General features: G+C 41.6%; 3 protein-coding genes across 4 annotated transcripts; 1 reads left to right on the forward strand and 2 right to left on the reverse strand.

Moving 5' to 3' along the window:
- Window positions 1-45,294: 45,294 nt before the first annotated feature.
- coa7 (cytochrome c oxidase assembly factor 7) lies at window positions 45,295-51,204 on the reverse strand. Its single transcript, XM_078218581.1, has 3 exons — window positions 50,927-51,204; window positions 47,630-47,770; window positions 45,295-46,066 (listed from the first exon to the last, which is right to left on the reverse strand). Exons 1-3 carry the CDS (start codon window positions 51,030-51,032, stop codon window positions 45,618-45,620), a joined length of 696 nt encoding a protein of 231 aa, XP_078074707.1. The 5' UTR covers window positions 51,033-51,204; the 3' UTR covers window positions 45,295-45,617.
- Window positions 51,205-51,395: 191 nt separating this feature from the next.
- zyg11 (zyg-11 family member, cell cycle regulator) lies at window positions 51,396-95,356 on the forward strand. 2 transcript variants are annotated; one of them, XM_078218583.1, is made up of 16 exons: window positions 51,396-51,690; window positions 64,964-65,129; window positions 68,486-69,243; window positions 71,128-71,268; window positions 72,389-72,565; window positions 73,210-73,274; window positions 78,540-78,639; window positions 80,311-80,361; window positions 82,339-82,500; window positions 84,274-84,321; window positions 84,825-84,892; window positions 86,593-86,722; window positions 90,994-91,046; window positions 91,867-91,964; window positions 92,538-92,737; window positions 94,818-95,356. In XM_078218583.1, the coding sequence occupies exons 1-15, from the start codon at window positions 51,688-51,690 to the stop codon at window positions 92,732-92,734; spliced, it is 2,217 nt and encodes a 738-aa protein (XP_078074709.1). In that variant the 5' UTR covers window positions 51,396-51,687; the 3' UTR covers window positions 92,735-92,737; window positions 94,818-95,356. The 2 variants fall into 2 exon arrangements, with proteins under 2 accessions (XP_078074709.1, XP_078074708.1); XM_078218582.1 differs by having other exon boundaries at window positions 51,397-51,690; window positions 92,538-92,767.
- Window positions 95,357-95,836: 480 nt separating this feature from the next.
- echdc2 (enoyl CoA hydratase domain containing 2) lies at window positions 95,837-121,603 on the reverse strand. Its single transcript, XM_078218584.1, has 10 exons — window positions 121,324-121,603; window positions 116,772-116,839; window positions 115,860-115,947; window positions 114,427-114,513; window positions 107,812-107,904; window positions 106,873-106,929; window positions 100,751-100,938; window positions 99,217-99,267; window positions 96,615-96,662; window positions 95,837-96,491 (listed from the first exon to the last, which is right to left on the reverse strand). Exons 1-10 carry the CDS (start codon window positions 121,556-121,558, stop codon window positions 96,414-96,416), a joined length of 993 nt encoding a protein of 330 aa, XP_078074710.1. The 5' UTR covers window positions 121,559-121,603; the 3' UTR covers window positions 95,837-96,413.
- Between the last annotated feature and the right edge of the window lie 1,665 nt (window positions 121,604-123,268).

Here is a 123,268-nt window from a genome sequence, read left to right on the forward strand (position 1 = left end):
ATGTGGCTTCTTTCTGTGATATCAACCTTTCACGATTCTTTGAATTCTAGTGCACAGCCCATGTACAAGTGTGCAACATGCATAAAATGAAATAAATGCTCCCCTACAAAATGTCATAGGGTAGACCATTGGTACACTGAAACAACACTTCTGCTGCCTGGACCACTCTGGAGTTCTCCTGCAGACCCTGGCAGAGCAGGGGTCAAGACCTTTGCTAGTCTGCTGCGTGCTGTACAATCTGGCCATCATGAGGACATGGTCACTTCCACTAGTTATACAGTGAGCAGCTGAGGAGCAGGAGCAAGAACAAAAGGAAGAAGAGGAAAAGGAGGAAGCGAAGAGGCGACCTAGACCTCCATTTCTCCATTGGACTCTTTGTGAAGAACTCATCCAACTGTGATACCAGTAAACACATTCCCAGCTTCCCATTCACCAATAGTCCCACACTTTACCTTTTCACTGTTACTGACCATTACAGCATTTGCTTCATGAGAAAATAAAAGCCACCACTAACTAAGTATTCCAGAAACAAATTGATAAATTAACTAGTTCCATATTCAATATAAAAGGCAACCAATTACCCTTGTGCATTTTTTCAATGTCTGTCTTCTATGAATTCTCTTAATTCTCATCCTGTCATGTGTGTTAATAATGATATAAAAACACCAATCATTTATAAGGGATAGTGCAAACATGTTGTGGGTTCACTTATTAAGAATAAGCACATGTGAGCATATAATATACATGGATAAAACCTTGATGCGTTAGAGCTGCAGGACTGTTCTGCTCCAGGCTGAAGGGAGTAGGAGATGTATGCCGACACTATCTGCAGCTTGTAAATCAGAAGAAATTGTGGAATGAAGGATAAGTGGAATGTGAGATTGTGGATTAGGTTTGAGAATACCATCATTGTCGGTGGTATTAGCCTTGCAAAAATCCCTGGCTTCTGCAATCAATGGTTCCAATAATGGCCAACAGTGTCTCCTCATGGGTGTTAGGACATGCAGGCTTGCCTGTCCCCCCCAGTTAGCTATTGTTGCCTCCGGTTGTGCACCACTTTGTCCTGAAAAATTCAGAAGTACCTCATTGGAGTGTTGTGCTGTCTGTTTGGTTGGTTGAAGAGCTGGCAGTGTGTGCAACCTGTGGGATTTGGGTATGAGACCTGCAGCAGCGTGAAGTGTGTAAGGGTGAGGTGCAGTTTATGAAAGTTTGACATGAGGTCAGATTGACAGAGATTGTTATTAGTGGAGAGATGAGATGGAGTTGTAGTGATTGGATCAATAACTGAGGTTACTGGTGCTGTAGGTAGGATATGGCATCTCTACTTTCATTCACTGATGTGAGATCATTGAAGTTCTTGTGGTATTGCATCCTGGTGCTCAAAGCTGGATATCTGGCATTGACCTCCATGGCAATCTGCCCCATTGCCTATTAATCATTTCCTGGAGGGCCTCCTGGTTCCCTGTGGATATAGGGCACCAATTCCCTTTTCCATCTCCTCCACCAAAACCACTGGTGGTTGTGTCTGAAAACCTTGGCGCACACTCTCCATTCTGTTGTGCCATTTCTCACTGTTTCCCAGGCCAGATTCTTTATCAAACACAGCTCCTAGCACCTGCTCCAGTAACAATGCAGCTCTCTCTCAGCATTGCAGGCTAGCTTTAAGCAGTGCTTGTCACTCACTATATTTATCACCTGCTGATCTGTCTAGCCAATAAATAGTAGAGTTAGTGTTAGTGGGATGCAGAAATTACTCAAATGAGCAGGTAGCACAAAGTTGGCAAGCTGCATATATTCCAATCAAGCGGTTAATCAAGCATTGCGATCATCGCATCAGTTGTGGAGCTATCCAATTTAGTCCCCAGATTTTCATATGTTGGGCTGGATTTAACCAGCCCGCTAGGGACATGCTGGGAGATGGGTCAGGGTTCATAAAATGATGAGGGAAGGTAACAGTGCCCAATTCCTTCCCACTGCCATGGCATTTAGGTGAACAGATCTCCCACCAAGAAGTTAACTGTATCATTTAAATGGCCAAGTAAACACCTTTTCCTGTCACAGCTGGCATTTTACCAGTGGCAGGTGGGCCCTTTGCCACCTGGGAAAACCCCTTGTGAATGCTGTTGGCCTCCCTGCAGGCTTGGAGGGTGGGCAAGTGAGTCTCTGATATCCGGGCACTCTATGCACCTAATCACAATGGCTGCTCTGCAACACCACCCTCCTGCCATCACCGACTCCCTCCCCCCTGCCAGGGACTGCCTGATGGCCCCTGGCGATCCCTGACCCCACCCAGCTTGTTCCAAAGGTGACGGCCATCGCTGCATCCTCTCAGTTGGGTGCTGTCCCAACTGTGGCCACTGCTTCTGGTGGTGCTGCTGAGACTGAAGATCTGCCAGCCTTCCAATTGGCTGACAGCTTTTGGGGGCAGGCTCCTAAAGGGGCTCCATCATTAAAGAGAGGGGAGCCCCGCCACCAGCTAATCAGATGCTGATTGGGCCCAAAATGTGACACTTCCCCAAACAGCTGAGGTGAGGTTGCCTTGGCTTTCCAGCCCATTATCTTTGCCACCGTGGCAAAATTTAGCCCATCCAGTGCAGAGTCTCACACAATGGATGGAAAACAATAGCAAACTTGTCTGATCTTCCGATTGTAGTCACTCAGAGAGTTGGCAGGATTCGGAATATGGTAGCTAAAAAGGCAAATTTCATAAATACCTTTAAAGGAGAGTTGGACAGGTACTTGAGGCACAGTGGCATAATGGTTAGCACTGCTGCCTCACAGCGCCAGGGACCGGGTTCGATTCCTGACTTGGGTCATTGCCTATGTGGAGTTTGTACATTCTCCCCGTGTCTGCGCGGGATTCCTCCAGGTGCTCTGGTTTCCTCCCACTGTCCAAAGATGTGCGGGTTAGGTGATTGGCCATGCTAAATTGCCCCTTAGTGTCAGGGGGACTAGCTAGGATAAATGCATGGGGTTATGGGGATAGGGCCTGGGTGGGATTGTGGCCGGTGTAGACTCGATGGGCCGAATGGGCTCATTCTGCACTGCAGGATTCTAGGATTCTATGACGAACTTACAGAGTTATGTATAAAAAACAAGGATGTGAGACCAAGCACAACTGTTCTTTCAAAGAACCAGCACAGGAACAACATGCTGAGCAGCTTCCTGCCGTTCTGCAACTGTCCTGATGGATGAGGCAGAGTGCTGGGAATTCAGCTACCTGGAAAGTCAACGTTTAGAAGCATATTCAATTAAAATGTCAATGTTTAAACAAGACTAGGAAGCAGCAAGGACACAGTAGTCAATACAGCAGATAAAGAAAGTAAAATGGAGCAAACGGTGCGATCCTGTAGAAACACAATTGTAGATGGGACCCATGTCTGTTCCCATAGTAACATCTTTTATCTGGAGAAAGTGAGTGACCTTTTTCCCTTATTCTCCTTTTGCTGAATAAATTCTGACACCGTACAAATCAGTTTGTGAGAGTTCGTAAGAATTGGTCATTGGAACTAAACACGAACATTCTTCCCCCCTAATGGCTAGCCTTTCCAGCTGACCAGACTTCATTCAGGGAAGCTTTGCAATTCAGTTTTGAGCAAGTTCATTTTGAGAATGAGAAATTTGAAAATTATTGACTTAATGAAGAAATGTTACGTGCTCTAAAACACAATTTGATGCAACTTACTGGTGTCATACTACATTTTAGAGACAATTTATTTTTACTTTTTAAACATTGGGTTATTCTGGTTCAATGTAATTTTCACCTATTACTTTAACACAGTTAAGATAAACAGGTAAACAATAGAGCGCACATAGATCCACCAGAAACATATTCTTATATGGTGTGCTAGCTAATCTCCCAATGCCTTTCTGTTGAGTAATTTGTTTGCAAAATGACATTTTCCATCATTTATTTTCAAACAGTCTCTAAGTTTCAGAGTTCTCGCAATTAATCTATGAGTTTGATAACAACACTTGAATCTGTCATAGAGCCTTTAATGTACAAAAACTAAGAACAGAACTTCAGAAGAATAAAACTACTTAGCATTTGCAGAAATTGTTTAGGTGACAAAAATGGCTGACAAAACCCCTAATTGCAGTTGTGTCAATAAATGTCAAAGCAGGAAATCAAGTAATGGTTTAGCAATGGAACATCTAAACCTTGTTTGATGGTTGTTGAAGTGGGGGTGGTGCAGTATGAGGAGATAGTAAGGAGTGTGGCCTGCTTTCAAGTCCTGACGCAGGATGGCAACTTAGCAATGCAACTGCCTAGCATTCTATTTCAAGATTTGGAGCAGCATTAATGAGACTTGTTAGGCTGGTTTATTTGATTGTTCCCCTGCCAAACATCTCCAGATCACTAAAATTGTATTGCACAGTTAAATACCTCACTGGGTGGCACGGCGGCTAATGCTATTGCCTCATAACGTCAGGGACCCAGGTTCAATTCTAGATTACGTCAGACAACCAAAGGTTTGGTCAAAGCGGTAGGTTTTAGGGAGTGCCTTAAAGGAGGAAAGTGCGATAGAGAGTTTGAAAGGTACAGGAAGATGATTTCAGAGCTTAGGGCTAGGCACCTGAAGGTGTAGCCACGAATGATCAAGTGTTTAAAATCAGCAATGCTCCCGAGGCTGGAGTTAGAGGAGCATAGATATCTCTAAAGGTTGTGGAGCTGGAACAGATTATGGAGATGGGGAAGGACAAAGCCATGCAGGGATGTGGAAACAAGGATGAAAATTTTAAAATCAAGAAGTGGCTTGACAGGGAGAAAACGTAGGACAGGAGTGATAGCTGAATTAGATTTGGTGCAAGTTAAGACACAGGCATCAGAGTTTTGGATGACCTCAAGTTTACCAAGGTTAGAATGTGGGAGAACAACCAGGAGTATGTTGGAATAGTCGTGTCCAAAGGAAATGAAGAAATGAATGAAGGTTTCAGCAGTAGATGATCTGAGACTGGGCCAAGGTTAAGTGATGCTGCAGAAAAGGAAATTATCGATCTTATTGCTCGTGTGAGTATAAGCCAAAATCTCTATGTCAAATGTGGCACCAAAGTTGCGAACACGCTGGCTTAAATTCAGACTCTATCCCAGGTGAGGGACTATGAGACACTGATTCAGACACTATCCCATTGTGATGGCAGGATGTGTCTTGGACAACATTCATGTTGTTTCTGTCTCACTTACACCTACAAGTAATCTCTTTCTCTCTCTCCCTGACTTTTAACTGCAGCTAGCCCTGATTTCTGTCATTCTGAATGGTGGCACCTAGTCAGGTGCAGGTTCCCATACTGAACCTGCCCTATGCACTCAATGAGACTCCAACTGTTCCACCCTCCTAGTCACCCCTAGAAAGGAAGATACAATCGGATACTGGGGGGAGTCACATAAACAGGGGGCATGGTTGCACAGTGCTTAGCACTGCTGCCTGACATTCCTGGCTTGGGTCACTGTCTATGTGGAGTTTGCACATTCTCCTCATGTCTGTGTGGGTTTCCTCCCACAGTCCAAAGACGTGTGGGTTAGGTTGATTGGCCATGCTAAATTGCCACTTCTTGTCGAGGGGACTAGCAGGGTAAATACATGTGGTTATGAGGATAGGGGCTGGGTGGGATTATGGTCAGTGCAGACTCAATGGGCCAAATGGCCTCCTGCACTGTAGGGATTCTATGAGTTCACCATTTCTCTGATAGCTGCAGGAAAATCCAGTCTAGGTATCAAATTACTGCCTGTCAACTGGGAGTGCTTTGTTGGGACTGTCAATCAATGGCTAATGGAGTAATGTTGGTGAGGCTGGGAGTCTGGTGATGCTCCAGCTTATTCAGGGCAAGGGAATTCTTGAGCAGTATTTCAATTGAAGTGCTATAATGCAACAGTAATGAACAGAGCTTCTGTAATTGTTCTGCCTGCTGGTAAAATCCTCTCTCTTTTATTGTAGAATGATTTTTCTAACAAAAGCGACGGCCAAAGAAATTTGTGGCTGTTTCCATCCAGAATGCCTTCTGATTTTACGCTTTAACGAAAATAAAATGTTCGGAACATTTATTGATGTTCTGCCTCCTGTAGTAGTATAAATTTGGCTTGTTATGAATTATTTTTCCAAATACATTTCTTTAACTTAATTTTTACACACAACCAAATATATCACGTTAATTGTAATGTTGGGATGGGTGGGAGGCAAAAGGAATGGAGGTGGAATACATTCACTACTGCACTATCCATAAGGGAAAGCCTGATTAAAAAGTCATGCACACTGCTGCCAATTGTTTTAGTTTATATCTTGGAGTTCCAAATTGTGATGTTTGGAGCAGCAAATAGGATTAACTTATGTGTTGATTTAGTTCCATTTTTCTACTGCAAGTATCAGGTTTAACATTAGACTAAAATCTGAGACTATCTTTGGGATTATCCTTTGGGAATATCCTATAATCCTTAAAAGAACAGAGTGGGTCTATCAGCCTGCTTATGACAAATATATGTGCCAATTGCACTCATTACCTAAAAAGGAGTCAAATAATTATCGTACAAAAGGAGAATATAAAACTACCTCACTTCTTTGGACGAAATATTTCCATTAAATAAAAATAACCAGTCTATTTTTTTGCGTCAAAGAAAGCTGATTATAACAGTGCTGAAGAGAGAGAGAGACATGCTGCTGAAGATGTTCATCTTGCACTCATCAGCACAAACACAAGAGTGCCAAATTTCAAACAATCACAATTTATACTCCAGGAGGAAGAGTGCTAATTGGTTCGCAAATCCACTCTGATGGGTTAACACATTGCCATGGAGAAAGCAACGGGGAGCTTGGGCGTCCCTGTTGGGCACTTGCTGAACAATCCTGAGTGTGCTTACAGCTATACTAACAACCAATTTAAGATAATCGTTATCATCTAGTAACAGTCACTTATGTTTGCTAGAAGTTTAAAAATAGAACATAGAACAGTACAGCACAGAACAGGCCCTTCGGCCCACGATGTTGTGCCGACCTTCATCTGAAACCAAGATCAAGCTATCCCACTCCCTACCATCCTGGTGTGCTCCATGTGCCTATCCAATAACCGCTTAAATGATCCTAAAGTGTCTGACTCCACTATCACTGCAGGCAGTCCATTCCACACCCCAACCACTCTCTGCGTGAAGAACCTACCTCTGATATCCTTCCTATATCCCCCACCATGAACCCTATAGTTATGCCTCCTTGTAATAGCTCCATCCACCCGAGGAAATAGTCTTTGAACGTTCACTCGATCTATCCCCTTCATCATTTTATAAACCTCTATTAAGTCTCCCCTCAATCTCCTCCGCTCCAGAGAGAACAGCCCCAGCTCCCTCAACCTTTCCTCATAAGACCGACACTCCAAACCAGGCAGCATCCTGGTAAATCTCCTCTGCACTCTTTCCAGCGCTTCCACATCCTTCTTATAGTGAGGTGACCAGAACTGCACGCAATATTCCAAATGCGGTCTCACCAAGGTCCTGTACAGTTGCAGCATAACCCCACGGCTCTTAAACTCCAACCCCCTGTTAATAAAAGCTAACACACTATATGCCTTCTTCACAGCTCTATCCACTTGAGTGGCAACCTTTAGAGATCTGTGGATATGGACCCCAAGATCTCTCTGTTCCTCCACAGTCTTCAGAACCCTACCTTTGACCCTGTAATCCACATTTAAATTTGTCCTACCAAAATGAATCACCTCACATTTATCAGGGTTAAACTCCATTTGCCATTTTTCAGCCCAGCTTTGCATCCTATCTATGTCTCTTTGCAGCCTACAACAGCCCTCCACCTCATCCACTACTCCACCAATCTTGGTGTCATCAGCAAATTTACTGATCCACCCTTCAGCCCCCTCCTCTAAGTCATTAATAAAAATCACAAAGAGCAGAGGACCAAGCACCGATCCCTGCGGCACTCCGCTAGCAACCTGCCTCCAGTCCGAAAATTTTCCATCCACCACCACCCTCTGTCTTCGATCAGATAGCCAGTTACCTATCCAATCAGCCAACTTTCCCTCTATCCCACACCTCCTTACTTTCATCATAAGCCGACCATGGGGGACCTTATCAAACGCCTTACTAAAATCCATGTATATGACATCAACTGCCCTACCTTCATCAACACACCTAGTTACCTCCTCAAAAAATTCTATCAAATTTGTGAGGCACGATTTGCCCTTCACAAATCCGTGCTGACTATCCCGGATTAATCCGCATCTTTCTAAATGGTCGTAAATCCCATCCCTAAGGACCTTTTCCATCAATTTACCAACCACCGAAGTCAGACTAACCGGTCTATAATTACCAGGGTCATTTCTATTCCCTTTCTTAAACAGAGGAACAACATTTGCCACTCTCCAGTCCTCTGGCACCATCCCCGTGGACAGTGAGGACCCAAAGATCAAAGCCAAAGGCTCTGCAATCTCATCCCTCGCCTCCCAAAGAATCCTAGGATACATTTCGTCAGGCCCAGGGGACTTATCGACCTTCAGTTTATTCAAAACTGCCAATACATCCTCCCTCCGAACATCTATTTCCTCCAGCCTATTAGCCTGTAACACCTTCTCTTCCTGAAAAACATGGCCCCTCTCCTTGGTGAACACTGAAGAAAAGTATTCATTCATCACCTCGCCTATCTCTACTGATTCCATACACAAGTTCCCACTACTGTCCTTGACCGGCCCTAACCTCACCCTGGTCATTCTTTTATTCCTCACATAAGAGTAAAAAGCCTTGGGGTTTTCCTTGATCCGACCCGCCAGGGACTTCTCATGTCCCCTCCTAGCTCTCCTCAGCCCCTTTTTCAGCTCATTCCTTGCTAACTTGTAACCCTCAATCGAGCCATCTGAACCTTGTTTCCTCATCCCTACATAAGCTTCCCTCTTCCTTTTCACAAGACATTCCACCTCTTTTGTGAACCACGGTTCCCTCACTCGGCCATTTCCTCCCTGCCTGACAGGGACATACCTATCAAGTGATATAAATTCAGATGCAGGGGCCTGTTCTCTGCAAACAAAAGGAATATGTTCAAGCCTTGTGTTTTATTTGAATTAACCGGGAACATGGTGCGCCTTTAGTTTCCCATTGCTTCTCCATGACAACACCACGGCCCATCAGAGTTAACTTGCCAACCAATCAGCACCCCTTCCTCCGAAAGTACAAATAGTTATGATGGTTTGAAATTTGGCATTCTTGCATTTGTCCTGATACAAGATGAAAAGCTTCAGCAGCCTGCCTCTCTTTCCAGCAATACTCAAATTCTGTATTACAAAGTGACTCATTTTAATATTGTAGATTTATTTTTTATTAAAGAAACAATCACTAGACTGATCAAAAATGCAACATTTTGGTTGAATGTTTTAACTACTTTGCCTTTCTTTGAATATCTTTCATTTTTGATTTACTTGGGCAAAAATCAGTTACTTTTTGAGATACTAGGTCTCTGCAACAAGGCCTCAGGGTTACTTGAGTTTGAATGTTACGCTCCCATCTGACGGGTTTTTAGGTGGGTGGTGGTGTAAGATTGCAGGGATGGGATTCCCTCTGGGTTCACACCTGCCCCCACCTTGCAGTTCTTTTACACTAGGGCACACAAGGCTACAGCTGGAAAGCCCATCCTTATCTCAACTGAAGCCAGTAAGTGGTGATATCAGGACTTTACTCTCTTCCCCGGCTTCTCCCCCGGGGCCTCGATCGCCCCCATCATGACCTCCCCAGGCCATCCCCACCTTCCTTGCCCTGGGACCCCTGCACTTCCTGGACTTGGTCTTGGGCCTCCTTGGTCAATTGCAGCACTGTTGCTACAGTACTGGAGAGTCCCTAAAGGCAGGGTTTCCTCCAAAGTCCTGTCAAATGCCAATCAATGCTCATTAAAGCATAAATTGGAGCAGGGAAGGCAGAGTCGCCAGGGTGTGTCCTGCCAATACATCCCATCTGTTAGTATCTCCCAAAAAGTTACAAGCCTTAGTGAAAGGATGTTAATTAGAAGAGTGCATGTCATAAAAGAGGCAACAGAGGAATTATGCCACACTATTGCATGAGGACTTGCAGCCATGGTCATCTGCCTGCACATTTCTGTGACTAATAAGGCAATAAGCACATCCAAAAGTTAAAGTTAATTTATTCGTCACAAGTAAGGCTTACATTAACACTGCAATGAAGCCACTATGAAATTCCCCTAGTAGCCACACTCCGGCGGCTGTTCGGATCAATGCACCTAACCAGCACGTCTTTCAGACAGTGGGAGGAAACCAGAGCACCCAGAGAAAACCCACACAGGTGCGGGGAGAACATGCAAACTCCACATAGACAGTGACCCAGGCCGGGAATCGAATCCGGGTCCCTGGCGCTGAGAGGCAGCAGTGTTAACCACTGTGCCAGCTCCGCCACCTTTATAGCACAGTGTCCTTTTCAGGTAGCCATAAGGGATCTTTGCAATAGTAGCCTGGGTACAGTACGGACTCCTTCATCAGGTGACTGATGTGCTTTTCAGGTGAGTTATGAAATTCAATCAATTTAGAATCAAAGAGAGTGGTGAGATGGGGCCTTCCAATTCAATGGATCCTGTTGCAAGTATAATGACAGCTGTACTTCTTGTTTCTGTGAGAGGCTTTTATTGAACTGATCTCAAGGTGTCTACCTACAGAAGCAGAGTCCTCATGGCAGAGTCACATGACTATGGCAAGCCAGTTGGTTAGTCCAACATTGCATTTCCTAAACCAAAACAGAGCTCTTGGCTCTCCCAAGGTACTGAATGCTTTTCAAACACCTACAATCAACCACCATGCTTCCTAAACAGAAAAAAATTAGACTCCCTGCCTCTAAAGGTTTTGTGTGATCTTACACGTCAACATACCATTTGCTTGAGGTTTTAAGATGCAGTCATCTTTCAGAATTCAACTCTTCGTAAACTCTTCAGGGAGGGAAATCATGTTGTGAGAGGCCTGGAGATTTTCCCATAAGCGCATCAACTATCATTCATTTTCGCATTGTGCTTGCAGTGCTCATAACAATCCCTGTCAGGCACCACATCTGGAGAGCAGACAAATCATAGAATCATAGAAACCCTACAGTACAGAAAGAGGCCATTGGGCCCATCGAGTCTGCACCAACCACAATCCCATCCAGGCCCTACCCCCATATCCCTACATATTTTACCCACTAATCCCTCTCACCTACGCATCTCAGGACACTAAGGGCAATTTTAGCATGGCCAATTAACCTAACCCGCACATCTTTGGACTGTGGGAGGAAACCGGAGCACCCGGAGGAAACCCACACAGACACGAGGAGAATGTGCAAACTCCACACAGACAGTGACCCAAGCCGGGAATCGAACCCAGGTCCCTGGAGCTGTGAAGCAGCAGTGCTAACCACTGTGCTATCGTGCCGCCCGTGTAGTTAAAAATAACAAATAGTTGTGAGCAAAATTATCATTTCTCACTTGAGGTTGACCTTAACCACATTCAGGTTGCTTTGACCAAAAATGTGCAGGCAACTTTCTGGTGGACTGTTTCTAATCAGTTGACTGCAGTCCTCCTTCAGTTTTGATGCAAAATAAGGCTCTTTATAGGAACCCTATAATCATATGTACATTAATTCAGTTTGTGCCACCTGAATATAACACATCAGAAATAGAACAATAAGTCACTAAAAATAGTATTAAAAGGGAATTTGATGTATCTAATAACGTACTCCCATGAACAAACTTTTTAAAAAGTATAATTCAAAATATAAAGAAGAAAAGCAGTGCAGGACAGTAGAATATGGGCTTATGAAATTTGATACCATTCCTGAACAAGCTTTCAGAATGAAATGAGACATCATTTTTTAAAAAATGTATCTTACTGTCTTACACTATGACTATGTAGGTGTAATGTAGGTTTGGTATATCGATTGCTTGAAGGTGGATTGAGTTGAATCTGACCAAGCTTTACTATATGACTCAATTCCACAGCATGAATCTGTTTTTCCAAAGGCAAATCATTGTTGTCAAAATGTAAATAAAGATTAAGGGCTTGTAGATAGAATGTGGGTGCATCATTTTGTACAGGGACATGACAGAGTGGGTAGAATGGGGATGTAGATTATTGAGAGTAGGTGATTACCTTTCCACTGCCAAGCTCCACTGATACAATATATTCACTTCCATATGAATGTGAATTTAAGTCATGAGGCAGGTCTTACTTTTGCTGAACCTAATTTGCAACATGTAAACATCTGATTATTTTGCATTCTAGAGACCTGTTACAATTATTATGCTCATAAGATTATTATGATTTGAGACTGTATCCATAAAGTTAGGGTAAAATGAGGGGGTCCTGTGGCCTGTTCTGAAATCCACCTGACAGTAATCCAGTTTGGTTTGATTCTTAGTGATCAAAGGGAAGGCTTAGAATTCAAAATGAAAGTGGGTTAGGCTCACAAGACCATAAGACCATAAGACATAGGAGCAGAATTAGGCCACTCGGCCCATCAAGTCTGCTCTGCCATTTAATCATGACTGATATTTTTCTCATCCCCATTCTCCTGCCTTTTCCCCATAACCCCTGATCCCTTTATTAATCAAGAATCTATCTATCTCTGTCTTAAAGACACTCAATGACCTGGCCTCCGCAGCCTTCTGCGGCAAAGAGTTCCACAGACTCACCACTCTCTGGCTGAAGAAATTCCCCCTCACCTCTGTTTTAAAGGATTGTCCCTTTAGCCTGAGGATAGATAATTAGCATTTCTACCTAAATATGAGGTCCATGTGATTCAATTTGCCATTGGGAAGGATATAGAGGAAACTCTTTTACCTAATTTTTCATGGGCACAGTCTTGGATCACTCAGATATCAGCCATTTTCAGCCTGTAAAAAGGAAAGATAGGAAAGGTAGGATTCGAGAGCCGTGGATAACCAGGGAAATTGAGGATCTGATTAAAATGAAAAGGGAGGCGTACGTTAAGTCCAGGCAACAGAAAACAGATGGAGCTCTGGAGGAATACAGAGAGAGTAGGAAAGAACTCAAACGGGGAGTTAGAGGGCAAAAAGAGGTCACGAGATGTTCTTGGCAGGCAGGATTAAGGAGAATCCTAAGGCATTCTATTCATACGTTAGGAACAAAAGAGTTGTCAGGGAGAAAATCGGACCTCTCAGGGACAAAGGAGGGGAATTATGCTTAGAACCCAAGGGAATAGGGGAGATCTTAAATGAATACTTTGCATCGGTATTCACGAAGGAGAGGGGCGTGTTAACCGGGAGTGTCTCAGAGGGAGGTGTTGACCCGTTAGAGAAAATCTCCATTACAAGAGAGGAAGTGTTAGGTTTTTTAGGGAACATTAAAACTGACAAAGCCCCAGGGCCTGATGGCATCTATCCTCGACTGCTCAGGGAGATGAGAGATGAAATTGCTGGGCCTCTGACGGAAATCTTTGTTGCTTCTTTGGACACGGGTGAGGTCCCTGAGGATTGGAGGATAGCGAATGTGGTCCCGTTGTTTAAGAAGGGTAGCAGGGATAACCCAGGAAATTATAGGCCGGTGAGCTTGACGTCCGTGGTAGGGAAGTTGTTGGAGAGGATTCTTAGAGACAGGATGTATGTGCATTTAGAACGGAACAATCTCATTAGTGACAGACAGCATGGTTTTGTAAGAGGGAGGTCGTGCCTTACAAATTTGGTGGAGTTTTTTGAGGAAGTGACAAAAACGGTTGATGAAGGAAGGGCCGTGGATGTCGTCTATATGGATTTCAGTAAGACATTTGACAAAGTCCCACATGGCAGGTTGGTTAAGAAGGTTAAGGCTCATGGGATACAAGGAGAAATGGCTAGATGGGTGGAGAACTGGCTTGGCCATAGAAGACAGAGGGTAGTGGTCGAAGGGTCTTTTTCCGGCTGGAGGTCTGTGACCAGTGGTGTTCCGCAGGGCTCTGTACTGGGACCTCTGCTATTTGTGATATATATAAATGATTTGGAAGAAGGTGTAACTGGTGTAATCAGCAAGTTTGCGGATGACACGAAGATGGCTGGACTTGTGGATAGCGAAGAGCATTGTCGGGCAGTACAGCAGGATATAGATAGGCTGGAAAATTGGGCGGAGAGGTGGCAGATGGAGTTTAATCCGGATAAATGCAAAGTGATGCATTTTGGAAGAAATAATGTAGGGAGGAGTTATACAATAAATGGCAGAGTCATCAGGAGTATAGAAACACAGAGGGACCTAGGTGTGCAAGTCCACAAATCCTTGAAGGTAGCAACACAGGTGGAGAAGGTGGTGAAGAAGGCATATGGTATGCTTGCCTTTATAGGACGGGGTAGAGAGTATAAAAGCTGGAGTCTGATGATGCAGCTGTATAGAACGCTGGTTAGGCCACATTTGGAGTACTGCGTCCAGTTCTGGTCTCCGCACTACCAGAAGGACGTGGAGGCGTTAGAGAGAGTGCAGAGAAGGTTTACCAGGATGTTGCCTGGTATGGAGGGTCTTAGCTATGAGGAGAGATTGGGTAGACTGGGGTTGTTCTCCTTGGAAAGACGGAGAATGAGGGGAGATCTAATAGAGGTGTACAAGATTATGAAGGGGATAGATAGGGTGAACAGTGAGAAGCTTTTTCCCAGATCAGAAGTGACGTTCACGAGGGGTCACAGGCTCAAGGTGAGAGGGGCGAAGTATAACTCAGATATTAGAGGGATGTTTTTTACACAGAGGGTGGTGGGGGCCTGGAATGCGCTGCCAAGTAGGGTGCTGGAGGCAGGCACGCTGACATCGTTTAAGACTTACCTGGATAGTCACATGAGCAGCCTGGGAATGGAGGGATACAAACGATTGGTCTAGTTGGACCAAGGAGCGGCACAGGCTTGGAGGGCCGAAGGGCCTGTTTCCTGTGCTGTACTGTTCTTTGTTCTTTGTTCTTTTGAACCTGTGGTGCATCATGATGTATTTTAATCAAATTAATTATCCTACCATACCTCTCTTGGGTAATTGAATAGAATGCTCCAATGGCTGCAGATTTATAGATTTGTTTTTAACATTGATTAGCAGAATAATGGTAAATAGTTCATTAAATCAGCCTAGGAAATTTTTAGTGCAAATAATACACTACATTAGTGTTGTTTATATATTCTGACTGGTAAAGCGCCCTCCTGAATGACTGACTAATGTTTTTTGTGTGATTTAGGTCCTAGCAGATCATATGTGATTCAATGAATGCACTCATGAAGATTCACTGAGATTACACTTCTCTGAGCTGCCCATCACCCTACGACCTCTCCACCAGAGCACTTGATGATGAGAAGCCACTTTGCTTTTGCCATCTATTCTACACCCCGTCGGGTGAAATAGCAACATTTCAGAATCCTTATGCATGTGCCTGAAGCTCAGTGCTGATTTCCTCCAGCTCTTCTTGATTGTGACTGAAACTTGCATCATGCTTTGTTTCCATGTCTTGTGACTGCTGTTTCATACCACTAGTTTAGTAAAGCCACTTCTCTCTGAATGAGAATATGACTCTGTTAACATAATTAATCCTGTGAAGGAAAGTTGAAAAGCGATGTTAATATGTACGTCACGAATGCTCACCCTAAAGGGAGGTGATAAGAAGTCAACCCGACTAAACTTAACCCCCTGAATTACTTTTCATTTTAAAACATTGAGGAAGTTAACAAGCGCAGTTACTTGATGAGATATCCCAAGAGTGTCAGTTGTTAAAATGAATGTGAAGGATTAGCATTGGAGATGAAAGTTTCTATGTTACTAATTCACTTTACGTACTCGGTAAGCCAGCAGCATCTAATCTTTTGGAGCAAGAGGCTGCTTACATCATTTAAATGCTTTGGGGTCAGTCAGAATCCTGATTAAATGTGGAAAGTGGGAGAAATGCTTTGATAAATGTAGCAATGTTTTTGTGCTGAATTCAACACAAAAATATTGCTACATTTATTAAAGCATTTCTCCCACTTTCCACAATAAAGTTTAACATTTATTTTATTATTGTCACAAGTCGGCTTACATGAAGCTACTGTGAAAATCCCCCAATCGCCACACTCCGGCGCCTGTTCGGATACACTGAGGGAGAATTTAGCATGGTCAATGCACCACATGAGTCTCTTAGACACAAAAATATGAATCTCCAATATGCAAAATTATGTGACCTCCATTCAATAAATGTCAAGACTTTCTACATAAAATTGGTGAAGTCCTACATGAGGCTATTATAAACGTATAAATAGTAAAATGGTGGGAAGGGTGGGACCCATTAGGGACCAAAAAGGAAGTATTTTTGTGGAGACAGAGAGCAAGAGTGACATATTAAATGAGCACTTTGCATCTGTCTTCATGTGCAAAGAGGATGCTGCCAATGTAGCAGTAAAGGAGGAGGCAGTAGCAATATTAGATAAAAATGTACTTAAAAGATTGATGGCCCTTCAAGTAGAAAGGTCTCCTGGTCTAGATGAGCTGCAAACCTGGGTTACTGAGGAAATTAAAGATGGAAATTGCAGTGGCTAAGCCATAATCTTCCAGTCTTCCGTGGATATAGGGGTAGTACCAGAGATCTGGAGGATTGTATGTTACATACATGCTTAAAAAAGGGAATAAGGACAACCCCAGTAATGGCAGATTGGTCAGCTAATGTCAGTGGTGGAGAAACTTATACAGACAATAATCCAGGACAAAATTAAATGGCATTTGGAAAATTATGGATGAATAAATGAAAACCAGCACCAATTTGTCAAAGGTAAATCATGTTTGACAAATTTGATTTAAGTTCCTTGATGAAGTAATGGAGCAAGGAAGTACATGAGGGTAATGCAACTGGTGTATTATATATGAACTTTCAAGAGAACTTTCAGCAGAAATCACAAAGTACTTAAGAATCAATGGAATACTTTTTTTTTGAAGTGTAGTCAGTCCTGAATGCAGGAAATGCTAATTTGTGCGCAACAAACTTCCACAAATAACAATATGATAATGACCAGATAACCTCTTTTTGTGATGTTGATTGAGGGATGAACATTGGCCGGGACACGAAAGATAAAGCTCTTCTTCAGAATAGTAGCATGGGATCTTTTATGTCCACCTGAGAGAACAGACAGGACCATGGTTTGACATCCCATCTCACACAAGTGCAAACTAATAAATCCATTTATTAAATTGACTTTTTACTGCTGCTTCTAGTCTTTCATTTTTAAAAAATGGAGGCATATTTTCCTCTTGTTGCAAGTGGAGCTGAAGGATCTCATGGGTGGAGTGCATTGGAGAAAATCAGGAAGGAAGGTTGTGTGCGTGTAATGAAACCCATTCAATTAAATAAACAAGGGGAGGATTCTCCTCACCCAGTTTTTCTCCAGGTGCTCTTCCAGGTCATCCTCTTCCAGGTCATCCTTTTCCAGGTCATTCTCTTTAGCAATGCATTGTAGGAGGAAAATGTGCAGCATAAACTAGAGATGGGCAATAAATGCTGGCCAGCCAGAGACACCCATGTCCCATGAATGAATAAAAAATAGATTAAACGTTTTCGGACCTTTGACTACCTTTCAGGTTTTACCTGTTGCTCAGAAGATTGGGTTGAAGTCATGAAATGGTGCATTGTAAAGGCTTATAAAGAAAAAGACATCATGGGCAAAATGGTCTTTTACTGATTCATATTTTCTTTTGCTCTTAACATTTCCTATTTTATTGAAGGGGGATTGCATTAGCCAAGTACATTAAAAAAAGAAGTTATTTTTGATTTATGCTATAATTCATTGAATTTTGGGTACATCTTTTGTGCAGACGGTTGAAATACTTGTCTTGAATATTTTACAGAATAAGAGTGCTGTATTCAAGGCTGCATCTGGACTGTTAGGTACCTATTACAGTAAGAAGTCTCACAACACCAGGTTAAAGTCCAACAGGTTTATTTGGTAGCACAAGCCACAAGCTTTCGGAGCGCTGCCCCTTCATCAGGTGAGTGGGAGTTCTGTTCACAAACAGAATAAACAAACAAACACAAACATATAAAGACACAAACTCAATTTACAAAATAATGGTTGGAATGCGAGTCTTTACAGGTAATCAAGTCTTAAAGGTACAGACAATGTGAGTGGAGAGAGGGTTAAGCACAGGTTAAAGAGATGTGTATTGTCTCCAGACAGGACAGTTAGTGAGATTTTGCAAGCACAGGCAAGTCGTGGGGGTTACAGATAGTGCGACATGAACCCAAGATCCCGGTTGAGGCCGTCCTCATGTGTGCGGAACTTGGCTATCAGTCTCTGCTCAGCAACTCTGTGTTGTCGTATGTCGTGAAGGCCGCCTTGGAGAACGCTTACCGAAGATCAGAGGCCAAATGCCCATGACTGCTGAAGTGTTCCCCAACAGGAAGAGAACACTCTTGCCTGGTGATTGTCGAGCAGTGTTCATTCATCCGTTGTTGTAGCGTCTGCATCGTCTCCCCAATGTACTATGCCTCGGGACATCCTTTCCTGCAGCGTTTCAGGTAGACAACATTGGCCGAGTTGCAAGAGTCTGTACCGTGTACCTGGTGGATGGTGTTCTCACGTGTCGATGATCCGGCGCATCTTGCAGAGGTTGCTGTGGCAGGGTTGTGTGGTGTCGAGGTCACTATTCGCCTGAAGGCAGGCTAGTTTGCTGCGGAGTTTACTGTGTTCTTTGGTCGGATCTGCGGGTTACTGTCTGTAGTGTTCCTCGTTGTTCAGTTGTCGGTACACTTCTTTGTAGTAATCCGTTCTATTCAGTATGACGATGGCCCCTCCTTTGGCTGCTGGTTTGATGACAATGTTGCAGTTGGTCTTGAGAGCGTGGATGGCATTGCATTGTGACGTTCGGGGCTGTCTTGTGAGTTGATGAATCTGGCATTGGCGTACCTCCTGACGGCTTGGGCATACATGTCGAGTAAAGGGCAGCGGCCTTCCGGAGGAGTCCAATTCAACTCATTCCTCTTCGGTTGCTGTTCCGCTTCATTGGCTGTCTCATTGTGTTCGCTGTTGGCCTCTTGGGATTTGTGGAAGAACTCCTGCAGCCTCATTCGCCTGGTGAATTCCTCTGTGTCCGCTGCGAGACTGATGGGGTCTATTTTGGTGGTGGCCCCATCATATCGGGCAATGGGACCCTGTGCGAGAACCTCTCCGGCTACGTCGAGTGCATCCTGAAAACCCATTGTACAAAGAACCCCCAGCTTTTGTCGTGACGCTATGGACGTCCTACAGAAATTCAGCACACATGGAGCAGTTGAACCAGGAGCACTCCTCGTCACAATGGATGTCTCAGCACTCTACACCAGCATCCCCCACGACGATGGCATTGCTGCAACTGCCTCAGTACTCAACGCCGACAACTGCCAATCTCCAGATGCAATTTTACAACTCATCCGCTTCATCCTGGACAGCAAGGTCTTCACCTTCAACAACCAGTTCTTCATCCAGACACACGGAACAGCCATGGGGACCAAATTCGCACCTCAATATGCCAACATCTTCATGCACAGGTTCGAACAAGACCTCTTCACTGCACAGGACCTTCAACCAATGATATACACTAGATACACCGATGAAATTTTCTTCCTTTGGAGTCATGGTGTACAATCACTGAAACAACTATATGATGACATCAACAAGTTCCACCCCACCATCTGACTCACCATGGACTACTCTCCGGAATCGGTTGCATTCTTAGACGGTCACCTCAGCACCTCACTGTACCGCAAGCCCATGGATAACCTCACGATGCTCCACTTCTCCAGCTTCCACCCTAAATACGTTAAAGAAACCATCCCCTATGGACAAGCCCTCCGTATACACAGGATATGCTCGGATGAGGAGGATCGCAACAGACACCTCCAGATGCTGAAAGATGCCCTCATAAGAACAGGATATGGCGCTCGACTCATCGATCGACAGTTCCGACGCGCCACAGTGAAAAACCGCACCAACCTCCTCAGAAGACAAACACGGGACACGGCGGACAGAGTACCCTTCGTCGTCCAGTACTTCCCTGGAGCGGAGAAACTAGAACATCTTCTCTGGAGCTTTCAACATGTCATCGATGAAGACGAACATCTTGCCAAGGCCATCCCCACACCCCCATTTCTTGCCTTCTAACAACCGCACAACCTCAAACAGACCATTGTCCGCAGCAAACTACCCAGCCTTCAGGAGAACAGTGACCACGACACCACACAACCCTGCCACAGCAACCTCTACAAGACGTGCCGGATCATCGACACAGATGCCATCATCTCACGTGAGAACACCATCCACCAGGTACACGGTACATACTCTTGCAAGTCGGCCAACGCTGTCTACCTGATACGCTGCAGGAAAGGATGTCCCAAGGCATGGTACATTGGGGAGACCATGCAGACGCTACGACAATGGATGAATGAACACCGCTCGACAATCACCAGGCAGGAGTGTTCTCTTCCTGTTGGGGAACACTTCAGCGGTCACGGGCATTTGGCCTCTGATCTTCAGGTAAGCGTTCTCGAAGGCGGCCTTCACGACACACGACAATGCAGAGTCGTTGAGCAGAAACTGATAGCCAAGTTCCGCACACATGAGGACGGCCTCAACCGGGATCTTGGGTTCATATCACACCATCTGTAACCCCCACGACTTGCCTGGGCTTGCAAAGTCTCATTAACTGTCCTGGCTGGAGACAATACACATCTCTTTAACCTGTGCTTAACCCTCTCTCCACTCACATTGTCTGTACCTTTAAGACTTGATTACCTGTAAAGACTCGCATTCCAACCATTATTTTGTAAATTGAGTTAGTGTCTTTATATGCCCTGTTTGTGAACAGATCTCCCACTCACCTGATGAAGGGGCAGCGCTCTGAAAGCTTGTGGCTTGTGCTACCAAATAAGCCTGTTGGACTTTTAACCTGGTGTTGTGAGACTTCTTACTGTGCTTACCCCCGTCCAGCCCTGGCATCTCCACATCATAGGTACCTATTACACAGCCCTGATATCATTGTTTTCAATTGTAAGTACACAATACTATCTTTAATTACAATATTGTCTACAGCAAATACATAATCGTGTTAATAAGTAAACATTATTGCCAATGAAAAATATAGAGTAATATCAGTTAATGAATTGCATTGTCTACACATCAACCTTTGACAACTGCATAGTACAGTCACCACCAGGAAAAAGCTTTACCAGTGGTTAGAGAATTCCAAAGCGCAACCTCTGTTCCCACTGTTGGAAATGGCCCTTAATTGCAAAATGCAACAAAAACAGCTTTTTTTTTCCAAGCCACTTAATTGTAGTATTCATATTAAGCACTTATGATCCTTTTAGTTCATGCTTTTAGTTTGCTAACACAGAGATTTGCATTGTAACAAGAGCAAATAGGATGAAAAGCTTTCTGGTTGCTTATGGTTACTTACAATGGACAATAATAGTCACATGTCAATTAAATTCACTCTATCCAATTGATGAATGTACACTTTTAGCCTCTAAATATTAAACATTGTTGTAGATGGAGGTCTTCTGTAGTCACAGAAAATATAATATAGGCTCAGATTTTTGCCACAATGAAGAGGCTCTCTGTTGTGGTGAAAATAGTGGAAATTGCTAAAAATCCTAAAGTCTTACAACATGGCATTTCCTATTTGTGTGAGGTAGGATGGGAGTCAGGCCAGGGTTTGCATATGTGCATTTCGCAGAGGCCATTTAAATCATCAGCTGCCTCCACAGGCCATCCTCATACGAGAGTAATATTCTGGTCTCATCGCAGCATGAGATCATTCTTTAGGATTCTGTGATTTGTCACTCTCAGTCATGGATGTCAGCCTGTGGTTGGTTAGCACTGCTGCCTCACAGCACCAGGGACTTGGGCTCGACTCACAGACTCTCATGTCTGTGCTGAGTCTGCACATTCTCCCTGTGTCTGCATGGGTTTCCTCTGGGTGCTCCAGTTGCTTTCCACAATCCGAAAGATCTGCTGGTTAGATGCACTGGCCATGCTAAATTCTCCCTCAGTGTAGCCGAACAAGGTGCCAGAGTGTGGCGACTAGGGGATTTTCACAGTAACTTCATTGCAGTGTTAATATAAACCTACTTACGACACTAATAAATAAACTTTAAACTTTGAGCCAGGCACAGAGAGATCTTCAGCAGCACCTTTGTCAGATCAATGACAAAGATTCATGACCCAGCCCTCCTACGGAGGTTCCCAAGTTCACATCCAGCATTGCTTTAGCATCTGGATGTGAGGTGGCCCAATAAATGTCAACACTGCACTTCGGCATTATTAGTAACTTCACCGATAATAAAGAACACGCATGAGATGCAGGGGATACCATTTGAGGCCTCCACATTTTGATTCCAGCAGTTTCAGATATAAGGAAGGAAACCTGAGACACTGATGGCATTGTCACGATCAGATAACCATGTCGACTGGCCATCAGGGAGCTCGCTCAGGGATTATGTCAAAGCCAGGCTAGTCAGACCTTCCAAAGCAGCATCCTACTATTTAATAGATCAATATCTGAAGCCGAGACACACACCTCTGATTTTGCATTGCCATGGCCACCTGGCAGACATTTCAGGAGTCATCAAGTATGTAATAACTCAGGAACCCGACTGTAAAGGAATGGTATTTATTGTTAAACATAAAATAAAGCCACCACTCCGTGGTATACATCCACAAGTCTCAACTTTCTTTTTATTTAAATAATTCATCCAAATACATTACAATCCAAATACATTATAAATTACAATCCAAATACATTATAATTTCACAATGATAAACTATTAAAACCACAAACTGATATAAATACAACGTCAACAGCAGATATACCTTCCTTAGTACAGAAGCGAACAACCTCCCTTCCAATGAAAATGGAAATTAAGTTATCTGTCATCTTCCCGGGTTTCACCTTCCAGGGTTACGTTGTCCGGGGTTATGCCTGTCGGACACACAAGTCCCAACTGGAACAACAGTTCTCACACAAGTCCCAACCAGGGCAATAGTTCTGCAGTCTCTTCCCGGTGTTTGCCTTATAAAGGGGTCAGCTCCACCTGGGTAGGCCATTGCTTGTTAGCAAGGGAACTCGTATTCACCATACACCATGAGGAAATCAATTAGAGATTCCCCATGGAATTCATGGGAGTTATCACAATGTGCTAGCTAGGTCCTTAGCTTTCCATCATGCAGGTACAAAATTGTAACTACGGTAGGGGTAATATCTAGCCGTACATGTGGTCACAACATCCGGCTACAGGCCATGAACAGCTAAGGTCCCAATTCTTACTTGAAATGTAACCCATACTCAAGCCTGACAGACATTACGTGGAGGCAATTTAAAAAAGCATCGAGTTTGAGTGAATCCAAGGTGATCCAATCTCCACTAAAACCATTGAGATCCACATAGAACAGTCTTCAGAGCAGCAGCATCAGGAGAATAAATCAAACTGCAAAGCTTATACTTATGAGGCAACATGATAGGATTCTCTGATGCAAACCTAAGATATGCTTAGTCAAACCGTCATTTGAAAGATCAACAGGCTTTACAAATCTAGATGAAAAAGTGAGGAGGACACCCTCTGCAAAAGTACATAAACAGATTAAGTGGATGGGCAAGAAAGTGTTGGATGGAGTATAATTTAAAGAAAGTAATGAGGATATTCACTTCGATAGTAAGAATGGAAATCAGAATATTTTGAAATGGTGAGAAGCTATTAAATATTCATATTCATGTGGTGTCCTTGAACAAGAAATCAAGTAAGTTAACATGCTGGTACAGCAAGAAATTAGGAAGGCAAATGGTATGTTGGCCTTCATTGGTCAACTGGGTACAGTTTTTAATCAATGTATGAAAGGAAGGATATACTTAGAAGTGGTGCAACAAAGCTTCATTAGATTGGGTAAGATTATTACTAAGCCTAGACAATTGAATGTACTGTGGTGTTCAATGGTTCAACTGATCTATGTTTGATAATGTCTATGCTCATGGTGTTTGATTTATTAAGTTTGGGTGTGGACACAGAGTGAAGTAAACAGATGCCACAGAAGCTGCTAGAAGCAGAGCTGTAAGCATGAGTGCAGACATTTTGTGAGTCCTGAGATATTTTAAAACTTTCATAAATAAACCTAAACAATCTGATAATTTAGTACACAATTAATCACAATTAATGAATTCTTTTTTTGAAGAACTGACTAGAAAACTTTACAGCCATATTATTTTCAGTGATGAAAGGAATTTTTAATGAAAGTGATGGAGGCTCTAAACCTGTTTAAAGGGCACACGATGGACACAATCATAGCAAAATATGGGAGCTTTTTAGAGTAACTGGAGATAACATCATCCTGAGGACAAAAATAAACATTGGCTAGGTACCATTACATAAAAACATAGAAGATAGGAGCAGGAGGAGGCCATTTGGCCCTTCGAGCCTGCTCCGCCATTCATTACGATCATGGCTGATCATCCAACTCAATAGCCTAATCCTGCTTTTTCCCCATAACCTTTGATCCCATTCGCCATTAGTTGAAAATAAGATGGTATAAGATTCATGTTCAAGAAAAAGGACAAACTATTCAGACCAATACGTTTGATGTCAATAGTCAGTGAGCTATTGGAAATGACTGTCAGAACCAAACCTGAATAGTATATATGGGGAAGATCCAATTAATACAAGGGTTTAGAAGAGGAAGATCCTGCTTGATGAACCTCCATGACATTTTGAGTAAGTAACTTCTCCAGTGAACAATGGAAAAGCAAATGTATTCTTCTTAGATGTGCAAAACATTTTCAATAAAGTTCTCCATGAAAGGCTGCTACTGAAGTTAAAAATTGTGTAAGTTCAATGTAGAACAGTGGAAATTCAAAATAAAAATGGTATGGATAAGCCTCTTTTTCACTTTTCTCTTAGGCAATCCCTCATAAACATGAATGAAAACATTCTTGAAAACATACAATGTTTTGGCCTCAACTGCTTTCTGTGGTAGTGAATTCCACAGGTTCATCACTGTCTGGGTGAAGAAATTATTCCTCATCTCAGTCCTAAAACGTTTACCCCGCATCCTTAGACTATGATCCCTGGTTCTTAACTCCCCCACTATCTGGAGCATCCTTCCTTCATCTACCCTGTCTAGTCCTGTTAGAATTTTATATGCTTCTATGAGGTTCATAGAATCCCTATAGTGCAGAAGGGGCCATTCGACCTATCAACTCTGCAGCGACTCTCTGACAGAATATGTTACCCAGGCCCTCTCCCCTGCCCTATCCCTGTAACCCCACACATTTACTATGACTAAGCCATCTAACCTACATTCTTCTGAACTCCAGTGAAATGTCAGTTCCGCCATCCTGGGAATCAGTCTGGTAAACCTTTGCTGCACTCCCTCGATGGCAAAAACATCCTTCCTCAGATAAGGAGATCAAAACTGCACACAATATTCCAGGTGTGGCCTCACCAAGGCCCTATATAATTGCAACAAGACATCTCTGCTCCTGTACTCGAATCCTCTCCCTATGAAGGCTAACATACCATTTGCCTTCTTTACCGCCTGCTGCATCTGCATGCTTACCTTCAGCAACTGGTGTATGAGGATAGCCAGGTCTCATTGCACATTCCCTCCTATCAATTTATAGCCATTCAGATAATAATCTTCCTTCCTGTTTTTGCTACTGAAGTGGATAACCTCACATTTATCCACGTTATACTGCCATGCATTTCCCCACTCACTCAAATTATCCAAATCACACTGAAGCATCTCTGCATCCCCTCTCACCCAGCTTTGTGTCATCTGCAAATTTGGAGATATTGCATTTAGTTCTCTCATCTAAATCATTAATATACAATGTGAATAGCTGAGGTCCCAGCACAGATCCCTGTGGTAACCCACTAGTCACCATTCGGAAAAAGACCCGTTTATTCCTACTTTGTTTCCTGTCTGCCAATCAGTTTTCTATCCATCTCAATACACTACTCTCAATCCCATGTGCTTTAACTTTATACGCTAATTTCTTACGTGGGACTTTGTCGAAAGCCTTCTGAAAGTCCAAATAAATCACATCCACTGGCACCCTCTTATCAACTCTACTAATTACAATCCTCAAAGAATTCCAGTAGATTTGTCAAGCATGATTTCCCTTTCGTAAATCCAGGCTGACTCTGTCTGATTCTGACACTATTTTCTCATTAATCCAGGATCTTGTGGCTCTTTGGCATCTTTTGGCTCCTCAGTATCTACAACCATCGGTTGCTCTGGTCCCACATTCTCCACTGAAATTCCAGTAACCAAACTTGGTATCCTCAAACTATCTGCAGGGGTCACCTGTGGATCCCCTGTGTCATTACTGCTTTCCCTCATAGGTGGCCCATGTGTTTCCTAAGCTCTGTACCTCCACGACGTAGGAGACCACTTGTGTTCTCTCCACGGTTTTACCAGCCACCTATGTCGGGCTTGCTGCTAAATTTCTAACCAAGACTGCATCCTCCACTTTAAACACTCTATTTTTTTCTTCCTGAATTCTGATTTCCTTCTGGGAGTCTTGCCTGACCTCCACCCTCCCCACCAAATTTGGGAATATGATGTCCAATCGCGTTCTTAAATGATGTCCCATTAGTAAGTCAGCTGTGGTCACATTTGGGGTGGTGTTATATGACAATAGAAAACTATCTACTGTCTGCGGAAAAGGCAACTGGCTAAATGCGTCCGCGTCTGACATCTGCGTTCCAGGGTGATGCTGAAACGTATAATTGTAGGCTGCCAACAAAAAAGCCCATCTTTGCACCCTTGCAGAGGCAATTGGTGGCAATGTCTTACCTTCTTTGAATAGACCTAACAACAGCTTGTGGTCTGAGACTCTTGTAAAATATCAGCCATAAATATACTGATGGAACTTCTTGACTGAGTCGATGACAACCAAGATTTCCTTGTCTATTTGGGAATATTTCCTCTCCGTGTCAGGCATCGTTCTTGAAGTGAAGGCAATGGGCCTTTCTGCACCATCAGGTATCTGGTGGGACAAACAAGCTCCCACTCCATTCGGTGAAGCATAGCAGGTTATTATTAAGGGTTTGTTTGTGTTGAAATGCACCAACTCGGCAGACGAGTACCGAGTCTGTTTAACTTTTGTGAAGGTTTCTTTTGTCCTTTCCCGCCATTTCCATCTTTGGTGTTTTTTTCACAGTTGGTGAAGATGGCAGAAACACTTTTTTAAAATCTGCCATAATAGTTGACCATCTCCAGAAATGATTTCAGCTTGGATACATCTTTTGGCTGTGGAACCTCTTTGAAGGCTTTTACCTTTTCTTCCAAGGGATATTGACCCTGGATCCTAAGTAGGGAACTTCTTCTGATTGAAATGAACGTTTCTCCCATTTCAGCCTAAGCCCTGCTTCCTTTAACCATTTCAATACGTCTTCTAAATTGGATCTGTGTTCTTCAGGCGAAGTACCAGTGATTAGTACGTTGTAACCAGATAAATGGTTACATTGGGGATGTCTTACAAGAAACTCTCCATTGTACATTGGAGAATGACACAAGCTGATGAGACTCCAAAAGGCAACCTTGTATTCTTGCACAAACCCTTGTGCATGTTGATTGTCATCAGCTTTTGCGAGCCCGCATCCAACTCCAGCTGCTGATAAGCATGGCTGAGATACAATTTAGTGCACTTTAAACCTCCTGCTAGTTTAGTGTAGAGATTGTCAATTCTGGGTATGGGGTAAGTATCTGTCTATCTGTGCTCCTCTATTGACAGTTAATTTGTAATCCCCGCAAATTCTAACTGTCCGATCCGGTTTCAAAATATAAGACTATGAGTGCAGCTCATTTGGAGAATTGTACAGGCTTTATGATACCTAAATCTTCCAGCCTCTTGAGAATGATTTCCACCTTTGGATGGGGCCAAAAATATTTAGGCATCACTTCCTGATCCAGATGGATTTTAGTTTAGCTCTCCTTTTACATCCTAATTCGTCTTGGAAGACCTCAGAATATTTACAGGAGCAATAGCTCCTGAAAACCTCCATCCCTCAGGTTTAATATTTCCAGCCAGTTTAGCTATATTTGCTTTAACAAATCACAGACAATTAAACAAGGTCTGTGATCCTTGATTACCAAGACCGGCGGCTTCACTGTCTGATTCTAATTGGCCACAGTTACTGTTGCTGCACCTAAAGACTGCAGTGTCTCTCCAGTATATGTGGACAAAATGGCACCTGACTCACTTAATCTTAATGGTTGGAGTGATTTTTGAAGATAAGAAAATGCCTGTTCCCCGATGAGTGTGGCCGCCGCCCCTGTATCGATTTCCATTTTGAGTGTTTTGCCATTTAGCAGCAAAGTTTCTCTATTGGGGGTCACTTTGCTTAGCTGGACCTGGTTTAGGGTGAAGGACTCAGAACCCTTGCCAGGCTCCTCATCCAAATTATTTAAAGGACTGATGCCAACAATCGCTGCCTTTGTTTTGTGCTGACTGTACTGGTTGTTTCGCTCCACATCGCACTTTTAAATGAGCTTTTCTATTACACTTGAAGCAGACATAATTCTTGCATTGACAGACTTCTTGGGGATGTTCTCCCCACATTGAAAACACACTTCCTCCCTCACTGTTGTACTTCCTCTCTCGGGCACTGTTATGCCTGCTGCAAAGCCATTTCCTGCCACAAATGATTCACCTCGCCTTGCAAACCTTGCAACTCTGTTAATTTTGTTATCCGCCAGTAACTTTTTTGTATTATTAAGCTGTTTATATAACAGAAATGTTAAGGGACCATTCTGTCCCTTAACATTTCTGCTAATGCTGGGCTGAATTCGTAGTGTTCTGCTAGTTCCCTAAATCTTGTCACAAAGCCTGAGACTGTCTCCCCCGGCTCACGGATTGTTGTATGAAATTTATATCTCAGCAGAATGATTGAGGGACGGGTGTTAAATTATCTTCGACCAGCTCTACAATCTGGTCAAAAGGCTTTAGCGTTTGGCAATGTTAATGTTCTCACTAAGCTGTAAGTCTGTGAGCCACACACTGTAAACAAAATAACCTTTTGCTTTACTTCAGTGGTTATTTCATTCGCTATGAATAAATAACACCCCTTTCTAAGTATTGTCCCTATTTGTCTACTTTGGAGTCAAGTGGCTCGATTTTTCCACTCATCAGCATAGCTGAGTGAGTATACCTTACTTCTTCTTACTCTCGATGCTCAAGCCTCCTCCCCGCCGGCTGCAATCCCCAATTTGCCTCGTCGCCAATGTAATGGATCAAGAGCTACTTAATATGGCTTGAATCAACAATAGGCTTAGTTGCCAAATAAGGTCAGACTAAAGTACAATGTGACTGCTCTACTCGACCACCTGACTCCAACTCTGAGTCCTTCCTCGACCTGAGGTTAGTGTTCTCTTTGCCGATTGGCTCAGCTTCCTGCTGGGACAATCCATAGCGTCCTTGCTGATCAAGTGGGCCTCAGGAAACACCCCCCCCCCCTCCCCGCTTTAAATGGCCATGCTACTACACTCCCCTGCACTTCAGGTATGTTATTTGTGTCCTCCTTTGTGAAGACAGAACCAAAGTGTGTATTTAGTTGGTCAGCCAACTCTGACCCCCATTATAAATAATTAGTAGAAATGTAAAAGCCGAACAGCAATTAAATAGAACAATGCTGGCAATCCTGTGGCACAGGAGGTAGAGTCCATACCTCTGAGCCAGAAGCTCCGGGTTAGAGCCCCACCCTGATGCACTATCAATCAAGCAAAGACTAGTTTGTATGCTAGAACAAATAGGCTTTTATTCGCAAAAGACTTGGAGCACACCCATGCCGATGAACTGGTCCAGGGACTGAGGCGGGGGGTGGGGAGCAGTCACCTTTATACTTGGACCAGGGGGGGAGGAGTCTCAGACAGGGCCGGCAGGGGCATGCCCAGGCATGTCACACACACACACAGGCAATAAGCTTAACAGTGGTTTACCACATTCACCCCCTGCTTTTAAAAAAGAGTCCGGCGGGGGTGAGGTGGGTGGAACAATATTTACAGAGTTACAAATTTACAAATTCAGTCTCTCTGGGGGCTTGATCTGGCGCTGCGACCGCCGTAGTGCCGGTTGTGGTGTCGGTTCCGGTGGCCGCGGTGTTGGTTCAGGTGCCAGGCCGTAGTTGCTCGAGTCGCCTGTAGTCCCTTCCAATTGTCGAGTGCATGGTGGCGGCTCCTGGGGCTCAGGCGTGCTGTATACCGGGGTTGGGGGTGTGGGGTTGTGGGTCGTTGTGGTCGCTAGGGCACCTGCGGGTGCCAGGTCTCGAATGGAGACCATGTCCTCCTGCCCGTCGGGGTACACTACATAGGCATATTGGGGGTTGGTGTGGAGGAGCTGGACCCTTTCGACCAGGGGGTCCGACTTATGGGTCCTCACGTGCTTTCGGAGCAGGACAGGGCCTGGGGACGTCAGCCACGACGGTAGTGAGGTCCCCGAGGAGGACTTTCTGGGGAAACGAACATTCTTTCGTGAGGGGTAGCATTGGTAGCTGTGCAAAGGAGTGATCGAATTGAGTGTAGTGCATCAGGGAGGACCTCTTGCCAGCGGGTGACTGGAAGACCTTTAGACATCAGAGCTAGTAAAACGGCCTTCCAGACTGTCGCGTTCTCCCTCTCTACCTGTCCGTTCCCCCTGGGGTTGTAGCTGGTGGTCCTACTCGAGGCTATGCCTTTGGAAAGCAGGTACAGTCGCAGCTCATCACTCATAAAGGAGGATCCCCGGTCGCTATGGATATAGCTAGGGAAACCGAACAGGGTGAAGAGGCTGTGCAGGGCCCTGACGACCATGGCCGAAGTCATATCCGGGCAGGGAATAACGAAGGGGAAACGTGAATATTCGTCAATGACGTTGAGGAAGTATATGTTGCGGTCAGAAGAGGGGAGGGGGCCTTTGAAGTCGACGCTTAGGCGTTCGAAAGGGCGGGTGGCCTTTATGAGGTGTGCTCTGTCTGGCCTATAGAAGTGCGGCTTGCACTCTGCGCAGACCTGGCAGTGTCTGGTTATAGACCTGACTTTCTATATTTATAGTGATCGCCAACTTGTAAATTCTTCCAATTTGCCTATAGCAGGCAGTAAAAATGAAAGAGTTCCCTGATCAACCAGGTGGTAAATGCAGTGCAACAGCTTTGCTAATTTAAAAGACTCCATGCACATGTTGGTACCATGGACTCCAAGGCAAGTGTCCTCCTTGCTTTGAGGGATTACTCGAGAGAGCAAACAATGTTGCAGCTATAAATGATCCAAACTGATTTTTAGTCTTTTGCTTTCATTTGGAGTTGCAAATCAATGATAGTCAACATGAGTGGTTGTAATTTGATAGGATAACTTTGTATGTAGAGTGCCTCCAGTCTAGTAGCTTAATGCTGTTCTGCCACCTACTGGGAAAAGGGTATAATACAACCCGAGACTGAAACCAGTGGAATATTCCTTTAATCGAACACATAGACGAGAAACAGAAGAGGCCCCATTATAATTCCATGATTAACATCAATGTCATTGTCAACACTAACATAAATCCCCAATAATGTAGCTCTAAAAATTTATTCTGCTAGTGAATTTCTAGTCAGCTAATTTCCATCTACACTGGGGCAATCTTCTAGTCTAACCCGGTTGGCAAAGTGTGTTTGTGTCGGCTGGAGCAGTCTGGACCAGCTGGCCGTGTGAAACCAACAAAGGTACTAGATGAGAGGCTGGCATAGGAGCAGACATGCTCTCATCCTGATAGGATAGCATCAACCTCTCTCATGGAGCCACGGGCGGCACAGTGGTTAGCACTGCTGCCCCACAGTGCTGGGGTTCAATTCTGACCTCAAATGGCAGTGTGGAGTTTGCACGTTCTTCCCATGTCTGTGTGGGTTTCCTCCAGGTGGTCTGGTTTCCTCCCACAGTCCAAAGATTTGTGACTCAGGTTGATTGGCCAGGCTAAATTGCCCCTTAGTGTCAGGGGGACTAGCAGGGTTATGGGGCTAGGGTCTGGATGGGATTGTTATCGGCGCAGGCTCGATGGGCCGAATGACCTCTTTCTACACTGTAGAGGTTCGATGGTTCAATGCTACTGTAATGCGGCTGGGTTGCTAGCTGTTTGAGAATAATGTGTGTATAATGATACTTTAAATGTCCTTATCTATTCATTTCAAACTACTTAATATTCATACACACCTTCATGGATTGAAAGGCTGAGATGCTAACCTCCAGAGTCAGAATGGAAGCTGTGTGATCTCCCAGTGAAGCTGTTATCGGGGGCCCTAGCGGAGTGCTCACAGAACTGTCTACACACTCCATGGTTGACTGCATGGTCTCATTAAAATACTGGAGGAACCCACACAAGTTTCACACACTACATTCTCTTGGCTGTACAGTACAAGCTCATTGGTCAGCTGCCCAGTGGTGGGCAAACCCCAGCTTGGAAGGTCCTGGTGTACAGGAATCAGTCTGAATGCAGACTGAGGTTTCAGCTGGGTGTTCTCTCTCTGCAGCAGGCCTAAGGTAGCAAGCTTTTGAATGCTGAGAAGACAGCAAAAAATTTCCTTTGTGCATTTTTGCAATGAAATTGTAAATCCCTCTATCAAGAATATATTCTTTTTTATTTCTCTATAAATAATGAACGCAACAATCTTCCCAAGTCTGTTGGCACAAATCAAACAGGGGTAGCCTCATTGACTAGAGCATGTCTGCAAGATGGAAGATAATCATATATCCAAGGACTTCCTGTATGGTGAGGTAGACAGAGGCAGATGACAAGTGGAGCCCCAAAACTCCACTTACAAGTGTGACATGATGGCTCTAAACATCCACTATCGTACCTGGGACTCACTGGCCGACGACAAGGAAAATGGTGACAATTTCTGTGGGCTGGTGGGTACCACCATGATGACGAGTGGCTACAGTGGCTTGGTAACAGGTGCCAATGTGGGAAACAATAACCCTCAAAATGACATTTGGTAGCTTCATGTGCGGTACTTGTGGCAGGGCTTGCCTCTCAAAGATTGGCCTCTTCAGCCACCAGGAAAAGTGTGCTGTATGAAGACACCCCACCTGAAATGGATTCTTTGTTGCATGTCCATCATCTCTCATAGATGAGAGGATGCCGAGTGTCAAATAATGAACAGAGGAAATCATTCTCTACGTGTAAATATTACTGATAGTGATGTTGGTATCAAGCACTATGCATGACCATTAGGAATTTACAGGTACTGACTCTGGTTCAGTGGTATCAATTGCTGTCTTAAACAATTGCCTGATTTTATTTTAAACAGGAGTATGCAGATTGAAAGGATGGGATGGGGGCTATGGAGCGAAGGGATTGGATTTAATGCAGTCTGTCACAGTGGGACCACGATTGCTGGGCCCACTTAATTGTGGAGGCGGCCACTTGTCAGTATCCCAGCTGTGGCAAAACCAGATTAGGTCAGAGGGCAGAAGGGGCTAATGCAGTATTCCCATTATTTTTGGCCAACCAAATAAATTAAATCAAATTAACAAGGGGACAAATTAAAAGGGGCATCTCCCAAAAGGAGGGGAACCGCTCAAAACAAAGGACAAAGTGGAAAGGAAACTTAAAACATCAAATCAAAATGTCATTAAAGATGTCAATAATGCACCCCAGCCCCTGCAGTGCCCAGCGGGAATGGAAGGCATTAAGGGTGCCCTTGGACACAGCATACTCCCTCTCCAGGGACACCTGGCCGTGAATATAATCGCGGTAGAGGGGCAGACAGTCGGGTTGGACGACTCTAATGCAGGATTCCCTGCCACAAGCAGCTTGATGTCGAATAGGCTCATTCATAAGCCAGTTGACACTCATTATCCCTGACCCCACTGCAATTCAGTGGTGGATCAGAGATTTAATAGGAGCTGCACTGCTTTTTAGTGTCTCTGGAAGGCCACCTGGCAAACCTTGTTGGCTTTGGCTGTGCCCTTCATTGGGTGAGGGTGGGAGTAACATGGAGAGGTGCCCCTTGTTATCTGGCATTCTATGTCTGATCAAGGGATCCAGCATTGGGAAGGGAGGGGGGTGCTGAAAGCCACCCCATTGCCCTTACCTCTGACCCAGCTGCTCCCCTCTTCCATTAACCCGCATCCTGTAAATCCCATCCTGTCTTCACTCTCCTTTGGCCTGGAATCCCTCTGTGATCCTGGTCTCCAGTGGGTGCTGTGGCACTGATGGCAATGAGGAGCTGCTGGCCTCTGATTAGCTGGCAGCTCTCAAAGAGCAAGACTCCTGCCACCAGGGACTGAATCCTTGGGAAAATCAAATGGAGGTTCTTCAACTGCGGGGTGAGATCCTTATTGGGCTGACTCAATCCAGCCTAAAGTACCTGAGAGGGGAGAAATGAAAACTGTAATGACTGGGGAAGAGATAAACCCAAATTAAAGAGAAAGAAATTGGAGATAAAGTAAATGGGCTTGAGTGCAGAGGAGCAGTCAAATGCACAGGTGAATAGCCATAGGGAATTTATCAGTGATAGGATGGAAGACGAATAAGAACAAAGGTCAGCGAAAGGATGGAAGATGAGAATTTAAGTGCCTGACTTACTAAGCATTTCCAACATTTACTATTTTTATTTCAGATTTGTATCATCTGCATTATTTTGCTTTTGTAAAACCCAATGAATTTTAGCTCGTTTCTCAAAACACGTATTCAAAGGATGTCATTACAACTAACCAATCACTTAACCAATTTAATGTTTGCTGACCAGATATTGTGATGTCATGTGGTTAGCAAGTCTGCTAACTAAAGGCAAACAGCAAATGGTAGCACACATTAGCTGGAGCTTCAAGGTCTGAACTGATGACAGCTTACTCAGGTACTGCTCTGATACAAGGTCACAATGTAGCTTAGAGTGTGGCAGAATTTGATTGGTTGAGTGAGATGTGATGATGTCAGGCAATGTGAGGTAATGCGATTTTTTCCCCCTGGTCTTCCAGTCTGGAGTTGTATTTGATTGGCTTATCACAGGAGCAGTGGTTACATCTTGGTGAAGTTGCACTCGACAATTGATGAAGTTACATTTTATAATTTGGCACAATCGCATGGACAGAAATCACAGAATTGTCATAATGTAGAAGGAGGCCATTTGGCCCATTGTGTCTGCTCCAGCTCTCCAGACAAGCATCATGACTTAGTGCCCTTCCCCTATCTTTTATGGCCAGCACCATTTGTTCTTCTATATCCTTCCCACTAGCTGGCAGTCTATAGACAATGTAATTGCACCCTTTTTGTTCCTTAGCTCTAGCCAAATCAATTCTGTCCTTGAACCCTCTGGGACATCCTCTTTCTCCAGCACTGTAATGCTTTCCCTAACTAATGCTGCCACCTCTCCCCCTTTCCTACCTTTTCTGAACACCTTGTATCCAGGAATATTTAACAAGTAGTCTTGCTCTTCCTTGAGCCACGTCTTTGTTATCTCCACAAAATATTTCTGCGATGCAATTTGCACCCTTAACTCCCAACCTTATTTACTATACTCCATCACATACATGCACAATAACCTTGATTCAAACATCATTACTTTCTCCCTTACTTTGTCTTCACCTATTGACATATTATTCTCTATACTCGTGCTTTCAGTCCTATCCAGTATTTTGTGTATCTTGGTATTCTTCTCAAATATTTCCTCCTGTTTCCCACACCCTTGCTGAGTTAGTTTAAAGCCCTCCCAAGGGGCATTAGCAAAACACTTTGCAAGGAACTCAGTCCCAGCACTATTCAGGTGCAACTTGTCCGTCTTGTGCAGGTGTCATCTCCCCCAAAGCCAGCCCCAGTGTCCAACAAATCTAAAGCCCCCCCTTCTTTGCCTCCAGGCCCTTAAGCTGCAGTGTGACCATCTCTCTGATCTGCTACCCACTTAGCTCTCAGTCTCGCAGATGCACCACAGTGACTCCAGGCACCACTCGAACTCTGAAACGTGGAGTCACGTTTCTGCAGCTGGCAGCACTTCCTGCATATATGGTTTTCTAGGACACTGGTCGCGTCCATGACTTCACACATATTACAGGACATGCATTCCACTCAACTGAGCTGCCCTGCCATGTCTTAACTTTACTACTCATGCGTTAACTCAATTCTATTACCTTACTATTTAGGTCCTAACTTCTCATTGCAGACACTAGTTTTTCCCTTATTGCCCCTTAAACTAAGCACTTACCAACCAATTAACCTACAGTGTGCTGTGACATCACAGTTATCCTTTTCCTCCATTGCTGCATCACAGAGCTGAAATACTCAATAAATAATTAGCTTCTTCTCCTGCAGCAGGGCAAGACCACATTCTGAAGGGTGAAAAAAACTTAGAAAGCAAAAGAGCATCTCCTTCCTCTACGCACCGAATTCCCACTTTGTTCCAAATTCCCAAATACCCTCACTTGGACTGTGTCTCACTCGGGACGAGGTCTCTGTCACTGCCCGTTCAACATTTATTAATACTGTGCTTGAAAAGGAAGTGTCGCTCCTTAGCTTAGCTTCCTGCTGCAGTAATCAACACCTATTCAGGCATTAACTATCTTGGAAACTAATAAGAAAAATCAGAATTTTATTAGCCCCTGGGAGGTCAGGGGACCAGTAAAATCACAGGGAACCATTTTGGATTGGCTCCTCAACCACGTCCCATGTCGGGGAGATTTACTGCCCATTGCAAGGAGGCAGGCAATCAATTTAAATATGTAAAGGCCATTTCATGGTACTGTCTGCATTTGCTGTTGATGGGTCGACTGGCTCTCCATCGTGTAATGAGTCCGCCAGCTAAACGGAGGTGACCTCCCAGCAGTATCCCTGATGGATGGCTGTGTGTGCATGTGTGTGTGTGGGGGTGGAGGTTGGGGGGGGGGGGAGGTGTAGAGTTAGATCAAAGGAGCGATTGTGGACCAGAAAGGCAGCTTTACAGCCTTGACCATATCCCAGGAGAGATTTCCTCGCCAATTCTCAGTCCTTAATTTATTTTTAATGGTTTATTTTCCCACCTGCTGTAGGCTGCAGGACCCCAGCCTACCTCAAAGTGGCCGTCACTCCTGATGGCACTGCTGAAGGTGCTGATGGCATGAATAGGGTGGTAGCTCTGGTGGCAGACAATTGGCTGCGACCTGTAACATTCAGTGGGAGGGCCTGCTGGTGGCCCACGTGTGCCAGCAACATGCATTTCCCGCGGATGTCAGGCTATCCGCCAAATCAGCAAAATTCCCGCCATAGCATATCGAATCCCTACAATGCAGAAGGAGGCCATTCAGCCCATCAAGTCTGCACCAATCATAATCCCCCCCATGCACTATCCCCATAACCCTACTTATTTACCCTGACACTAAGAGGCAATTTAGCATGGCCAATCGACCTAACGCGCACATCTTTAGACTATGGGGAGAAACCGGAGCACCCAGGGGAAACCTACGCAGACACAGGGAGAACATACATACTCCATAAGGACAGTGACCCAAGCTGGGAATCAAACCCAGGACCCTGGTACTGTGAGGCAGCAGTGCTAACCACTGTGCCACCATGCCACCCCTACTTCTCCCAATTTGTCAATTCCGGTCCTGGAGTTGATTTTTCTTGAATATGGTTTTGAAGTCCCAAATCCATTGGTATCTCTCCCAAAGTTGATATTCTTAATGTATGAGTGAAGACATTGAAAACTGCCAAGCTATTTTGGGCAACACAGCCGACGAAATCCTTATTTAACTGATATTCAAAGAGATACTTTCCAGCAGGGGTCACTACTGAGCAATTAGGCAAAGGAACTGTAGCTGTTTTCCCCTCCCTTATTCAGGGACATGGCCCTTTTAGGATCCTAAGTGATGCCATAAATGGAATTTTTAATTCAGTAATTGCGACAATAAACCTTCAAGAACATTTTTTATGTCCCAATCTGATCCAAATACCGTTACTGCATTGTAGATTTAAGAAATATAACCTGTGGTTCATAAACTTTAAAATAGGATTATCTTAAAGTTGTCTTTTTGTTACACTTACTGACTTTACATCATGCCTGATGTTGATGATTGAATGTAGTTTATGCACCAGATTTTACAACTTGTCCTTGATAGGTATGTCCCTGCCAGGCAGAGATGAAATGGCCGAGTGAGGGAACCATGGTTCACAAAAGAGGTGGAATGTCTTGTCAAGAGGAAGAAGGAAGCGTATGTTAGGTTCAGTTGGCTCAATGGAGGGTTACAAGTTAGCAAGAAATGAGCTGAAAAAGGGGCTTAGGAGAGCTAGGAGGGGGCATGAGAAGTCCTTGGCGGGTCGGATCAAGGAAAACCCCAAGGCTTTTTACTCTTATGTGAGGAATAAAAGAATGACCAGGGTGAGGCTGGGGCCGGTCAAGGACGGCAGTGGGAATTTGTGCATGGAGTCAGAAGAGATAGGAGAGGTGATGAATGAATACTTTTCTTCGGTGTTCACCAAGGAGAGGGGCCATGTTTTTGAGGAAGAGATGGTGTCACAGGCTGATAGGCTGGAGGAAGTAGATGTTCGGAGGGAGGATGTACTAGCAATTTTGAATAAACTGAAAGTTGATAAGTCCCCTGGGCCTGATGAAATATATCCTAGATTCTTTGGGAGGCAAGGGATGAGATAGCAGAGCCTTTGGCATTGATCTTTGCGTCCTCACTGTCCACGGGGGTGGTGCCAGAGGACTGGAGAGTGGCGAATGTGGTTCCTCTGTTTAAGAAAGGGAATAGAAATGACCCTGGTAATTATAGGCCGGTTAGTCTTACTTCGGTGGTCGGTAAGTTGATGGAAAAGGTCCTTAGGGATAGGATTTACGACCATTTAGAAAGATGCAGCTTAATCCGGGATAGTCAGCACGGATTTGTGAAGGGCAAGTCTTGCCTCACAAATTTGATAGGATTTTTTGAGGAGGTAACTAAGTGTGTAGATGAAGGTAGTGCAGTTGATGTCATATACATGGATTTTAGTAAGGCATTTGATAAAGTCCCCCACGGTCGGCTTATGAAGAAAGTAAGGATGTGTGGGATAGAGGGAAGTTTGGCCGATTGGATAGGTAACTGGCTATCTAACAGAAGACAGAGGGTGGTGGTGGATGGAAAATTTTCGGACTGGAAACCGGTTACCAGCGGAGTGCCACAGGGATCAGTGCTTGGTCCTCTGCTATTTGTAATTTTTATAAATAACTTGGAGGAGGGGGCTGAACGGTGGATCAGTAAATTTGCTGATGACACCAAGATTGGTGGAGTAGTGAATGAGGTGGAGGGCTGTTGTAGGCTGCAAAGAGATATAGATAGGATGCCGAGCTGGGCTGAAAAATGGCAAATGGAGTTTAACCCTGACAAATGCGAGGTGATTCATTTTGGTAGGACAAATTTAAATGTGGATTACAGGGTCAAAGGTAGGGTTCTGAAGAATGTGGAGGAACAGAGAGATCTTGGGGTTCATATCCATAGATCTCTGAAGGTTGCCACTCAAGTGGATAGAGCCGTGAAGAAGGCCTATAGTGTGTTGGCGTTCATTAACGGGGGTTTGAGTTTAAGAGCCATGGGGTTATGCTGCAACTGTACAGGACCTTGGTGAGACTGCATTTGGAATATTGTATGCAGTTCTGGTCACCTCACTACAAGAAGGATGTGGAGACACTGGGAAGAGTGCAAAGAAGATTTACCAGGATGCTGCCTGGTTTGGAGGGGAGGTCTTATGAGGAAAGATTGAGGGAACTTGTGCTTTTCTCTTTGGAGCGGAGGAGGTTGAGAGGAGACTTGATAGAGGTTTATAAGATGATGAGGGGGATAGATAGAGTGAACGTTCAAAGACTATTTCCTCGGGTGAATGGAGCGGTAACTAGGGGGCATAACTATAGGGTTCATGGTGGGAGATATAGGAAGGATGTCCAAGGTAGGTTTTTTACTCAGAGAGTGGTTGGGGTGTGGAATGGACTGCCTGCAGGGATAGTGGAGTCAGAAACTTTAGGAACATTTAAGAAGCTATTGGATAGGCACATGGAGTACTTTGGGATGATAGGGAGGAAATAGCTTGATCTGGGTTTCAGACAAAGCTCGGCACAACATCGTGGGCCGAAGGGCCTGTTCTGTGCTGTACTGTTCTATGTTCTATGTAACTTCAAATACCAATGATTTTTGCCAATCATGATGCTGAATCTTCAACATGGTTATAATTACATCAAAATTTAAGGCACTCTGTGTGGTTCAATGTTACAATCCGCTTGCTCTTTCAGGTTGTACGTTACGCAACCCCATCTCATACACATTCTCAAGTGTTCCAGATTGCATGGGAATTACCGGCTTTGCGGACATTAAAAAATGGTCGTCCTTCCTGTCTTATGGTATTAGGAAATATCTTGGATTTAGGTATGAGATGATGCATCTTTAAAACTTTCAACATAAAATGTTAGTCATTTGCTCTATCATCCCATGTGATTGCAAAAGGTAGCATGTGGTTATTTTGTATGCAACTGCTGAATTTTTCTTCATGTGTGGTTGTCCTGTTTATTGAACCCATGTCCCTTAATGTTCCCCAGTTCCATGCGAAGGAATAGTGGGGAGGTCGCTGTGGGGATTAGGGTCTTTGAAATGCAGTTAGGTAAAATGAATCAATATAATAAAACCAAATAAGTCTGAAACATAAGATTAAACTGACAAAATAAACAAGGTAAATAGAAACCAGATCAGAAACTCAAAACTCAAAACAGTGAAGAAAAGAAGATACAAAAAGCCCAACGAGCAAGTGAAATAACATAATTTAACAATAAGAAAATCAAAACATAACATATAGAAAGACCTGGTTATAGAGATAAGTAATGAGATACAGGAAGAAGAAATGTAGAAAGCAGAAAATCACTACCACTTGAGATGCCACAATTCAAAAATAGGTGTCCAATATTTGTGAGCTTTCGGTCATTGACCAGTTCACACGTCCAATGATGTAAATTCATCATTGATTTTAAACAAACATGCATACACTTAATAAAATGATTTCCAAGAGACCATCAAATGGCCTTAATCCTCCAACCTTTCAACTGAGAAGCATTATATTAGTGGCGGTAAATTGTATGGAATGGAGACTCTCTGAGAAAACAAATTCTTACATTGTGATCCTATAATTAAACCTCATTAACATAATAATTACAATTATTCAAAAGGATTTAATAATAGATTAGTGCTATGTTAGGCTTTACATAGCAGAGTACCAGTCAGGCTGGAATAGTCCAAGCATTCCAACTAATTAAGGGCAGATTACTTTAGGTTTTCTTACCACGAAATAGCCAAATTCATAGATCCGCCGATCACAGCCACAAATGAACTAATCTTTGCATCTTATTTTCTGTGTTGATTTTCCCATCAGGCAACCATTCTTTGCAACTCCATTATTTGTACCAAATATGTAAATTTTATATTAATGATTAATTTGCTTTTGTTGCAGTTCAAACGGTATTTTTCTGTTTAAAAAACTAACAATAGACAAAGTAATGGTGATTCAATGATTCACTGTGGTTCTCCAAAGCATGTCATAGACTCAGAAGATATGGGTTTCCCCAAATAACAAGGTCCCAGTGATGTTGATGTCCCAAATGACAATGGCCAGTTTAAGAGTAACATAATGTGTGGCCTGGAAATACATTGACTATATGGAATGAGGAATGGTATTTGATTTTGGAAAAACATAAACAGAGGAAAATAATGGAGAAAATAAGGTACATTTTAACAAGTATTTTTTCCAAGTAAGTATGTCACTTTTAAACCCTTGTTTTATTGCAAAACATGTTAGATTAATTTCCAATAGAACCATTGTGAACTTGCTCTGCTTTCTTCTTTATATGAGAGCATCAACAGAACAAGAAGCTATCTGAAAACCAGTCAGTTTATCAACGAAAAGAGAAACTCAACTGAGGGAAAAGTGGGCACCTTCTAAGGAAGGAACTCTTCAAAATGGGCTTTCTGGGTATCCATAGCGACCACAGGCTGAGAAATCAATCATACTGCTTTAAGGTAGGGCCAGTACCACTCCAATCTGTTCTTTCCATTCAATAGCTTTGATCAGAACTGAATTATGTAAGACTCCCGCCTCCCTTTGGCATGGAAAACTGGCCAAGTTATGTATGGGACATTCCATGAAAAAGGGGTTTGACCACCATTGAGAGCTTTCTAATGGCTGTCCAGATTTAATAATTTAGGGAGATGGAACAGCTATAAACAGACACTGGACCTGCACCAAAAATACAAGGCAGGTAAATAAGTGAAGAAAACTGCCAAGTTATGATATCTGAAGTGAATTCTTCATCAGTGCCTTGCTGTTAAGTAGTATGTTTTTGATGGGAAATTTACTGCCTTCTACATCTGACCAATGACTAATAACTTCAGATCTTCTCTGTACCATCATATTTACATGAAGGGATTCTTATGATATGGAATAGATCGATTAGTGTCCAAGGGAAGGGGCAGTAGATTGGTGCCAGGGACAGGGTTGAGAGACATCCTGTGTCAGAACACAACTCTCATGGAACCTGTGGCTGTGACCTCAAGATCAAAAGTACCATTAACAGTGAGACTACTTGCAATCATCTGACAGCAATTAACAATAACCACACATGCCCAGTTAAATATGAAAAATATGAAAATCAGGAAGTTGCTGCTTGAGTTTTTCTGTTCCCCAGATGTAGCACTGTATTGGCATCTCACTGAGACCTGGCATTGAAAAATGTGGAACAATGTGAAGTTGCTGTACTTATGATTCTAACTAAATTAGCCAGAAAAATTTAGAGCTTGTCCATTCCTGTGTAAGCGAATTTTTAACCTTGTGGTAAGTCTTAATTATTGGCAAACTCTCTGTAGTTATCTTTTACAATTATTGTTGGAGATTTTTAAAAAATTAAAGCAGCATTCATCTCACTCTTAAACCCATATTTATTTTGCTCTCTGTTCATTATTTTACATTGAGTTAGATATTTGAACTGACGCTTACTGGCCAGAAAGGTGCTAAATAAATGCTAGGTCTTTGTTTTTACTGTAACAGTAGGTTAAATGATTGTTGATACACAATATTTTATCTCGTCCTTTTTATTTTTTTTCATAAGTCTCTCCACCATGTGAACATTTTTGTAGGTGAAAGCAGTGATGCAACCTAGGCTCAAGAATCTGATAATGCCGCAGTGTAACAGTAGGATGTAAACTTCAGATTCCATCACTTTTTCCCAAAAGATTTTGAATTCATCACAAGGGGAGCTCGAAAGCAAATCTCAAATCCTACCCCTCCATGATATATTACATCAAATCAAGAATGCCCAAAATAACCTACCATGTTTTCTCCTGTACTTCAGTCCTTTCAGTTAGTTTGCAGCTTACATAGTCAGAGATGCTGTAACACAGAAAAATCTATTCTATGCGATATGCAGGGGTCAGGCCAGGTATTACTTGTGCTTAGTATTAGTATATAGGTCCCTCACCCTGAAAATGTCCACCATCAGCTCCTGTGCAGAAATGAAGAGGACACCTGAACACAATCCAGGCCAGCTTTCTAAAGTCTTTTATCTAGTTGTCTATAGTTCATCTTTTTCATATCTCCTCTTCTTGTATTCTGATATTAATACTAACAGTTTTCTGCGATAATGGAGACAAGATACTCATTTAACATCCCTGCTATTCTTTCACCTTCCATTTATTCTTCTTTAAACAATTAGCTGACTTATGTCTCTAAAATCCTTCATAATTTATTATTACCAACCAGTCTTGTATCGTTGCCCTACAATTGTCATTTGCCTCTTCCAATATTATTTTAATTTGAATTTCTCTACTTTTACCCAAGGAATTCCAACTTTTACTAGATTTTTTTGGGGGGAATGTTTACAATAAATATTTGATGGGCGGCGCGGCACGGTGGTTAGCACTGCTGTCTCACAGCTCCAGGGACCCGGGTTCAATTCCAGCCTTGGTTGACTGTGTGGAGTTTGAACATACTCCCCATGTCTGTGTGGGTTTCCTCTGGGTGCTTCGGTTTCTTCCCACAGTCCCAAGACGTGTAGGTTAAGGGGATTAGTGGGGTAAATGTATGGGGTTACAGGGATAGGGCAGGGAGATGTGCCTGAGTAAGCGGCTCAGTCAGAAGGTCGGTGCAGACTCGATGGGTCAAATGGCCTCCTTCTGCACTGTAGGGACATGATTTATGAACAGTTCCCATTTTTTGTTCACTGCCTTATCTTCAATTTATCTGGATTTGTTCCCTTTTCATCTCTTTGGAAATGGCTTTATTCCAGTTGAGTATTTTTGTCTTTGACTGCTTTTTTTCAATTTTTATACTAAATCTAATAATGTTAGGAAGTGGATATGACTAGGGTTGGGAAGCATTTTCCGATCGGGGCCATTGTGATCTCCTGGACTCGTTTCGATCGCCTCAGGGGGTCGGAGAGGAATTTCCCAGATTTTTTTTTTTTCCCCATATTGGCCCTGGGGTTTTTCACTCTGGGTTTTCGCCTCTCCCTGGAGATCACATGGTCTGGAATGGGGGGGTGGGGGTAAGTTAATAGGTTGTAATGAACAAAGCATCATAGCTGTGAGGGACAGCTCGGTGGATAGGATATTGGTATGTAGATAGGCTGGAAAATTGGGCGGGGATCCTGGATTCAGGATTCAATCCTGGACCGGGGAGCGGCGCGGGCTTGGAGGGCCGAAGGGCCTGTTCCTGTGCTGTATTGTTCTTTGTTCTTTGTTATACTCTTATTTTCCTGAATGTTCTCCTGCTCTTACATTATTTGCTCAACTTTCCTTACTAGAACTTGCTTCTGGGAATTTTCCCCTCAGATAATTAAATATGTGGGTTGAGTCCATGGTAGGTAATGAAAAATGTCCTTTTCATATTCTATACATTGATTTAAATATTTTACAAACTGGTCAAGTTGTCAAAATCAACTGCTGTGGAGAGAGAATACAGCTAATGTTTTGAGTCTGGGTGACCCTTCGTCAGAGCTGTTTCCGTTGTTTCAGATTCCAGCATCCGCAGAAATTCACTTTTATTATAACAAGATTCAAGGAGTGGGGTAATTTGACGTTTTAGATAACTTTATTCCCACCCACTATTTTAATCACACATAAAAAATGTACAATATTTGTTACTGGGGTCACCAGTGGGAAATTTGTGGGGGCTGGTTAGCTCAGTTGGCTGGAGTGTGGTGCAGAATGATGCTGATAGTGCAGGTTCAATCCCATGCCTCCTTGCCTTATCCTTTCCTTGATGTGAGTGGAGAAAGTGTCCATGGTCCTTTATGGACTACGGCTAATTACAGTGGGAATTATTACTTCTTTATTCACTTAATGTTTGGGGTGCAATGTGAAGACAGATATCACAATTACAAGTTTAAAAAAACACCAGACCGATGAGCATTTCTATAATTTCTGATTAACAAAGGTAGATCACAGAGTGTAGTTTACATACTTCTCAAAGTTCAGCTCTCTTGATTCTCTTTAGTACTTTCTTCTCCAACTCCTTTAGAAGAATGAGTTTCCTGCTGGCAGACTGTTCCACAGGCACCAATCACCACTGCTTCTTCCTCCTCGTGACCACCATTCATATGCAAGTTTCATCAGGGTATATGATCACAGAAAATCAAAGTCCAATTATGTCCTCACCCAACATTTACACAATGCAACATGATTTTTTTTATAGCACAGATACCAATTTTAAAAAGTTGTCAGAAATTGATTTTACTGGCCAAACTTTAATTGTTGTGAAAATTCCTTTTGGTTGCTATGCAAATCTTTTGCTCTGTTTTTGAAAAGTTCAGCCTTTTCATTGTCTTTAGATGTACCCTCTCCTAATTTGTACATTCGACTAGCGTTTGCACATGCCCAAATATGCCCCAGATCACATGCTTTAAGAGAATATTTTAGGGCTTTGGCCATATCCTTGGCCACTCCTGGTGCTCCCTGAATGTAGAGAGTACTTAGATTAAAACAGCTGGCTACAAAATTCCCACTGCAGGCTTTGGTGTAGTAATCTCTGGCTTTCACGGGGTCTGGTTTATTATTGAATACTTGTCCATCTTGAGCTAACAATCCAGCATTGTGGCAGGCATCAAAGGACTTCTTACCACCTTTTTCACATGATTTAACAAAGCATTCGTAGGCAGTCTTCAGATTTGGCTGCAATCCACCTGAGTTAAAACATCAAATATTCAGGATTTGTTCAAATATATATTACTGTTTATTGCTAGGCACAAACATATTGCTCTATTAATTTACTGTCAGAAAACACATTAGTTCAATCAGTTAAAACATCAACCAATGCAATTGCTAAAATCAATGTTTAACAATAAGATTAAATTTATTAGTCAAGACACAATGCAGTGATTGGATGTTTTTTTTCAGTCTATTAGGGCTTCAGAAAAATGGGATAGATTTCATGCCCACATCCAGTTAGATTGTGAAAAACATATAACAGAATTACCATGCAGACTTTGTTTTTATCTGAAGAGTAATGGTCGGAACATTTTCAGCTATAAAAATTAGACACAAGGTCTGTTATGTGTCGAGACTGCAATTTTAAATTATTAACTGTTTTGCAGCAGCATTTTCTCAAATGTGCTTTTTATTTTTTGCAATGGCAATATTGAACATGTATGAACTATGAGGTATCGAGCTGATATGAACCAACGAGTGCTCAGTTTGACCCCTGTATCAGTGCAGGAAATGTTTCTTTTTATTCATTCATGGGATTTGGACTTCACTGGCTGGGGGGCCAGCATTCATTGCTCAACCCTAATTGTCCCTGAGGTGGTGGTGGCGAACTGCCTTCTTAAAGTGCTGCAGTCCATTTTATGTAGGTGTACCCGGAGTGCTGTTAAAGAGGGAGTTTCAGGATTTTGACCCAGTGACAGTGATGGAAAGGTGATATATTTCCTAGTCAATATGGTGTGTGGCTTGGAGGGGAACGTCCTGGTAGTGGTGTTCCCATGTATCTGCTGCTCTTGTCCTTCTAGATGGTAATGGTCATGGGTTTGGAAGGTGCTGTTGATGGAGCTTCGGGGAGTTCCTGCAGTGCATCTTATAGAAGACTCGCATTCCAGCCATTATTTTGTAAATTGAGTTTGTGTCTTTATATGCCCTGTTTGTGAATGGAACTCCCACTCACCTGACGAAGGGGCAGCGCTCCGAAAGCTAGTGGCTTTTGCTACAAATAAACCTGTTGGACTTTAACCTGGTGTTGTGAGACTTCTTGCTTTTTTTGCACAGGACAGACTTGGGCAATTTTTCACATTGCCAGGGAGGTGACCGTGTTATTATTGTACTGGAACAGATTGGCTAGAGTCACAGCAAATTCTGGAGCACAAGTCTTCAGTACTATTGTCGGGATAATAACCGATGTTTAGTTTTACAGCATTAGTGCAGTTTGAGGTCAAATAGAAAGGATATCTTTGTAGTTTTACATAATTGGCAGTTTTATTACCAAAGGCAAAGTCTGTCTTCAAAAGCTGAACAACAATTTTCCAGTGTAGCTAGCCTTTCATTTTCTTTATTAAAAGAAAACTCAGTATTGTGGAACCATAGAAAGGTATTGATTTCTAATGATTGAAAATCAATATCTGTATATACACCATCAGCCTCCTGTATCGCAAGAAACCTCATCAGCAGTCCATGGTCTGTTTAACAGTGTTGATGCAAACAAGCAGTATAACCGAGAAGAGATTGAAAAAAAGGCAAAGAAAGATATACTGCACCTTTTCCAATCATATAGTAAGAGCCAAGCTTATAGCAGCTCTCTCCATGTTGGTTTTCCTCGCAATTATGTTTCAATACCTGAGCAGTTGCTTCATAATTTTTTTTAATTCCTTCCAAATAATCAGCAAGTCGTTGACACCCTGGTAAAAGTCAAATATTAAATTTTATTAAAAGTATCCGAACAAGAAGATTATTTAGCATTGTTAGTTTGAAAAAAATATATAACCACACCATATACTCTACTATATACTCATCTCTGGCAATCAATTATTAACAATTCAAAGAAAAAATGGTAATCTGATCCAACAATATACTGATATTCAATGGTAGGTTTATTTTGTTTGTTGTAAAACTATGGGACAATCAGGGCCAATGGGCATAGGAACGGGAGTAGACCAACCAATCTCTTCTGCTTGTTCTCGCCCATTTAATTAACCCTGATTGATCTGTATCTCAACACAATTTACCTGCCTTTGTTCCCTATCACACAATACTTCTAACCAACACATAAAATCTATCAATCTTAGTCTTTGGAATTTCAATTCTGAGCCATTATCCACAGTCTTTTGAGGGAGCAAGTTTCAGGTTTCCACTATACTGCGTGTGAAAAAGTAATTGGAGTCCTAAATGGCTCAGCTCAAATCTTGGCCCATAATTGCAACATCTTGTTCTGGATCTCCCCCGCCCCTCTGCAGAGGATATATTTTCAATAACACTGATGTCTAGTAGTGTCAAAAATATTACATCATCTGATTTAAAACTGTAGAACAGCTGATCTGATAAATTTATGCTTTTTTTGTATCTTAGCGTATCTCCCTTCATGTTACTTGCAGATAGTCTGGAGTATAGTTGCAATTTTCCAAAATTCATTGGCTGTGATGGGGTATGAAATTGCATGAATGGGGTTCCCTCCTGCCCCAACCATGCAGCAATTTACGTTTGGGCGGGCAAGACCTCAGACAGGAAGTCTGCTGTTGCCCCATTTAATGGCCATTTAACAGCTGGGCTGTTTCCTGCCCAGCCTCAATTTTTAGGCTGGCAGGAGCATTAAACTTGCATGGGGAAGTCTGAAAATCGGAAGTTACTTCTTGGATGGAAAAGGTGGGGGGTGAGTGGTAGTGGTGTGCCTTCATTGGAAGCCCCCTTCTAAGGTCGAGAACCCTCCCCCCCCTTTAATGACTGCTGACCTCATCTCATCCAAGTGTGAAATGGCTGCAGGGTACTTGGGAGTTGGCAGGGATGTGTTTCCCATTGACTCTTCGGATGGCAGGAAGCAAGACCCTACCACCAAAAATTTCAGGTCTTAGATTCAGTCCCACTAGATTGGAAGTTGGCAAATGTTACACAGCTTTTCAAGTTAAGAGGGAGACAGGAAACAAAGAACTACAGGCTTCTTAGCCTAACAAGTTGTTGGGAAAATGCTGGAATCTATTATTTGGAAAGCCTTAACAATGCACATAAAGAAGCACTGTGATTAGTACAAGTCAACATGGTTGTACTAAAGGGAAATCCTGTTTGACAAATTTAATAAAGTTTTTTGAGGATGTAACTAGAAGGGTAGATACACCAGTAGATGGTTTCCTGGATATCTAATAGGTGTCTAATAAAGTGCCACACAAAGGTTTACTAGGCAAAATAAGGGCTTATGGATTTGGGGGTAATATATTAGCATAGATAGAGGATTGGTTAACAGATAGAAAACAGAGAGTGAGCATAAGCTGGACTTCTTCAAATTGGCAGGCAGAGAATAGTGGAATGCCGCAATGATCAGAGCTGGGACCCTAGCTATTTACAATCTATATTCATGACTTGGATGAAGAGACAGAATAATGTAATTTTTATATTTCCAATATAAATTCCCTTGTCCACATTCATAATGGAAATTGCTTATATAAATTTAATACTGTAATGAGGAGGCAAGAATGGCATTTATATAGGATTTTATATGATGCCCCTATCTATAAAGAGTTCACAGGAAATGGACATAGACAAATCTTCAGTTTTTTCAGCCAGAGGGCAGTGAATCTATGGAATTTATTGCCACAGAAGGCTGTGGAGGCCAGGTCATTGAGTATATTTAAGACAGAGATAGAATGTTCTTGATTGGTAAGGGGATCAAAGGTTAAAAGACAAAAGGCAGGAGAATGGGGTTGAGAAACTTATCAGCCATGGACTGAATGGGGGGAGCAGACTTGATGGGCCGAATGGCCTAATTCTGCTCCTATATCTTATGGTCTCTTCAATCAGTTACAACTGGCAAAGGAGAATTGGATGTATATTTGAAAAGGGCTAAGGAGTAAGAAAGAGCTTTCATAGAGTTGGTGGCAGGTACGAAAAGCTTCCTCCAGTATTACATAATTTGATAGAAATATTAAAACTGGAAATACTCAGCAGGTCTGGCAACATCGGTGGTATGTGAGAAACAGATTTCTCAGAGTAATTCTGCCTTTACATAATCTTAGGGATTATCAAATAGATCAGATCTCTATTAGAAACACTTCAACCTTTGGCTGTGCCGATTGAGGATTTTTTTGGAAAAAACAAGCTGTTGATTTCATAGAACCATAGATTCCCTTACAGTGCAGAAGGAGGCCATTCGGCCCATCAAGTTTGCACTAACTTTCTGACAGAGTATCTTAGGAACACATAAATTAGGAGCAAAAGTAGGCAAATTCAATCCTTCAAGCCTGCCCCTCCTTCCATTCAATCAGATCATGGCTGCTGATCTCTTCCTAGCCTCAAAACCACCCTGCCTACCTGTTCCCCATACCCCCCTCCCTTTAAATAATTTTAGAAATACATTCTTCTTGAAACAATTCAGACTTCACCGTGGGGGGCTAGGGGGCAGCCAGTTCCCCAAATTCACCACCTTCTGTGAGAAGTAGTTTCTCCTCATCTCAGTTTTAAATCAACCGCCACTCACCCTGACCCAGGCGCCCCTCACCCTGACCCAGGCGCCCCTCACCCTGACCCAGGCGCCCCTCACCCTGACCCAGGCGCCCCTCACCCTGACCCAGGCGCCCCTCACCCTGACCCAGGCGCCCCTCACCCTGACCCAGGCGCCCCTCACCCTGACCCAGGCGCCCCTCCTCACCCTGACCCAGGGGCCCCTCACCCTGACCCAGGCGCCCCTCACCCTGACCCAGGCACCCCTCACCCTGACCCAGGCGCCCCTCCTCACCCTGACCCAGGGGCCTCTCACCCTGACCCAGGGGCCTCTCACCCTGACCCAGGCCCTCCTCACCCTGACCCAGGCCCTCCTCACCCCCCTCCCCCTCAGTGGTTGATTTCACTACCTTCCGGCTCTTTCTCTTTGTGACACTGGTAACTGTACTCGATCCCTAGATTGTCCAGAAACTCTCTCACTTCTGCTTCATCCTGGAAGTTGATAAGCCCGGCCATCACATTCAATCAATTGACAGCCAGCATGTGGGGAGGTCGCGATACGATCTCACCACCACCGCCGCCGCCTCCACGCCTAACTACAAGGTCACAAAAGCCCCAAGCAGCTCTGTGAAGTGCACCCGCCACCACCTCTCAAACCGTCCTTCCGCGCGACCCCTCACCCAACCCCGCCTAATGGCCAAGCCGGGGGGGGTGGGGGGAGAGACAGCCAATAGCGACGATGCCATTCTGATTGACAGCTGTACTCACCAATAGCTGCAAAGGGGAGGGCCGGGGTGGCCCGGGCTGCAGCCAATGGGTTTGGAGGGAGGTGAGGGGTCAGGAGGGCGGGTTTAAATGTCCCTGTGTCGCCCCGCCCTCCCTGACCTCTGGGAAGTGTTTCCGGGTGGTGTCAGGGTTTCTTTGCAGAGCAGATATCCCCCAACAGAATAAACATTAAACTCCTATTGTTGAGGGGGGAGGGCCAAACCTTTTATTTTTAAAAGGCAATGAGGATGCGAAAGAGTCTGCTTTAGTAAGGGGCTCGACGACCTTTGTGTGAATCAGATCTTTTGTCGGACCGTTGGTTCCCCACCCGTCCCCTCCCTCAAGTCATGTCGGTGTTTTCAGTCCCTCGGAGGCGCCGCTAGTCTCGCGGCCGCCGCTTGTCGCCATGGTAGGAATGTTGTGTTTTAAATTTAACGGATTGTTGACGGTTGTTGCTGTTCGTGAAGCCTGCAATCCCCCTCCGGGCTCCAGGCGCAGCCAGCCCCCCGAGTGCGGCTTGGTCAGCCTCACTCACCAGGCTTCTCTCTGCCTTCATTAATCGATGTGTTGAGGCGGTTGGGCCACCTTTTTGCAGCGATTCGAAGACTTTTTTTTGTCAGGAGCGATATTAATTCTGCAAAGAATAACGATTTAAGGACTGTTCCCATGACGAATTGTTATTTTAATCTCAATTAGTCCAATATTAGAACCATTTTGCAATGCCCATCACAATAATTGCATGTATGTGTTGTATATCTCCGAATTTGCATCTGTTTTTGCTTTTATAATTCAATACCGAAATGAATCGCAATGAGTACACTTAACTATTAAATATTTATCCCGGATTGGAGTAAATTATCACAAATTAAAGATTAATTTTGTTGTATTCTCAGCGATTTAAGCTTCTTCCAGCATTGTGCTTGGATGTAGCTATTAATATACTTATCAGTCTTGCGCAACGGTCAGCCTTTGACCAAATATTGCTACGTTTTAAACTGCTTTCACTCTATAAATGTAACATTGATGTGAAGCTAAAACCATTTTGTACCACTGCGGAACTTGGGTAAATATGCCATTCAATACCCGGCGACAGCAGTGTGACAGGCGAAGGGTGAATAGAAACAGGCCATTAATGATTATGATCGTCGTGCTCATTTCAGCAACACTGGAATGCTTATTTGGTTCAAATTGTAAAAGGATACAGAAGGATGTGAAATTGTAGCTGCTGGCCTCGTGATCTGCTTTTATTTTTAATATGTCCTGTATAATTCTGGTGGGGAGGGAGATTGAATAAAGTACTGGCAGATGTTTTGAAGGTAGTATCAGACTGATTTTTAAAAAAAAATAAATTTGGATGCTTAAATAAGCATAATACATTTTTGTAATTTTTGAACAATGATCAAGTGTCTTTTATATTGAGTTTTTGATTAGTACAATATTTTTTCAGAGCAATTATTATATATTGTACTTTTAGCAGTACAAGGTACTGATTGATTGCCTTGACTGTTCAAAGTAGACTGTATTTCAAATTGCTCCAAATACTTTGTGGAGAAAATCTAAGAGGTGCAACTTTACCATGCATTCACACTAAGAATTACCTTTGCCAAAAAGCAGTTTTGCCCCCTTGCTTTTGCATGGAGTATAAATTGGCTGTCAAGGCCGAACAAATTCTGAAGGCCAAGCAAGGCTATCTATCAACTTCAGTTTAAGATCAGGTCCTGACTCTGGATTCAAGCCATATTTGCATTGTTACTGCAAAACCAGTGTGACTATACTATTAGATTTATTTCACTGTGGTCTACTCTACTTTATAATTTGCTTTTTCTCATTCCCTTGAAGTTTGCCATTCTTAGTTTTGTTTTATTTTGGTATTTTAATTAATTTATCTTTTTGTTGATTATTCTTATTGCATACTTTGCAGTGATGCGTATTTAAGCTAGCAGTAAGGGGTGTGATATTAAAGCCAATCAGAATCCACTAAAAATAGGGTAAAATCGATGAATGTCCACTCAGTAAACAATTTAATGATGGAAATTTGGCTAGAGGCATAACATCGAGTGGACTAATTATAAACAGGAACACAGCTGAAGTGAAGCAAGAGGTTGCTTGGACAAAGACCAAGCAAATCAAAGGTTAAAACACCATGTATTGCAATATATGAGATGTGAACTGCGAGCAGTTATATTGCAGGAAGATCTAGACTAAATAGTCTGAAGAAAAATTTTGTTGCATCTTGGACAAGAATGGAGAGAACAATTTGGGGCACAATACATTTAGGAAGAGGCCCAGAAATTTATAAGAAAGGAAGTGGAGTGGCAATATGGTATTGTGATTACTTGCTGCAGAGAGAATTAATGCAGACGAGATGTACAGGAAGAGTAAATATGATTGGAACTAAAAGATTAAAAATAAAGGGATTGGTAAATTAATAAGGGTGTATTACAGTTTACCAAATTGTGGGGAAAAAGACATTTACATTTGAGTTAGATCAATGAGTAGGAATGACAAAATTATTGTTCTGATTTCTATTTATTCACTTAAGTGTTTGGGACAGAGATGGAGCTAATGGAGAAAAGTGAAAATATATAATTGATTCTTTCCTCAAAACGTATGCGGCCTGCAACAAGGGCACAAACATTGCTACATCTGATTTATCAGTGGGGAAATAGCTCAGCTGTTAGACTAAAGGTGTGTGGTACTTTAGTAATGACCACAATATGATGGCATAGTGGTCATAGTCAGAGGTTTACAGCATGGAAACAGGCCATTCAGCCCAACTTGTCCATGCCGCCCAGTTTTTACCACTAAGCAAGACCCAATTGCCTGTATTTGGCCCATATCTCTCTATATCCATCTTCCCCAGTAATTATCTAAATGCTTTTAAAAAGACAAAATTGTACCCGCCTTTACTACTACCTCTGGCAGCTTGTTCCAGACACTCACCACCCTGTGTGTGGAAAAAATTGCCCCTCTGGACCTTTTTTATATCTCTCCCCTCTCACCTTAAACCTATGCCCTCTAGTTTTAGACTCCCCTACCTTTGGGAAAAGATGTTGACTATCTACCTTATCTATGCCCCTCATTATTTTATAGACCCCTAAGCCTCTTGCGCTCCAAGGAAAAAAGTCCCAGTCTATTCAACCTCTCCTTATAACTAAACCATCAAGTTCCAATAGCATCCTAGTAAATCTTTTCTGCACTCTTTCTAGTTTAATAATATCATTTCAATAATAGGATAACCAGATCTGTACACCGTATTCCAAGTGTGGCCATACTAATGTCTTGTGCAACTTCAACTAGATGTCCCAACTCCTGTATTTAATGTTTTGACCAATGAAACCCAGCATGCCAAATGCCTTCTTCACCATGCTGTCCACCTGTGACTCCACTTTCAAGGAACTATGCACCTGTACTCCTGGATCTCTTTGTTCTATAACTCTCCCCAACGCCCTACCATTAACTGCGTAGGTCCTGCCCTAATTTGATCTACCAAAATGCATCACCTCACATTTATCTAAATTAAACTCCATTGGCGCACTGGCACAATTGATCAAGATCCCATTGCAATCCTAGATGACCTTCACCGTCCACTATGCCACCAATCTTGGTGTCATCTGCAAACTTACTAACCATGCCTCTTAAATTCTCATCCAAATCATTAATATGAATAACAAATAACATTGGACCCAGTACTGATCCTTAAAGCGCACCACTGGTCACAGGCTTCCAGTTTCAAAAACAACCCCCTATAACCACCCTCTGTCTTCTGTTGTCAAGCCAATTTTATATCCAATTGGCTACCTCATCCCAGATTTTGAGATATTTAAGCTTGTGCAACAACCTACCATACAGTACCTTGTCAAAGGCATGCTAACGGCCATGTAGACAACGTTGATTGCACTACCCTCAGCTACCTTCTTGGTTACCCCTTCAGAAAATTCAATCAAATTCTTGAGATATGATTTTCCACTCTCAAAGCCGTGCTGACTGTCCCTAATCAGTCCTTGCCTCTCTGAAGTCCTCTCTAGTCCAAAGATGTGCGGGTTAGGTGGATTGGCCATGCTAAATTGCCCCTTAGTGTCAGGGGAGCTAGCTAGGGTCAATGCATGGCGTTATGGGGATAGGGCCTGGGTGGGGCTGTGGTCAGTGCAGACTTGATAGGCCGAATAGCCTCCTCTTGCACAGTAGGATTCTATGATTCTATAAATGCCTGTAGATCCTGTCTCTCAGAATACTGTCTAACAACTTAACCACTAAAGGACATTAGGCTCACCGGTCTGCAGTTCCCAGGCTTTTCCCTGCAGCCCTTCTTAAACAAAGGCACAACATTTGCTACCCTCCAATCTTCAGGCACCTCACCTGTGGTTGTCAGTGATTCAAATATCTCTGCTAGGGGACCCACAATTTCCTCCTTAGCCTCCCACAATGTCCTGGGATACATTTCATCCGATTCTGGGGATTTAACTACCTTGATGCGCTTTAAAGCTTCCAGCACCACCACCTCTGTAATATGTACATTCCTCAAGACATCAATATTTATTTCCCCAAGTTCCCTAACATTCATGCCTTTTTCAACAGTAAATACTGATGAGAAATATTCATTTAGGATCACGCCCATCTCTTGTGGATCCGCACATAGATGACCTTGTTGATCCTTACGAGGCCTTACTCTCTCGCTAGTTACTTTTTTGTCCTTTATGTACTTGTGGAAGCTCTTTGGATTTTCCTTTTGCCTTATCTGCAATCTCATGTCCCCTTTTTGCTCTCCTGACTTCTCTTTTAACTCTACACTGACAACCTCCATACTGTTCAAGAGAACCACTTGATCCCAGGTGCCTATGCATGTCATATGCCGCCTCCTCCTTTCTGACCAGTGCCTCAATATCCTGAGTCATTCAGGGTTCCCTACTTCTACCAGTCTTGCCTTTCACTCTAAAAGGATTGTGCTTACCCTAAACCCTGGTTAACATACTTTTGAAAGCCTCCCACTCACCAGCTGTTCCTTTGCCTGCCAACAGACTTCCCCCAACCAACTTTTGAAAGTTCCTGTCTAATAGCATCAAAATTGGCCTTGCCCCAATTTAGAATTTTAACTTCTGGGCCAGACCTATCATTCTCCATTGCTATCGTAAAACTAATGGAATTATGGTCACTGGTCCCAAAACGGTTCGTCACAAACACTTCTGTCACCTGCCCTTTCTTAGTTCCCAAGAGGAGGTCAAGTTTTGCCCCCTCTCTAGTCACTACTGAATGAGAAATTCCTCCTGAATACACAACAAATTTCTTTGTATCCGAGCCCCTAATACTATGGTTGTCCCAGTCAATGTTGGGGAAAGTTAAAGTCCCCTACTATTACTACCCTATTTTTCTTGGAACCATCTGTAATTTCTTTACATATTTGCTCCTCAATTTCCCACTGACTATTTGTGGGGGGCCTGTAGTACAATCCTATCAAAGTGCTCTCCCTTATTTTTCAGTTCTATCAATACAGACTCTGGGCAAACTCTTGGATGTATCCCCTCTCAGTACTGCCGCGATTTTCTCCCTCATCAAAAATGCAACTCCCCCTCTTTCTTTCTGTTCTATCTTTCCTATAATAGCTGTACCCTGGAATATTGAGCTGTTGGTCCTGCCTTTCCCAGTCCCATGTACCCATTCATGCCTGAGTCCATCTGCCTTGCCTGTCAGGCCTCTTGCATTGAAATAAATGCAGTTGGATCTAGACTTCCCTTTCTCTCTGCCCTACTTTCTCAGACGATCTGTCCGGTCATGTTTTGTACACTCTCCGTATTTCATTTCTCTTAGCCTTATTGGACCCATTCACTGAGTTCTCCACAGTCTCTGTAGTTTGTACTATGGGCCTTTCTGATTTTTGTCTTTGGTTTCTCTGCCTTTCACTTTTTCCCCTTGCTGCCTTTTGTTTCTGTCCCCACTTTACTTCACTCTGTCTTCCTGCATTGGTTCCCACCCCCTTGCCACATTAGTTTAAACCCTCCCCAACAGCGCTAGCAAACTCTTCCCCCAAGGACATTGGTTCCAGTCCTGCTCAGGTGCAGACCATCCGATTTATACTGGTCCCACCTCCCCCAGAACTGTTTCCAATGTCCCAGGAATTTGAATCCATCCCTCTTGCACCATCTCTCAAGCCACCTATTCATCGAACAGGAGCTGCAGTTGGACACACTTCTTGCATGTGAAGGAGCCAGGGTCCCTGAATTCCCACATTGCATAAGAGGAGCATGACATGGGTCCTTTGAGTCTGTTCCATCATTCAATAAGATAATGGTTGATCTGGTTGTTTCCTCCATTCTACTTTCCTGTCTGTACCTGCCTGGCAAAATCTACTCCGGCCTTGAATAAATTTAAAGATGCAGCCCCTTTGCCGCCTTGGGAAGAAGATTCCACACAGGATCCTCATGATTGGGGGGAAAAAAAATTCTCCTCATCTCGGTGGGCTCCTTTTAAGACAATGTCACCGAGTTCTCATTACCCCACAAAGGGGACATTCTCCCAGTATCCACTCAAGATTTTGTATGTTTCAACAAGATAAACCCTCCTTCTAAACTCTAATGGGCATAGGCCTGGAATGCATTGGGTGAACCTCTCTGAACTCCATCTAAAGCAGTTATTTTTAAATGAGACCAAAACTGCACAGTTTTCCAGATGTCATCTCACCAAGGCCCTGTATGTTTTGAAGTAAAACTTTTGTATTCCATTCCCCTTGCAATAATGCCAACATTCCATTTGCCTTCCTAAACATGATGCACCAGCGTACTAACTTTGTGATTCATGTACCAAGCCACCTAGATACCTTTGGGACCACCTAATCTGCAGTCTCTCTCAATTTAGATAGTATACTGCTTTTCAAACCAAAGAAAAGTTATGGTGCAGAAAGAGGCCATTCAGCCTATCATGTCTGTACTGGCCAAAAAGAGAAAAATTAACTAGCCGCTTATTTTAATCCCATTTTCCAGTACCTGGTCTATAGTCTTGCAGGTTACAACACTTCAGGCCGCTCACTGGTGTCCTTCCTGTAACGGTGACCAAAACTGCACACAACTCCAGTTATGGCCTAACCAGTGTCTTATACAGTTCCATCATTACATCCCTGCTTTTGTATTCCAAACCTCACCCAATAAAGAAAAGCATTCCATATGCTTTCTTGATCAACTTGTCCACCTGTTCTGCCACGAAGGTCCCACATACTTACCTGTCTATATCCTTTTGCAGTCTCTCTACCTCCTCTTGACAACTTTATTTCTTATTACTTTCTTCTTGCTCATTATCTTGGTGTCATTGGCAAGTTAGCTACCATACATTTGGTTTCTTTCACCCCTAAGTCATTGATATGGATTGTAAATGTTGAGGAGCCAGCACTGATCCTTGTGGCACTCCGCAGGTTGTAGCTTGAAAATCTGAAAAACACCCCCTCATCCCAATTCGTATGCTTGTATATTACTTCCTACACCTTATGCCCTATTTTATGTAATACCTTTGATGTGGCCCCTGACAAAATGCCATTTGGAAACTCAAGTACACTGTGTCTACTGGTTCCATTTTGAATGTTACTTTGTCAAAAGCTTGAATAGATTAGTTAAAAGAGAAAATGCTGGAAAATCTCAGCAGGTCTGGCAGCACCTGCAGAGATTTACAGCATTTTCTCTTTTGGTTTCAGATACTAGCATCCACAGTAATTTGCTTTTATAATAGATTAGTTAAACAAGATTTTCCTTTCACAAAGCCATGTAGGCTCTGCCTGATCACATTATGATTTAAGTATTTTGCTATAGCCCCCTTAATAATGGATTCTTGCACTTTTTCCCTATGTCAGATGTCAAATTTATTTTCTGCTTAAATTAATTTTCTGCCTCCCTCCTTTCTTGAAGGAAGGTGTAACTTTAGCTATTTTCCAGTCTGCTGAGAACCTTCCCATAAACAATGCATTTATCTATGCTGCCACTTCTTTTAAGACCCTAGGATGCAGGCTATCCAATCCTGGGAATTATCAGCATTTGGGTCTAATAGTTTTCCTAGCATCTTTTCCCTCATGATTTTTTCAGTTCACTCCTCTCTATCACCTCTTGATTTTCAATTCTCTTTTGGAAGGTTTCTAAATCTTGTACTGCGAAGACACAAAATACTTGTTCAATGCCTCTACAATTTCTTTGTTTTCTATGATTCATTTGCCAAACTCGCTCTCTAGAGGACCAGCACTAGCTCTAGTTATTCTTTCGCTATTCAAATACTTGTAGAAACCCCTACCATCTGTTTTTATTACTATCTAGTTTTCTCTTGTACTCTGCTTTCTGCCTCATTATTACCTTTTTTAGTAAATTCTTTGCTGGCTCTTGCAGTGTTTCTTTCAATTTAATACTATCCTTAACTTCCCTATTTGGCCATGGATGATGCATTCTTCTCAAAGAGCCTTTCTTTCTCACTGGATAAATCTTTGCTGAGAGTCATTAATTACCTCCTGAATATTTTGCCATTGCAACTCTATTATATTTTTTCCCAGTTCACCTTAGCTGGTTCTGCCTTCCATACCCTCATGGTTGCCATTGCAATGTTAATGTAAGCCTACTTGTGACACTAATTAAATTATTTTATGTTTAAAAACTTTAGTCATGGACCCACACCTCTCACTTTCAAACTGGAAATTAAATTCTATCCTATTTTATATGGCTGCTCCAGTTCAGTTTCTGGTCAGTGGTAACACCCTATTGATAGTGGGGCATGGCAATGACATTGAATGTTACGAGAAGATACAATAGTTAGATTCTCTCTTGTTGGAGATCATTTCCTGACACTTAAATGGCAAGTAATATTCGGCCCACACATCAGAATATTGTCCAGGATGTTGGAAAACCATGCTTTATATCAAAAATGTTTTTTTAAATTTAATGGCTGACAAACACTAATTGATTTTTATAAATGAAGGCTAAAGCCAAATTCCAGTGACTTGAGATCGATCACAGCCGAAGATGGCTGTACATCTGCATCACTGTTGAAATGGAAACAACCTGTCTACAAAGCCTCACGAGGAACAATTGCCTTGAGGGGGGGGGGGGAGAGAGGCGGCATCTCCTACTCACTATTAGTCACAAGTAAGGCTTATACTAACACTGCAATGAAGTTACTGTGAAATTCCCCTAGTCGTCACAGTCCGGCACCTGTTCAGGCCAATGCACCTAACCACTAACATAGCACTAACAGAGCATTTAGATAATCACCTGGGGTACTCAGCTGGGTGGAGACAAACCATTTGATAATTACCAGGACAATGGGACACTGGCTGAGAGAGGAATTCCCAACAATAATCTAATCCAGTTACAACTAGAATAAACTGGTCATGACCATTTTTGGGCCACTTGGCAGTTGGCTGGGAAGGGTCATATGACACACCAGATGCCCTTTGTGTTTAAGCAACTGTTTTTTTCAGCAGTAAAGGACAAATAACAGCTGAAGGGACAAGAGCATCTTTTTTTCTCTCATTCTCTACCCAGCTTGCAAGTCTTGAACCCTCATCTTTGTTCTTTGACTCTGTGTTGCAGAGACTTAAAAATCAATCTTGTAGCTGCTATGCTCAGAACAATGGATAAATAATCTCAGTACAAATTTGAAGTGCCTCGTATTTATGTTTACAGGCTCCATTGTACAGGCTTTGTAGTATCTAGTACCTTCAGCCATTCCTTGATTTCACATGGAGTGAATTGAATTAGCTAACGGCTGGTATCTGTCCTGCTGGGGATCTCAGAAGGAAGTTGAAATGGATTATCCACTTGGCACTTCTGGCTGAAGATGGTTGCAAATGTTTGTGCCTTATCTTTTGCACTGATGCGCTGGGCTCCCTCATAATTGAGGACGGGGATTGTCCACTACCATTCATGACTGGTTGTGGCAGAACTGTAGAGCTTAGGTCTGTTGGTTGTGGAATTGCTTAGCTTTGTCTATCATATGCTGTTTCCACTATTTGGCATGCAGGTAGTCCTGTGTTGTAGCTTCACTAGGTTGACACCTCATTTCTTGGGATGCCTGGCGCTGCTCCTGGCATGCCCTCCTGCACTTGTCTTTGAATGAGGGTTGATCCCCCAGTTTGATGATGGTGGAGTGGGGAATATGCTGGGCCATGCATGACATTCTGGTTGAATACAATTTCGCTGCTAATGATGACCCACAGTGCCTTGTGGATGACCAGTTTTAAGTTGCTAGATCTGTTCAAAATCTATCCTATTAAGCACAATGGTAATGCCTCACAACATGATGGAGTGTATCCTTAATGTGAAGATGGGATTTTGTCTTCACAAGGACTGTGCAGTAATGACTCCTACCTATACTGTCTTGGACAGATGCATCTGTGGCAGGCAGACTGGTGAGGACAAGACCAAGTATGTTTTTCCCACATGTTGGTTCCCTCACTACCTGCCACAGTCTAGCAGTTAGCTCCTTAAGACTTTGCCAACTCAGTCAATAGTGGTGCTACTGGGCCACTTTTGGTGATGGAAATTAAGATTCCCCCAACCAGAGTACATTTTCTGCCCTTGCCACCCCAATGCCTCTTCCAATTTGTGTTCAACATGAAGGACTGATTTCATCAAGTATTGGAAGGCTGCAGGCAGTAATCAGCAGTGGGTTTCCTTGTCCACGTTTGACTTGATGCCATGAGACTTTGTGGAGTTCGAAGTCGATGTTTAGGACTTCCAGGACAACACTACCCTCCCCACCTTGGGCTGGACAGGATCTACCCAGGGATAGTGATTGCAGTGTTTGGGCATAGTTATACTCAAATCATTCTTTGCAGACAATGCCAGGCTGTCGCCTGACTGGTCTGTAGGGCAACTCCCCTAATTTTGGCACAAGTTTGCAGATGTTAGTAAGGATGACTTTGCAAAGTTGACAGGGCTGGGTCTGTCATTCTTTTCTGATGCCTCAGTCAATTGCAGGTGATTCATCCAGCATCATAAACCATATCTGGAAAATACCAAACATTGGTCTTAATACTGGTATGCAATGGCCAGCTTTGATTTTTTTCTAATAAAATGTCAATTTTTACAAAATTTGTCAGTGCATCTTGTTTGAGGTATGGCTTTCATTCAAAGGAGTTACAAACATAAATGTGTTGATTTGTCTTTCCTGAACCACCTCAAATCTGTTTTTGCTTCATTTTATTATGAGAACAATAGTAAGTATTCTGTTATGAAATATCTAAATTGTGATTTTTGTAATCAGCTGAATGGATAGATGTTGTTCTGCTCCTCCATCCTCAGGTTTTTACAAATGATTGTTGATTTGGGAATTACTATCGACATCCGGGGGGGGGTACCATTAATCAGAAAGTGAACTGGACCAGCTATATAAATGCTGTGACTACAAGAGCAGGTTGGAGGCTTTGAATTCTGCAGCACATATCTTACTTCCTAATTCCCAAAGCCTGTTTACCATTTGCAAGGCACAGTTCAGGTGTGTAATGGAATACTCTCCACTTGCTTGGATGAGTGCAGCTCCAAGAAGTTCAACACCATCCAGGATAAAGCAGCCCACTTGATTGGCAAGCCATCCATGAACATTCACTCCCTCCACCACCAACACACACACAGTGGCGGCAGTGTGTGTCATCTATAAGATGCACTGCAGGAACTCACCAAGGCTCCTTCAATATCACCTTCCAAACCCACTGCCATCTAGAAGGACAAGGGCAAGTAGACACATGGGAGCACCACCACCTGCACGTCCCCCTCCAAGCCACTCGCAATCCTGACTTGGAACTATATCGCTGTTCCTCCCTGTTGCTGAGTCACAATTTTAGATTTTTCTCCGTAACAGCACTGCAGGTGCTACCACGTGGACTACAACAGCTTACCACCACCTTGAGGGCAATGGGCAATAAATGCTGGCGTAGCCAGCAATGCCCACATCCCATGAATGAATTAAGAAAGAACAAGTACGAGGTTTTTAATTTTATAACCAGGATACAAGACGCATTGCAGGAAATGTGGCAGGATGCACACTTTGTAATTCAGTTTTCAGAGTGGTCTCTGAAAACAAACTGCATGATGAACAACATTCTGGAGCTATTTTCCTCTTTTAGGATGCAGAAGTGCGAAGAATGTGGATAGATTGTTTATTTATTGGCACTTGCATGTCTTGCAGTCAACACTTTATGGAACATAGATTCAGTATAGGTTTCATTTTTATATATCTATCTCCTTTTTTAAATAGAAAATTGGTGAATGCAATAGCGCAACTTTTGCTTTAAGGCTATCAGCCCTTGCTGTTAATAAGGATTGGATGACAGCAAATTCCAGTGTCTGCACATGTACAGTTAAATGTGAAAATCGGGAAGTTGCCGTCTGAGGTTCTGTGCGTGCTGTTGTTGTTCCTCCATAACTTTGCTACACTGGTCTTTCACCAAGAGACCTGGCATTCTCACATGCCAGAAAAAGTTAGGCCTTGTCCATTCACACTTTTAAAAAACTTTTAAATAGCATGTTACGTTGTCTTCACAGACCAACAACCTCTTTAGCACTGAAAAGTAACAGTTATAAGTATGTGGTCAAATTCTTTCAGATTTTAATTATTGGAGATTTTAAAAAACTTTAACTTTTTCTCTTTTTCCATCTTTCGTTTCTTTTCTTTATTTTGCTTTCTGTATGTGATTTTACATTGAATTATACATTCAAGTTTAGCCTCTTGTGTCTCAATAAGGATTCTTCAATGTGGCTGAGGAGGGCAATCCTGTTCCCAAATTTTTAGTTACTGCAGAAAGGATGGTGATAAGCTGCTTGTAACCCAACTCATTCAGAATAAAATGCATTATCGCAAAACCTTTTATTTCTACACATGTTGTGTCCAGTAGATAAGTACTGTTCTATAATTATTTAATTCTAAATAACTTTGCAATTTTTACTAAAATTGGTAATTCTAAGATTTTAGAAAATTGCAACAATTCCCTTTAAGGTTGTGGTAAATTTTCAATAAACTCATTTTAAAAAAAATTTAAAAGCAACATTCTGTTATGTTCTTGTTTTATGTCAGTATCTGCAGGATATTTGCCACTGAAACCAAGGCACAAACAATACAATTGTTTTGGCATGTATGGAGAAGTTTTTCACTCATTTAACAAGCATGATTAATAGGTGAATGGTGATTGTGAAAAGTTGACGATATCGTCTTTAAATTGCTGCTGCTTTTATGTATGGATTTGTGTGACAACCAGCTGCTTGTCTGCTTTACCTCCTTAAAAATGTCTTAATGACTACATGGTAGTGAGAGCAGCAATATACATGGGAAAAACCTGCAGCCGATTACTGGAAGATTCTTCAGTGTTTTTAATGTCTAACACTAGTAAAGATTATGTTGCCGTAATCTAGAGGAATGTGGATCATCAGAAAGAATCATTCTAAGGCAGCAATTCAATGTAAGGGTGTTATTGCCGTATAAAATGAGGGCTATAGTGGACTATTAACTTCATATAATAATTTAGGATTGTTATTTCACTCCCTTTTTTGGGGTGAAGGAATGGGGTTAGAGTTCACCATCCTAAGTTATATACTCCAAGATTTACAAATGAATATTATACCGATTTAAATTTTTTAAAAGTCAAACGTTTTTTCAAAACTCCTAATATTCACTCGTGTTTAGAGATATTTATTCGATGTTCATCTTTCTTTCTTTTCTACCAACAGGAAGATTTCTCTCCTCTTTCATTAACTGATATATGCTTAGATTTCTTGAGGGTGAACTTGAATAAATTTTGTTGGGAAAGGACAGATGGCTCATTCTGTCTCAAGGAAACTGTGGTGTTTCCACAGGAACTGGCAGATCGCCTGCTGCAGAAAATGTCCCTGAATGGTAAGATGCTATTTACTTATCTCTAAGTATGGAAATTAGAAATTCTCAGCTATGGATTAGGTATATCATAGGCATATCCAGTAATTGAGAAACATTTCACCTTTTCCACCCCTCAAGTATATTGACTTCATTCATAGCTTAAAATGAATCAACTGGTTTGTGTGTAATATCACCAGGATAAACTCTCTTGAACGAGGGGAGGGGGGCCTGGAATGATGTATCATGGTTGCATTGCCCCCTAAGATGATCTGTTGGTACCCTGGAATTGGGGAGTTAAGGATGTTTGCACAGAACTTTGAAAATAAATGGTTGGTGATACTTTTAGGATTCAGTAATAATTGATGCCACTGTGGCTTGAGAAATGTTTCTTCAGGAATAAGTAATTTTTATCTTTCCTTTTGTAAGCATACCAGCTGGAGCTCAGGTGAGAGCCTAGTTGTAATGGTCAGTATATTAATTAGCTTCTAGATGTGGAGTTTATTCATTGCTTTTAATTTTAGTTCATTATTTTCTTTTGTCCTATTACACTCCTATTGTTCATGTGTTTTTGTGCTTTTCATAAAGGAGAAAAAGCAAAACTGGAAAGTTAAAACAGTGAGCTTGTACTTATGGTGGCATCGTCAAAAATAAGTGCCTCTGAAAGTTTAGAACAATAAACCAGGTGGTGATCTACATTGTGAAAGTGAAGGGATATATTTTGTTGGAGGTCAGGAATGCTGTGAGGGGGCAAAACATGGTCTCTGTTCCTATTAATCCAGTTTCAAGGAATATTTGCACAAAGATTGAAAATGGACCAATCCTCGAGCGCTGGTGTTCAAGAAAGGGGGGAGAGAAAAGTGGGAACTACAAGCCAGTTAGCCTGACATCAGTTGTTGGGAAAATGCTGGAATCTCTTAAGGAAGTCTTAATAGCACACTTAAAATAATCAGTCAGAGATTGTGGTTTTACACGAGCATTTTGAGGATGTAAATAAAAGAGAGCTGTAGATATAGTTTACTTAGATTTCCAAAAGGCATTTGATAAGATGCCAAAAAAATTTAATAAATAAGGGCTCATGGAGTTGGGAGTAATATATTGGTGTGGGATGGGGGATTGATTAATAGATAGGTAGCAGAAAGAAGGGATAAACAGTGCACTTTCAACTGTGCAGTGCCGCAGTTATTTACAGTCTGTATTAATGGCTTGGACAAAGAGTTTGCCGCTGATACAAAGCTAGTTGGGAATGTAAGCTGTGAAGAAAGCATGAAGAGGCTGCAAAGAGATATAGATAAGTAAAGTGAGTGAACAAGATAGCAGATGGAGTATAATTTGATGAGGTGTGACGTTATTCACTTTGATAAGAATAGAAAAGCAGAATATTTTTTGAAAGGCTGAGAGTTAATATTTGGAGAGCTTGGCTAAATTTGTACAAGAAACTGCAGAAAGTTAGCATGCAGGTATAGCAAGCAATTAAGAAGACTAATGGCATGTAGACCTTTATTGCAAAGGGGTTAAAGTAAGAGAAATAAAGAAGTTTTGCTGCAATTGGACAGGGCTTTGTTGAGCTCACACCTGGAGTATTGTGCACCGTTCTGGTCTTCATATTTAAGGAAGAATGCCTAGCCTGAGAAGTACTACTTCTAACTAGATTAGCTTGGCCTACCTATAGTCTCTGAAGTTTAGAAGAATGAGAGATTCTGAAAGAGCTTGACAGGGCAGACTGACAAGTTGTTTCCCCTGGTTTGAGAATCTAAAACGTGGGGAATAAAGGTCAATCATTTAGGATTAAGGTTGGAGAAATTTCTTCATTCAGAATTTTGAAATTCCTGACCCCAGGATGCTCCATTGTTGAGCAAGTTTAAGGTTGCAATAGACAAATCTTTGGTCACTCTCTAAAGTGGCGTTGAGGCAGAAGATCATCCATGATTGTATTGAATGGCAGAACAGGCTTGAGGGTCAAAGTCTCCTCTTGCTGTTATTTCATGTTCTTAAGATGGGGGCTGTGCAAATGCAGATGGTGGAATGGCTAGCACTCTAGAAGGCATTGGATAAGGTTCCACATAAGGGAGATACATTTCTGCATTAATATTAGTTGCACTAATGAGTTGCTTCTCTAGTTGCTTGACATATTGGATTTTGAATGCTGTAAATATGTGCATACCTATCATGCCATTGGTTAACTACTTTACTTTTTCTTCCCCAACCCCTCTGGCAAAAAACAGTTGGATGGAGTGAGAGGAGTTAAGTACTGTTGCAAAGAGGTAAAAAGAATGTCAGAGCAGGTTTAGAAGAAAAATGAATTTGGGTATAAGCCGAATGGCAGTTCAGAACAGCAGCTTGTCTGAATCAGCCATGAACCAGTCAGTGTATTCCTCCTGTTCAGCATTGTCCGCAGATATCTATATCCTCCAATCCCACCTAACTAGGGCGGGCACACGAGACTTCAATTTCTCCTCAAGCAATGTACATGGAATCTGTAAAATCAGTGCAAATAAGCAAAATTCTATTAATCTAATATAGATTCAGGTACTTGTCATTGATTAATAACACAGCACCAAATCTCAGCAGGAGATCTATGCTGAGGTTATCTTGGTTCATGTTGGTACTGACTCCAAGCATTATATCTGGAAAGGATGTAGTAGCACATGGCTGTGATTTGCAGATAGATTGTATGAGCTCAGATACTGTGAGAAATTGTCATCGTAATCAGAAAAATGCAGTGCACTTGCAAATTTTGGTTACAAATCTTTCATGGGTTATCTGCTGTTGTTTTAACCAATGATATACGTAGATATACTTCTTACTACAGAGAATTAATAAAGGCACTACTGAGTAAGTAGTGCCTTTATGTCTTATGGCCTTTATGCTTTACTGTCAGTAAGAAATGGTCAACATAGTAGAAAAAAAGTTGCATGGAGTTCCTTCCCAGCCTCCAGGTATGTGTAAAAGATGTTAAAGAATTTCATCCATGAAAATGCTGGAAACACTCAGCTGGCCAGGCAACTCCTTTGTGTTGAAAGCTATGAAATAAGAGTACTTGAGTGTAATTAGGTATCCATCATACATCTTTTGAGAAAGTGTTTCTGCAGTAGTAAACTACATATATTTGGCACTTCCACTGCCCATCTTTATCATCAGCTAGCTGTTGTGAGAAATGGAAAATGTTACAACTGTATAGCAAACAAATACTTATATGTTGAGCTCAGGGGTTTTCCAGCAATGTTCAGTGAGCTCTCCTGTGCAAAAGGGAATACTGGGTTCCATAAACGTTTCCATCCTTGTGCACTGACATCCCCATAACTTAGTGAGCAAATAAAATTCACCAAACTTTTCAGTTCACTAATAACTCCCCTTCTCTTTTCCCATTCTTCCAACAGGTGTGCTCAACGAAAAGACAGTGGGAATTTTCCGCAGGAATGATCTGCTGCGCTTGAAACGTGCTTGTATTCGAAATGCTAAACTGTCAGCAGTCGCATTCAGGAAAGCATTCTGCCACCACAAGCTTATTGATCTGGATGCTTCTGGTGTTAATGCAGACATCACGATTACTGACATTGTAAATGCACTCGTCACAAACAAATGGAATCAACAGTACTTGCAATGTCTGATGTTGAATTCACTAACACTGTCTCTGGAAGACCCTTACGAGCGATGTTTCAGCCAGCTAACTGGCCTGCGTGTTTTAAGTGTTACCAATGTTCTCTTCTACAATGATGATCTTAGGGATGTTGCCTCTCTTCCAAGGTTAGAAAGTTTAGATATTTCAAACACGTCTGTCACTGACATCACCCCACTTCTGACCTGCAAGGACAAGCTAAAATTCTTGACCATGCACCACCTCAAATGCTTGAAGATGACAACCACACAGATTTTGGAAATTATTAAGGAACTAGTGCTCCTTCAACACCTAGACATCTCTGATGATAAGCAGTTTACCTCTGACATTGCACTTCGTTTACTAGAACTGCCCAGCATACTACCTAATCTCCGATCCCTGGATATTTCGGGCAGGAAGCACATCACAGATAAAGCTGTTCAGGCATTTGTCCAGCATCGGCCTACAATGCAATTCATGGGCTTACTTGCTACTGATGCTGGATATTCTGATTTTCTTTCTGGAGAAGGGAGCTTAAAGGTTGGTTTTCCTTGTTTCATGTAATTTTCAGAATACAATCTTGGCATATATGTTTAGGAAATTTTTGAGCTTTATAAGGGGTTATAGTATTTCCCATTCTGACCATCATTTTCTGCCGAGGGCTTTTGTCTCCATGTTCAGATCTGATGGTTAACCTATGGCTTACAAGTTTGTGGCAAAGGTTTTCACAGAATACTTCTATAAATCTCAATACTTGTAGCTGTTATTTTGTCAGATTCTTGATCTTAAAAAAAACTTGATGGGATTGTGTTAACTAATCAGTATCATTGTAATCAATTAGTTTTAAATCTGATTTTATCAACAATTGGTGTGGGGTTGGGGGGGGGGGGGGGCAAGTTTCTGAAAGGATTTGTGTAGTCTTCAAGGAAGAGGGTACAAATCTGGTAGTGACTCTTTCAGCTGATTCATTGCTTTTTGTTTTACCTTTTCTTTGAAGCCATTTGGCATATCATCTGGCTCTTGCGTCCTGCTCCCTTCATTAAAAGTGCTGAGAACTTAACAAATACTTTGTTTTGTAGATAGTGTCTGCATTGAGTCCGTGTTTTGAGATGATTTGACACTTGATAGAGTAAATTTCTCATGTGTCTGAATAAAATAATCCTTAATGTTACGTGAATTTTACACTTGCTGCACAAGTATAACCTTTTCCTTTTTGTGTGTATATATTGGCCATCTTAATGGTCTTTGAGTGACATTATATTAGAAATTCAATGTTGATTTATAGACATTTTATTATGCAGTGACTTTTGCCCAATGGGAGCATGGCAAACATTATGTGAACTTATTTTACGAAGACAGTTGTGACTAACCAAAAGGGAAAACTATATTTTATTTTTAAAGCCCTCTGCTCCGCAGACTCATGCCCCAGAAATGAAAGATCCCCAGTGTGCTGGTCTCTTAACTAGCCCACTGACCATTTGGTTTTATTGTATATTTTTTCCCAAAGATGTTACCTCCTAGTTTTTACTGTTGAAGTTATTTAATTTGTATGCAAGTGATCAATGTACTTTTAATATGTTTTTACTAGCAATGTGTTGACTTCATTTTGTCATTCAAACATATCCAATGTACATATGGGCATTACTAAATACTTAAATGTGCCAATAGTGTCTGGAAAGAATGGCTAATTTGTGCACTAGATGGTCTTCATGATTGAGAAAATTATTGGAGTTGGAAACTCAGCTTGGGATCAAATAAGACTCGATAAATGAAATCGATCTATTTAACCTGAGAAAGGGTCAAGGAGGATAGGATTGATGACAAGGTTTTGAGTTTGAGATGTTATGTTGTCAAAGGTGGCCTTCCCAATGTTGAACTGCAGTTCATTAGATACTGGCGTAACACATGGAATTGAAGTAAAAGATGGGCAAAAATTTGGACAACAGCAGCTACAAGACTGAAAAATTCCTTCTAGGTTGATTGGCAACCAAACATATTGCCTAGTCAGAGAGCATTGCAGAATTATTCAAACCAAAACATCGGGGTTTCAAAGCTTAGGAACTATTTTCTTTAGGTCTGGGTGAAACAAAATCCGGCGATAATGCATGTAGCGTATGGAACAGCAATTTTATAATCCTTACTTAGTTACGCTTAATGATTGCACAGTGACTTACGAAATTTCATCTCTAAGTGGTAAACCGCAAACTTTTGTTGTGTTTAAGTCATTATCAGAGAGCAAACAGCTTCTTGCTACATTTTTGTACTTGTAGCTGCTATACTAACAACTTTTAGGTACCTTCTGGAAATTAGTGAGTGCAGAGGAAATGGTACCTTCAGTTGTGAATTAGAGAGGAGAGAGAAAATCTACTTGCAAAAAGATCAAAAACAAATTTGTAACTTTTTTCCTCCTTTTGTATGCAAAAGGTTTCTGGAGAAGCGAATGAAGTGCAGATCTCTGAAGCACTTCGTAGATACAGCGAAAGGGCCTTTTTTGTAAGAGAAGCATTGTTTCACCTTTTCAGTCTCACGCATAGCATGGAGAAACCGCAGCCTGAGCTATTGAAGGTAAATTACTTTTAAGCCAACTCTTGGTACTGTAATTTTTGTATAGATGTAATGACGAAGCAGCTGACCACTAATTAACTGTGCAATTGTCAGAGTTACGATTGGACCATGTTACATTGATTCCTGTATACGTGGGAGTGGTGATGTAGTGCATGTGACACAATAGAAATAGAAAGTTGCTTTAGATACAACTCCTGGATCCTCCTGTGGTTCAAGATCAGTATTTACTGGCCAATGTGGTACCAATAGCAAAGTGAAATTCCTCCTCTTGGTATCACGGCCACAGTTTTCCATTAACTATATATGTAGATTTCCTTTTGTTGCTTAAAGTGCATTATGTTGTAAGTGGGGCAAATTCTCTAAGTGAAAATGATTTATCTTTATGAAACCACTTCCAATAGAAGCAAAATATAGCATTTGGAAGGCAAGGCACTATTAGTCATTTGTTTCTGCAGTGTAGTGGTTATCACATTCCCCTAACACGCAAAAGATCCCTGGTTCGAAACCAGGCAGAAACATTCATCAAGCTAAGGGTCAGTTTAGCTCAGTTGCCTGGACAGGTGATTATAGAATGATACCAATGGTGTGGGTTCAATTCCTGTCATAGCTGCAGCTATTTATAAAGGCATGTCTTCTCAACCTTGCCCTTCACCTGAGGTATGGTGATCCTCAGATTAAATCACCACCAGCCTATGGTCATCAGGGACAATTGACTTTACCTTTGCGGTGGCACAGTGGTTAGCACTGTTGCCTCACAGCGCCAGGATCCCAGATTCAATTCCGGCCTCAGGTCACTCTCTGTGGAGTTTGCACATTTTCCCTGTGTCTGCGTGGGTTTCCTCCCACAGTCCAAAGATGTGCGGGTTAGGTTGATTGGCAATGCTAACTTGACCCTAGTGTCAGGGGGATTAGCAGGGTAAATATGTGGGGTTATGGGAATAGGGCCTAGGTGGAATTATGGTCGGTGCAGACTCGATGGGCCGAATGGGCTCCTTCTGCACTGTAGGGATTCTATTCTAGTGTTTCAAACAGTAAATTGCACATAGCTTAGGAAGAGAGAGAAATCTATTAAGGATAAAAATCTTTTAAAAAATTTACACCAGTTTTATTTTTATTTCAGCTTGTGGCCACCGGAATGAAAAATCATTCTATAAACCTGCCAGTACAGCTGGCTGCTAGTGCATGTGTATTCAATTTGACAAAACAAGATTTGGCAGGTGGTATGCCTGTGCGCCTTTTGACAGAAGTGACACGTCTCTTACTGAAAGCCATGGAACACTTTCCCAACCATCAACAGGTAAAGAGTTGGAAATGCTATATAACACAGTTGAGTTAAAATTAGTATGCAGAACTGACACTTTTGCAAGCAGTCAACAATAATTGCCTTATTAGTCCACACACACACACACACTACCTACGGCCCGTGTCGCTCTGCGATTCTGACACTCTAGTGGGTGTTCTGACTGCAGGCACACCCACCCATCCCCATGGCATTGCTGAGCACAAGAGCTGCCGGCCTTTGATTACCCAATAGCTCTGAGTAAGCAAGACATCCACCTCCAGAATCTTGATTCCAGGGAAGGCCTGCCAGTGGCCTCATGTCTGATCGGCTTGTGATTTGATGAATCCTCCCGAAAAGAGACAGTATTGGTGTCTTACTGGCTTTGAACAAGATTCTGCTCTAAGTGCAAAATTAACATTGTCCATTGATTAGGGCCTCTTGTCCCCCTTCTAATGCTGGTCTCTTACACCCTCCTCCAAGTCTGGGTCTTTTTGTTGCTGTCAGAATCTGGGTCTCTTAAGCTACTTTAAGTCTGAGAAAATTGTATTTTAAATGAAGGGGATCAGACAGAAACAGAGTCCTATAGTAAAGCCAATTATACATTCTTTTGATGAGCATTTTAAAATGTTAATATAAAGTACATTATATTTTTGTTTTAGCTTCAGAAGAATTGTCTGTTGTCTCTGTGCAGTGACCGTATTCTTCAGGATGTCCCATTTAACAGGTAAGTAATCTTGTCATCGAAACTAGAAGCAGGAGTAGACCATTTGGCCCTCTTGCTCCGCCATTCATTTTGATCATATTCAATATCATGATTCCTCCGCCCCATATCCCTTGATCCCTTTAGCTTGTAGAGCTATATCTAATTTATTCTTGAAATCAGACGTTTTGGCTTCCACTACATTCTGTGGTAGTGAATTCCACACATTCAATACCCTCTGGGTGAAGAAATTTCTCCTCACCTCCGTTCTAAAAGGTTTACACCTTTATCCTCAAACTATGATCTCTAGTTCTGGACTCCCCTATCATTGGGAACATTCTACATGAATCTATCCTGTCTAACCCTATTAGAATTTTATATATTTCTGAGTCCCCCCCCCCCCCCCCCCCCCCCCCCCCCCCCCCCAAACTCCAGTGAATATAATCCTAAGTGACTTAGTCTCTCCTCATATGACAGACCTGCCTTCCCAGGAATCAGCCTGGTAAACCTTCGCTGTACTCCGTCTATAGCAAGGATATCCTTCCTCAGATAAGGACACCAAAACTTCACACAATACTCCAATGCCCTACGCAATTGCAGCAAAACATCCCTATCCCTATTCTCGAATCCTCTTGCTGTGAAAGCCACAGCATACCGTTTGCCTTCTTTACTGCCTGCTGTACCTGCACGCTTACTTTCAGTGACTGATGCACGAGGACACCAAGGACTCGCTATGTATCCACCACCTCTCAATTTACACCCATTCAAGTAATAATCTGTCTTTCTATTATTGCTACAAAGTGGATAACCTCACATTTATTCACATTATACTGCAATTGCCATCTATATGCCCACATACTCAGCCTGTGCAAATCATGCTGAAGCATCTCTGCATCGTCCTCACAGCTCACCCTCCCACCCAACTTTGTATCATCTGAAAATTTGGAGATAGTACATTCAGTTTCCTCTTCCAAATCATTAATGTATAAAATAAACAGTTGGGGTCCTAACTCAGATCCCTACGGAACTCCTGTAGTCACTGACTGCCAATCAGAAAAAGACCCATTTATGCCAACTCTTTGCTTCTTATCTGCTAAACCGCTTGCTATCCGTTTCAAGACATTACCTGCAATCCCATGTGCTTTAAATGCTATTTTTTAAAGTTTATTTATTAGTATCACAAGTAGGTTTACATTAACACTGCAATGAAGTTACTGTGAAAATCCCCTAGTCACCACACTCTGGCGCCTGTTCGGGTTCACTGAGGGAGAATTTAGCATGGTTAATGCACCTAACCAGCACGTCTTTCAGACTGTGTGGGGTGGTGGGGGGGGGGGGGGGGTGGGGGTGGGGTGGGGGGGGGGGGGGAAGAGAAACTAGAGCACCCAGAGGAAACCCCCACAGATAGGAGGAGAATGTGCAGACAGTGACCCAAGCCGGGAATTGAATCCAGGCCCCTGACGCTGTGAGGCAGCAGTGCTAGTCACTATGCTATCGTGCCGCCCTTATTTTGTGGTAAATGTGGAGGGCTGAAATTTTGCTTAAAACATGGGCGAATGCCTCTTGTGCCTTATGAATAACCTGTTAAAATTAATATCAATCGAAATCTGAGATTTATCCCATTTAATTCTGTATCAAGACCCATGTTCTGCAAGATCTGAAATTTTTCATAGAATTATTTAAAATGGTTGAAGCACAGGAGGAAACCATTGAGCCCGTTGTCTTTGCTGGCTCTCTGAAGGAGAAGTTCACCGAGTCTCATTCTCTACCTTTTCCTTGTATCCCTGAAAATTAATCCTTTTCAGATAATGATCCATTCCCTTTTAAAAGTCTCACTTGACTCTACCTCCACAACATTCTCTTGGCAATGCATTCCAGATTCTAGCCATTCGATGTGTAAAAAGCTTTTCTTCATGTTGCAATTGCTTCTTTTATAGATTACCTTTAAATCTGTGACCTCTGGATCTCGAATCTTCTACCAATGAGAACAGTTTTTCCCTACCCATTATATCCAGATCTCTCATTATATTGAGTATCTCTCGGATCTCCTGTCATGCTTCACTCCTAGGAGAACAGTCCAACTTCCCCAATCTATCTACATAACTGAAGTTCATCATTCCTGGAACTATTCCCTTTAATCTTTTCTACCCTCTCTAATGTTTTCACATCCTTCCTAAAATGTGGCACCCAGAACTGGATGCAGTACTTCAGTTGAGGTGTACCAGTGTTTTGTGCAAGTTTACATAACTCCCTTAAATCTATTTATGGTACAAGTATGGATTCTTTGGTAGCACTAAGTTTAAAAATAATAATGTTGGTGTCCTTTTGTTTATAGCAGAAATGAAGGTTTTTGAGACCTGAATGCATTAATTTTGAGTGACAAACTATGTTCCTTTATGGAATGCACATCTGGAATTTTTAAAAAAAGTCTTGCTTTTTTTTAACTTTTAGTGAGAGAATATAAGCAATAAGAGCAGGGCTTTTGATGCTTTGTGCTTGTCTACCATTCCACGTGATTGTGGCTGACTTGACTGTGGCCTGAACTCCACTCTCCTGCCTCATCTTAAATGAGAGACCCCTTATTTTTAAACTATACCCTCCAAGTAAAATAAACTTCCTCCTTGTTAAGACCCTTTTAGAACCTTATATTTTAAAGTTCATCTCTCATTCTTCTAAATTGCAATGAGTGTAGGCCCAAACTGCTTAATCTTTCCTCCTCAGGCAACCCAGGAAACAACCTAGTGAACCTTCTCTGAAATGCCTTCAATGGAAGTATATTGCTTCTTAAGTAAAGAGATCAAAACTGTATGGAATACTCTAAATGCAGTTTAACAAATACTCCTGTAGTGGTAGGAAGACCTCCTACCTTTTTGGCTTTTATTACAAGGGGGTAGACTAATGTTCCATTTTTCCATTCTAATTAATTGCTGTACCTGCATGCTAACTTGTCATTTATGTACAAGGACACCCAGATCCCCCTTGACTGCATCATTCTGCAATCTCCCCTCCTCCGTTTTAATAACATACCGCATTTCTGTTCTTCCTGCCGATGTGGACAACCTCACCTTGCACTCCATCTGCCAAATTTTTGCTGCCTGCTTAACCTACTTATATCTCTTTGCTAATTCTTGGGATCTACTACCAAGGCAGATAGCTCAATTCAGGAATCTCCCAACTCACTCGACCCCCTTCAGTTAAAATATGTGCAAATTTCAGCTAGACTAACTTGCCTATAGTTTTCTGCCTTCCTCCCAGCTTGAATAGAAAAAGGTGTTACATTTACAGCTTTTCAATCTGCTGGGACTTCCCAAAATCTGGAATTTTGGAAGTTCCCAACCAATGCATCCAATATCTCTGCTGCCACTTGTTTTAAGATTCTTGGATGCAGGTCAACAGATCTAGGAACTTATCAGCCTTTAGTCCCATTAGCTTTCCTAGTACTTTTTTCTCCAGTGATCATGATTACTTTAAGTTCCACCCTCTCTTTTGCCCCTTGATTTTTTTTGTGATTTATTATTGGGATGCTTTTTGTGTGTTCTGACCTGAAGACAGACAAAATACTAGTTCAATGTCTCTGCCATTTCCTTGTTTCCTGTTATTAATTGCCCTTCTTATCCTCCTACAGGATCAATGCTGACTTCAGCTATTGTGTATTTGGAACTCTTCTTTCTTGCTGGTTTGCTGTCATTTTATTTCTTTTTTTTTGTTTCCCTTTCCGGGTTTCTAAAATTTTCCCAATCATCTAGCCTTGTGATATTTGCAGTATTTTACTGTTTCCTTTCAATTTGCGATTTAGCCACGGATGGTGCAACGTTCTTGCAGTACCCATTTTGCATACCTTCATTACTTGTTGATCTTCTGTCCTACAGTGTAGATACTGTCAGTGATTTCTTTCCCTTGCTATTCTTTCTCTCCATCCAAACTAATTTATACATCTTGATCTTCTGAGCCAAGATCATTTCCCACTACGGTGGGGATCTTATCCTTTATTGACCAAAGTACCCCACCACCTTGTCATTTTTTCCTATCTTTCTGAAATGTCAAAAATCTTTGAATATTCAGTTCCCAGCCATGGTCAACAACGGGTGATTATCTGGTCCTGCACACCCCTGTGCAAATCGTATTATGGCAGGAGAATAGTGCAAGATAGGCCAAACACGATTTGAGCTGGTGAGAACCCCATTTGGGATTGTTCCCCCCACCCACTACGCCAGCGTAACCAAGTAAGGGTTCACTGACCCTTTGGCGCAATGAAAACCAGGTGCAAATTGCTACTGTGCTATTTACTTCATGTGTTAGCCAAACCTTCTGTATTTACACTAGCTGAAATTCCAGAGGCCTGAGTCGGGCACTTGTTTACCAGGAAACCAGTTCTTACTAGCCATCCAACTAACAAACTGTATAGCTGTCACTTACAAGCAGCTCATTTATCACCAGCTAAGACTGAAAGATACTGCAATATGTATATAAATCTCAAGTTCCAGGCACTGATTGATCTGTGTTTTGATTTGGCATTTATCACCATTGATTCATTAATGCTAAAAGGAACCCTATCAAAAACTTCAAACCCTCAAAATTTAAAAAACTAAAAACTACAACAACCCTCTTGAGGAAAGCTGTAGGTTGAACATCGTGTCCTATATCCATTCAGTTCCTGATCTAAGTGACGATCTGGGGTGACTCCATGCACAGGAATCCAGAAATGGATGTCCCATCTTAATAAATATCCTGCTTTCTCAGTAGTATATACATAAATCTATGCAGACGTAAAGGGCTGGGATAAGTAAAATAAGAAAACAATAGGTTGAAGCCTGGTTTTGATCTTTGTCTTACGGAATAAACTGTTGTTAGTTATTTTTGGTGGCCTTTAGGTAATTTCAAATGTTTTTAAAAAATCATCAGTGGAATAGAGCTGGAATATTATTGATGAAATAAGAATGCACATTAAGTGGTTTGTTAGTAAGTTGATTTTAGACGTATACATTTCTTAAGGAGAAGTTATGAAAGTGAGGAAATGTAGACCAGTAAAGCTCATCTCCACTGAAAACTGAACTAAAGAATAATGAAGAGATAAGAAACGTGAGCATTGAGGAAGGCAAGAATAGCAGTTACAAGTGAGAAACATGAAAATGTGTTGTATGGTTAGCAGGAAAATGTGAAATACTCATAGTAGCTGTGTTGTAATCATTGCCACTCCTCCAACTTAGCCTTGGACTATCATATTATTATACTAATTATTTATAAAAATTTTCATCCAATATATATAAATATTAACTTTTTGTTTTTCAGATTTGAGGCAGCCAAATTGGTAATGCAGTGGCTTTGTAATCACGAAGATCAGAACATGCAAAGGATGGCAGTGGCTATTATCTCTATTTTAGCAGCAAAGGTATATATTTATCTAATTTGATGCTTTACATTAACCAAGTAAGGATTGTTGGTTCTGGGAATATTGTCCCCTTTTTCTGCATAAACCTAGATGAAAAGTAAAGTTCTCTATCGTCTCCTTCAACATCTGCTTAAGTTTGTCAAAAGCAAAATACCGCGGATACTGGAAATCTGAAATAAAAACTGAAAATCCTGGAAATAATCAGCAGATCCCACAGCCTCTATGGAGAGAGAAACGGTGGGAATGTTGAAATCATTTCCTCTGGTTTTCTCTCTCCTCAGATGCTGCCAGACCTGCTGAATGGAGGTTTTGAGGTGTAACCCTTTTTTCATTAAAATATCTAAGTTACAAATCCTAACATCTAACATTGTGTTCCTCATTTGTACCTGACCTAACAAGTTATGAATAAATAGTATTTATGAAAAAGGAATATGTAAAATCCTGCTTAATAAATTCTACTTCACAAAAAGCAATAAAGACAAAATATAAGTACCGGATTCCTCAAGTGCTACCAGTACAGGTGATGCCTTTCCTCTGTATCTGATGTGACAATATGATGAATTGTATTTCAGAAGAATCATACCACGGAAGCCATAGTAAAACTATATACCAATTAAGACATTGATTTTCCAACTTTTGTCCCTACTGTTCATCCCTCATTTGGAAATAGTTCAAATTAATGTCTCTTGTGGGTCATCTGGTGTTACCCCACCTCTGTAACACGTGTAAACTGAAGACCAATGTCCATCCCTTATTTCCTAGGCCCACAGAGGTATATTCCATTATGAACAAATGACATATCCTTGTAGTTACAGATCAGGGTTACATCCTCTTATCAATAACACAACCTACTGTAAACCATCTACATCAACAAATCCCATGGTTACTAAAGCTATTGAGAACAAATATTGATAACACTTCCGACTATAATATCAGGAAAAAATATTTTCCTCCAATATACATGTTCTGCCCTACAGATATGGTTAATCAATTGTACATAATAAATAATACATGGTTTTGTTTAAAGATGAGTGGTCATACTAAGTTAGAGCTGCTGAACTCAAACCTTTTTGTTATTTCTTCAAAGCTGACAAAGAAGCCCTTCCATTGCACTGTGTAATTGAAACACACAAAATTCCTTGAACCCAGACTTTCTGATACCTTTAAACAGCTGCCTTAATTGTAAAGTGTCTCATTAGTAGAAATTCAAACAACTGTTTAAAAAGTAGTCAAGATAAAATCAATAAATTCAGACCAACATGAAACCCAAAATTAGTAGTAGAATCAAAATCTTGCAAGAGTATTTCCAGCAACTTCTGCTTTTGTGGCCAGAGAACATTTCCTATTGTAATAATGTGATCTTTATTTTCTGTTTTACACTTGCCATTCTTCTAGCTTGTCTGAGTGAAATTTTCGATTGGTTACCGATTGTGGGTAGTGAAGATCTGCCCTAATTAAGAAATGGACTGAGACATCTAGAGTTGACATGTTTACAGTTAACAGCCAGTGGGGGGGTGATTCCAACCCCCCCATCACTCTGGGCTGGTTTTGATCTGGGATCTTAAAAGTGAAAAGATAGTGTAACATCTCACATGGTCTTCAATAATAATTTGAATGCATCACAAAACATTCTCAACTTGTCGTCATTTTTGAATAAACTTTGTTTTGCAGCTTTCCACAGAACAGACTGCGCAACTTGGTACTGAGCTCTTCATTGTTAAGGTAACCTTTTGTATTCCTTTGCTCCCACCATGCTATTTTTAAAAAAGAAATCTCTGATTGTCCACTCAGTGGGATGTAGTTTCCACTTGTTCACACTAGTAATATCACCATAAACCCATGCAATTGGCCAAACCTTCACAGCAGATCAGAGAATTTTAAATGCAAGTTACCATCAATATCACCTTTTTACTGCAATCTTGTATACTGGTTTAAGAATCAATTCACCCAGATTAACAGATTGGAAAATGACTGTCTAATACTACCTCCTGTTTTCCACATCCTGTCATGTTAGTTTAAACCCTCCTCAATAGCACTAGCAAATTGCCCCACAAGGAAATTAGAAATTCTTATTTTTGGTGGGGAACCCATTTTCAACTGTAATAAAACTACACTAGTTACCACTCTTTTTGTTTATATATCCAATCAAGTTCAATTCAGAGTCTTAACAAGTGAGACATTCCCGATCCAAGCTGACAAGACAGGGCTCTCACCTTTTGTCTTGGGCTTGATCTACATGACCCAAGCTGATTGGAGTAGGCATTGCGCCTCCCCCAAGGCTTGATCTCATTTGCATCTTAGCCAAAAGGCCAAGATGTCGCTTTTAAAAATTGCTTCAAATGAAGCTAAAATATAACCTAATGACTTCAACCAAGTACAGCATGTCGAAACTACACTTATTCTTAGCCAAAAGGCCGAGAAGCGTCACCACTCTTAAATATATAAATTTATCTTTTTATTGCAAAGAAGAAAATAAATGATTATGTTCAACAGAAACACTATCCCAGTGTATCTATCGGTTTTGTTTTGGACCTTGAGCATTGGGATTTACATGAATGAACCTAATCAGTTCTTTTTTTTTAAACCTGTTTTCTCAAAGTTAATGTTTGTTTATTTACATGCATTCACATGATATAGGTTTCTTGTAAAATGATTCAGATGCTAAATCAGGCCTAGAGTAGGCCTGGGCTGCTTTACAATCACTATCAAAACAAGAAGTGATTCAGGGACTCATTTTTCAGCCATGGCTCAGTTGGTAGCACCCATTCCTCTTGTGTTGGAAGATTGAGGGTTCAAATTCCATTCCAGAGGCTTGAATGAAAAAAGTCTAGATTGACACTCCAGCGCTGAGGATATGCTGCACTGCCTTTGGTGCAGCAAATGAAATGTTAAATTAGATCTCCACCCATCTGGGTGGCACAATGTTAGCACTGCTGCCTCAGCGCCAGAGACCCAGGCTCGATTCCTGGCTTGGGTCACCGTCTGTGCAGAGTTTGCATGGGCTTCCTCTGGGTGTTCCAGTTTCCTCCCACAGTCCGGTTAGGTGCATTGGCTATGCTAAATTCTCCCTCCGTGTACCCAAACAGATGCTCGGAGTGTGGCTACTAGAGGATTTTCACAGTAACTTAATTGCAGTGTTAATGTAAGCCTACTTGTGACGCTAATAAATAAACTTTAAAATGCTCTTGGGTAGAATGAAAAGATTTCATGGTGCTACTTTTTTAAAAATCCTAGAGTTTGGGCCTATATTTATCCCTCTGTTAACATCACAAAATTTTCTGGTTGTTATCACATTGCAGCAGCAAATTTACAAAAATAATGTAAAACATGCTGCTTGCCAAGAGTGACCATATTTTTATTGACTGTATAGAACATTTGGATATCCTGAGGTCATGAAAGGCACAGTGAAAATGCACATCTATCCTTTCACTTTATGAAAGATACACCATTACACAATTGAAGAGTTCCAGCCTACCAGATGCACAACACTGTTAGATCTGAGTGAGACAGTTCTCAGACTTCAGCTGTTGTCCATTTGGCTGAAAGATTGGTGTTCCACTGATGGAAATTGCAGGTCCCTCTTCCATCTGTCTTTCTCTTTAAAAAGAAGACTTTTACAGCTTCTAGATATTTGCTCATACTTGCATAAAACATCGTGGACTACATGCTCTCTTTTCTAACTCTTTTTCTATTTTATAGAAATTGTTGCATATAGTAGAGCAGAAGACAACTGTGTCATTAGTGGATACCACTTTAAAGTTTACACTTAGTGCACTTTGGAACTTGACTGACGAATCGCCTACCACATGCAAGCACTTTATAGAAAATCAGGGCTTGGAATTATTTATGAAAGTACTGGAGGTAATTTTTGGTTTTTTTTGGTAATGTGTCATCTTGTGTTTATTTCTTTTTTCCTGTTTCTCCACACATTGATCCCTAGATGTAAGAAGTTGGGCAGGTAACCTGCTCCACCTCATCCATATTGTCTTTACCCCAACTCTCTTCCATAGTATCTCCCAGGCCACCTCGTGGAACAGCTTTGCAACAGATTTCTTTCTCCACCAAGAATGTCTTGAAGTGATTTATCCACTTATTCTTTGATGAAATGTCTAATCTCCTCTCCCATTTGATAGTACAGGATTTCGAATTATACTCTTGGGGGAATTGCAGGCTCATCAGATCTCTCTTATTCTGGACCACACTGATGGTGCTAATTTTGAACTACCTTTTGGTGAAATCAGTGAAGAAAGAGGCAGTTATTGTGACTTAAATTAAGTCTGTTATTGTAAAAGCTATATTAATTTGTTGTTTTTAACCTAATGATGAAGACCTATGCATATCAAACATCAACACATAATAGCATTAAAGACTTTAACTTTTGGTGGTAGTCTGGGTTTTTATATACAATAAAATCTCTTCAGCTGCAGTCATGGAAAAAAAACAATTTGGCCTTAGTACAGTGCATTAATGTATTAGTGTGTGTATTTACAATAATCTCCGTGCCATTATGCACTGGTGTATTTTTAAGTTGTGAGCAAAGATTTCTATGTGCAGTTCTAATGTGTCTAGTTTGCTATTTCCTTCAAGTTATTTGAGACGAGCAATGTGTGCAGGCAAGAGGTTTCTCCTTGTGAAACAAGAATTGTACTCTGGTTGCTGTTGCTCAGGATGTTATGACTACAAAATATTGGCATTGGGAGCGAGTGTATGTCCATCTTGGCTGTGGAATTATTTAATGTAGAAAAGAGAGAGGGATTTATGTGGCTGTGCTTTTCTGTAGCTTAAATAAGATATTAACTTGAAGGGTAGGGGGGGGGGGGGTAGATCCCAAATGTTTCACATACTTTGAAATGCAATGACTGTTATATAGTGCTTGCCACTGTGCCGCCCATATTATGAATAAGAGGATCTCCACTTTTTTTCTCATTTAAATGGTTTGGTAACTGTTTCAATGACTCCTACAAACTGCAACTTGCATCATTTATTACCTGCTGTGGTGAATTAGCAAAATCATGGTCTGATAACCCAAACATAGATTAGTTACTGGGGAAATATATATAGGATGGTCACTATATTTCCTGTCTGATCAGAAAGCAGCAAATGTCACCATGTTATATTGCCTAAATATATATATTATGTATTTCTAATTAAGGATGATTTGTAGAAAAATAAATACTAAGTAGCACAGTGGATGGGAGGGGAGGGGGAAAAACTGCAAACTCTCCATCTGGGTGGAATTGCTCTTTTCAGAATGCTGCTATCAGCTTTTCTTTGTTTCTTGGAATAAAGCTAAACTATTTCTTTGGATGCACCTAATGAGTCTTCCTTTGTTCCTTGGTAAACAAAATGCATTTTTTGTGTGTATCTTTCGGGGATGAGAATTTAAATGAGGAATACGCAGCTGAGAAAGGATCTATAATGGATTCTGAGAGGTGTGGATCGATTTTATTTTAAAGGGTATGGAGAAATGACAACAATAGTTATCAATAGCTCTGTCAGACAGGCAGCATGAATGAGATGGACTGAATTTCCTTATTCTGTGCTGCAAAATTCAATATTTCTATGAAATTTACTTTTCATTAAATTTTTTCAAGTACATAACAGTACGTTAATGACTTACTGTTGTATTTCCAGTCCTTTCCGAGTGAACCATCCATCCAGCAGAAGGTTCTGGGTTTGTTGGTGAGTAACCTTGGTGTGTTATGAAGATAATGTTTGGTGAGTGGCATGCTGTAGTGCAATATGGTGCAGCTTATCATCAAAAGATGTGAAGTTGCACATCTAAGTGACAAAATATGGGTTTAGGAATTAGGAGCAGAATTAGGCAAATTCAGCCCTTCGAGCCTGCTCTGCAAGTTTACACTGAAGATGCCATATGCAATTTGTTATAGATCTTTGCTTCGTGGGCAATTGCCATGCACAAGCCAGTATTTACCCGGAACAGGTAAAAAGAATTGAAGCAAAAGTACACTGGAATAGACTACTGCTAAAGAACTGGGTGCAGGTTGCCTCCAGCCATGTGCTTCTTTCCTACGGTCAGTTTAGAATGGTGGATGGAGATGAGGGAAAGGACAAAATGATTTGGGGAGGGGTGGGAGCCATGTCCTTAGCAGGGGCAAAAAAACAAATATCTGTTTAAGATACTTAGTTTCTAATAGTCATTCAAATATTTGATTATGTTTTAGAACAACATAGCAGAAGTGAAAGAACTCCACCCTCAACTGATGAAGAAGAACTTTATTGAACATATCAGGTAGTAATTTATTTTGCCACTATTCAGTTTTAAAATTCTTGATTCTGGGGAATAATTGTCATCCAGGCAGGCAACTGCAGGAAATGAGTAGGAAGTATTGTTCCTGCCAAATGTTCAAAATAAATAATTTTTAAGGCTGAGCATGCAGTGTTATGGAAGGTCTGATTGCATTGCTCATTTAGACTAGGATGTATGATCACTTCCAAAAAATTAAATTGACTAGAAATGAACAATGTGCATACATTTTCAAAATTTTGATCTTTACTTTTTCGCTAATGAAATTGACCATAGCTGTGAACTTGGGGTGATTAAACAATTTTTAAAATTATCTTCAAATTTGGAAACGATAGTTAGTGATGACGCAATTTCTGCATGTGTTGCATCAAAGATTTTAATATGTTGGAGATTGAAATTTGAAAGTTGAAAGGATAAGGGAAAGAGATTGTGAAATTGAGCATTTTTGTTGCATGTTGTTGTAATAGTTGAGGTTTAAGTTCACTGACTATAAGAGACACTGTTAAAGCCCAACCCTATTAGGCAAGGATATTTGGAGATTGGAAAGAATTTGTTACGTTGAGTTTTGCTAACAAAGTCCATTTATTTTGTTTGCTTCAGTCTAATAAATAAACAAATGGGACTGTTTTTGGAAGAGATGGTGGTGGTAGTGATGTTTGCTATTTAAAATAAGTTAATGCTCTTGAATTTAAAAAAAATGAACATTCTATTATTTGAATGTGCTTGTGATATATCGTACTATCTGGTGTGCTGATGCACCTGTTGTGTGTCTATAGGTGGGTTTTATTTTCCTTTAAATAAGGGGCTACTTGTCGGTCAGATGTTACAAAGATTTATGTATTCGTTTTGGTTAGAAGTGAGATGAAACATTCAAATGTAATAGCTCTGGAAATGATTAGTTGATCCTGTGGAATCGTAATTCAGCAAGAGTTTATGCTTCTACAACAGTCATTTGTGGGATGTGTTTGACACATTTTGATTAAAAGTTGAAACTGGTTCATTTAACCTTGTATAATCCAGTGGTAGAATTATATTTCAAATAGTTTCTATGATTTATTTTGATCCCCCAATTTCAGAGAGTCGGTGATACATTTGAAGATTTGAGAGAATGTTAACAATTTGCATTTGTATAACAGCTATAATAAAGCAACCTCCAGTGCATCACAGGCATAAGGAAAACTTGACATCAAGCCATCAGTGAGTTTGGGGAGGGAATGAGTGATTGAAAGCTTGGGAAAGAAGCAGGTTTGGAGGTTTTTAAAGGAGAGGCAATGATTTAGTGAAGGAATTCAAGAATGGAAGCCAGATAGCTAGAGGCACTGGTGTTTTTGAAAGGATGAAATGAAGGAAAGATGATAGGTAAGAGGCAGAGACATTAATGTTTTTGCAGATCAGAGGGTCTATAAAGTTGGAAGGCATTGAAAACCGAGTGGGGAGGAACCATGCAGAGGTTTAAAGAGCGGAAGGAAATGTGTACATTTGATTATTTTGGGAGGGAGGGAAGCCATTGTAGATCAGTGAAGTCTTAACTTGTCAAGGATGATTCTGAGTCTTAGAAATTTCTTATGCAAAAGATTTGCTGAAATTTAATTTTTTCTGCTTGGAGATGTGTAGTCTTTGTTCTGTTCAGTAGATTCTTTAGGAATAAACTTTGTTCCTGTAATGTACTTTGTGTTCTGTTTTAGTGTTTTACTACACAACAAGGAAGTGGAAGTCAGTTACTTTGCCGCAGGAATAATTGCACATTTGATATCCCGTGGGCTGCATATCTGGACACTAGATCTTGATCTTCGAACTTCTCTTCTGGAACAGCTGGTACATGCTTCATTGTATTTTGTAAAATGTATTTGCATGAAAAATTCTAGTGTGGACCATTTATTTTTACTACTAATTAGACCGTTTTATTGCCTTTGAGTTAATGCTATCAATCCAGGTGAAAGACTTCCATGGTTTAATATCCAGATTGAAATCAAATATTCTTTATTTGCTGGTCCATAGTTCCACACCACTGTCTTTTAGTGTTCCTTGAGGACCTAGGAGCAGGACATTCAGCCCTCAAGTCTGCTCTTTCATCTGATAAGATCATAGCTGATCTAGTTGTGATTTCAACTCCACTTTCTCTTATGCTCTACTCCTTCTCCCCCCAACCTCCCGCATAACCCTTGACTCCCTAATGCAATAAAAGCAAAACTGAAAACAAAGTGCTGGAGAGACTTAGCAGATCTGGGAATATCTCTGGGGGGAGAAATAGAATTAATATTTCAAGTACAATTGCACTCCCAAGTTCCTCACTTCCTCTGCAGTTCTGTGTCCTTGTTATTGTGTATCCATTTGCCATGTTTGACCTCCCAAAATGCATCACCTCTCTACGTTGAATTCCATTTGCCACTGCCCATCTGTAGTTATGTGGGGAGAGGGCAGAGGAATGGTGATATATCTGTAGGAGAGCCAGCATGGACACAATGGGCCAAACGGTGGCCTCCTGTGCTGTAACGATTCTATGATGACTCTTCTTATGACCCTTTGATTCTATCTAACTCTGCCTTGAATAGATTCAATTGCCCAGCCTTATTGCTCCCTAGGGAAGAGAATTCTACAAGCTGATGACCCTCTTGAGGGAAAAATATTCTCTTCATCTCTGTCTGAATTCTTATTTTTAATAAAAAAAAACAAAGTGCTGGAAAAAAATTCACCTCTTATTTGCCTGTTTACAAGATAAGTTCTTCACTGCTAAGTGAATCTTCCCTGAACTACTTCTAATGCAGTTGTATTTATCTTGAAATAAGGAGACCAAAACTACACAGTAGTCCAGACGTGGCCTCATCAATCTGTCCTTGGTCCCCTCATTTCTGTGTTGCCCTTGATGACATCATAGAAAACATTCATTCGAAAACATTGCATTTCACAAGCATACTGATGCCAACCATAGCCAAGAATATTAATTTCAACTGATGTAACATCATCTGACTCATTCCTCCCTTCCTCACCATCACCAGGCGGCACAGTGGTTAGCACTGCTGCCTCTCAGTGCCAAGGACCCAGGTTCAATTCCTGGCTTGGGTCACTGTGTGGAATTTGCACTTTCTCCCCGTGTCTGCATGGGTTAGGTTGATTGGCCATGCTAAATTGACCCTAATGTCAAGGGAATTAGCAGGTAAATTAGGATTATGGGAATAGGGCCTGGGTGGGATTGTGGTCGGTACAGACTTGATGGGCCAAATGGCCTCCTTCTGTACTGTAGAGATTCTTAGAATCTCAGTTTAAAAAAAAAGGGCAGCTAATCTATTGCTGAAACCCGTATCTACGCCTTTGAGATCTGTAGGTTACAATTTCAATACTCTCTTGGCTAGCCTCCCATCTTCCAGTCTAATTCATCAAAACTATGCTGTTGTATCCTAAGTTGCCCCAAGTGCCATTCTCCCATCAGCCCTGTGATTGCTGATCCTACATTGGTTCCTTGTCTAGCCAATGCCTTGATATTAAAATTCTTATTTTTTTTTCGTATCACTCCATGGCCGTGCCCCTCATCTATCACTGTAGCCTCCTCCAAACCTATAAATCTCTGATGTCTGCATCCCTCCAATTCTGGTTTCTTTGAGCTTCATCCATTTTAATCACTCCAACATTGGCTGCCATGCCTTCAACCTAACTAGGCCCTAAACATTGATAGTCCCTTCCTAAGCGCTTCCACATCTCTGGTTCTCTCCTCGAGGATGCACTGTTTTGGTGCCTTACTGGGCCTGAGAGTAATTATGATAAATCTACATTTAAAAAAAGCTTTATTATCTACGTCAAAAACATTTATTTTCTGTGAAGGAATTTAGCACATTCTACTGATTTGCTGTTTAAGAATAAGCAAGTATGATAGGCTACGCACCCTTTTTGACAACACCACTGCTGCTGGCAGCCTGGAGTCTCCTTGACTTGGTGCCATATTCACAGCAAAGAGGAGAAAGGGGAAATCCACATCATAGAGATGCTTGGATTCTTGTGGGAACCTTTCTTTGAGCTCAGTGGTGAGCCATTATGTTTCACAGCTGACAGTGAAATCCAGCCCAGTGAGTATTTTATTTTTGAATCTTATATAGAGTCATATAGGTTTACAGCATGGAAACAGGCCCGTCGGCCCAACTTGTCCATGCCGCCCTTTTTTTAAACCTCTAAGCTAGTCCCAATTGCCTGTATTTGGCCCATATCCTTCTATATCCATCTTACCCATGTAACCGTCTAAACGCTTTTTAAAAGACAGAATTGTACCCGCCTTTACTACTACCTCTGGCAGCCTGTTCCAGACACTCACCACCCTTTTGTATCTCTCCCCTCTCACCTTAAACCTATGCCCTCTAGTTTTAGACTCCCCTACCTTTGGGGAAAAAATATTGACTATCTAGCTGATCTGTGCCCCTCATTATTTTATAGACCTCTATAAGATCACCCCTCAGCCTTCTACGCTCCAGAGAAAAAAGTCCCAGTCTATCCAGCCTCTTTCCATAACTCAAACCATCAAGTCCCGGTAGCATCCTAGTAAATCTTTTCTGCACTCTTTCTAGTTTAATAATATCCTTTCTATAATATGGTGACCAGAACTGTACACAGTATTCCAAGTGTGGCCTTAGCAATGTCTTGTACAACTTCATCAAGACGTCCCAACTCCTGCATTCAATGTTCTGACCAATGAATGATGTGGAGATGCCGGTGTTGGACTGGGGTAAACACAGTAAGAAGTTTAACAACACCAGGTTAAAGTCCAGCAGGTTTATTTGGTAGCAAAAGCCACACAAGCTTTCTTGGAGCTCTGACTTCGGTCAGTAAGAAGTTTAACAACACCAGGGTTAAAGTCCAGCAGGTTTATTTGGTAGCAAAAGCCACACAAGCTTTCTTGGAGCTCTGAAAGCTTGTGTGGCTTTTGCTACCAAATAAACCTGTTGGACTTTAACCTGGTGTTGTTAAACTTCTTACTGACCAATGAAACCAAGCATGCTGAATGCCTCCTTCACCACTCTGTCCACCTGTGACTCCACTTTCAAGGAGCTATGAACCTGTACCCCTAGATCTTTGTTCTGTAACTTTTCCCAATGCCCTACCATTAACTGAGTAAGTCCTTCCCTTGTTAAATCTACCAAAATGCATCACCTTGCATTTATCTAAATTAAACTCCATCTACCATTCGTCAGCTCACTGGCCCAATTGATCAAAATCCCATTAGTGACTTCCTTGTTTTGAACTAGTCACTTAATTTATAATTAAGATATGAAATGATTTAGCTGTAAACTGTACTGAGAAAATTAATAAGGTGTATCTCGTCTTGGGAGATTTTGAAATCTGCTTTGTCTTGCACTTAAGTAATTATCAACTGAAAGTTCACTTCACCCTGATGTGGAGGTCAGGGGCAGGAAATAGTAATGATTGCATTCTTAGGTCTTTTAAGTACGGTAGGCCAACTGCTGCATTTGACACTAAAATAGATAGAGAGATTGAATTCAATGTTCATTTTATTAATTTTCTGATTAAGCATTTGAATTTTGAGAGCAGTATATATTTTCATTACTGGAGTCAGGGAGTGGCAGGACTCCATGTTTATCTAAATGCATGAAAAAGCTGTTCACTCGCCTTCACCTCCAATAATTTTACAACAAAAATTAAACTATTAGTCTGCTCTTTTTGATCAGTTGGGACCACTGCTGATCTTTATGAAAATCGGAGAGAAGCAACCTGGCTTGAACTGCTGTTGCTGTGATACAAAAATAACAAGACCACCTTGTTCGGGGATTACCAAATGCTGAGAGTTTTAAATTCCATGTTTGCAGCATGAGGGGCATTAGTCTTCCAATACCAATATCTTCATTTTCTAAAAAAAACTTTACTTGTGATTTTTCTTTAGTGCCATGTGCTCGTGTGTTAAAGACCTAAGTTTTAATAGAGATGAGTAAATTGTACTTCTTGAACACAAGTACAACAAAAGTGATTTATTCTGCAATTCCTATTTTATATAACCAAAAACCTTTTGCCCTACTGATTTCCAAAGAGCAGTCATTTTGCCTTATTTATCTAAAGGCAGTTTAGCTAACTTCCTTTTTTCTTTTCAGCATTCTGTCATTCTGAATTGGCCAACTCCAGATTGTGAAATGGTAGCTTACAGGTATGTTCATGTTTTTCATAGTTCACTTAGTTGGAGAAGGAAACTCAGATTCAGGGATAATTATAAAATGTGTTCATGAGCCAAGTTCTGTGTATTTTTGTTTTTAAAGCCAATTTCAAAATGTATCAGTATCCAAATTTCTTGTCAACATTTATTTATTAAAGTGACTTGTATGGATTATTTGATCAGAAGGTTTCAAGCCTCTTTAAAACGTTAACACGTAACCTGGGCTGATAGCAATGCAGTACTGAATTGTCAACAGTGCCATTTGTTGAATGAAACAATGTTGAGGCACTCCTATATACATGCCCTCTAGTGGAGATGAAAAATCCCATGGTATTATTCAAAGAAGAACAGGAGTTCTCCATTTTATCCCTCGTCAACAACACTGAAATAGATTACTTGCAGTTTTTGGGACCTTGCTGTGTCTATATTGGTTGCAATTTTTTCCTATATTATGACTGACTTTTTTAAGATGCCTGTACACTGTACAGTGCTTTGGACATGCTAAGGTTGTGAAAGGCACTATATAATGGAAATAACTTTTATTATCATTGGCCTTGCTGCAGCAATTTGTAATTGGGGGCAAATTAGTTTCAAAAGTTGAAAATGTATGTGAGAGCAAAGATATGAATGTTAAATGAGTAGGCGCCGTCCTTCAGAAGAGAAGAGTGGAACAGAGTATGAAAGTGACGTGATTTAACAGCTCAAACTTGCTTTGCCTCAGTTCGAATGTAATGTACCTCAGTAATGAAATATTTACTAAGTTGCAGATTTTCTTTTTCCTTTCCACTAACATGGAATAAAAATTTATTTCCAGGTCATTCAGTCCATTTTTTCCATTGTTGGAATGCTCTGATACACCTGGAGTGCAGATTTGGGCTGTCTGGGCAATGCAGCATGTCTGTAGCAAAAATGGTAGGAATGGTGGATGTTTTCCCTTAATTTTGAAAATGAATTTGGGTTAAGTTTTACGATGTGGACCATTTTCTGGTATCTCTTGTATTTTTCAAAAATCCTTTATAGTGAAGCCTTTTATAATGAAGTCTTCTTAGAATGTCAATTTTTAATTAACTGTTAATTCATGAGATGCAGCTCCATTTCCTCTGGCCACAGTTCCATACAAAATTAGAACCAGGATAGCATAATTGTAGAATTTAACTTGCTTGATGATTTTCAAACTGCTCTTTCATCTGACACACAAACAATTTTAACCTACCTCACCAGGCAAGAATCTGACAGACATAGGTTGGCTATTTCTGAATAAAATGCACAGCCAATCTGTTCTCCTCGGTTTCCCACTACCTGGGTTCAGGTAAAATTGTCCCATTGAATTTCAAATAATAAGCCAGCTGAATTACTGCAGACAGGACAGTCTTTGTTTTTGAGTCTCAATTATCCATCATATTATCTATCATATGCTGTGGCAGAGATTATTTTTACTTCATTATATTTCAAAAGTAACACCCAACTTTTTATTCTGTTGTACAGCACCCCGGTATTGTAGCATGCTGATTGAAGAGGGTGGCATGCAGAAACTGTACAACATTAAGAATCATCCTCAAATTTCACCAGATGTTCTACAGATTGTTATAAGCATTATTGAAAGTTTGGAGAAGTATATTATGCGCCATGGGAAGCTCGTTTCCTGCCACAAAAAGTCAGAAGCTAAGCACAGTGTGGTCTAAGCAGTAAGCAGATATTTTGGACAGATTGTACTAGTAAGTTTTTTTTATGAAGGGTTGGTAACTTGTAAATTCCTTAAAATCTCTACAAAAATATTGTGATTTTTGTTATCCCACTCGCAAGGGGGAGGGAAGAGATTTGCAATCCTGATTTGTGCATGTGCTGGTTCTCTACTATGACAATCCAAAACACTTCTCTCCTGATAACCTTATATTTTCCTCTGCTTCAATATTTTATCCAATTTTCTCTTAAAATATGCAGTGGTCTCTACTTCAATTAGTTTGTGGCGACCCAATCCATGCTCCATTTTCCAAAGAATTTTAAGGATCAAGGACCAAAGGAAGGCCTGTATGGACCTTGTCTCGTCCATCCATTGCTCAAAACCTATTCTATCCCTAACTTTTCTCAGTTCTGAAGAAAGGTCACAGACCTTAAATATTGACCCTGTTTCTCTCCATAGATGCTTCTAGAACCTGCTCCGTATTTAGAACTTAGAACAGTTCAGCACAGGAACAGGCCCTTCGGTCCACAATGTTGTGCTGAGCATGATGCCAAATCAACCTAATCCCTTCTGCCTGCCCTTGGTCCATATCCCTCTATTCCTTGCATGTTCAAGCAATTTTATTTTTATTTCAGATTTCCAGTATTCTGGATCATTGTTTTATATTCTTTGTCACTTTAATATCCATTCTGTAATGGGAGTGCCCCAAACTACCACAGACAAATTTGTACCTTAACCCTTGAGCTGTGTACTCTTATTTAAAGGTGCTATTAACGTTTAACCTTTTTATCTGCACTCAGACTTTCAGAAAATTATACATGTGAACTCGGTATATTTCTTCACCCTTTTCACTTCTACGTTTCTTTTTCTCATTTGGCTTCCATTTAAACATTGGAATTTATTTTAAAGTCTTAGTAAAATTTACCTTCATATATTACAAATTCTTGAAATCCTTTTACATAAGCTTTGACAACTTATCTTCCATTTCTCTTTAATATCTGGGTGTATTTAAGAGAAAAGTTCTTCTTGAAACACCCTTTAAAATATTTTCTTACGGTAAATGTATTAAGGCGACTTAAATATTCTTCCACCTCTAATGGCACTTAGTCCCCTAGAAAATTTAAACTAATGCTGCTTCCATTAGGTAAATATTGTAAGTGGAATCTGTATGTTTACCATGATAAATGTTTGTTACCTGTTTTAATTTTGAGTTGGACAATGAGGTGTATAGTGTGTATTATTCAGGTGATGCAGAAGGAACAACCATGATATGTAATGCGCATTTAAAATTTTTATCATCTTGCTTTTGCACTTGCTACTTCCTGCATACGGTACTTTCAGGTGCTGTAGCTTTCTGGGGTCTTGCAAAGTTCCAGCTGAGCACTACACTTGTTATAGCAGTGCCTTTATTGGAGTTCACACTTCACATAGAAACATAGATAGGAGGAGGCCATTCAGCCCTTTGAGCCTGCTCTACCATTCATCACGATCATGGATGATTGTCCAACTCAATAGCCTAATCCTGCTTTCTCCCCATAACCTTTGATCCCATTCACCCCAAGTGCTATATCTAGATGCCTCTTGAATATATTCAATGTTTTGGCTTCAACTACTTCCTGTGGTAATGAATTCCACAGGCTCACCACTTTTTGGGTGAAGAAATGTCTCCTCACCTCTGTCCTAAATGGTCTACCCTGTATCCTCACACTGTGCCCTCTAGTTCTGGACACTCCCACCATTGGGAACATCCTTCCTGCATCTACCTTGTCCAGTCCTGTTAGAATTTAGTGTGGGGGTGTGTGTTTTTGTGACTTTATGAATGGGTTTAGCGTACCATTGGAAAAATAAATCACATTTTTACTATCTGAGGTGAAATCCAAGTCAGGGAACTTATTCTTGCAGCTTTCTAGTGATGAAAACTTTGTAAAATTAGTCAGCAATGATTGATTGTAAATGGAAGCCAGTACGGGGAAGAACAAATAGTTCTTTTTTAATTACAAGTATCCAATAAATTCTTGTTGTGTAAAGTTAGAAGTGAAACTGTAGCAAGTCTCAAATTAAAACACATTTACTTTTTCAAACAGATGGATGATGATTCGGAGAAGTATGCAACGCGTAACCCTTTTATTTCTGAAGACTGAGGAGAACTTCCCTGATTGAAACTGTGTGTGCTATTAAACATTTCTATAAGCTAGGTGCAGGAAGAATATATCACAGTGGAGTGTTGGTGTGGTGTGTGGTATTGTTTTTTGCAGATGTTTTGTTCTACCAGAAGCAGCTTATGCTTGAATAAATACTGATGAAATGTTAACTTAATCTGAATGTCACTCATATATCTACTTTATAAAGAATGAATCCATGTGTAGAAAAGCTGAACTCTGATTAGCTTAAACATGTTTCATCATTAAAAATATTTTGTACAAAATGCTGATGACTCCTTCAGGGGAAACTGGCATTTGAAATTGCCAAACTACTTTGTATCGATGCTTGTTTTTGTCTTTCATAACGCTTGTACAGGTAAATGTTTTAAAGTATCATTGGTTTTATGATTTTTGGCTCGGAGGGACTCTTGCTATCAATACCTCATTTTAAAAACCATTCTATTAAAATAATTATGATTTTACTTTGTATTCTAATTTCTGTAAATTCTAATCAGATGCGGGGGATTGATTTAGTGTTACTGGGACAGATTTTCCTATTCCTCGTTTACCCCCGTGAATGTGCAAAAGCTGACTTGAACACCATTGAGCCCAGTTGTTTCTCTGGTTCAGCTGATGTTTGTTTATTATGCTGACTCTTGAGTGGGATTTGCCTCTGATAAATTTGTAAAACGAGCAAGGCTAAGCGATTAGCTACCCTTTACAGATCTTCCCCTACGAGGCTGCTGCACTGATGCCCATCTGTTGAAACCACCAGATCACCCGAAGGAGCTACACTTGACTTTTTCACAAGTATCCTGCTAGACTCATATAAATTGTCATGTACATCGATCATTTGTACAAAAATATTCAAAAAAAAAAACAATGTTCAGGCTATACAATTATTTTAACCTCCTAGCCTTCTAACGCCTTAACCGTTAAGCAAGAGAGGAGTCAAATTCATTCAACTGCTGATCATCTAAATTTATTTCAACCATGTCATTTGTCTTTCAGCATTGGAAACAGTTTTCTGTTGAAAGATAATGACTTTATTAATTTCCATAATCTAACAGTTTACAAATAATAAAGAACAGCTAACTGGTTTACTGTAAAACACAAGATAGCATGGCACTGCTGTTTACTCATCTGAGGCAGTGTTAAACAGAGTGGCTGTTGAGTGGAACAAAATAAAAATTAACATTGGTCAACCCAGCAAAAAAGTAGCAGCAGAAGACCACAAATATTTATGTCCAGAAGTACTATGGAAACGACCAGATCAACTGAGTTGTGCAGTATATATTCGGGATTGCTATCTTCTGATGGACCATTTGCATCAAATCATCAATAGTGTTCACTTGTACATTATTTCTCTGTTAAATGGCATTCGGTGAAAATATTACCCTGGATGCAACTTGGACTGCATATTACACTACTTGATGCTGAAACCAGATGAAAAATCTAGTAATCTCCAGAAAGGTTAAGAAGCTATAGGAAATATAGACGGTATACTCTTTATTTTGTAGATCTGAGATTTTTTTCATTTTATTCTCCAGTAAAACGTGGTAATCGTTTTTCTATAAATGCTGCCATCCCCTCCAACCGGTCTTTTGTAGGAATGACCTGTATTGGCAAATGGTATATTTACTTCACCAAAATATTTTTCAACACAAGCTTTTGAAAAATTTTGTTAAGACGGAAACAGAATTGCCTGAGGTTTTTTTTTAAAACAAGGACACTCCATACCTGAGCATAACACATTTCTTCAATTGCCATTCCAGATGAAATATCTACCTGCAGAGCATTAAAAACAACAGCATGTATAAACCAAGTCAATATTGCTTTAATTGGACAATACTGTAGATGAAGTCAACCGTCACAATATGCTCACTACTTTTAAACAATTAAAATTTGAAATATTTATTTCAATGATAACCTTTTCCATTAGGAAATACATTTTTATTAATGTTTCAGTTGTACCAAGTTACTTTGGGATTTCAACTAAATACTGGTATGATCATTTAATCAAAAACTCCTTTGACTTTTATTTATTCTGACTGAAGGATTTTTAAAGTTAAGGTTGAGGAAAGTACATATGAGCTAACAAGTTTATCTCTATGGTATTTTTTTGAGTTGTCTTGTGCTTCCAACTGCATTTTGAGTCATCTCTAGCTCTGGCTTCACTTTCTCATCTGGCAGTTTATTTTCAAGTTTATGACAAACATTTTAAAAATGAGTACTTAAAGGTCACCATTAAAAATACTGAGTCCAGTGCTGGAGAGATTATTTTATATTCTGTACAGTTTGTAGTGGAATTGTATTAATTTTGAAAACAGTTTTGTTTTAGTTCAATGATGTTGGAATTCAGTTGTGCTCACCTCTCTACCAAGACAGTTGTGTACAAATTTACAAATATAACAAGCTAATTATTATTTATCCAGGAAGGAACCAAATTAGGAAAGACTCCAGGTTCAATCCCTCCTTGGTGCACAGTTAGATGATCTGGGCTAGGACAGTAGATATACTACAATTGGAGAATAGAAAATTCTGGAAAAACTCAGGTCTGAGAGCATCTGCGGAAAATGTTGGCTCTATTCTCATCAGACCTGCTGAGGTTTTCCAGCATTTTCTGTTTTGTTTCAGATTCCAGCATCTGCAGTATTTTGCCTTTATACTACAATTAGTCTCAACACCCTAGGGGAAGAGAAACAACAACCAGGATTCTCCCTGTTGATCACTCCTGGAAAATGCAGGAGTTTTAGATACCAGGTAGAAACACAAATGGAACAAAAAAGAAAAAGCTCAGATCAGGTAGCATCTGTGGCAAGAAACAGTTAATCTTCCAAGTTGATGAGCTTTCATCAGAACAGTTCTGGTGAAAGGTCATCAAACTGAAATGTTAATTCTCTCCACAGATGCTGCCTGGCCTGTGTTTAACCAGCATATTTTGTCATTTCAGATTTCCAGCATCCTCACTATTTTGCTTTTATAAGATTGCAAGTGGATTTGGCTGGTCTATCTGTTACAGTTTAACCAGTTTATTTACCTGAGCTTATTCATGGAAAATGGTTGCCAACACTGATCGAACTATTATCAGGAAGAAAACACATACAACTAGATAATCCTCACAAACTGAAGTGAGATCAAGATGGTGAAACAATCAGGATCAACTCCATACAGAGTTTAGTGCCAGTGATTAGCAAGTGACTGCAGGTTCAAGCTTGACTCCAAAGGGTACTTCAGTGCAGGACTAAATGAATGCTGTATTAACCGAGCTACTATATTTTAGAACATGACCGTTCTCTGCGCAAAGCAACTGCCATGTTTGTGACTAAATTCCAAATTTTATTTGTTGAAATGTTTTGAGAAAATGTGAAAAGCATTATATAAAATGGATCTTTTGCCAAAATGATAAGTTAGAGCAGGTGATGGTTTCTATTACGTATCCTAATCCCTGTAGCCATTCATAACCTTAGCTTCCATGACACAACCCACTAAAAGGCTAGAGTTGTTTAGTGCTGCCATTTCAATTGTGGGGAAGGTGGTTCTAGAGGTTAAGATCAGTAAAGTGGCTCAAATGTATGGTTCCTGCCAACTTGACTTGTTCTTTTATTAGGCTTAATCCATATATTCATGAATTTTGCTTGTATAATTTCTTCCCTTCATTAAAAGGCAGCAGGGCATCATGAATTTCAGAAAAGCTGTGTAAATTAGGTGGCTACATTCAACTGGAAAAAGCAGTTTGATGTAGCTATTCCATATCAAACTATCAGGTGATTTTAAAAAACCTTTTTCTCTCCTCCAGGCACTGACTCATGGAGCAGGAGGTGGTGGTTGTGTTAGCCCTCCACTATCTCATTTGATGTTTAGATTAGAAGGGTCAGCAGCTTCTTTGAGTTTACAGCTTGGCCTAATCTTGTATTTGAAGATTACAAGAACTTGGCTATTATTCTTTAAAATTTGTCCTGAAACCCAGAACACCCACTGCTGCACCAACTGAGATCAGCTAACTACATGCAGCAGGGATCAAACTTGGGCCCTTGTTTCACACATGTTTGCATTGCACTTGGATAACCAGCAAAGGAACTCCTGTATGGTTTCAAATATTGTAAATTAGAAAAAAGAACACTTCAGTGATATAAAGGGTAATTTTAACTTCCTGTGGGGGTAGATGGTAATCCAATGAGGAAGTTTTGATTGGAGGCCTGGCAGGTTTACATATTGGAGCTACTTGCCCATTTCTGGTAGACAGGGGCCTGGCAAGCACCTGTTGAGGTGTAGTAGAACAGTGATTCATTCCCATTGCTCTTTTTTATATTATATGCATAATGTACATCCAGTACATTACCTCAATGCCTTTGTTCATCGCCTGTTTTGCCATCCTCAGAGCTACTGGACCCTTTAAGATTAATCAGAGAAATTGTTTTTTAAAAATATGACAATATTCAGGTATATACAGACAATGATATTATGGCAAAGCGAGTAGTAGTAAAACGGCACCCCTCTCTTTCCACCACTCAGCTGTACCAGGTTTTTAAAAAATAATTTGCTCATCACTTCAGTGTGTTTAAGTTATAACAGTTCTATATTTAAAAAAATGCTCCAATCACACCCATATATGATAGTTACATAGACCGGGGCGGGGTAGGGGAGGGAAATAGATGAATTGTTTGAGTGTCCAAAAAGAAAAGTCATATCTGAATCCTGTACATCGATGACGGACAGTTTCCGTTGTGTTCGTTGATCTTTCAGGATTCTGCTTCAAGAGGATTCAATGTTGAAGGACAATTTTTCTTTTCTTTGAGCCAGCAGCTGTTTGGCTGATGTTGAAGCGGCGGCCTGTGGTGTTTGCCTGGTCAGAATACAGGCAGGGACAGAGAGGGAGGGATACTGCATGTTCTGTTGCTGTTACTCACTCCATGTCTTTCTGGTTTCTATCCCTGGAAATCAGTGTCTCTTTACACAAACAGCTAGCTTGCTGTCGCAGGACCTTGATAAAGTTGCCAGTTACCAAACAGTCATAAGTTCACTTCAGGTCCATTCTCACTTTGCCCTAATAATTAGTCCAAATGCCTGAGTAGTTCAAAAGGTGGCAATTCTGACTTCTTCAAACTAATTTTTGTCCTCTGTGGGCTATGTCCAGAAAGCCAAAATCCGTTCTGATAGCTTTGTAAATAGCAAGCTGTAATTACATAGATGTTTGGCTATTTAGAGACCTGCTGTTTTAAAAATTTATTCTGTGGCTTCAGTCCATTCAGTCAGTTTTGATATTAAGGGATTTTATTATAATTATCAACAATTCTTAACCCTGTATTTAACACCATTATATAAACATAGATTATCCATGTCGTAGGATTGCCTTTAGCTGCAGCAGCTGTGGAATGACCAAACTACTTTGCTGCAAAATGATCATGATATGAATATTTTTTTAAATCATCCATGGGACATTGGAATCATTGGCTAGCATTTATTGTTCATCCCTTGTTGGCCGAGGATAGTTGAGGCAACCACATTGCTATAGCTCTGGACTTACACAGGCCAGACCGGATAAGGACGGCAGATTTCCTTCCCTATAGGACAGTGTTGAACCAGATGGGTTTTTCCAACAATCGACAATGGTTTCATGGTCATCAGTAGATGTTTAATTCCAGATTTTTTTAAATAATTGAATTCAAATTCCACCATCTGCCGTGGTGGGATTCAGACCCAGGTCCCCAGAACATTCGCTGAGTTTCTGGATTAATAGTCTAACGATAATACACTAGGCCATCGCCTCCCATATACCACCATCCACTGTCAAGTTTGCCATGGGTAGTTACACCACAAAAAAATAGCAACTGTCAAGGTTTTCATTGACTTTAGTAATACACATTATTACAAACCTGCGGAAGTATCTCTTTGGCCAGATCTAGTGCCTTTTGATAAGCCGCATCCCCCAAATCATTTTGGGTCACAGTACTATTCACTAGGCCCATGGACATTGCTTGTTCGCCATCTATCTGTCGACCAGTGAAAATAAGTTCCTTTGCCAAGCCAATTCCCACAACTCGAGGCAGCCGTTGGCTACCGCCTTGAGAACAGAAATAAAAAGTTTTGATTAACTATCACAGCATAGATCAGGCATTTTCTTACACTGAAATTTCATTTAGTATTTACAATTCCAGTTCTTCCACATCAGTGAAGCATGTGGCAATATGTAATTCTTATATAGTTGGGTAGATTCATTAAAAAAAAATATATATAACATGTATTTCCTGCACCACAATCTGTCATGCCTTGGGTGTAATATCCAGGTATTATTTTTAATATACCATTATACTTCTCAATTCTATTAACATTGAGAGCGAGGAGGTTAGCTCGCAAATAGATAAGGAATGTAAACAGGGTAAGAGGGAGGTTAGACGAGTGATGGAGAAGGGAAGTGCTCAGGCTGAAGGTCTGAGATGTGTCTATTTTAATGCCAGGAGTGTTGTGAATAAAGTGGATGAGCTTAGAGCGTGGATTGCTGCTTCGAATTGTGATGTGGTGGCCATTACGGAGACTTGGATGTCTCAGGGACAGGACTGGGTGCTTCAGGTGCCGGGTTTTAGATGTTTCAGGAAGGACAGGGAGGGAGGCAAGAGAGGGGGGGGAGTGGCACTGTTGATCAGGGATAGTGTCACGGCTGTAGAGAAGGTGGATGCCGTGGAGGGATTGACTACGGAGTCTCTGTGGGTGGAGGTTAGGAACAGGAAGGGGTCGGTAACGTTGCTGGGTGTTTTCTATAGGCCGCCCAATAGTAACAGAGATGTTGAGGAGCAGATGGGGAAACAGATCCTGGAGAGATGTAGGAATAACAGAGTTGTCGTGATGGGAGATTTTAATTTCCCAAACATAGATTGGAATATCCCTAGGGCTAGGGGTTTGGATGGAGAGGAGTTTGTTAGGTGTGTCCAGGAGAGTTTCCTGACACAGTATGTGGATAAGCCTACTAGAGGAGAGGCTGTACTTGATCTGGTGCTGGCTAATGAACCTGGACAGGTGGAGGATCTCTCGGTGGGTGAGCATCTTGGGGATAGCGATCATAATTCTATCTCCTTCACGATAGCATTGGAAAGAGATAGGATCAGGCAGGCTAGGAAAGTGTTTCTCTGGAGTAAAGGGAAATACAGTGTCATCAGGGAGGAAATTAGACGGGTAAATTGGAAGGAGGCATTCTTGGGGAAAAGTACCGAAGGAAAGTGGAGGATTTTCAAGGAATGTTTGTCTGGAGCTCTGCATGACAACGTTCCGATGAGACAGGGGGGTGTTGGTAGGGTACGGGAACCGTGGTGCACGAAGGTTGTGATGAACCTGGTGAATAAGAAAAGAGAGGCGTACAGAAGGTTCAGGGAGCTAGGAGGTGTTAAGGATTTAGAGGAGTATACGGGATGTAGGAAGGAGCTTAAGAAGGAAATTAGGAGAGCGAGAAGGGGTCATGAGAAGGCCTTGGCGGGTAAGATTAAGGAGAATCCCAAGGCTTTCTACAAATATGTCAAGAGTAAAAGGATGAGATGTGAAGGCATAGGACCCTTAAAAGGTGAAGGGGGAAAAGTTTGTGCGGAACCGTTAGAAATGGCGGAGGTGCTTAATGAATACTTTACCTCGGTATTCACGGTGGAAAGGGATCTGGGTGGTTGTACTGCTGGTTTGCGGTGGACAGAAAGGATCGAGCATGTGGACATAAAGAAAGAGGATGTGTTGGAACTATTGAATGGCATCAAGGTTGGTAAGTCGCCGGGACCGGATGGGATGTACCCCAGGTTACTGTGGGAGGCGAGGGAGGAGATTGCGGAGCCTTTGGCGATGATCTTTGCATCGTCGATGGAGACGGGAGAGGTTCCGGAGGATTGGAGGATTGCAGATGTGGTCCCTATATTCAAGAAAGGGAACAGGGACAGCCCGGGAAATTACCGACCGGTGAGTCTAACCTCAGTGGTTGGTAAGTTGATGGAGAGGATCCTGAGAGACAGGATTTATGATCATCTAGAGAAGTTTAGTATGATCAAAAGTAGTCAGCACGGCTTTGTCAAGGGCAGGTCGTGCCTTACGAGCCTGGTTGAGTTCTTTGAAAATGTGACCAAACACATTGACGAAGGAAGAGCGGTGGATGTGGTCTATATGGACTTCAGCAAGGCGTTCGATAAGGTCCCCCATGCAAGACTTCTTGAGAAAGTGAGAGGGCATGGGATCCAAGGGGCTGTTGCCTTGTGGATCCAGAACTGGCTTGCCTGCAGAAGGCAGAGAGTGGCTGTGGAGGGGTCTTTCTCTGCATGGAGGTCAGTGACCAGTGGAGTGCCCCAGGGATCTGTTCTGGGACCCTTGCTGTTTGTCATTTTCATAAATGACCTGGATGAGGAAGTGGAGGGATGGGTTGGTAAGTTTGCTGACGACACCAAGGTAGGTGGTGTTGTGGATAGTTTGGAGGGATGTCAGAAGTTGCAGCGAGACATAGATAGAATGCAAGACTGGGCGGAGAAGTGGCAGATGGACTTCAACCCGGATAAGTGTGTGGTGATCCATTTTGGCAGATCCAATGGGATGAAGCAGCAGTATAATATGAAGGGTACCATTCTTAGCAGTGTAGAGGATCAGAAGGACCTTGGGGTCCGGGTCCATAGGACTCTTAAATCGGCCTCGCAGGTGGAGGATGCGGTCAAGAAGGCGTACGGCGTACTGGCCTTCATTAATCGAGGGATTGAGTTTAGGAGTCGGGAGATAATGCTGCAGCTTTATAGGACCCTGGTTAGACCCCACTTGGAGTACTGCGCGCAGTTCTGGTCACCTCATTACAGGAAAGATGTTGAAGCCATTGAAAGGGTGCAGAGGAGATTTACAAGGATGTTGCCTGGATTGGGGGGCATGCCTTATGAGGATAGGTTGAGGGAGCTTGGTCTCTTCTCCCTGGAGAGACGAAGGATGAGAGGTGACCTGATAGAGGTTTACAAGATGTTGAGAGGTCTGGATAGGGTAGACTCTCAGAGGCTATTTCCAAGGGCTGAAATGGTTGCTACGAGAGGACACAGGTTTAAGGTGCTGGGGGGTAGGTACAGAGGAGATGTCAGGGGTAAGTTTTTCACTCAGAGGGTGGTGGGTGAGTGGAATCGGCTGACGTCGGTGGTGGTGGAGGCAAACTCGTTGGGGTCTTTTAAGAGACTTCTGGATGAGTACATGGGATTTAATGGGATTGAGGGCTATAGATAGGCCTAGAGGTGGGGATGTGATCGGCGCAACTTGTGGGCCGAAGGGCCTGTTTGTGCTGTGGCTTTCTATGTTCTATGTTCTATCACCGTGCTTCTAAAATAAAACACAAAATGCTGGAAATACTTTAGCAGGACAGGCAGTATGTGTGGACAGAGAAACAAAATTAATGTTTCAGGTCTGACCGTTTATCAGACCGCTTTCTCCAATGACTTGTTCTGTAATTGTTGCTGCAGATGTTTTATTTAATTAACTCCCACATCCCAAGTCAATTTGTTGTAGGGAACTTTTAAGTTATCCCTCCTAGGTATAAAGGACTCTGGGTGAATAGGGCAACGCAGAACCATAAAGAGGGGAAAAGGACAGGCAGAAAAAAGGAACTGGAAGGAGGCCAACTGCAATAGCAAAGGCAACTAAACAGGGTGAGCAGGTTGCAAAAAGAAGAGAGCATGCAGCTAAAGTGGAGACAGTAATCCAAATGAGGGATGGAGAGTGGGGAAGAGAAACGCTAATACGAAAGCAACACAGGGATAATAGAGAGCATATCTGATAATTTAATGTGAACAAAACCACAGGAGCAGTCCCCCAGTAATCTATAAGCAGTGAAATTCATGCATCACCTTTGTACATACTGGTGGATCATATCAAACAGCACATTCCTTCAGCTGTTCGCAATAGTGCTGACCATACTCAAGAGTCTGTGCTTGCAAAACACAGACAGTGTCTAAAGTTAAATGTGATTCCACAATTGGACAACATTTGCTGAACAATCCCAAATATGCTAAGAACTAGAATAGCAAGCAATTTAAGATCACCAGTCAGGCTCGCGTTGTGGCTCACTAATGCTTCCTAGAAACTACATATATTCAGATCAAGGACCTGTTCTTTGTAATCAAAAGGGACATCCAGGAATTGTAACTTACCTGCATTAAACAAAAGCGTGGAGGATAATAGTTCCCTGATGCCTTTTCCCTGACAATTCTCGGCCAGAGTCAATTTACCTAACAATCAGCATCCTTTTCTCATGCAGTATACATTATTGCTTCCTTTGAAATTTGCCATTCTTGAGTCTGTCCTGAGAAGGGCAAGATTAAAAACTTTGACAGCATGTCTTTTTTCAGCAATACTCAAGTTCTATACCACCAAGTGACTAGCTTCAGATTTTACTCTCTTTTCTGGAAAAAACATGAGTGCTGTCAGCAACAATTCCTCAAATTCTTTGATTCTCCTACTCAGGACCCATAACTGACCATTTTGCATTACTCTTTGTACTTCTTGACCACTCTGCAGCATTTGGTATAGCCAATCACCCCTCCAAAGCCTCTCCTCTTTTCAGCTGAGTTGGTTCCTTGCGTGGTTCCATTCTTATCTATTCAATTTTGGCTACAGTATGTCTAACATAGCCTCTCTTCCCATCCCCACACAGTCACCAAACAATATGGCCTTTGTCCCTTCTTCTTTCTCATGCTGGCTTTCAGCAACATCATCCAAACACATGGGAAGTAAAAATCATATGTACGAAATCCATATCCTCCTACTAGTTCCATTCCCCTCATCAGCTACCGTCTCATTGTGATTGAAAATGACTTACCAGAATTCCTCCAATGTTTTACACTTTTAGAACAGTTCCTTTCTTGATGACCTGTAGCCCCATAGGCCACCACATCCTGTTGCCCTCTCCTTCTGCATTTGATGGCAGAATTCCTCATCAGAGAAGATTTTGAAGAACTTGTCTGGACTGTTCAGCAACACTATCCCTCCCCCATCCTCCCCAAGTAGCTCAAAATGTGGAAGATAGTTGTAACATCCCTATAGTGTGTTTGGCAATAAATTGGGTGGTGACGTGGGTCTTACTGTATTTGTGCTCTGTGGTTGTATTTCTAATTAGCGATAGATGCCAGTGACAATCATAGGTCTGGAAATTTCGTTGTCCCAATGTTTGTGCATGTGGTGATGAGGAGCTGGGCATGCCCTGCACCTGAATTGTGAAACCCGATGCACTGTCAATATTGGACTCAGAATGGCACCATTCATTTAATAGTCAAAGATCAGCCGGCTGCTGGCATCCACATTCAGGTAAATGTGACAAACCTATTGTATAAAGGTATAAATGTGAAAAACCTATTGTATAAAGGTTCTTTACGCAGAGAGTGGTTGGGGTGTGGAATGGACTGCCTGCAGTGATAGTGGAGTCAGACACTTTAGGAACATTTAAGCGGTTATTGGATAGGCACATGGAGCACACCAGGATGATAGGGAGTGGGATAGCTTGATCTTGGTTTCAGATAAAGCTCGGCACAACATCGTGGGCCGAAGGGCCTGTTCTGTGCTGTACTGTTCTATGTTCTATGTATAGGTTGCAGGCAACCGCAATGCAAAAATGCTCCCAGTTTTCAAACACTATCCACTCCATCACAAGCCTTTTTGTTTTATTCGTTCATTGGATGTGGGTATCTCTGGCTGAGCCAGCATTTATTGCCCATCCGAGGACATTTACGAGTCAACCACATTGCTCTGGAGTCACATGTAGGCCAGAGCAGGTAAGAACGACATACTTCCTTCCCTAAAGGACATTAGTGAACCAGATGGATATTTATGAAAACAATGGTTTCATGGTCATCAGTAGACTTCTAATTTCAGATTTTTACTGAATTCAAATTTTGCCATCTGCCATGATGGAATTCCAATCCAGGTGTCCAGAACATTACAGTGGGTCTCTGGATTACTAGTCAAGCAACAATACCACTACCTCCCCCTCTTTTATATAATGAGAGAAGTAACTCACCAGCACCAGGAAGAAGACCTCTGGTAACTTCAATAAGACCCATTTTGGCAGAAGATGCTAAAGTTAAAGAAACAAATAGCAATAAAGTAACTGCTCTTGTTCACATCAACAAGAGACATGAGCTACTTAACATCACAATATCTTAGTGGACAATAAGAACGGGAATACTGACTATTCACATCTTTGGACTGTGGGAGAAAACCAGAGCACCTGGAAGGTACCTACCCAGACACGGGGAGAAGGTGCAAACTTCACACAAACAGGCATCCAAGTTCGGAATTGAACCTGGGTCCCTGGAGCTGTGAGGCAGCAGTGCTAACCACTGTGCCACAGTTAATCTGCCTAGCTTGAACTTAGTAAACAAAGCTTGGCAGTTAAATGTTAGTCTACAATCAGAGTCCACTTGCCAAATAATCATCACTCTCTTACCATGAAGTATAAATTATTGTTCCCTTTACATTTGGTATGTTTGCAAATGTCCAGATCAGTGCATTATGAAAAGCTTTGACATGCTTTTTTTTCAATGATACGCAAGTTATTATTGTACAGGTCATTTTCAAGTTTACAAATGCAATGTTCAATTAGTTGCTCACATATCCTGTAATGCATCTTTGTAACTAATGAATGAACACTAGGGTCATTCCAGCTCTATTTTATCTGCACATTATATGAAATCGTGTAGCCATAGGAACACTGTTAACAATGACCATTTTTAGCTTTTGCCTTATTTTCAGTTAGAAAGAGAAATGGGGATAATCCTGGGAAAGGTTTATGAGAACTTACAGAATTGAAGTAATGACTCAAGCCTACTAGTCATTTCGCCAATGTTTGTAGAGCAGTCTTTAATTATTAAATAGAAATGGAGCTTTACATTTCTATTGTGAGATCTCCATATATGTAAGGTATTAAATAGGCATATGTGACATGGTTTGACCTTACCTGCAACACGAAGATCACATGCCAATGCTAGCTCCAGGCCACCACCAAGAGCATACCCATCTATTGCAGCAATGGTAGGCATAGGCAGGAATGCTTAAAAAAACACACACATAATTTAAGTCTTGAAAAACATTCTAAACATATATATATATATATATCAAAATCACAATCTGAACAGCCAAGCGATCAGAGCTAGCCCTTCCAACTAGTTTCTAGAAATCTCATTGGCCAAGAATCACTATTGTGTCACTAATGTAGCTTGATGACTATAGCTAATCCCATGACCAAAATGATCGCTCCATCTTTGATTGATGAGCCTTTGGACCCTTGCTGATAAAGCTCAGAAGATGTTAGATTTTAGCAGCTCAGTTTGGCTAATAATGGTTCATGAATTCCCATAAGTATATTTTTCTAGGTTTTGGTCATGATGATTGTTCTCATGGGAAAAACGTACCTGAAAAACCTCAATTACAGATATGCTGTAGCTCTTTAAATAAATCTCATGTGATCAGGTAGTCTAGAAATGGAATATAGAGTGGAGATGACGAGGCACAGGCGCAATGGGGAATGATTGCTAACTTCAGTAGCTGGCAAGTGTTCAAAGGCATTAATTAGATGAGCAGGTAGATGATTAGTTGGCTATGCAGGAAGTTAAGGATGGTGTTGCAGACAGGGTCAGAAGAGAACAAAACTTTTTGTACCCTTTCTATAATCGGTATATTTTGTTGAAAAGGAAGGCATGTGTTCCTCAGCCCCCAGGGTGTGTGCTGTCAATTTAAATCACAGCAGCAAGCTTTTGTGGGTTTAAATAAAAGGAGGATTATTTATTCATGCATTTACCCCAAAAGTCTAAATTCCAAGTCATTCATACGCACACATGGGTAGTTTAGGTGGGTTCAATAGCTGGAGTTGTATATCAGGATGATTACAAGACTCCCTCAACGAGATGGATGTTCAGCAGGTCATAAAGTTAGTAACTTGTAGTTTTTCTTGCCAGGAGGTCAAGTTTGATATTCCAAGCTCATGGCTCTGATACATCTGGCAAATATTGTTTGTTAGATCTCTTCCATTGAGCTGATATGGATGATCTCTAAGTACCCGAGAAATCCACTTGCATTTGACAGCTTTCCAGAGATGTGATTTTCAGATGTGAATTAATTATTTGTGCAGAAATTGCAAGAGTCACCGGACTCCTGGCACTTTATTAGCCTGTTTAGTAGCGTCCAGTTTTAAAAGAAAGACAGTTCCAGAAATTACATACTGAATGCAGTCCATGTTTAAAGTTACGAATAGGACATGCCTTCACTGGGCATGACAATTGAATCAGAATAACCGAAGAGACTGATTAAATTGCAAAGAATAGCAGCAAGTCTGCGGATTGAGTGTTTTGTTAAAAACTAGCAAAGGACCATCAAAAAGTTGATAAAAAGGGAAAAAAAAATATTCTTGCCAAGAATATAAAAGCAGATTGTAAGAGATTTTACAAAGAATAGAGCAGCTAAAGTAAATGTTGGTATCCTAGATGTAGAAGCCGGAGAAATAATCACAGGGAATGAGGAAATTGCAGAATCATTGAACAAATATTGTGTCTATCTTCAAAGCAAAGGACACAAATTGCAGACTTTAGAGTAACATAGGTGCTAAAAAGGAGCGAGGAAATGAATAATCAGCGAAGTATTGGGGAAACCTAGGTGACTAAAATTCAATAAATTCCCTACAATCTAGGGTTCTAAAAGAGATAGCCAAAGCACCCACTATCTCTGTAGCTATGTTTTTCCAAAATTCTCCAGATTATGGAACAACAGGTTGGGTTGAGGTTAAGATGGGGAGAAATAGCTTCAGTCAAAGAGTTCTGAGTCTTTGGAATTTTCTACCTCAGAGTTGTGAATGAATCATCATCAATTATAATTAAGGCTGAGTTAGATAGCTTTTTGGCCTCTCAGGGAATCACGATATATGGGGAGCAGGTGAGAAGTTGGAGTTGAAGCCCAAGGTCAGCCATGATCATATTGAATGGTAGATCTAACAGGCCATATGGTTTTCTCCTGCTCCTATTCCTTAAGTTAGATCATAAGAAATAGGAACACGAGTAGGCCCTTCAGCACCTCAAGCCTGCTCTGCCATTCAGTAGGATCATGGCTGATCCAACATTCCTCACGTCCACTTGCCTGACCTTTCCCCGTAACTTTTGATTCCCTTACTGATCAAAAATTTATCTATCTCAGTCTTAAATATACACAAGGACTCTGCCCCCACAGCTCTCTGTGGTAAGGCGTTCCAAAGACTCACAACCCTCAGAGAAGAAATTCCTCCTTCCTCAGTCGTAATCGTTTTGATACTATTCCCTTTATTTAGAGATTATTCCCTCTGGTCCTAGATTCTCCCACGAGGGGAAACATCTTCTCAGCATTTACCCTGTCAAACCCCTTAAGAATCCTAAATGTTTCAATGAGATCACCTCTCATTCTTCTAAATTCCAATGAGTAGAGTCCCAAACTATTTAACCTTTCCTCGTAAGAAAGATGGACCAGGGATCATCCTGATGAACCTTCTCTGAACTGCCCCCATTGAAATAATATCTTGCCACTTTCCAAATAATCAGGTGACAAATAATAAACAGTGCCAACAGTTTCAAAAAATTTTTTCACCTTAAAAGAAAAACTTGTCTCAAAGTGTGTTGCTAAGTGTCATAATTAGTATCTATCATAGAAATCATAGAAACCCTACAATGTAGAAGGAGGCCATTCGGCCCATCGGGTCTACACGACCACAATCCCACCCAGGCCCTACCCCCATATCCCTACATATTTACCCGCTAATCCCTCTAACCTACCCACCTCAAGACACTAAGGGGCAATTTTAGCACGGCCAATCAACCTAACCCGCACATCTTTGGACTGTGGGAGGAAACCGGAGCACCCGGAGGAAACCCACGCAGACACGAGGAGAATGTGCAAACTCCACACAGACAGTGACCCAAGCCGGGAATCGAACCCAGGTCCCTGGAGCTGTGAAGCAGCAGTGCTAACCACTGTGCTACCGTGCCGCCCAGAATCTAGAATGTTAAGGGACAATTTCAACACTTTCTTCTCATTTGTTATACATAATAGATATACATTTTCTGATCTTCACCTGCCCCAGTGCTGGATAGATAGTTGAGGCTGAAGCTGTGATTGTGGAAGCTGACTGCACCATTAAAATAGTTTGGTCGCCCCTATCAGGGCTTGTGCTAGGTATCAGAACCAGAAAGAGGACTGGGCCTTGAGACCTTACATTGAACTGGAAAATAAATACCTGGTCATTCAAAAATAAAGGCCCTCTCTACCATAAGTTACTGTTTAACTCTGACTCTAACCTAAGGAAGGTGCGGATACTGCCATCCACCAGCAAGGGGATGGACAGACACACGCACAGGAAACTGAGCCAAAACAGTTAGGAATGCTTCCTCCTGCCTTGTTGTATGAATATACTAGCCTCATGTTTGTTACAGACATAGGTTCTGTGCTACCCACAGATGAAGTCTTATGAGTTCCAAGTTGGAATAATGTGGGCAAAGACCTGGTAAGATGATTTTTCACAGCCCATTTCCTGCCAATTCCATGAGGCCATAAGTAGAGAAGAAAAATAAATTAGTCCCATGTAATGCAGGCAATTGAACAGTGCAAGAACAAAACAATCTTGAGAACACAAAGCCTGCTACTTCGGATGATTTTCAGGTGGTGCCTTAAAGCACTGCAAACACAGGAGAGATAGTAGTAGATGACTCGGCCCATTATGCTGCTCTGCCATTCAGTACAATCATGGCTCATCCTGGGTTTCAACTACATTTTCCTCACTTCTACCCATATCCCTCAATTCGACAAGGCCAAAAATCTGTCAATCCAAGCCTTCAATATAGTCAACAATGGAGCACACAAACAACTATCTGGAACAGAGAATTCCTAAGATTCAGAATCCTGGAGTGAAGAAATTTCTCCTCATCGCAGTCCTAAACGAACCTATTTCCCCTGAGACTGTGCCCATCCAATTTAGATTATCCAGTCAGTGCAAACAAACTGGCAAGCTCTTTCAGAATTCTTTGTTTCAATGAGATCACCTCTCACTCTTCTAAAGTCCAGAGAATATAAACCCAATTAACTCGGTCTCACATCACAGAACAACTACCTTTAGGGCAGCACGGTAGCACAGTGGTTAGCACTGCTGTTTCACAGCTCCAGGGACCTGGGTTCGATTCCCGGCTTGGGTCACTGTCTGTGTGGAGTTTGCACATTCTCCTTGTGTCTGCGTGGGTTTCCTCCGGGTGCTCCGGTTTCTTCCCACAGTGCAAAGATGTGCGGGTTAGGTTGATTGGCCATGCTAAAATTGCTCTTAGTGTCCTGAGATGCATAGGTTAGAGGGATTAGCAAGTAAATGTGTAGGGATATAGGAGTAGGGCCTGGGTGGGATTGTGGTCGGTGCAGACCCGATGGGCCGAATGGCCTGTTTCTGCACTGTAGGGTTTCTATGATTCTATGAACCCTCTCATCCCAGGGACCAATCTAGTGAGTCTTCACTGTACTGCCTCCAATGCAAGTATATCCTCCCTTAAACACAGAGATCAAACTACACATAGTATTCCACCCAATTGTAACAAGACTTATTTATTCCTGTATTCTAATCCCCTTGCAACAGAGGCCAACATGCCATTTGCTTTGCCAAGTACTTGCTGGATCGACATACTACCTTTCTGCATTCCTTGTACAAGCACCCCCCCACCCCCGAGTCTCCCTGTTGAAAGTGAATAATCTCACTCTTCCTCACATTATATTCCATCTGTCATCTTGTTGCCCACTCACTTTACCTGTCTATTTCTCTTTGCAGCCTTTTGTGTACTCCTCGTAACTTACAAAGCTTGGTGAAAATGTATTGTCAGTGAACTTAGACACATTACTCTTCCCAGCACTGATCTTTAGAAACTTCACCAGTTACACCCTGTCAACTTGAAAATGCCCATTTAAACCTACCTATTGCTACCTATCTGTTAACCAATTCTCTATCCATGCTAATATATCACCCCCGGCTCCATGAGCCCTTATTTTACCTATTAACCTTTTGTGCAGCACCTTATTGAACATCTTTTGGAAATCCAGGTATGCTCATCTACTTATTTCCCTTTATCTACCCTACTACTAATTACATACTCAAAAAGACTAATTCATTTGTCAAACATGATTTTCCTTTCCTAAAACCATGTTGACTCTACTTAGCCATACGATGATGTGCAGAATTCCTTAAATAATAGATTACAACACTTACCCAACAATTGAGATTATGCTAACTGGCTTGCAGTTCCTCTTTTTCCCTCTCCTTTTTCTTCAATATTGGTGTCGCATTTGCTCATTTCCAATCTGCTGGGACCATTCCAGAATCAAGGCAATTTTGGAAAATCATTGCCAGCGCATCCACTATCTCTGCAGCTTTCTCTTTTAGAATAGAACACTAGGATGTAGGCCATCAGGTCCAGGGGATTTGCTGGATTGTAGTCTCTCAAGGTTTCTCTGGTACTTTTTCTCTGCTGATATTATCTTAATTTCCTCACCCTTTTGAGCACCTAGGTTACTGTCTTCTTTTTTGCTGTCTTGTGCTGTGAAGACCGACACAAAATGTTTGCAGTGTCAATGAAGTGACCACTTTGCCAGTCTGTTCATGCCAACATGAGGCCTTGAGTCTTGTTGGCATTCAACAGCCTGCAGCTTGCTGTTTCTGGGAGGATGGGAAATTGGCTGACTCCCATTCTGAGCCCAGCACCAGAGATGGTTCTGTTAGGAGTCACAAGTGGGCAGGGTTAATTTTAATCTAAGCTACCGAAGGAAAACCATCTGAATCAAATTGGCCACCCCACTAACCTCAATCAAAAACAGTCAATTGGTTGCTTTTGTTTTGTTTAATCGGAAAAGTGCTGCAGAAAGATTAAAAAATGGACATAAAGCAGTGACAGAAGAGATAGGAGAAGATGATCTCACCAGTATTTTTGTTGTGGATACTGCACTAGTTTAGCGACCCATATCAGAAGTTTGCATCCTTCAATAAACCAGGCTACTGCTACATTATCTTTAAAAATCCAAATGGTACATGGACATCCTTCAAGGAAGAGTAACTACTTATTGATCCAGTGATTGATTCACACAAGATGAATTCCAACAAATATTGACCAAGATTTTGAAATGAGGTGAACAGTCATACTCCCAACTCATTAGCACAGTTCCAGATCTACACGTTTTCAAGACAATGCTTTTGAAAAATTAAAAGATTTTCTTTCCTTTGTAGATTTAATTCTCTTTTGTTCTTATTCTCACTATTATTTGATCTATTTTAGTCATCAGAAGTAAACATGCACCAATATACTCAAACTATGGAGCCTCCTGCTGTAATGGAGATGGCTTTGAGCTACTAAGGAACACAATGCATTATACAAATTAGGTCTGGTGAAACACTACACTGGCCTTCATGCATTGAACAATATATTACACACAAATACCCCTGGACTTAACAACAAGACAAGTGCCACTTTGTTTAAAAAAAATGCTTGAAAATACTGCTACTGAAATACAGATAAATCCATTTCTTTGCACTTGCCTATATTGCTCATTAAACTTCGCAGCTTATGAACAAAGTGGCCAACCTCTGCATTACTCATTTTAGCACGTTCCTTCAAGTCAGCACCTAGAAAATGAATTGGGGAAAGAGGAAGGGAAAATAATTTAGAAAACAATTTGACTAAGAATAAAGAGATAACTTTTGTTGACACTGGCTTAAAAGAAGCAAAGAATAAAGCTTGGCAAGCAGTACATTCCACTGCAAATAAGCACCCAATGACTCTTCTGTGGTGCACACAATGCAATGATCAATATAGTCACTCAGAGTTAACACAGGATAAAAATCACCAGTAGTTGATCCAGTATTTAAAATTTTCTCATTGAAATGTTTTCAATTTAAACAACTTTCTAATGTCAGCAGCTTTCTAATACTCTGATCTGAAATGAGTTACCAAATCAAATCTCAGCCGTGTACATGGCATCTCGCTTCACCACCCACCAGAACCAATTTCTATAATGTGAGACAGAGTTAATATAGGCCATTACTAGACTGATCCTGAAAGGGGCAAGAAATGGCTTTGCATCCATGGTCCTCACACAAGGAAGGAGTTTCACAGCCCACCTTGAATAAAGGAATCACACTGAGAAACTGTTGCACGCCTCGTTTGTTGGATCAAGAGTAGCAACAGGATAGCCTAAAGGTGGTGGGGAAATAGGTGAGAAACTAAAGAAAAAAAGGTATAGATCACTATGTTCAGATTTCAAACTCTGGAATTATTAGCCATCGTAAAAAGACTACTACTCGATAATTTAACACAATGACATTAAGGTCTATATACCTCAAAGTAAAATCTAGCACAGAACTAAGTACATTTAGTATATTTCAATGTAATATTTTCAAGCCATGTTTTATTAATCATATCATCACCACTTGATTCTAATTAGGCTAGCTCGTCAACAATCAAATACTGATTGGTAATGTTGCCATAGAATCCCTATAGTGCAGAAGGAGGCCATTCAACCCATCGAGCTTGCACCAACAACTGCTCCCACCCAGTCCCTATCCCCGTAATCCCACGTATTTACCCTGCCAGTCCCCCCCGACACTAAGGGGCAATTTAGCATGGTCAATCGACCTCGCCCGCACATCTTTGGACTGTGGGAGGAAACCGGACCACCCAGAGGAAACCCACACAACACGGGGAGAACATGCAAACTCCACACAGACAGTGACCCAAGGCCGGAGTTGAACCCGAGTCCCTGACGCTGTGAAGCAGCAGTGCTAACCACTGTGCTACCATGCTGTCCTTTAAGTATCTACCATAAAGTTTAGAGCTCCAAAAATACAACAGTTTCCCAAATGCTGCAGGGTCTTGTATAGTTAGTAGAACTTTACATCACTGCAACAGGAACATGCTACCTACAGGCCAAGTGGATTCAAGTTACAAATGCCTCAGATTGTAGATCTCTTACCTGCACAGAAGACTCCTTTGACTTGACTCTTAAACAGCAGCACACGCACACTTCTGTCTTGTCGCAAGTCTTCAACAGCTTCTTCAAGCTAAAAACAAGTAATCAGTTCCAGCTTTTCATTGCAGATCTTGTGAATACAGTCACGGATGAGGAAAATCAAAGTCCTCATAACGGAACTGGAAACACTCATGTCAAAGGGCTGCACCAAAATTGATGATGATATCGGTACAGGTATTAAAGAGAAAACAGACAAAGGAAAAGGAAAAAGTGTGAGCAAGGAGAAAGAGAGAAGAAAGCATGCAAACATGTATGATACAGATTAACAGAGTAGGTCTTTGTTTAATATATATTTTGTCAAACGTGAGTTAACAAATGCCAACATGCTCTGCTCCAGATTTTCCTGGAGTTTAGTTTAGCATTGTAGGGACCACTGAAAGGCCTAACAAAATAGGAGACTATGCAGTAAATGACTTGCATCATTAATTATGAAGCTCCATATATTCCTGGGACCCTTTTGGAACCCTGTGTTCACCCTTTTGGAAAACAGTGATAATTATCAAAGTTCCTTCGACCCCATCCCCAATTAACAATAAATGGTTTTATTGGATTGACATCAGTTTAAATCCATGTCCCATTTACACATATCTCAGCTTGTTGATATTCAGAGATCTGGTTCAAGTTAGAGATTACCCTACAAAGAGACAGCTGCACTAAAAAGAGCCCTTCCCAAACTTCAGCTCATAAAATCCAAAAAATCAAAGAAGAATTAAGTGGAAATAGGACTGAATTACTTTTGTTCCAAGCAGCAAATGTGACTTTGGTCATAGATGGCGTTGGGGCACAGGTTAGATACTCCAAGAAAAAAACTCTCTGTTAAGACAAGTGACAACACAGTGATAGAACTGCACATACCTGCTTAACAAACACATTTCCTAGGGAATTTTTTGCACGAGATCTGTTCATCAAAACTGTTGCAATTCCTGAAAGAAAAACATTAAATGAACGGACTTCATGATTGCAAACATCAATTTTGTTTAGCGCTGTAACTCGTGACTCATCTTTCATTCCCTCACCCTGCAGTATGTGGTGAACCACTGTTACTACATGTATGTACCTGGACACACCCATGCTGCACCTGGCCCGAGACTCCTCCCTTTCCACCTGGGACTCCTCCCTTTCCACCCAGAGTGGGGTATAAAGGTGATGGTCCCTCCTCCTTGCCTCAGTTCAGACCAGGTCAGCTACAAGGGTGTGCTCCTGTTCTCTGTGAATAAAAGCCTATTAGTTTTCCCTCACTCTCAGAAGTCTCCGCGTTGTAATTGATAGTGCATCACAGTATAAATATCGCCCACTTTCTCTGCCTTTTAGCTTTGACAGAGGGTCATCTGGACTCGAAACGTCAACTCTTTTCTCTCCTTACAGATGCTGCCAGGCCTGCTGAGATTTCCCAGCATTTCTCTCTTGGTTTCAGATTCCAGCATCCGCAGTAATTTGCTTTTATCAATTTTGCTGTTGCACATACATTTTGATGTTAATTCTCAAAAAGGTTTACGTAGCTACTGGCATTGCATGATTTAGGCATAACTAACGCAGTGCGGGCAAGGGGCTGTGCATAGAAGTAAAAAGTTAAAGTTTATTTATTAGTCACAAGTAAGGCTTACATTAACACTGCAATGAAGTTACTGTGAAATTCCCCTAGTCGCCCCACACCTAACCAGCACGTCTTTCAGAATATGTGAGGAAACCGGAGCACCCGAAGGAAACCCACGCAGACATGGGGAGAACATGCAAACTCCACACAGACAGTGACCCAAGCCAGGAATCGAACCCGGGTCCCTGGCGCTGTGAAGCAGCAGTGCTAGCCACTGTGCTACTGTGCCACCCACAGACCACTTTCAAATCCAGATTTGTTCAGCTTCCACTCTTTCAAGCATTCGTGGTGGAGTGCCTCACATTAATCTTCTATAAATGGAAGAAATTAAAAGCTTTTCACAAGACGATGCTTTGCCTGAGCTCTATCCATTCAACTTCAAATAAGAAAATTTTCTAACTTTCTTCATCTAGAAGGTTGTGTTTTAACATTTAAACTGCAGGGAATATGTTCTCTTTTCAGTGCCAACACCAGCTACTGAAGGAAATGCAAATGTCGCTACAGCAGCAAAAGCTGTGTTGTAAACTAATGTTAATATTGATGTTTACTTTTAGGATAAACCAAAGCAAACAAAAAAAAATTATACAGGGAAATTTACTAGACCAAAATTTTCCTTTAGGCATCAACCTTAGATCTGTGGCAGCATGCTTGCTTCCACATCAGAAGGTGTTCAGTGCCTGCTGTGGACTTGAGCATATTGGCCCGGATTTTGCAGTCACAGCTATCCATTGGTGCTCATTGTTCATTATGCCTACAGCTGACAACAGACCTTTTCAGTAACAACTTACGATCGTATGGTGTCTAACACAGCGTGCCTGCCCTTTACAAGGCATCTAGAACCCGAGTAAGATAAACAACATGTCTCTTCAACCAGATTCGAGAATCCTCACGCAGAAATACAGAGTCTAAACCAGGAAGTGAAAATTTAATGTAAACTTTTCGCGGGAAGCAACATCAAGAATGACAATTAAAGATGATGGGACAGGAGGAAAAAGCAAGATAAATAAAAACCACAAGAAATGGAAAGAGGAGTAGGCTACCAGGCCCTTCAGGCCTACCCTGCCATTCAATACAATCATGGCTGATCGATGTCGGCCTCAACTCCTTTTCTGTGCCATTTCCCCATAGCCCTCTGTTCCTTGATTTATTAAGTATTTATCCATCTCCACTTTGAATACTTCTAATGATCCAGCCTTCACCACCCTTTGGGGATGAGAATTCCAGATATTCACCACCCTCTGCGAGAAGAAATTTCTACACACCTCAGTTTTAAATGACCCTTTATCTTGTAGCCATGTCCCTTTGTTTGAGACTCTCCCACTAGTGAAAACATCTCACCATCTACCCTGTTAAGCCCCCTCAGTGGCTTATTGTCTGAATAAGAATTTTAAACTCCAAGGAATATAGACACAGACTATTTAGTCTCTCTTGGTAGGACAACCCTCTCATCCCAGGAATTAGCTGGGTGAATCTCCTTTGGACTGCCTCCAATGTTACTATATCCTTTTTCAGGTAAGGGGACCAAAACTGTACGCAGTATTCCAGGTGAGGCCTCACTGCACCCTGTACAGTTGCAACAAAATATCTCTATTTTTAAATTCCAACCCCTTTGCAATAAAGATTAAAATGTTGTTTGCCTTCTTAACTACTTGTTGGACCTGTCTGTTAGCTTTTGTGATTCATGCAGTAAAACACCTAGATCCCTCTGCACTTCACTCACCTGCAGTCTCTCTCCATTTAGATAATAATCTGCCTTTTGATTCCTCCTACCGAAATGCATGATCTCACAATTTCCCACATTAAACTCCACTTGCCAGGATTTCACCCAGTCAACCTATATCCTGTTGCAGAATTGCAATGTCTTCATTACAACATGTCCTTCCACCTATCTTCGTATCATCGGCAAATTTTGTTCCTTCCTCCAGATCATTAATGTAAATAGTGAACAATTGTGTGCCAAGAACTGATCCCTACGGTGCTCCACTAGCTATATCTTTTCCAACTCTTTCTTTTCTATGTGACAGCCAGTTTTCAATCCATGTTAACACACTTCCTCCAATTCAATGGGCTTTTACTTTATGCACCAGCTTCTTATGCGGCACCTTGTCAAATGCTTTTTGGAAATCTAAATACACTACATCCTTTTTAACTCTCCAACAATAATTAAAGACTGAAAGATTATGACTCTACATTATAAGAGTTAATTGCAGTAAATAAGATTTGCACAATGTTAAAAAGTCACTGACGCTTTAATGAACGAGCCCAATTTTTTTCTGGTGAGCTTAGCAGGTAATTAGTGGGAAATCACCTTACTTGTAAGTGAAAGCTCCAACTCTTAGCGAGATGCTAGTGCAGCAAAGTGCAATTTGGACAGCAACTTCCTGGTTTGAGGGTTGGATTGTTATTATGAAGCAACTCCTGCAAATGAACGTTGGTAGCTGTGATAAACCACTGTTAGCTTATTGCCTGTGTGTGTGACATGCCTGGACACGTCCCTGCCGGCCCCGCCCGGGACTCCTCCCCCCCCCTGGTCCAGGTATAAAGGTGACTGCTCCCCACCCCCTGCCTCAGTCTCTGGACCAGTTCATCGGCATGGGTGTGCTCCAAGTCTTTTGCTAATAAAAGCCTATTTGTTCTTGCATACAAACTAGTCTTTGCTTGATTGATGGTGCATCAGTAGCTTCTCTTTTATTCGTAATACAAAATATGGGCCATGAGGCAGCACAGTGGTTAACACTGCTGCCTCACAGCGCTAGAGACCCGGGTTCAATTCTCGGCTTGGGTCCCTGTCTGTGTGGAGTCTGCACGTTCTCCCCGTGTCTGCGTCAGTTTCCTCCGGGTGCTCCGGTTTCTCCCACAGTCCAAAGATGTGCGGGTTAGGTTGATAGGCCATGATAAATTGCCCCTTAGTGTCAGGGGGGTTAGCAGGGTAAATATATGGGGTTGCAGGGATAGTGTCTGGGTGGGATTGTCATTGCAGGCTCGATGGGCCAAATGGCCTCCTTCTGCACTGTAGGGATTCTATGATTCTATCCAGACTGACGGTTCAGCGCAGCACTGCACTATCAGAGGTGCTATCTTAAGGTGGAATATTAAATCTTGGGCCATATGCCCTCCACACAGAGACGGATGTAATATATCCCACACAGCTCCTTGAAAGGGAACAGCGACAGCCTCCAGTCCAATGGAAAAGTTAAATCTTATTTGCCAACCAATGTCATCAAAATAGTTAATCTAACCAAAAGATAAATAGTGCAGTTCCTGGAATTCTGAAATAAAGATAATGAAGATTGGAAATACTCAGTAGGTTGGATACAGAAAGAAACCTGTTAATGCCTGTGACCTTTCATCAAATGATCCAGTTACTTGCCTCTTCCTATTTCTAGGATTCTGTTGTGTATAAATTGGCAGCAATATTACAACAATGACTGTGTTCAACAGGACTTAATTGGTTTTGGGCAGTCCTAAAGGACGCCAGATAAATGCAAACCTTTTTTAAAATCGGAATTATGAATTTACCGAAGGGAAACATCACCATCCCAGACTCAGGTAGAAACACTAAGGTGGACATTCGCACTCCAAGTCCTCCAGGGTCTGGATGGCGTAGGACTGGGGTGGGTACAGTAACAAGTCTCACAACATCAAGTTAAAGTCTTGAAGGAGCAGCGCTCCGAAAGCTGGTGGTACCAAATAAACCTTTTGGACTTTAACCTGGTGTTGTGAGACTTTTTACCGTGCCCTTCAGGGTCAGGGACGCAAAAGTTATACACCATTGCGGCAGCAATAGCAAAACACCAGAAACCAATCCCTCACCTGAGTTCTCTCCCTGTAAACGCTGTATCTGGATTTCGGGAGCGCCACCAGTCCCCGAGCATCGCCTTCTGCTGACAGCCAAGGACGGGACTGGACTCCAGCCGCTGCCCAGCCCTTCACTGGTTAAAGAGGTCACAGCAGTCTGCGGAGACCTCCCTACACCGGACCGAGCGAGGGCAGCCCTGCCACGGGCGGCCAAACATCCCACAGAAAGGATTTTCCTCATCACTGACATTTGCTGCAAAGCACTGCGGAAGTGAAATTGGCAAACGATACATTCAGTGGGAAGCGAGTTGTAAAGAGGAAATCCCGCCTCCGCGCCCACCGCGTTGGATACAGAGTAGCGCCCCCCCCCCCCTGTCCATTTGTGTCTGAGATGGGGTGGTATAAAATCAAACAAGACACCAGCTGGCCAAGTTTGTTACTGTGGAAAAATGTTGGAATCCATTATTAAGGAAGGAATGGCAGGCCATTTGGAAAATAATATAATCAAGCCAATCTGACTTTGTGTGAAAGGGAAATTGTGTATTGACAAATTTATCATAAGAGTTCCCAATATATTAGATTTCCCCGTCTTCGGTGGATGAGTGTTCAGTAAAGAAAATACTTGTTCACAGTTTCTGCGGTTAAATAAAAGCAAAATACTGGGGATGCTGGAATCTAAAACTAAAGCACACATGCTGCCAGACCTCCCAAGTTTTGCCAGTATTATTCTGTTTTTGTTACAGTTTCTGTTGATGCAGACCGAATGATCAGGTGAGAACGCAACGACTCGGCTATAAAGGAGGCCATGTGGCAGGAGCGTGGGCAGAGCACAAGTGTTGAAAATCTACTAACAAAGCTGAAAGAAAATTACATCACAGGGACAGGCCCTTCGGCCCTCCAAGCCTATACTGACTATGCTGCCCGTCTGAACTAAAACCTTCTACCCTTCAAAAACAAATTTAAAAAGTGTGTTGTTACTCCTTTTCATCCTCCTCCTCCTGTGGTGGAGATTGTAGGTGGCTCACTAAAAGCTTGCACTCACAGCACCAGCCATGGAGGATCGGTCCCGAAGGGCACCCCCACATGTACTCAGACCATTGGTGTTCTCGACCCCGCCTGGCCCTCACTCACTGTTAAAGAGCTTGATGATGTCAGTGAACCACTAAGTTAATAAATAAACTAGTCTTTGTTGAAAGTCCTTGCTATCAGTGATTCAGGAACCCATTACATTTAGTTACAGTATCGTGCATGACGATAGGCCAATCTTAATTTGCATAACTGATTGCAAATACTGCATATGAAGTCATTGTTGGAGGGATGAATGGAGGCATTGGCTTTGTGTCACACTTGCTTTGCCAGAAGGCACTTGACTGTGTTCTCCTCAAATGTCAAAATCACTCGATGACTGCGATTGTTTATTTTCCCATGTATCAAGGTCCAGTTTGCAAGTTCTGAGATTGGTGTTCAGATTGCCTTTGTATCAAAGTTTGGGATGTCCTGTGGTGTGGGTCCCCATACTCATCATACTGCCTTTGGTGTGTGGGAATCCTCCATGCAAAGCACATGACCAATCCAGCAAAACTGACGTGCATGCTCTTGAGGCCAGGTATGCAACACTGCAAGAACCTCGGTGTTGGGAGTTTTGTTCTGCCACCTGAAGTTACAAATAGATCTCAGACAGCAAAGTTGGAATGCATTTCGTTGCTTTATGTGATGCTGGGCATGTTTTTTTAACCAAGTGGGGCACCCATGAAGAAGTGATGTAAGAACGACTGCCTGGTCAACTAAGATCTTTGTTCTGAGGCAAACCCTATGCTTTTCCTAAAGTCTGAGTGAGTCTGCCAAACACTGTGCTTGTTTTTAGCAGGCATTGGTTCATTGTGTCATCCTGCCCAGTGTTACTGGAGAGGAGGCTACCAAGATAGCAAAACTTCTGTACTGATTGAGGGGGCGTGTTCTG

This window comes from Mustelus asterias, chromosome 8 (assembly GCF_964213995.1).
Source record: "Mustelus asterias chromosome 8, sMusAst1.hap1.1, whole genome shotgun sequence".
Classification (NCBI taxonomy): domain Eukaryota; kingdom Metazoa; phylum Chordata; class Chondrichthyes; order Carcharhiniformes; family Triakidae; genus Mustelus; species Mustelus asterias.

What these genes read in the sequence shown, in the direction of transcription:
- coa7 (XM_078218581.1), bottom strand. Translation starts at nt 51,032, where the DNA reads ATGGCCGGGCTTATCAACTTCCAGGATGAAGCAGAAGTGAGAGAGTTT. An exon ending in CAAAGAGAAAGAGCCGGAAG is followed by an intron (nt 47,771 to 50,926) that starts GTAGTGAAATCA and finishes GACTTTTACCAG; the next exon opens with GGTGTCAACGACTTGCTGAT. An exon ending in TTACTATATGATTGGAAAAG is followed by an intron (nt 46,067 to 47,629) that starts GTGCAGTATATC and finishes GTTTTAACTCAG; the next exon opens with GTGGATTGCAGCCAAATCTG.
- echdc2 (XM_078218584.1), bottom strand. Translation starts at nt 121,558, where the DNA reads ATGTCAGTGATGAGGAAAATCCTTTCTGTGGGATGTTTGGCCGCCCGT. An exon ending in TTTACAGGGAGAGAACTCAG is followed by an intron (nt 116,840 to 121,323) that starts GTGAGGGATTGG and finishes TTTTTCTTTCAG; the next exon opens with GAATTGCAACAGTTTTGATG. An exon ending in CCAAAGAGATACTTCCGCAG is followed by an intron (nt 99,268 to 100,750) that starts GTTTGTAATAAT and finishes TTAATCTTAAAG; the next exon opens with GGTCCAGTAGCTCTGAGGAT.
- zyg11 (XM_078218583.1), top strand. An exon ending in CGCAGCCTGAGCTATTGAAG is followed by an intron (nt 71,269 to 72,388) that starts GTAAATTACTTT and finishes TTTTTATTTCAG; the next exon opens with CTTGTGGCCACCGGAATGAA. An exon ending in CTTCTCTTCTGGAACAGCTG is followed by an intron (nt 86,723 to 90,993) that starts GTACATGCTTCA and finishes TTTTCTTTTCAG; the next exon opens with CATTCTGTCATTCTGAATTG.